Raw genomic sequence first — 120,748 nt, 5'->3', positions numbered from 1 at the left:
ATTTGTCACTCATGTCCCATGTGCATCAAGAATTGATGGAGTGTTCACTCAGGGACCCAGACTGACAGATCATCCACCATCTCTAAAGTGGCAAATTTTGTTCCAAATGGAAAAAAGTGTTCTGGACAGTCTTTGATGAACAACTAAAAACTTTGGCTCATAAGTGATACTTCACTTTTCCTTCCAACTCATTAGCCTGAACTAATCACACAGCTCCACCAAAATCAAAAGGACTAAGAATTACAGTGTTACCAAGTGCCTAGAATGCAAACATTATGGAAGAGCACTAATGACTACACATGCCTCTGCCTTTGTTTATGCCCCTTCCTAGTCCTCGAATGTCTTTACCATACCTTGAACATCTAGAAAATTCATGCCTCCTATCAGCAGAATTTATTTCCTTGTGGATGTATTATTAAAGGCCCCCACCTCTTGCTAGCTGTTGACTGCAGGCCACCCTCAGGTTTTTAAGAGGCAACTCACAATTTCTAGAGGCCACCCTTTGTTCCTTACCATCTGGGTTCCCTCAATATGGCCACTTCATTAAGGACAAAAATGTAAGTCTCTAATTGCAGTCTACTAAGATGGAGCTTTATGTAAATTAGTTCAACCATTATGGAAGACAGTGTGGTAACTCCTCAAGGATCTAGAACCAGAAATACCATTCGACCCAGCAATCCCATTACTGGGTATATACCCAAAGGATCATAAATTACTCTACTATAAAGACACATGCACACATATGTTTACTGCAGCACTATTCACAATAGCTACTTGGAACCAACCCAAATGCTTTTCAATGATAGACTGGATAAAGAAAATGTGGCATATATACACCATGGAATACTATGCAGCCATAAAAAGGGATGAGTTTGGGCCAGGCGCAGTAGCTCACACCTGTAATCCCAGCACTTTGGGAGGCCGAGGTGGGTGGATCACCTGAGGTCAGGAGTTCGAGACCAGCCTGGCCAACATAGTGACACCCTGTCTCTACTAAAATACCAAAAATTAGCTGGGCATAGTGGTGGGCGCCTGCAATCCCAGCTACTCAGGAGGCTGAGACAGGAGAATCGCTTGAACCTGGGAGGCAGAGGTTGTAGTGAGCCGAGATCGCGCCATTGCACTCCTGCCGGGCAACAAGAGCAAAATTCCATCTCAAAAAAAAAAAAGGTGGGGGGTGAGTTTATGTCCTTTGCAGGGACCTGGATGAAGCTAGAAACCATCATTCTCAGCAAACTAACACAGGAACAAAAAACCAAACACTGCATGTTCTCACTCATAAGTGGGAGTTGAACAATGAGAACCCATGGACACAGCGAGGGGAACATCACATCGGGGCCTGTCGGGGCGTAGGGGGCTAGCGGAGGGATAGCATTAAGAGAAATACCTAATGTAGATGACGGGTTGATGGGTGCAGCAAACCACCACGGCATGTGTATACCTATGTAACAAACCTGCACTTCCTGCACACGTGTCCCAGAATTTAAAGTATAATAATAACTTTAAAAAGATGGAGTTTTAAATAATGTAATGTAGTTGCAGAAGTAACAGTCAATCACTTTTGCTATATTGTATTGGTTAGAAGCAATTCAGTTCCTATCCATACTCAAGGAAAGGGGATCACACAAAGGGGTGAATACAAGAGGCAGAAATCACTGGCGTCACCTTAGTTTTTGTCTGCCACAGATATACACTGTGAAACCATCACTACAATAAAGATAAGAGTTTCAATCACCTTCAGAAGTTTCTTTCTGCCCCTTGGCAATCCATCCTTCCTCCATCCTGTCCCTAGACAACCACCTACTCACTTTCCTATCATCACAGATGAGTTTGCATTCTCTAGAATTTTGCATAATTGAAGTCATACAGTACACAATCTTTTTGTCTGGCTTCTTTAACTCAGCATAATTATTGTGAGACTCAAACATGTCGTTGTGTGTATCAACAATTCATTTCTTTCCATAGCTAAGCAGCATTCCATTGTGTGAATGTATCACAGTTGTTTATCCATTCATCTGTTGATGGACATTGGAGTTGTTTCCGTTTTTGATATAGCAAATAAAGCTGTTATGAACATTTATGTACAAGTTTTTGTATGAACGTATGTATTCACTTCACTTGAGTAAGTGCTTAGGAGTGAAATGGCTAGTTCCTTTGGTAGATGCATGTGTAATTTTTTAACAAACTGCTTTGCAGTCATTGTATCATTTTATATTTCCACCAGTAGGCTAGGGGAGTTCTATGTCTTTCCCAGCACTGACATGATTGGTCTATAATTTTACCTAAACAAGAGAGTGTGAAATGGTATGTCTTTGTGGATTTACTTTGCCTTTCTCTGATGACTAGTGATGTTGAGCATCTTTTCATATGTTTATTGGCCATTAATATATCTTCTTTTGTGAACTATCTGTTCAAAAAAAATCATGCTTTGAGACACATTCTATCTGAAGTCTTCCTCATCATGGCTTCATCACACTGTGAGATCTGCCTTGTCTTTGTTTCTATAGATATTTACTAATATGTCTAATATATTCCATTATATTATCATATTATCATATATATTATCATTAATATGTCTAATGTATTCCATTATATTATCATATATCTATCTCACTTACTAGAAAAGGAGATCCTTGAGGGCAGGGAATGTATCTAATCACTCTTATATTCCCAGTATTTATTATAGTGCCTGATACCCAGAGGTATAGGGGAAAGTTAATTGCTATGAAATGAAAGATAACCTGTAGACACTAACAAGATGGCCATTCAGGAAAGTACATAATCTGTGATTCACCAAGCACATTAGAAGCACTGCCAATTTACTGTCTAGAAACATTATTATCATCCTCATGCCAGGAAAAAAAATGTACCAGAGAGGAATAAATTCTTCAACAGCTAGTCAGTCTCAGAAGCAGGATATCTGAAGTATAGACTATGACCTCTCTCAACAGTTCCTTTGACAACTACGTGCATTTCAATTGCAAGATGGAACAATTTTTCTAAATGCAAAACTGGAAGAGGCATAGTCTCCACACTCTTGCCACAGACCTCTACTGCAATGTTTTCCCCTCACACTCTATGGTGCAATGTGAAGGGGAAAATCTTGGGCAGGATCATATCCTAAAGAATCCTGAATCCTGGGGAATTTAAATTTTGTCCCTGATCACCAATTTCCAGTGTGTTTTTGATAGCTTAGATGATGGACTTGGAGAAAATTCTTCCTGTGCTGGAAAGGAGTTTGTCTTTAAAGGCATCTAAGGTCACTTTTTAAATCACAATTCTGGGACTCTTCTATGCTTCCTTCAGAACTCATCTAAGTGAGGTCTATTTCTTCTGACATAAATTATAACCTCAGGAAAAACAGAATATCATCTGGCATGATCCAGAGAGGCAGGGCCTGGGGGTTAAAGTATATTTTGTGGGAAGCAGGATCATCAACCAGTCTCTCCTTTATTTTTTAGGGGATCTCTGGTCCTGACATTTATCTGCTGTGTGTCAGCAGAAGTTTAATCTGGTTCTGGTTTTAGCAATAGATTCATCATTTTGGCTTGGCTTACCAGCTAAGTCAGGGTCTGACTTCTCCTGCAAGCTTCTCTGCAAGCTAGATGTATTACCATTCAGATCTCAACACTTCCCATGAAGCTGCTTTTCCAAAGCCAGCCTGGTGAGGCCTCTGAGGTAGATGGGCTAGCAATCACTCCTTAAGCTCTTCCAACATTTGCAGAAAGCCCACAGGGACTGTGCTTACTCGGGAAGGTGAGATTAGAGTGAGACTTTACTTATTACTCAGGAAGGTGAGATTAGAGTGAGACTTTGAGAAGACTGAACAGCCCATAGGATGGCAGACTTGCCCAGGGTAATGTGTCAGATTTCCTTTCCCATTAATTGACTGCTACAAGACAGTTGTTTGAAAACACAGTTTAACTTTATGAACAGGATTATTCATAAAGTTATAAAGACAAGGGAGGTGCTTATATTTCTATACAGAGAAAACTTAGAGAACTTAGGGAAGGCAATCTAACCAATCAGAAGAAGGGTGGTAGGGGACAGGTCTTGAAGCTGCATTGGTCACAGAGAGTTCACTGGTTGTCAGGGATCTAAGGGAAGTGACAATGGAGATTATGGGACTGGTAAAAACCCTCAACTTCCCTTACTGTTTCACATTCCCTTAATTTTTCACTCTTCTCTGGGAAAGACAGCTCTTCAATCATAGCTTTGTCTCTTAGACAAGACTTGGGCTTTCTATACACATCCATTTGTGGATGTAAGCTGCTCCTTCTCTTTTCTGTACATCATGGCACTGCATGGCTACCACTCCCTCTGACCATGTACCATTTACACTGTGTCACTGTTCACAAATATGTAGCGCCCCTTCTTGGAGGAGGATTATACTTTGGGGCCCTGTTGAACTGATATGTGACTATGTGACTAGCATTGTCCCATGAAATACAAGTAGATATATGATGTAACCTTCCCATTGGGAACCTGTAAAAACCAATGCATACTTTGCCCTGCTCTCTTTTTCCTCTTCCAGGATGATTTGCAATGTTCCAGATAGAGGGAGCTCTGTCGGCCTGAGTTCTGGAGGGTTCTGAAGGGAAGAAAATGTTAACCATAGTTACAGCTAACCTTCAATGGACATATAATGTAAGTAAGGAATAAACTTTTGTGGGTGTAAGCTACTGAGATTTTTGGTCATTTGTTACTGCAGCATAATTTAGACTAATATGATCAACACAGGTAGATATCTCACAGATAGTATTAGTTATCTACTGCTGCATAACAAACTTATCAAAAACTTACTGGCTTAAAACAACACACATTTAGTATCTCACCATTGCTGTGGGCATGGCTGTGGGCAGAAATTCAGGCATGGCTTAGCGGGGGTTCTCTGCTTTAAAATCTGTCATGAGGCTACAATCAAGGTGTTAGCCTAGGGTCTCTCACAAGACTACAATCACAAGGTGTTAACTAGAGCTCAGTTATCTCAAAGTTCAATTGGGACCAGATCCACTTCCATGATAACTCAGTGGTTGTTAGTAAGATTCAGTTCTTCACAGGCTGTTGAACTAAGTTACTTGCTGACTCTTGACCAGAAACCACTCTCAATTCCTTTCCAAGTGGCCCTCTTCACTGGAGCAAGCATGTGAGAAGATACTAACAAAACAGGAGTCACAGTCTCTTCCAAACTAATTACAGACTTGACATCCCATCACTTTTACTGTATTCAATTCACTGAGTCCAGCCCACACTTAAAGGCAGGGGATTACACAGGATGTGAATAGGAGGAGTCAGGGATCATGGGGAACCATGTTAGAAACTGCCTACTACAATGACTCTGACAACAAAATAAAAAAAATCAACAAGAATCATGTAAGAAAGTAAGCTTGAATGGTAAGGTAAGAAACAGAATTATGGAGTTTTATAACTGGGGCTCTGAAGCCCAGAAAGGTTACATATCTTTCTTAGGATACACAGTTTGAAGTAAAGCCAAAACTAAAATTCAGATCACTGCCATTTCCACTAGACAGAGATAAATGAAAAAACGAAATAGCATTCTGAGACAAATTGCATTCAACTGAAACAGAATCTAGGACATCAATCACTAATTAAATAGTTGAATAAATCATCAATCATAAATGACAATGAGTGAATTAAAAGTGCAGAAAAGGCAAGCTATTTAGGCTGGGGCAATCAAAAAAGTAGGTTATTATATGAACTAGGCTTCAAAGGGTGGAATTGTTGGAGCAGAGAAAAAAGGAAAGGTGTTCTTGGCAAGGGACTGGCCAAGACGAGGTTTATTCAGGGTTACCCAGGCACCACACAGGAGTGTCAATGTCACTCCTCTTCTTTCTTTGATCTAAATCCATCAGATGACATTCTTGGTCCATTCCTAAATTCTTAGCACTTTGGGATGCTGAGACAAGAGGATCTCTTGAGTCCAGTTCAAGACCAGCCCTTGTAAAATATGAACGGTTCCATAGCTAAGCCAGTATAAATGGATAAAGTCAAGTCATTCTCATTTCAGCAGAGATTTCCACTGTCCTCTCATTTAAGTGGTCGTGAACACACTCCAAGCGGCTTCCCAAGAGTTCCTGGCATGCAGAGATAAGCCTCCCAAATAGTAAGTCATCAAACCTTGATGAAAGACTTATTTATCCTTACCTTAGCAGATATTCTGCTCCCAGTTTTGCAGGTGATAAAACTGATTATTTAAGTAACTGTATGTAGGTCCCCAGGTAAGTGGGAAGGAGGTTGAATCCAGATTCTCTGAAAACCTTGTGTTTTTATTTACATTGCCCTTCTACTTTGTTACCAATTTTATCATTTTTTTAAAAAAGGAGATAGAAAAGGGAGCAAAAGAGAAAATAAAGCTTGAATTCTAAAAATAAAAATCTTTAAATACTGTAAAAGAGATTCTCTAGTGGCTAGAGAATTGCTTGTTCTTTAAAAACAAAGTTGTTTTCCATGGGAAGCTGGGAATAAATGTCGGGATGAGTCTCCAAGTGAAAGCGTTGACTTTCCAAATATGAAATAGGACTGGCCACTTTTTTATAACAAAGACCTTGAACTTTGGGCTGAGACCTATCTTGGTGGCCCAGCAAATATCTTCCCTCTGAATAAACAGAGGAGGCCCTGGAAGCCTTTTGGCTGATGGAAGAGCAAAGGTCTTACCCTGAGTGAACACAAAACCCACCATGCCTAAGTGATAAGGAATACCCTGAGGAGCCACAGCTGTGAACATTTATGATACTTTTTGCCCAGACGCAAATGTCATTTTCTGTCATTTGCACTCTTGACCAGGGTAGCCCTGGATGAAGACATCACTGATGGACATGGCCTTTGCCCAGCACCCTGCAGTGGGGGTTGGTTGGAATGGATATAATTGTAGCTTCGCCTACAGCGGCCGTCACACACTCACAGAGACCAAGCTCTCCCAATGCTTGCTGATGAAAATCTCTCCTCAGGAGATGAAAAAGACCTCAAAGAAGCCATCATGTTTGCTTTATTTTTTATTATGTGTCTTACTTCTGAAGCAAGGATGCACCTAAAAGACCAAGTGGTTTCAAAATGTCATTACTTGTTTCCTAGGAAGCTTAAGCTTTGCCACATGATAGTCTTAATGTCCAAAGCATTTCAAAGGAAAAAGGAAATAATCCTCGGTTCATTCCTCATCTATTCTCTTTCCCCACCCACAATTCTGTAAAAACATGTCTTAACTCTGAAAACATAGACGTAAAAGTCATAAAGACCCAATTGCATGTCAGTCATGACAGGATGAATGGGGCCGCCTAAGAGATACTGGGAGCAGAATAAACAGCCACTTTGCATAGAAGATTTCAGGAGCTCATTTCTCTGACAGAGACCCAAGGCTGGAATGCTATTTATGGGGAAACCCTAAAGCGGGGCTTCCTAACTTGGCTTCCTAACAAGATTAGAACCACTTGGGGAGTTTTTAAAAAAAAGAAAAGTACTTAAAAAAGAAAAGAAAAGAAAAGAAAAGTACTAGCATGAGCTCCACCCTCAGGGATACTAATCCAATTGGTGCAGGGCAGTGCCCAGGTAAGCATAGTTTAAAAGCCCCCCAGATGGGAGCAGGAAGTATCTTATACTTTACTTTCAACGATCAGTATGGCTCTTTTGGTGCTCATGCACAGAATATCAGCGGGGCATTTGGGTCAGTTAGCTTTGTTCTAACTTAAGGGTTACAAATTCAGATTTCTACAAGCAAGGTAAGGGATGAAGAGTGCCAGACACCAGGAAATAGAGAGTGGTGGAGCTTCTAGTTTTTCCAAAGGAGATGAAGACTTATTTTTTATGTGAAAGATTCCCAATTTTTTAAAAAATTACACAACTAATTTAAACTCTTTGAAGATGTACAATGCAGCCACCTTGGTTCCCACCTAGAGCTTTATCCAGACCTCAGATGACCTGGATATCTCTTTCTTAAGGAAAGAAAGAACACGTCCATCTGCAGAGCTTGATTGCATGACCTGCTAAATGTTGGACCCTATCAACTGGCAGGGGTCAGAGGAGGTCTCATCCATATATGTTTTCAGTCGACATTTAACAAGACTGTGGTTGCAGGGAAGAAATAGGAATGTCCTCATAACCAAGATGGGTGGCCCTGGCCCTAAGAAGCTTTACCAGGGCTTCTGAGGAATGCGCCATTGGGTCAAGGGCTTGGAGGAAACCCAATAAAAATAAATAGGGGAATGACTAAGCCCCTAAAAACCATTGTTGTGGCTTTTTGTTAAAATCACTAGGTAGGGCTGGGCGCGGTGGCTCAAGCCTGTAATCCCAGCACTTTGGGAGGCCGAGACGGGCGGATCACGAGGTCAGGAGATCGAGACCATCCTGGCTAACACGGTGAAACCCCGTCTCTACTAAAAATACAAAAAACTAGCCGGGCGAGGTGGCGGCGCCTGTAGTCCCAGCTACTCGGGAGGCTGAGGCAGGAGAATGGTGGGAACCCGGGAGGCGGAGCTTGCAGTGAGCTGAGATCCGGCCACTGCACTCCAGCCTGGGCGACAGAGCGAGACTCCGTCTCAACAAAAAAAAAAAAAAAAAAAAAAAAAAAAATCACTAGGTAGAGAGTGTGGCGAAGAAACACAGGCACCGAAGCCAGGCACTTACCCACTGTATGACACGGGGCAAACCAAACCATCACGAGCCTCAGATTTCACATCCATAAAATGGACATAAAAATACCAGCTCCATGAAGTTGCAATGACAGATACAATGACTACAGTACCTGGCACGTAGCACACAACCCACAAATTCCCAGTCACATAAGGCAACCATTTTTTCCCCTTGGTAATCTAATTACAGCCTCTCGGAACTCTTACAGCTGGAGAGTTCTTCCAGATATCTAATGTAATTCTAATTTCTCTTTATCTGCAACAGCTGACAACTACACTTTCATTCTATGTGTGTGGAACAAAGGTAACAAATGCTTCTTCAGTCGTAGCTCTTTCTTCCTGCTAGTGTCGTACCAAGGCTGTCGTGATTCCTGTTGCCCTCTGAATTCTGCCTGCCTATCCACACACCTCAAGCATATCACAGTATTACTATATCACCTGCCACTTGGCCCACTGGAATAGGGACACCACAACTGAGCAGTCTGCATATGGTCGCCTGACATAATTATCCTCATAGAAGAGACTGTGTGTTGTTCATCTTTCCATCCTCTTTAGATATACAAATGTTGCCCAGGAGACGAACTGTCCCCCAAGGCAGTTCTTTCTTTCTCACAGCCTCTTTAGGCAAAACCCCATCTTGCCTCCAGCACCCACATCAGTTCCAAAATCACATTTCCCATCTCATCTTAGCGGGCTTTGCGTTCCACAAAGTAGCTATAGTCAGGGCTCCCCATCTTCCACAACATCTGTCTACATTCATCTTAATTCCTCAAACATGTAGTGATGTCTCTCTCCAACCACCCTCCTAAGGCCCTGGGGAGAAAGACTGAACAATACACAGCCTTTTGCCCAAGCTCCCCACAGTATTAAGATAGTGTACCAAGTTTGCTTGAGGGGATATCATCTCACCACGAGTTAGACTGCTCTTTATTAATGCTTATTTGCTCTGTATCTCTTCCCCAAGCCGTCTCTGATCCAGAGTCCCTGGTGCCAGTGTGGAGTGGGTAAGACTATGAACTGATATAACTGATTAGTTTTAAACAAAGAACTTTGATGCCCAAATAGATCCCCTTCAGAACAGGCATTCTGGGGGCCAGTATACTTAGACTCAAAGGCTCAGGACCTACGTCCCTTTCCTAGGAAAGTCCATCACAGCTGATCTAATTAGTAAGCAATTATTGCCTTGTGGGTCAGGGCTGCTGATGGAGGGCTACAAATACTTCTCTGTCCTTTAGCAATGGCGAGGCTGCTGAGTGTGCAGTGGGAGGTCGGCGGGGGAAGGGGGGATGCCAAACAATGACAGGACAGTGTGATATGAGAAGAGGAAAACTCAACTTAGAAGCCGTGCTTCTAGCCTCCTTCAAGTCCCAGTCTCCAACACAGCAGCCATAGTGGCCTTTTGTAGATATGCATTGAGCCCTGTGGTTCCCCTGCTTAAATCCCTTCAGTACTAATTCCTAACTCCTTTCATGGCCTGCAAGATAGGGGTGATCTGACCCTTGCCAACCTCTCTACCTTCACTCATTTATGAGCATCTATTAGGCTGTGGGCCTCAGCTCATCTTATTTAATGCCATTCCCCTTGGCCCACACCTACTCCTAGACGATTTCTTCTCATCCTCTAAGTTTTTTGCTTAGTATCACCTCAAAGAGGACTTCTCTAGCTGCTCAATAATACTTGCCCTTTTTTATTCTTTGTCACAAAACTCCATGTTCTTCAGAACACTTATTTCTGTCTGTGATTGGTGTATTTTGGGTTTTGTTGTTGTTGTTTTGTTTTGTTTTTTGAAACAGAGTCTTGCTTTGTCGACCAGGCTGGAACGTAGTGGCACGATCTCTGCTCGCTGCAGCCTCTGTCTCTCGGGTTCAAGCGATTCTCCTGCCTCAGTCTCCCGTGTAGCTGGGACTACAAGCACATGCCACCATGCCCAACTAATTTTTGTATTTTTAGTAGAGATAGGGGTTTCACCGTGTTGGCTAAGCTGGTCTCAAACTCCTAACCTCAAGTGATCTGCCCACCTTGGCCTCCCAAAGTGCTGGGATTACAGGCATGAGCCACCATGCCCAGCCTGATGTATTTGTTTAATTGTTAAATGCTTATCTTCCTCCTCAGACTGGAAAGACAACAAGTGCCAGGCACAGGCACAGAGCGTCCACGGAGTGAACTGTTCTGAAAGAGGGAATGAGCGAGAGGTCAGCCTTCTGGACATGTGCACCCCTGTCCATCTCCTCCCCTGCATACCGGGGCTGTCTGTCTGCAGTCAACCACCCCTCACCTGGTCACAGCACAGCAGGTGACAGATGTCCCCATAGACCCTGACACATCCAGTGTATCCCAGGGTTCCTTTGCAGCTGCACTCCTAGGTTCCCTCCCCTCTCCAGGAAAGCCTTTTGAGAGTCGACTGGAGAGAAGTGGAAGCCCCTTTCTCCCCTCTCTCCACATCCCACACCCCTCCTAGGCAGCCTGTCACACACATACTCACTGAAGGAACACACCTTGGGTTCCGCAGAGGGAGACACAAACCTGCCCAAGAGCATCTCCTGTGAGATACAATTTGGGCTTTGTTCTAAGATCTTAAACTCCCAGCCCCTTACTCCTGAGCCTTTGCCCAGGGGTTCCTGCATAAGCCTGCAGCAAGTCAGCCTTGGGGACCTACTTTCCACTGCCACTCAGGACATCAAGTGTGACCAGAGCTACTGACAGTGCAGTGAGTGATGGTGGACAGCTGGATGACATCAGACATGACCTAAGTGCTGGACTTTAATGCCATACAGAGCTACTGACAGTGCAGTGAGCGATGGTGGACAGCTGGATGACATCAGACATGACCTAAGTGCTGGACTTTAATGCCAGACAGCAAGGGCTTCATCATGAGGTCCAGAAAATACTGATTTTATACCTTCAGAATGAAATGACTGAGATCTCTTTTCCTGGGGATCAGACAGATTGAGCTGAAATGGGTGTTGGTAATACCTACCGATTTCATCTCAAGGACCATTTCCCTGAACTAAGCCTGGGTCTTACTGTCAGAGAGCTTATTCTTTTATAACTGCATCCACTGGGGAAATGCTAGTTCTAAAATACACAGCATTTGAGAAATGAAAAAAAAATTCTTCTATAATTTATAGTGAAAAGGTAGGGGAGATAAAAACTTAGTTAATTTCTAGGCTAGCGTGGAGTGGCTTATTGAACAGTGACCCTGAAGGAAAGATTCATTATCACCATCGGGGATATTCAATAGATTTTGCCATAAGAACTCCACTATATGCACTACTACATCAGAACCCCACTGTGCTACTACTAACCTTTGTTAGTAGTAACTCTGGCCCAAGCACTGAGCAAAGTACAGACATTTCTCATTTAAGTAACTTTTTTTTTAATATAGACAGACTCTCCCCGTGTTGCCCACAGGCTGGTCTCAAACTCCTGGGCTCAAGGGATCTTCCTGCCTTGGCCTCCCACAGTGCTAGGATTACAGGCATTAGCCATTGCACCTGGCTGACATTTCTCATTTCAATCAAGGAGTAGGAATTACTCTCCCATTTTCAGATGAGGACATTAAGGCTCAGAAAAGTTAGGTAGCCACACAACTTCTGAATGGTAGAGCCTGGGCCTTTGTCACATGGCTCGGCAATTCTTCCTTTGACCATCTCTATGCAAGGAAGCCAGGGTAGGTACAGCTTGAAAGCCACCATCCACTGCCATCCACTGCCATGCTGCCACCATCTAGACAGCCTCGTCACTAGCCACCCTGGGCAGACAGTTCTCAAGGCTGCTGCTCCACTCTGAAACAGGACTTGAAGGAGTGGTAAGAAAACAAGAGCAGGAGGACAAAAGCCTCAAAGTCCCCCTGTCACCTACTCATACTACTCCAATCACCCATGCCCAGGGCCTCCTGCCACCCAGGACACCTGCTGACTTGGCTTTAACACATTAACAGGACTCAGCTTTAGTCATCGTGTTTTTCCTGAATCTGAAAATACTATACTTTTAAAAGAAAAAAAGTTTCCATTCAAAGCTCCATAGAGAGAGCTGAATCTAATCAGTGCCTTTTAAATATAATCTAGCATAGGTTTCTTTCCTGAGAGAATAACAATAACGGTAAATGTCTATTTACTGAATATCTGTTATGTGTCAGGTACTTTACATAGATGTTTCACTCAAAGAGCTGTATCAGGAATAATGTACACTATATTAATATTTTAATAGCTAGTAAGTTATTACTAGTGTCTTAATAGTTATAAATATAATAATAAAGTGTCTTATTTATCCATTTTTAATCATTAGCAAAATTGACAATTTCATTCTTTCAGACTTCTATAGCAATTACAGTTCAGAACATGGCCATGCACTATGAAGATTCAGTCATTCAGTTCTCCTAACGAGACTATGTTATTATGCCATTTTTGTAGATGAAGAAATTAAGGCCCAGAGTGTCTAAGCAATTTGCCCAAGAGCACACAGTTTAAAGGTAGCAGAGCTGAGGCTTTTATATGTCTGAGGCTTTGTGTCCCCACCCAAATTTAATCTTGAATGGTAATCCCCGTGATTCCCATAATTCCCAGGTGTCAAGCGAGAGAACAAGTGGAAGTGATTGACTCATGGGAGCAGTTTCCCCCATGCTGTTCTTGTGATAGTGAGCGAGTCCTCACAAGATCTGATGGTTTTATAAGGGGCTTTTCCCCCTTCAATTGGCACTCCTCCTTCCTGCTGTCTTGTGAACAAGGTGCCTTGTTTCCCCTTCGCCTTCCACAATAATTGTAAGCTTCCTGAGGCCTCCACAGCCATGCTGAATTGTGAGTCAATTAAACCTCTTTCCCTTACAAATTACCCAGTCTCAGGCAGTTCTTTATAGCAGTGTGAAAATGGACTAATGCAGCCTTGAACCCTAGCACTCTGATTTCAGAGTCCAAGCTTGTGACCTCTATGCTCTGATGCATCAAATGTTTAGTGATCCCAATGGCTGAACTCTTGAGAGAGTTGACAATAAGCGCATAACAATAATACAATTGTTTCTTTTAAAAAAAGACAACAACAAAGGGATTAACAGATCAGACAAGAGTTGATCCTGTGACAGTCAGAATCATGTATAATTCATAGAAACACCTTTACACACTGTGGAAATCAAAATAAATGGTAAGTATTTAATATTATGCACATTATAGAGAGTCTAAATTTTTAAGATTAAGTAAAGGCTTAGAAATGCTTGCAGTATTTATAAGCATTTCTAATGGTCATTTGTTGTCACCATTTATAAACCAGCAGGAATGGTTTGTAATGTATTCACCGGATGTTCGGGCAGTCAGTGGGTGATCAGTTAAATCCCATAAGCAGATGAATCTTGGGAAACATATCTAAATACTTTATTAATACATGTGTGCATGGATATGCCTATGTATATGGATACATCTGTGTGTGCATATCTAACATACAGCAGCCTGCAAGATTTATGGATGGGAAATAGCAGAGTTGGTAAAATACAGAATACATTTACTGTCACACAGTCACCCAAGTGCTAGAGCCTGGATTTAAAGCAGATCACCTCCAAAGCCCATGTACTATCCACCCACTACCCTGCCTTCCTGAAAGAATAGAATGAGAAGGGATTTCAGTTGTGTTTTCATTTTAAAAACTCTATGTTTAAAGCTATTTAGCAAGAAGGTATAAACAGACCTAACACTCATAAAGTATAATTTATCTGCTATTCTTTCATCTACTAATTTTCTCTCCTCCATGAATTTTGTATCCTCAGGGTCTTTTGTAATCATATTGGTTATCATTAAAAAGGTTATCTATTTAATTGATTGCTTTTTAGTGTGAAATTCTGTGAAATTTGCTATAAGCTTGGAATTTATGTTTTGCAGTATTTCTTTTTAGTTTCTTGTAGACTAATTATTCCTTTCTTTCTTTTTCTAAGTGACTTATTTTTAACTAAAATGTGTAGCAACAGAAACCAAGGAGTTTTGCAGGAAACATGTCTGTGGATATTGTTATTAATTTATTGCCTATTGTCAGTCATAGAAAGCATGATCCTTATCACAACAGTGACTGACAGGATAATTATGAATAAGACATTGTCTGCAGAATAGGCCAAGGGAGAAAGGAAAGAAGAAGGGAAATGGTTAACCTCATTGTAACTGAGTCACACAGACAGAACAAAATGTTTAAGCTGTGATCCTTCCTCAAAATGTGTTTGTTGTTGTTGTTGTTTAAGAGATGGGGTCTCACTCTCTCACCCAGGCTGGAGTGCAGTGGTGTGACCATAACTCACTGCAGCCTCCAACTCCTGGGCTCAAGGAATCTTCATGCCTCAGCCTCACAAGTAGCTGGGACTACAGGTGCATGCCACCATGCCTAGCTAATTTTTTTTTAAATTTTATTATTTGTAGAGATAGAGGTCTTGCTATGTTTCCCAGGCTGATCTTGAACTCCTGGTCTCAAGTGATCCTCCCATATTGGCCTCCCAAAGTGCTGGGATTACAGGTATGAGCCACCACGCCCTCCCTCAAAATGCATTACTTAAAAGCATAGTTTGCTTTTCATTGCCTTTGACTACACCTTTGAGGCAAGTTTTTAAACCCACCCCTTTACCCCAACTGGCTGCCTTATCCTGAGGTCACTAAAGATAACTCCGGCTGGGCATGGTGGCTCATGCCTGTAATCCCAGCACTTTGGGAGGCTGAAGCAGGTCAATCTCTTGAGGTCAGAAGTTCGAGACCAGGCTGGCCAACATAGTGAAACCCCATCTCTACTAAAAATAATAATAATAATAACAAATAAATACTAAAAATTAATCGGGCATAGTGGCGGGCGCCCATAATCCCAGCTACTGGAGAGGCTGAGGCAGGAGAATCACTTGAACCCGGAGGCGGAGGTTGCAGTGAGCCGAGATGGCGCCACTGCACTCCAACTTGGACCACAGAGTGAGACTTTAACAAATAAATAAATAAATAACTCCAAGAATAACAGCTATGACCTTAAGGTAGACGCAGGCTGCTCCTGACCAGAACTGACCTGCCTGGAGTGGGGGATCTGGCTGCCCTAGCCTCCCACCGACTCAAAGAATAAAGGGGCCCATTTGTTGGGAAGGCCTGTGTCTGCCTCTCAAACTACTTCAGGGATAAGGGTTAAGGTTAGGGTCAGGGACAGGGACAAGCCAAAGCAATGCCCTGAATTTTCGCAGGCTGAGGCGACTCTCCGCTTGCTGCTTCCCAGGAAGCATGTGGTGAGGCAGACGCCAGACACCGCTGAGCCCTTCACCCGCCACTCCGCAGCTCTAATCCAGGAGGGCTCTGATTTGCGCCCTTTCTCAGGTGTGGAAAAGGAAGTTCAGGGTGGGACGGCAAAACCAGGCAAGCTGGCTCCGGATCCCGCCACCAGGGGCGCTCTTCTCCCCGCAGGGCACCCCAGCTCCACCACAGGTGTCTTAGGGCGCTGGGTGGAATAATGGGGAGCATTATTCTACCTCGGAAGGCCAAGGACTTGGGAAAAGAAGGGGCAGGTGTCTGAGGACCAAGGAAAGGGCTCAGAGTCTGCACCAGGTCTTCTCCCCACGGGGCCTCAGGAAAGTACACATCCGCTCCCAGACCTGCCTTCAGGCTACCATCTGGGTCCTCAGAGACCCAAAGAAGACGCAAAGGGACTAAATCTGAATTTCCACTTTTTTTTAGGCTACTGAAAGCTGAGAAGGGTCTGCTTGGGGGAAATTATAGAGCTTGTCCCTGGAGATGAACTTGATAAGAGAACAGACCGTCCTCTCTCGGGTGTTGAACTTCCTTCCTTCGAGCCAGGACTTCCTGCTATTGCCCTACCGCTACCACCAATGAAGTCCTCCTTTCTTGTCTCCTGTCTGTCACCTTTCTTTCTCCTTCTCTACAATTCTTAGCTAATGTGACACTTTGAAATATTCCACCACTTGTCTAGTCACACCATCCAATACTTTATTGAGCTATTTGACAGACAATTAAATAGTTCTTGGCTCAGTAATACGACTTACTATGTCAGACTGAAAAAGAAATACTGTTTCAACGCATCTTGCCCCCACAAATCACCACTCTTTCAACTCTGCAACAAATGTCTATGATTATTAAATGTCCATTGAATAAATAAAAGTTCTAAAATTTTTTTTAAAAAATTATTTTTTTCTAATAAACTCTAATTTGGGAGTAATAAAAACTATTCATGTTGACAATATCCCTGTAAAATGTTTTTTGTTTGTCTTAATATGTATTGCATTCAGCTAAATATTCATTGTGGGTTCATTTATGAGGTAAGGAGACCTTTAATATCTCCCCCGACAAAGGTCCCTCTAAGTGATCTCTTAGGGATAATGTACATCTCTGGAGAATTTTTCCGTTAGCCATGGATCATCATCACCCTCAAAATTTCCTGTCTGTCTCTACATATGACTCTGTAAGTGGGAGCAACATAAGGTCTTCAGTATTAAGGAGGCCTGGGTTCAATCTCTACCCAGCAATTCTACATGCCCACGTGTGTGTGTCTAAGGAGACATGTACCTGGATGAAGATCACAGCGTTGGTTTTAATAGAAAAACATAAGAAACAACCTAAATATCCATCCCTAAGGAAATGAATGGATACGATGGAAGGTTATGCAAGAGTTAAAAGAAGTGACTGAGATAATGACAACAGCCCACACTTATCAAGAGCTCACAATGGAATAAATGGACAAATTCTGCTCAGTGGCTAGTGATTTCAAGTTCACCTTCATGCACCAATGTTGGTGATGCTTACTAAAGAAAACAAGAGGAATTTGGTGGAAATGAATATAAACAATCCAACATTTGTTTTACAGATGGACGCAGGGCCATCTTTAATAACAACAGCAAATATCAGTTATTGAGTGTTTCCTGTGTCAGGCACTGTTCTAAGTGTTTTGCATGTTTTTAACTCAATCTGCTCAACAACCTAATAAAGAAGACACGATTAGAGTCCACATTTCACAGATAAAGGAATTAAGACATAGAGTAAACAGGAAATATGTTCAAAGTCACACAACTGGTAATGGTAGGGCTGGACTCAACCCAGCCAGGCAGTCTGGCTCTAGATCCTGTGATCTTAACCACTTTGTTGTCTGCTCCTCTATGTGAATTAACAGGGAGGGATGTCAAAATAAAATATGAGCAGAAAAAAAAAGCAGGATGCAGAATTTCACGTATCATTTACAAAAACGTTAAGATCACACGTACGTTAAAATAACACCATGCATTGGCTACTAATGTATAAATATATTATGCAAAAGTATTTGAAAGTGGACTGGAAGGGGAAAAGAGATGACAAAAAAAAACATAACTATCTCTCTAATGTTTTATTCTTTAAAAAGGAAAGCTAGAAGATAAATATAAATTAACGTAGCTAATTCTTGTTGATAGAAATATAGATGTCTACTCTATTTTTCCTTGGACTTTTCTGAATTTTTTTAATTTCTCAAAAACAATTAAGCAAAAAAACAAACAAAAAAATATCACAAATTCAGCTGCACTGTTTAGTAGCTAGGATCTTAAATCCTCTCTGAGTATCAGGGACTTAATGTATAAAAGAGAGCTGCTAAGACTATTAATCACCACACCTCCTAGGGCTGTTGCAAAGACTAAACAAGGTCATGTGTGTAAAGTACTTTGTTTCAGTGCCAAGGATATGGTAGCTACCATTTTTGAAATCTAACTATTGTAACATAATAGAGACAAAAGTAGCTGAAAGAATGTAAGGACTTTGCTTTTATGGGATTGCTTTCTTACAACGTTGCAACATGAGAAGCACTTAAAAAGAGAAGAAAAGGTAAGGTAAGTGCTGGGCTGGCTTTATCAGAAAAGAAGAAAGCAAACCTAAAAAAAATTTTTTTCTTTTCCTTGTAAGTCTAAAAGAGAAGCCAGCCTCAAGCTGACCAGTCATTCAACAAATATGTATATGGTCCTTGGAGTGACCATCACTGTGGTCTTTTTGGCCTCCCAGCATCTAAACCACCTTGGGAAATTCACCACTGTAGATGTCTTGATAGAAGGCAGGGCCCCAGTTCCCTCCACAGAAGCCCAAAGGTGAGGTGCTTGTTCTCTAGGACACCTGACCTCTGGGCGACAGGCAGATAATCCACGTTGGGACAACTGGAGCCCTCACTCTAGACCAACAGTTGCAAAGAGGCAGAACAGTTCAAAGTTCACTCTGGCAGTGGCAGCTGTGGCACCCGGTGTGCAAGGGACTGGCCAAACATGCAAGGGCAGTGGCAGCAGCATCCTGGGCAGATTGTCCCGGAGCAGGGCCCTGGTGCCTTTCCTGCCACCTGGCCCCGCTTCATTCCTGCTCGTCTTTCAAGCCAGGTTCTCCCTACTCTTGTTGATTCTAGGAATGAACCCAATACCCGCTGACTGAGTTGGCTTTCATCATTTCCAATTAAGAATTCTGATGGTACAGCATGGTGACTATGGCTACTAGCAATATGTGGTCTATTTAAAAATTGCTGAAAGAGTATGTTTTAAAAGTTCTCAGCACAAAAAAAATACGTGAGATAATGCGTGTGTGAATTAGCATAGTTTAGGCATTCTACAATGTTTACATATATCCAAGCATCATATTGTACACCATAAAGATATACTGTTTTGTTGATTTTAACATTAATTATTTTGTTTAAAAGAACCCTGCTAGGTATATCCTCATAAATGTAATATCTTGTGGTCAGTGAGAGCTGCTAGTGTTACTGTTAAGGCTTTGGAATGAGAAAGTCTTAGATTGAATTTCATCACTGCTACATATTGCAATGAGACCTTGAGCATGTTATTTCTATATGAGCCTTGGGCCCCTTATCTGTAAAACAATACTCACCTTGTGGAATTGTTATAAGAACTAAATGAAATACTGCATAGAACAGTGACAAGCTTGCAGAAAGAACTCCCTCAGTGGTAGCTATGAAGATAATAAAGAAGACAGTGAAGGAGGAGAAGTAGAAAAAGGGTGGAGGAAAGCGACAGTTCCTGTCCTCAAGAAGCCAGCAGAAAAAGATTTTTTTGTATGCCATATGGACTTATGTCACAAGAGAGGTACTAGTAGCGACTGTACCTATTGGAAACAACTAAAATACTGGCCAAAAACATACTTTCAGACATTGAACAACAGGCAGTACAGAGCCATGATCCTAGAGAGGAGAAAAACAAGCAGATGAATCCTCTAACCAGATACCAGCACAGGGAGGGGAAGCCACACAGAGTACAGAGGTCACTGTGAGCTGCAGATAAAGAGCTCAGAGTGCGGAAGAGAAACATCTGAAGTGTGTGGGAGCTAGGCAGAGAGGGAGCTCCAGAAATCTGCTTAAGGGATTTCTGCCTTGGGACTCTGGCCGAATGTGATGGATATGTAGGGTAAAACTCCACAAAGTCCAGCAAAGAGCAATCACTAGGGAAATAACGAACACTAGTAAGAAGAAAAAAAACTGAACAAATATACAAAAAGGCAAATCTGTATGATTCCACTGATATGACATATCTAGAGTAGTCACAGTCATATAAACAGAACTAGAATGGCAGTTGTCAGGAGAGAGGGGGAGGACAAAATGGGGAACTGTTTTTTTGTTGGTAATTTTTAAATTATCATTTCAGACTCACTGCTTGTTATTGGTATGTTCAGGGTATCTACTTCTTCCTGATTTAAGCTAGGAGGGTTGTGTATTTCCAGGAATGTGTCCATTCTAAGTTTTCTAGTTTACGTGTGTAAAGGTGTTCATAGTAGCCTTGAATTATCTTTTGTATTTCTGTGGTGTCGGTTGTAATATCTCCCGTTTTGCTTCTTTTTGAGGTTGTTTGGATTTTCTCTCTTCTTTTCTTGGTTAATCTTGCTAATGGTCTATCAATTTTATTTACCTTTTCAAAGAACCAGCTTTTTCATTTATCCTTTGTATTGTTTTTTGTTTCAATTTCATTTAGTTCTGCTCTGATCTTGGTTATTTCTTTTCTTCTACTGGGTTTGGGTTTGGTTTGTTCCTGATTCTCTCGTTCCTTGAGGTATAACCTTCAAATGTCACTTGGTGCTCTTTCAGTCTTTCTGATGTAGGCATTTAAGGTTATGAACTTTCCTCTTAGAGCTGCCTTTGCTGTATCCCAAAGGTTTGGATAGGTTGTGTCACTGTTGTCATTCAGCTCAAATAATTTTTTAATTTCCATCTTGATTTCGTTTTTGACCCAGTAATCATTCAAGATCAAGTTACTTAATTTCCATGTATTTGCATGGTTTTGAAGGTTCCTTTTGGAGTTGATTTCTAGTTTTATTCCACTATGGCCTGAGAGAGTGCTTGATGTAATTTCAATTTCTTAAATTTATTGAGGCTCATTTTATGGCCTATCATATGGTCTATTTTGGAGAAAGTTCCATGTGCTGTTGAATAGAATGTGTATTCTGTGGTTGTTGGATGGAATGTTCTGCATACATCTGTTAAGTCCATTTGCTCCAAGGTGTAGTTTAAATTCATTGTTTCTTTGTTGACTTTCTGTCTTGTCTGTCTAGTGCTGTCAGTGGAGTATTGAAGTCCCCCACTATTATCGTGTTGCTGTTTATCTCATTTCTTAGGTCTATTAGTAATTGTTTTATAAATTTGGGAGCTACAGTGGGGGGTGCATGTATGTTTAGGATTGTGATATTTTCCTGTTGGAAATATTATATAGTGACCCTCTTTTACGTTTTTAAATGCGGTTGCTTTAAAGTTTGTTTTGTCTGATATAGGAATAGCTACTCCTGCTCGCTTTCAGTGTCCATTGCATGAAATGCCTTTTTCCACCCCTTTACCTCAAATTTATGTGAATCCTTATGAGTTAGGTGAGTCCCTTGAAAGCAGCAGATAGTTGGTTGGTGAATTCTTATATCCATTCTGCAGTTCTGTATCTTTTAAGTGGAGCATTTAGGCCATTTGCATTCAATGTTAGTGTTGAAATGTGAGACACCATTCCATTCATCATGTTATTTGTTGGCTGTGTACCTTGGTTTTTTGTTTTTGTTTTTCAAATCATAGTTTTGTTTTATAGATCCTGTGAGATGTATGCTTTAAATAGGTTCTGTTTTGATGTGTTTCCAGGATTTCTTTCAAGATTTAGAGGCCGGGCGCGGTGGCTCAACCCTGTAATCCCAGCACTTTGGGAGGCCGAGACAGGCAGATCACGAGGTCAGGAGATCGAGATCATCCTGGCTAACACGGTGAAACCCCGTCTCTACTAAAAAATACAAAAAACTAGCCGGGCGAGGTGGCGGGCGCCTGTAGTCCCAGCTACTCGGGAGGCTGAGGCAGGAGAATGGCGTGAACCCGGGAGGTGGAGCTTGCAGTGAGCTGAGATCCGGCCACTGCACTCCAGCCTGGGCAACAGAGCGAGACTCCGTCTCAAAAAAAAAAAAAAAAAAAGAGATTTAGAGCTCCTTTTAGCAGTTTTTGTAGTGGTGGCTTGGTAGTAGCGAAATCTCTCAGCATTTGTCTGAAAAAGACTGTATCTTTCCCTCATATATTAGTTTTGCTGGATAAAAAATTCTTGGCTGGTAATTGTTTTGTTTGAGGAGGCTGAAGATAGGGCCCCAATCCCTTATAGCTTGTAGTGTTTCTGCTAAGAAATCTGCTGTTAATCTGATAGGTTTTCCTTTATAGGTTACCTTGTGCTTTTGTCTCACAGCTCTCAAGGTTCTTTCCTTCGTCTTAACTTCAGATAACTTTATGACAATGTGTCTAGGCAATGATCTTTTTTCAATGAATTTCCCAGGTGTTCTTTCTGCTTCTTGTATTGGATGTCTAGGTCTCTAGCAAGGCCAGGGAAGTTTTCCTCAACTATTCCCCTAAATATGTTTTCCAAACTTTTAGATTTCTCTTCTTCCTTAGGAACACCAATTATTCTTAGGCTTGGTCATTTAACCCAGACTTCTTGAAAGCTGTATTTTCTTATTCTTTCTTCTTTGTCTTTGTTGGATTGGGTTAATTTGAAGACCTGGTCTTCAAGGACTGAATTTCTCTCTTCTAATTGTTCAATTCTATTGCTGAGACTTTCCAGAGTATTTTGCATTGCTATAAGTGTCTCCAGTGTTTCCTGAAGGTTTTATTGTTTTTCTTTATGCTATCTATTTCCCTGAATATTTCTCCCTTCACTTCTTATATCATTTTTTGGATTTCCTTGCACTGGGCTTTGTCTTTCTCTGGTGCCTCCCTGATTAGCTTAATAACTAACCCCTGAATTCTTTTTCAGGGAAATCAGGGATTTCTTCTTGGTTTGGATCCATTGCTGGTGAGCTAGTGTGATTTTGGGGGAGTGCTAAAGAGCCTTGTTTTGTCGTATTACCAGAGTTGGTTTTCTGGTTCCTTCTCATTTGGGTAGGCTCTGTCAGAGGGAAGGTCTAGGGCTGAAGGCTGTCGTTCAGATTCTTTTGTCCCATGGGTGTTCCCTTGATGTGGTACTCGCTCCCTTTTCCTATACATGTGGCTTCCTGAGAGCCAAGCTGTAGTGATTGTTATCTTTCTTCTGGATCTAGACACCCAGCAAGTCTACCAGGCTCCAGGCTGGTACTGGGGGTTGTCTGCACAGAGTCCTGTGATGTGAATCTACTATGGGTCACTCAGCTGTGGATACCAGAACCTGTTACTGGAGGTAGCGGGGTGGGGGGGAGGGGAGCGGTGAAATGGACTCTGTGAGAGTTCTTAGCTGTGGTGGTTTAATGCTCTATTTGTGTGCTGATTGGCCCCCTAAGGAGAGGTGGTGCTTTCCAGAGAGCATCAGCTGTGGTAGCATGGGGAGGAACCGGTGGTGGGTGGGGCCCTAGAACTCCCAAGAGTACATGCCCTTTGTGTTCAGATACCAGGTGGATAGCAAAGGACCATCAGGTGTGGGCAGGGCTAGGCATGTCTGAGTTTAGACTCTCCTTGGGCAGGTCTTGCTGTGACTGCTGTGGGGGATTGGGGTGAGGTTCCCAGGTCAATGTAGTTATGTAGCTAGGAGGATTATGGCTGCCTCTGCTGAGGTACGCAGGTTGTCAGGGAAGTGGGAGAAAGCTGCCAGTCACAGGCCTCACCCAGCTCCCATGCCATCCAAAGGGCCGGTCTCACTCCCACCATGCCCACTCTAACAGCAGTAAGCCTGTTTCCAGGCAGTGGGCAAGCAAGGCTGAGAACTTGCCCCAGGCTACCCACCTCCCAGCTGGGAAAGAGAGTAGGGTTTTAGTTCTTCCCCCGCCTGTGGAGTCTGCACTCCAGATTCGTGCCCTCCCCTGAGATCTGGCCAGGAGGCTTCTTGACCAGTTCAAATTGTTAGGAAGTTCAACTGGAGACTTCCTTCTCTCTGTGGCATTTCCCTCATGCCTCTGGCCAACCTCCCAAGGGATCCCTGTGATGTCAGGCAGGAATGGCCTGTTTGGGGACCCAGTGAGCTCACAGGCCTTTCCCACTGCTTCCTCTATCCCTATATTTTGCTCAGCTTTCTAAATTTACTCAGCTCTTCGTAAGGTCAAAATCTTCTCCATAAACTAGACCTTCAGTTTCTCCAGCGAGGGTGTGCATTTGGAGGCAGATGATCTCCCTTTCCCACTTCCACAGCTTGGGCACTCACAGTATTTGGAGTGTCTCCCAGGTCCTGTAGAAGCAGTCCACTTCCTTCAGTATGTCTGTGGGTCCTCTCAGGCTTCCTGATTTATTCCTGCAGTTGTTCTGGAGCTAAAATTCACAATGCGAGCCTCCACATGCTGCTCTGTCTCTCCAAGTTGTAACTGCAATCTAGTGCTGCCTCCCGTCCACCATGATGTAAACCACACTAAAAAAAAATTTTTTTTGACACAGAGTCTCACTCTGCTGCCCAGGCTGGAGTGCAATCTTGGCTCACTGCAGCCTGCACCTCCCAGGTTCAAGTGATCCTCAACATTTACTGTTAGGCAAATTTTGTAAAGCTATATATTTGAATACTGTGAAAGGATTGGAAGAAAAAAACCAAACAGGCTACAGCAAACAAATTATACCTTCTTATTACAATAATGAAACGGATTCATTTTAGAAATTTCAGAAAACTCCAATAAGCAAAAAGAAGTACTTCATTGATATTTCACTGATATCCCACTGCTTACATGCCCATGTATATAGTGTCAAGCTTTTCCTTTCTTTCCCTCTTGGTTTTGTTTGTCTGATTGCTTGTTTGTTTTGTTGTTGTTGTTGTTGTTTTGAGACAGAGTCTTACTCTGTCACCCAGGCCGGAGCCCAGTGTCACCACCATAGTTCACTTCAGTCTCAACCTCCTGGGCTCAAGCAATCCTCCTACCTCAGTCTCACCCCCCCCCCACCCCCCATATATCTGGAACCACAGGTGCATGCCACCACACCCAGCCATTTTTTTGTATTTTTGTAGAGACAAGGTTTTGCCATGTTGCCCAGGCTGGTTTCAAACTTCTGGGATCAAGTGATCCTCCTGCCTCAGTCTCCCAAAGTGCTGGGATTATAAGCATGAGCCACCGCACTTGGCCAGGCTTTTCCATAATCAAATATACATATATAACTTTTGTAGAAAAAATAACATTATGCTATATATCCAGCTCCATAAACTACTGTTTTACACTTGATGTACAGTAAATGCCTTTAAATATACTTCTGAAATATTATAAACAGTTGCAAATATATATAAGTATAAAACATATACACAAACACATTATATATAACATATAAATATATTTTATCCTATTGATACACATATTGAACCAACTGTCACTGCCCCCACCTGCAAAAGAAGATGAAATAAAGACATTTTCAGAAAAATGGAAGTGGAGAGAACTTGCTGCTAGCAGATCCACATCACCAAAAAACAAAACTGTTAAAGGAAGTTCTTCTAGCTGAAGAAAAATTATTCCAGATGGAAACTCAGATCTAAACAAAGGAATGAAGAGCATCAGATGGAAACTTTGGAGATAAATATAAAATACTTTTTTTTAAATACTTCTTTATAAGATCATTTAAAGCAAACAATCATAACAATGAGTGTTGGGATTTATAACACATGTAACATATATGACAATAACAGCACAAAAGATGGCATAGAAAGGAAGCAAACTACTGTAAGGTTCTTAGAGTATTAAGGCGTGATGTAATATCATTTGCAGGAGAATATGATAAGATGTGTATTGTAAACATTAGAGCAATCACTGAACAATTAAAAACAAAAATATAACATAAGACAGTGAACACATGAGTCAAAGCAATAACTAGTATTTAAAGAGAGGATCATTGAGAGATGCTGCCAGAGTTCTCCAGTATTTTCACCTGCTGCTATTCCAGTAATAGAAATATCCTCTAGCAATTTGCCTCTAGTCTAATTCCTTGGTCCCACTCTTCAACTCAAAATATGGGGGCAACAAAACCCACCTGAGAAAACTTATAAAGAAAATGGACATAGACAAATAGTCCAAAAAGGTCCAAAGAGAGAATTGAACTATGTGAAATCCAAGCGTCTTCACCATAAGCCCACGACCTAACCAAAAACACTTGGGTCCTACAGCTTTGACACCAATTACCTTTATTTTCATTTGATGTTTTCACTGGTGAAACAATAGTTTTGAATTTACTTTTTAACAGTTTCAAATATCAATAACCAAAGGAAACATGCTGACATTTTCAATATCAAGGGATCTTTTTTTAAGGCTCAGTTCCTTTTGCATCCATGTGTCCATAGTAACAAAAACACAATGACTTGGACTTGAATGAGCCCTTCAGGGAACACTGACTTGTTGATGCCAAATACACAGCAGAACTCCAGTGACGAAAATCAGACAGACTTTCTGAATCATCTCATCCTGTTACTTGGATTCAGGCATAGGTCTGACTCTGTGACAGGTCCTCTTGCTCAGTGAGGTGCAGCCAGTTGTTGCATCCTCTGGCAGCTAAGATTTTTTCAGTGGTCCTTGAATCCCAGAATATACAGATTACCCTCCAAGACCCAGCCTAGACTCCCTTGGTGGTTTCAGGCAAGCCACCTGTTCTCCTAAAATCTTGCATGATTCACCTAGCAATTACTCTATTAACAATAGCCAACAATTACATAGGGTTCAGTATGTGCCCTTCATGGGTTAAAAATGATTGTATATAATACATATATAAAATAAATAATGCATAACAAATATGTAATATAATAATATGTAATGTATATTCACTTGATCTTCACAACAGATAAGGAGACTGGGACGAAGACAGTTTGAGTAACTTGCCCCAAAATTACAAAACCAGCAAGTGACAGAGCTGGGGATTGAAACCCAAGATTCACTCTGGCTCCTTTTTTTTTTTTTTTTTTCTTAAGAAACAAGATTTTGCTCTATTACCCAGGCTGGAGTGCAATGGTGCACTCTTGACTCACTGCAGCCTTGACCTCCTGGGCTCAAATGATCCTCCCACCTTAGCCTTCCAAGTAGCTGGGACTACAGGCATGCACCACCACACCTGGCTAATTTTTTATTTTTTATAGAGATCAGGGTCTTGCTGTGCTGCCCAGGGTGATCTTGAACTCCTGGCCTCAAGCAATCCTCTCGGCCTCACAACGTGCTGGAATTACAGGCATGAGACAACATACCCAGCCTTACTACACCTCTTAACATGCACACCAGATGGCCTCTGGTAAAGAAATGATTGGAGATTGAGATATCACAGAATCAGCTCACTCCTAGCAACAATTCCAAGGTGACGATAGACAAAAACTGGGGCAGAGCACAGTAACCTGACTTCTTGCTCATGTTTCTACCATTACATCTGCTGCCACCTCAGTCTCTCATTGACTACTCCAAATGTCCATCTTGTAAGCACTTCCCCTAAAGAGTGGTTGGAAATAGATAGCTCTCCTACAATGACCCCACAGAGGTCAATCTGGATACCAGGTAAGTTCCAGGTGTGACATGTCCACCTAAATTGCCTTTCTTACCCTTAAGGAATGGATTTATTTGCTCATTTAACAAATATCTGAGCCAGATCAGGCACTGTGCCAGTGACTGGGAATACAGTGGGAAACAAAGAGGTAGAGACATTGTTCTTGCAGAACATGCAGGCAACTAAAGGACGCAGATGTGGAATTCATCATTATTAACTGCTTGAAGAGAAAGAAAAAATAAGAAAAATTTAATACAAGAGTTACCATTTGACCAGAATTTTGAGGAAAAGTCAGGAAGTTTGTTGGCCGTGACAAGAATGAAATCCCAGGTAGGAGGAGAGCATGTGCAAAGGCTTGAAAAAGGGAAATAGATTTGAGGGTCCTATGATGGTTGGCTTGTGGACAGAAGATGAAAGAATAGGAACTTAGGTTAAAGAGATAAGGTAAGCTTTGACTGAAGGCCAAATAAGCCCAGCTATATGGTTCCTCATCCTCTTTATATGCCAGTAAAATGACAGAAAGGAGTATGTAAGGAATAAGCTGACGAAAACAAAGAGCATAGGAGAGAGGCCATCAGTGTATGTACAGAAGAAATCATCAAGCTAGAAAGCAGTGGAAAGGATGTTGATCCACGAAGCAGAGCTGAGGAAGCCTCAGTCTATACACGGAGCTCTTGACAGATGCTGGAGTTTACGATTTCCCAAAAGCAGACTCAGAGACAAAGACTTCTATACATGTAGTTTATTTGGAAGGCGATCTCAGAAAAGCATAGTGAGGGAATGGGCAAAGTGAAATGAGAAAGAAAGGAAGAAAAAGCCAAGAGTCCATGTTAATATGAAGATTACTGCTGCGGGCAACTAGAGCTCAAGTCCATGGGAGCACTGGAGGATACAGAACACATCTCAGAGTCATCTCACAGCAAGACCAGGGAGCCAGAGGATTTATGCAACAACTTCCATCTATCACAGGCTGATTGTTGCCCCTGCAGGCATTACACACCTGTAATCCCAGCACTTTGGGAGGCCCAGGTGGGCAGGTCACATTACATGCCTGTAATCCCAGAACCTTGGGAGGCCAAGGCAGGCCAGGAGTTCAAGACCAGTCTTGCCAACATGGCAAAATCCCCGTCTCTACGAAAAATACAAAAATTAGCTGGGCATGGTGGTGCATAACTGTAATCCCAGCTACTTGGGAGGCTGAGATGTGAGAATTGCTTGAACCTGAGAGGTGGAGGTTACAGTGAGCTGAGATCATGCCATTGCACTGCAGCCTAGGTGACAGAGCGAGATTCTGTCTCAAAAAAAAAAAAAAAAAAGGCTGGGCGCTGTGGCTCACGCTGTAATCCCAGCACTTTGGGAGGCCGAGGCGGGTGGATCACAAGGTCAGGAGATCGAGACCATCCTAGCTAACACGGTGAAAACCCATCTCTACTAAAAACACACACACAAAATAAATTACCCGGGTGTGGTGGCAGGTGCCTGCAGTCCCAGCTAATTGGGAGGCTGAGGCAGGAGAATGGCTTGAACCCAGGAGGTGGAGCTTGCAGTGAGCCGAGATCATGCCACTGTACTCCAGCCTGGGCAACAGAGCAAGACTCCATCTCACAAAAAAAAAAAAAAGTCCCCAAAACCTCCGAGCTGCCCTGCATACTGAGCAAAGCTCTCACAGCACAGGAGAAAGCCTCCAAGCAGACGCCAAGCAGAGAGGCAGGTACTTCAGATAAGAAACTGTCAATATAGAGATAAATGACCTCATCTCTACAAAAAGTACAAAAATTAGCTGGGTCTTGTGACCTGCAGTCACAGCTACTCTGGAGGCTAAGGCAGGAGGATTGTCTGAGCCCAGGAGTTTGAGGCTGCAGTGAACTATGATTGCACCATTGCACTCCAGCCTGAGCAAGACAGCAAGACCCTATCTTTTTCTCTTTCTGTCTCTCTCTCCCCACAAACACACATACATACACATGCACACATGCACATAGACACAAAGAATGGTGACTGGGGGTTAACTCGGAGGTGGGCTGCAGGGATGTGGTGCCAGGCATAATCATTTCCACTACAATAGGCTCCAAACTCAGTGACCAGAATGTGTAAAGGGCAGCAAGGAGATCTAGAACAGGAATCAGCTGAAATTCAGTTCATCAAGCAATGGTCTCCCACAGCCTTATACAGCCAGATGATTCCCCTATTTTTGCTCTGTTACTCATTGCAAACTGAAAGATTACAAGGAAAAAGGCAGAAATAGCATTTTCAAATATGTTTCCGCCAAAATCCAAAAAGGCCTACCAAGGGTTATGCCTCCTCTTCTTGGTAGATGCTGAAATGTACAGCAACCCTTTCACCTTGCAGGAGGGTGTGTGAACTGAACAGAAACTTCACTGAGGAGACTTCCCTGAGAAGACTTCACTGAGGAGACAGATCCCTCAATTCTCATGGTTTCACAATTGTCTCATTTAAGTATCATGAGTACTTTCTACTTCCTTCTCATCAGGTCTAATTAATTTAGTCATCAAAATTGTAATGTTGTATGGCATGTCAAAATGACCAAGGCTTTTGTGAACTACATTAAGAGAGAAGCAGGACTCATGGTGTAATCCTCAGAAAAGACTGTGAAAAGGTACTGTTGTTCCTGCCAGTTAAAAGCAAATGGTTTCTGGTGATACTTGCAAATTGGTAAAGATAAAAAAAAAAAAGCATTTTCCATGTCAATATCTGCATACCAGGTGCCAGGAGTTGTATTAATTAGCTCCAGTGTGCATACCATACCTGCAAGAGCAGGTAAAATGGAAGTCAAGTATGAATGACTATCACCCATGGTCATTCTCCAAGATTCTTCCGCCTTCTGCAAGGGTCAAACAGACAAGTTCAACAGGGATGAGATAAGTGTTAGCACCTTGCATATTTTATGTCTTCAACTGTGTTTCTGCAACTCTTCTGCAGGATTAGCTATTTCCTCCCATGTCAGACTTTATACTTGTCTCCCTAGTTATTGACCTAGGGAGACAACAAGGGGAGATTGAAGTGGATCTTAAGGACAACAGGTATTCTCTTATAAGGAAACTCACCCAGGTAAGATTACTACAAAGTCTTCAAAGTTGAGAAAGGCTAGTCTACTATTGGGGACCGTGCCGGGGGTGGTGGAGAATGAACAGACACAAGAGACAAAGACAAACAGAGAACATGGCGGCCGCGCCTAGAGCCTCCACCTCACTTTATTTATACTCCATAAATCCCACGTCAGCAAAAATAACACAATGCAAAACAAACTTTCTGCACCCAGATATAACCTTCTGCTTAGTTCCTTGTCTCTAAGTTCTTTCTTATTTTGTCTGCCTTCTTGGCGCCTACTAGAGTTCATTAAAAGTTCAACTAGAGATACTGTCCTTGACTGCTGGAGTTCATTGAAAGTGCAACTAGCTAGAGATACTGTCCTTGAGCCTTATCTATTCTTAGCATATTATTTTCAAAGGCCCCTGCAGTCTACTGCTTCCACCAACAAGGAAAGCTCACAGAAACTTGGGAACTTAAGATTTTCAGCTTCATCTAAGCCTACCAGATATCCCATTCCTTCTCAATCAATGTCCTAACTCTCATAATGGAGACATGGCAAGGCTGTGAAGTCAGTTAAATTTTGTCCTCAGCAAGATTGATTTTGTGGTTATAAGAAATAAGAGATTATTTTAGGAATTTATTATTTAGCAGAAACGATTCTGCCTGGCACCACATCCCTGCAGCCCACCTCTGAGTTAACCCCCAGTCACCATTCTGTGTGTGTGTTTGTGCATGTGTATGTGTGTGGGGGGGTGGGGTGGAGAGAGAGACAGTTCTCTTGTTCTCTATTACTAGAGCTGAGAATTTAAATATCTAAACTTGCCATTTGCTTTCTCTAAAATACCCAGAAGAATCCACCCCAGGATACTGTCCTTTGTAGTCATCATTACTGACAAAATGGTCAGGGGCAGTAGCTACTTTTTCCCCAAAGGCACTTGCTTCACTGGACACTTTATCATAACTAAGTACATGTAAGATAGTTTAGAGATTGAATTTGACATAAAGTGGGTTTGGGCACCAAACTTACTCTGCCACCACCAAGAAAACCTTTTAGACTTAGTGGTCTTTCAATGATAAAACTGTGGCTAAAAGATGATGACTCTGTGGTATTATAACTATATTGAGGGGAGAATGGAGAGGAGGGGTTGATTGTGTAACTAAACTCAAATGTTGACCTTTCATAGCAAAAATTAAATAGAAAATTTATAAGGTTGAAAAGCAATGAAATTGTAATATAGACATTCATATAGGGATATTGTAATCACCAAAGAACAAAATATAGAAATGGTTAAAAGTATCTCTGAAAATAGATTTCAAGACAAAAACTATAAAAAGAGACAAAGAAGGTTATTATATAATGACAAAGGGGTTCATTCAGCAAGAGGATATAACAGTTGTATACACATATGCAAAGCAAGTATTATTAGAGCTAAAAAGAGAGATAGACCTCAATAAAATAATAGCTGGACACTTCAACACCCCACTTTCAGCACTGGAGGGATCATCCAGAAAGAAAATCAACAAAGAAACATCAGACTTAATCTGCACTGTAGACTGAATAGAACTAATGGATATTCAGAATACTCAGAATATTCTCCTCCTCAGTACACGGATCACTCTCAAGGACAGACCATATGTTAGGCCACAAAACAAGTCTTAAAACATTCAAAAAATGGAAATAACATCAAGTATCTTATCTGATAAAAATGGAATAAAACTAGAAATAAACAACAAGAGGAATTTTGGAAACTATAAAAACACAAGGAAATTAAATAATCCTCCCACCTCAGCCTCCCAAGTAGCTGGGACTACAGGCACACACACCATGCCCAGACAATTTTTTTTTTGATGTTTTGTTGAGACAGGGTCTCACTGTGTGGCCCAGGCTTGTCTTGAGCTCCTGAGCTCAAGTGATCCTTCCACCTCAACCTCCCAAAGTGATGGGATTACAGGAGTGAGCCACTGTGCCTGACTTGATGTATCTTAATGAACTAGAAAAGTCAAAAGCAAACCAAACCCAACACTGATGGAAGAAATAATACAGATCACAGCATAAATAAATGAAATTGAAATGGAGAGAACAATACAAAAAATCTACTAAACAAAAAGTTGGTTTTTTGAAAAGATAAACAAAATTGACAAACCTTTAGCCAGACTAAGAAAAAAGGAGAGAAGACCCAAATAAATTAAATCGTAGAGGAAAAAGAGGACGTTACAATCAATACCACAAAAATTCAAAGGATTGTTAAAGGCTATTATGAGCAACTATATGCCAACTAATTAGGAAACTTGTAAGAAATGGATAAATTCCTGTACACATACAACCTACCAATACTGAACCATGAAGAAATGCACAATCTGAACAGACCAGTAACAAGTAATGAGATCACAGCCATAATAAAAAAGTCTCCCAGCAAAGAAAAGCCTGGGACCCAATATTCACTGCCGAATTTTACCAAACATTTAACGAAGCATGAATACCAATCCTACTGCAACTATCCCACAAGATGGAGGACTAGGGGATACTTCCAAACTGATTCTACAAGCCCAATATTATCCTGATACCAAAATTAGGCAAAGACACATCAAAAAAAAAAAAAAAAAAAGAGGCCGGGCACGGTGGCTCACGCCTGTAATCCCAGCACTTTGGGAGGCCGAGGCGGGTGGATCACGAAGTCAGGAGATCGAGACCATCCTGTCTAACACAGTGAAACCCCGTCTCTACTAAAAATACAAAAAAAAAAAAAAAAATTAGCCAGAAGTGGTGGCGGGCGCCTGTAGTCCCAGCTACTCAGGAGGCTGAGGCAGGAGAATGGCGTGAACCCAGGAGGCAAAGCTTACAGTGAGCAGCAGTTGCACTCCAGCCTGGGCGACAGAGTGAGACTCCGTCAAAAAAAAAGAAGGAAAGAAGGAAGGAAGGAAGGAAGGAAGGAAGGAAGGAAGGAAGGAAGGAAGGAGAGAGAGAGAGAGAGAAAGAGAAGAAAGGAAGAAGAAAGGAAGAAAGGAAACTAGCCAGGTGCAATGGTTCACCAGGTGCAATGGTTCACACCTGTAATCTTAGCACTTTGGGAGGCCAAAGTAGGAGGATCATTTGAGGCCAGGAGTTCAAGATCACCCAGGGCAACATAGGGAGATCCAGACAGTATTAAAAAACAAAACAAAACAAAACAAAAAACAAACACACACAAAAAAAACTACAGGTCAAAGTCCCAGATGAATATTGATGCAAAAATCCTCAACAAAATACTAGCAAACCAAATTTAACAACACATCAGAAAGATCACTCATCATGACCAAGTAGGATTTAACCTTGGGATGCAAGATGGTTCAACACATGTAAATCAATCAAGGTAATACATCATGTCAACAGAACAAAGGACAAAAACCATATGATCATTTCAATTGATGCTGAAAAAAGCATTTGATAAAATTAAACATCCCTTCATGATTAAAAAAATACACTCAAAAAACTCAGTATAGAAGAAACTTACCTCAACATAATAAAAACCATATATGACAGACTCACAGCTGGTATTATACCGAATGAGGAAAAACTGAAAGCCTTTCCACAAAGATCTGGAATACAACAAGGATGTCCACTTTCACCACTGTTGTTCAACATAGTACTGGAAGTCCTAGCTAGAGCAATCAGACAACAGAAAGAGATAAAGGGCATCCAAATTGGGAAAGAAGTCAAATTATTCTTGTTTGCAGATGATAAAATCTAATATTTGAAAAAATCCTAAAATGTCACCAAAAAACTATTTGAACTGATAAACAAATTCAGTAAAGTTGTAGGATATAAAATCAACATACAAAAATTAGTAGCATTTCTATATGCCAACAGTGAACAATCTGAAAAAGAAATTTAAAAAGTAATCCCATTTACAATCGTTACAAATAAAATTAAATATCTAGAAATTAACCAAACAAGTGAAAGCTCTCTATAATGAAAACTATAAAACACTGATGAAAGAAAGTAAAGAGGACACCAAAAAAAATGGAAAAATATTCCATTTTAATGGATTGGAAGAATCAATATTATTTAAATGCCTATACTATCCAAAGCAATCTACAGTTTCAATACAAACCCTATGAAAATACCAATGACATTCTTCACAGAAATAGAAAAGACAATGCTAAAATGTATTTGGAACCACAAAATACTCAGAATAACCAAAGCTATCCTATGCAAAAAGAACAAAACTGGAGGAATCACATTACCTGACTTCAAATTATACTACAGAGCTTTGGTAACCAAAACAACATGGTACTAGCATAAAAACAGACACATCGACCAATGGGACCAAATAGACAACCCAGAAACAACACACACATCTACAGAACTCATTTTTGACAAAGGTACCAAGGACCCACACTGGGGAGAAGACAGTCTCTTTAATAAATGATGCTGGGAAAACTGGATATCCATAAACAGAAGAATGAAACTAGACCCCTATTTCTTGCCATATGAAAAAATCAAATCAAAATGAATTAAAGGCTTAGATTTAAGACCTCAAACTATGAAACTGCTAAAAGAAAACATTGGAAGAACTCTCCAGGATATTGGACTGGGCAAAGATTTCTTGAGTAATACACCACAAGCACAGGCAACCAAACAAAAATGGACAAATGGGATCACACCAAGTTAAAAGGCTTCTGCCCAGCAAAGGAAACAATCCACAAAGTGAAGAGACAACCCACAGAATGGGAGAAAATATTTGCAAACTATCCATCCGATGAAGAATTAATAACTAGAACATATAAGGAGCTCAACTCTATAGGAAGAAATCTATTAATCAGATTTTAAAATGGGCAAAAGATCTGAATATACATTTCTCAAAAGAAGATACATGGTAAACAGGTGTATGAAAAGGTGTTCAATATCATTGATTATCAGAGAAATCCAAATGAAAACTACAATGAGATATCACCTCACACCAGTTAAAATGGCTTTTATCCAAAAGACAGGCAATAACCAATAATGGTCAGGATGTGGAGAAGAGGGGACCCTCGTACACTGTTGGTGGGAATGTGAATTGGTACAAGAACTGTGGAGGACAGTTTGGAGGTTCCTCAAAAAACTAAAAATAGAGCTACCAGATAATCTAGAATCCCACTGCTAGGTATATACCCAAAACAAAGGAAATCAGTATGTCAAAGCAATATCTGCACTCCCATGTTTATTGCAGCACTATTCACAATAGCAAGATTTGGTAGCAACATAAGTGTCCATCAACAGAGGAATGAATAAACAAAATTAAACAAAATGTGGTACACAACAGAGTACTATTCAGCCATAAAAAGAATAAGATCTTGTCATTTGCAACAACATAGATGGAACTGGAGGTCATTATATTAAGTGAAATAAGTCAGGCACAGAAAGTCAAGCTTCACGTGTTCTCACTTATTTGTGGGAGCTAAAATGTAAAACAAGTGAACTCATGGAGATAAAGAGTGAAGGATGTTTACCAGAGGCTGGGAAGGGTAATGGGGTTCGGAAGCACAGACAGAATGCTTAATGGGTACCAAAAAATAAAATGAATAAGACCTAGTATTTGCTAGCACAATAGGGTGACTATAGTAAAAAATAATTTAGTTGTACATTTTAAAATAAATAAAAGAGCATAATTGGATTGTTTGGAACACAAAGGATAAATGCTTGAGGTGATGGATACCCCATTTACCCCGATGTGATTATTACACATTGCATGCATGTATCAAAATATCTCATGTAGCCCATAAATATATATACCTACTGTGTACCCACAAAAATTAAAAATAAAAAAGTGGATGTCTCTATGGATAATGGATGATGAGAAAGGTGGACCAAGGGACTGTTTTAAGCCTCTTTGTTTATTTTTTAACCATTGGTAAGTATTATTTGATTTTCTAAAAAATATCTAAAGTGTAAGCCAGGCTCAAAACACTCAGGGTTGCCAAGGAAAGACATTTAAATTTTATCCCTAAGTGACAGGGAGCTAACAAAAGTATTTAAGCAAAAGAGAGTGGCATGACCAAAAATCATTTTTAAGAATGCCAGGAGGGTCTGCAATGTGAAGAGAGCATTGGAGGGCGTTGGGGATGGGTGGGAGACTGGGTTGGGAGATGAGCCTCCCACACAGTAGTGAGTCACCTCACTGAATGGCCCAAGATCAATTTCACCATGCAATTTCAGAGACACCTTCGCTGAAGCTCCAGCAGTGAGAGTACAAAAGTGAATCCCTCAGACAGCTGTCAAGCAGTGGGACAGCACACTAACCTGGTTTCTTTGATTCACGATGCTATCAGTTATCATCGTTGCCTCGGGATATGGAGACATATCTCCAGACCAGAGTGGATTCCTGGGGTTTAATGGCCATGAGATAAAGGTGTGGACAGAATAAGTGTGGATGGGAGCACCCTTCAAAAGGCCTTCGTTGCTTCCATGCCCCTTCCCTGCTGGCATGCATGGAAAAGATGTGGACAGGGAGATAATTGAGGGCTAGCAAACTTGGTCTTAAAATGGATCCAGCTTGCAAATCACATTTTAAAATATTCCTCCTCAAATTTTATCCCAAAATGTTTATGTAGAAAGTGTGGATAAAGAAAGAGAGGAAGGAGGAGGAAAAGAGAAGGAAAAAGGAAGAATTCACCAACAGACTAACACAATCCTGAAATGTTTGTTTTCTGTGAGTTGATATGTCCCCAATTATGATATACTTACTAACTTTACGTATCACCTCTCCAAAAAATATAGATAGGGCCAGGCACGGGGGTGGACACCTGTAGTCCCAGCTACTCGGTAGGCTGAGGTGGGAGAATTGCTTGAGCCAAAGAATTTGAATCCAACCTGGGCAACATCGCAAGACCCTGTCTCAAAAAAAGTCAAGAGATATAGATCAAACATATCAAGCATAACACAGGTATGTAGATAGTTTCTATTTTAAGAAGGGTTTTAGAGTTACATTCCTAAAAATGGCTTTTGAAAAACTTTTTAGGAAGTAATTCTTTCTTACAAGTGAAGAAAATTCCTTCCCCAATTCATTGCGATTACAGAATATTTTTTTAATCCTCCCACCGCTTTTGGGATAGTATTGCTGAAAGCAAAGAGACATCAGTATCAGTAATGGTACTTTTAGCTAAAGTAATAGAAAACACAACTAAAAAGGCTTAAACATTAAAGATCTGTATTATTTCGCGCAGTGTAAAGTCCAGAGACGCAGCTTGAAGGCAGTGGTTCCATGGGTCAATGGTAGGATCAAGGAGATAGATCCCTCATCCTGCTCGGCCTCCTCAGTGTTGGCTTCATCCTCCAACTGGCAGCAACAAGGCTCCACAGATCCCAGAGTCACATCTCCACACGACAAGATCCAGGAGAAGAAACAGATCAAATTTTCTGGCTTTTCCTTGGGGCAAGGAAATATCTCCCTCAATGGACATCCCTCCATGCCAATCCCGGGGCCACTCCCTGGGAAAGAGAATGGGAAGTTTTTCACCATTCAGGCCCATCTGGAGCTGTGGGTTAACTGGCTTCACAAGACACGTGGATACATTTGTAGGCATGAATAACAAAAGAAAAAGCAATTGGAGTTCTGCAGGAGAGAAAAAGGAACAGATGCTGGGCAGACACCTAACAGACACCCGCTCTGTTATAACACTAAATCCAAAAAAATGGCTATGAGTCCAGGAAATCAAATTATATCCACTGATAATTTTGATCAAACTATGTAGAGAAAATATTGAGTTCTCAATTTGTGAAAGTGAAGGTCAGAAAATGCCAATCATCAAGACATGAGACACATACAAAAAGGTATTTCCAGTAACCTCACAGAAATTTGGGGAGAGTGCCTGGCCTCTGAGAACCACTGTCATGGCCCATGACAGTTACAGAGTTCTCAAGAATCCTCCAAGAGCACAGGAGGAGTAAGGAGTGTAGCAGTGCAGAGTTGATGCTTGTTTAAATTAATAACAATAAAAATCATAATGAACAGCACATATATATGCTAAGTACTTTACACACAGTAACACAATAACTACTCATATAAAAAGCCAGGCACAGTGGTTGACACCTGTAATCCCAGCATTTTGCATGGATTGCTTTAGTCTAGGAGTTCGAGAACAGCCTGGGCAACATAGTGAGACCCCCAACTCTACAAAGAATTCTAAACTTAGCCAGGTTTGCTGGTGCACACGTAGTCCTAGCTACTCAGGAGGCTGAAGCAGGAGGATCGCTCAAGCCCAGGAGTTTGAGGTTACAGTGATTGTGACTGGGCAACAGAGTAAGACCCAGTCTCTAAAGAAAAAAAATTAAAACCAGTGAGAGGTTGTTACAGATGAGGAAATGAGGCTCAGATGGGTCATTACTTCCTAGCTTCATAGTCCTAGTAATGGTGAGGGCAATGCATAAACTCAAGTTTATTTTATTCTAAAGCTATGCTCTTATGCTCTTGATCACTCAGCTCTAATACCTAGTTTCTAGAAAAATGATAGAATTAAACTAACCTAATTAAAGCATATTCCACACCACAAGTTCTGAAGGATTCCAATGCAGTGTTGTTAGATGCTTTCTCTATCTTGAATTAACTTCGCTGAATACCTTCTCTAACCTGAGAGATCGCTGAGGTTATCTGGTCTAGATCAGTACTGGAATTGCCTACTACAGCCTTCTACTGCAGCACAATCCACAGCCTGGCAGCACTGGCATCACTGAAAGCTCACTGGAAATGCAGAATCTCAGGCTCTACTCCAAACCTACTAATTAGAATTTGCTTTATTTTTTATTTTTTTTATTTTTTTGAGACCATGTCTCACTTTGTCTCCCAGGCTGGAGTGCAGTGGTGCAATCTTGGCTCACTGCAACCTCTGTCTCCCAGGTTCAAGCAATTCTCCTGCTTTAGCCTCCCAAGTAGCTGGGATTACAGGTGTGCACCATCACACCCAGCTATTTTTTGTATTTTTAGTAGAGACGGGGTTTTACCATGGTGGCCAGACTGGTCTCGAACTCCTAACCTCATGATCTGCCCGCCTCGGCCTCCCAAAGTGCTGGGATTATAGGCGTGAGCCACCGCGCCTGGTTCAAATTTGCATTTGCATCAGATCCCTAGGGATTGAAGCATTCAGGTTTGCAGTACTTCTCTACAGCATCCCTGACATCTGGGATCCTCTCTACTCTTTCCTGAGATAGCCTGGTCCATAACCATGCAGTCCCCAGTATTACTAAATTCGTTTTTTTTTGAGACTGAGTCTTGCTCTGTTCCCCAGGCTGGAGTGCAGTAGGGACTGCCGTGTTAGCCAGGATGGTCTCCTGGATGCCGTGTTAGCCAGGACGGTCTTGATCTCCCGACCTCGTGATCCACCCGCCTTGGCCTCCCAAAGTGCTGGGATTACAGGCGTGAGCCACCGCGTCCGGCCAGTATTACTAAATTCTTATGAAAACTTCCCTGAACACCACACCTTGCCTTCATTCTGTCATCTTAACTTACAAATAACTGTGCTTCAGAGATCAGAAACGCCTAATTTCGTCTCTCTATGTCCTTTCCTTCTAGGCTAAACACCCACTTCGTTCAGTATCTTCACCATCATGTCGTTCATGTCCTCCAGATCAGTGATAACCAATCTAAGATATGTATTAGAATCACCTGAAAATATCCAGGGGTAGTCCCAGGACTCTCTGTATTTTATATACTCCCCTAGTACAGCTGCAGGGCATTCCTTAGGCTTCAGAACCACTGCCCGCATGCCCTGTAGCTGGTTAATATTCTTCCAAGAATATGACTTACAGAACTGAAGGCAATGATCAGCCCAAAGAACAGGGATTATTATGGCCCATGATCAGGATACATTTTTTTAATTAGTACAGTCTGAAATTGGATAGCTAAGCTGGGTGTGGTGGCACACACCTGTCAGCTACTCAGGAGGCTGAGGCCCAAAAGTTCAAGTCCAGCCTGGGCAACATAGTGAGAGTCCGTTTCGAAAATTTTTTTTAAAAGGCCTGGTGTGGTGTCTCATGCTTATAATCCCAGCACTTTGGGAGGTCAAGGCAGACAGATTACCTGAAGTCAGGACTTAGAGACCAGCCTCGCCAGCGTGGTAAAAAGCTGTCTCTACTGAAAATACAAAAATTAGCCAGGTGCCGTGGCATGTGCCTGTATCTCAGCTCTTTGAGAGGCTGAGGAATGAGAATCGCTTGAACCCAGGGGGCGGAGGCTGCAGAGAGCTGAGATTGTGCCACATGCACTCCAGCATTCACAGAGTGAGACTCTATTTAAAAAAAAAGAATGAAAGGAGAGAAAGGAAGGAAGGAAGGAAGGAAGGAAGGAAGGAAGGAAGGAAGGAAGGAAGGAAGGAAGGAAGGAAGGAAGGAGGAAGGGAGGGAGGGGAGGTGAGGTAAGGAAGAAAGTAAAGAAAGAGAGAAAGAATAAATCAGATAGTAAAGAAAGAAAAGAAAGAAGAAAAAAGAAGCCCTCCCTCCTCCCTAAAGTCTCTCCATACCTCTCCCGCCCTCTCCATCCCTCTCCTCTCCCTCCTCCTTTCCTTCCTTCCTCCGCCTCCGTCCTTCCTCCTTCCTTCCTTCCTTCCTTCCTTCCGTCCTTCCTCCTTCCTTCCCTTCCTGCCTTCCTCCCTTCCCTGTCCTATTCACTGCCTCCCTCGAAAGAGAAAGAGAAAAAGAAATAGCTATCATGAGGTATGTCATCCCAGCATTAACACATGTCAAGCTTGTTGACAAACAAAACTCCAGGGTCATTTTACTTTTCCATATGAACTATTGCAAAGCCAGATTTCCCCAGTTCTGTATGTAAGCTCTTTATTTTCCTAAGTTTAGAGACTGGATTCTGTATTTATTACTCTTAAATTTCATCTTGTTGTTCTGAGCCCTTGATTTAACCTGTCAAGAGTTTTGAATCGTTATTCCATCCTTTACTGGGAGGCCGTGAGTGGACTGAGGAAAGCTTGGCTCTGGAGTAAGACATACTTGGGTAAAATCAGATCTGTTTGAGACAGATGGCTCAGGGCGTTATGCGGAAGATGGTAATTGAAGAGACAGGCTCAAGGCCAGATGAGAAATGTTCATGCAGTATATTTGTTGGGTGAATTCATGAAATAATGGCTGATGGCAGGTAACCAGAGAAACTGGTTAGGGGGCTCTGACACTGATCCAAGAGAGAATAAAGGCCTATGCTGAAGCTAGTTCAATGATAACGGAGGAGGACTTAGTGAGCTCTTGGTGAGGCAGAATCAATGAGATATATTGAGCAATTGGATGTCAGGGTAAGAGAGAGGGAAGAATCACAATGACACTCATGTTTCCGGACTGAGCAAGTAAGAGGATACAGTTGCCAGGAGCAGGACTAAATGCACACCACACCAGCCCATCCCGGGGACTTCCTAAAAGCTCCAGGGAAATAGTTGCTCTGTTCATCACCCGTGTGTTTGTTTAACTGAAATGAGACTGACATCTTCATGGACCCAATTTAATTGTGACACGAATATATTTGATCAAAAAATAATCTCTTGATGAAACTTGATGACATTATACTCAGTGAAATAAGCCAGACACGAAAGAACAAATACCGTATGATTCCACTCATATGAGGTAGAATAGGCAAATCCACAGAAATAGAGAATACAATAGTGGTTACCAGGGCCTGAAGGGAAGGAGAGAATGGGGAATGATTTTTTAATAGGTACAGATTTCCAGTTTAGGATGAGGAAAAAGTTCTGGAGATGGATGGCAGTGACAGTGGCACAATAATGTGAATCTATTAATACTTAATGCCACTGAGTTGTAAATGTAAAAATGGTTACAAGGGTAAGTTTTATGTTATATGTATTCTACCACAATAAAAAACAAAAAGTGGCCGGGCCCGGTGGCTCACGCCTGTAATTCCAGCACTTTGGGAGGCTGAGGCAGGCAGATCATAAGGTCAGGAGATCGAGACCATCCTGGCTAACATGGTGAAACCCCATCTCTACTAAAAGATACAAAAAAATTAGCCAGGTGTGGTGGCGGGCACCTGTATTCCCAGCTACTCGGGAGGCTGAGGCAGGAGAATGGTGTGAACCCAGGAGGTGGAGATTGCAGTGAGCCAAGATCGTGCCACTGTACTCCAGCCTGAGTGACAGAGCCAGACTCTGTCTCAAAAAAAAAAAAAAAAAAAGATAATAATCTCAAGTTATCAGTCATCCATGTTGGTAATAAATATTTCCTACTTTATTTTATTTTATTTTATTTTTCAGATGGGGGTCTCACTTTGTGACCCAGGCTGGAGTGCGGTGGTGTAATCTTGGCTCACTGCAACCTCCTTCTCCCAGGCTCAAGTGATCTTCCCACCCCAGTCTCCCAGGTAGCTGGGACTACAGGCAAGCATCACCAAACCTGGCTAATTTTTGTATCTTTAGTAGAGACGGGGCTTCGCCATGTTGGCCTGCTTGGTCTTGAACTCCTGAGCTCAAGCCATCCATCCACCTTGGCCTCCCAAAGTGCTAGGATTACAGGTGTGAACCACTGCACCTGGCCTAATGTTCCCTTTTTTAAAAGTCTAGTCATGGTCGGTTGGAAATGAATGGACAAGAATCCTCAGAGACCTCAACCCTCTGTTTAATCCACTAAGAAGTTACAACATAGCCACCAGAGCAGAAAGAAATGACTCTGGAGATGATCCTTTGGAAGCAAAACGTCAACTATTGTGATGGCCCATTATATAAACTCCTTCTGTCTTTGCTTGTTTGTTTTTGCTCTGATCTTATTTCTTTCCATCACTGGGGAGCTCATTAGAAATGTTTAGCTATTGGTACCCACTTCCAGCAGTTTGCCTGAAGTGAGGTAGGTCAAGAAACCAAAATAAGGCCAACTTTTATCTGCGCTGTGAGCTCTATCTGGAAAAACTACACACAATGTAAGATTTAAGATTTGAAATTCATGAAAGTGTCTTGAAATGAACAGGTGCCCCATTTTGAAATCTACTGATCTAGCCTTCCCCTGTGAAGTGACTCTCAGCTTTGACTGCACATCAAAGTCACCTGAGAGCGTTTTAAAAACTACTGATACCTGAGTCCTAACCTGAACAGGTCTGTTTAGTTCGCCTGGCATGCAGCCAGGGCATCAGGATTTTTCTTTCTCTTTTTCCTTTTTTTTTTTTTTTTTTTTTTTTTGAGACAGATTTCTTGTTCTGTCACCAGGCTGGAGTGCAGTGGTGTGATCTTGACTCACTGCAACCTCCGTCTCCCGGATTCAAGCGATTCCCGTGCCTCAGCCCCCCATGTAGCTGGGATTACAAGCACCCGCCACCACACCCAGCTTTTTTTTTTTTTTTTTTTTTTTCGTATCTTTAGTAGAGATGGAGTGTCACCATGTTGGCCAGGATGGTCTCAATCTCCTGACCTCATGATCCACCCCCTCGGCTTCCCAAAGTGCTGCGATTACAGGCGTGAGCCACCGCGCCCGGCCAGGAATTTTCTTACTCAGATTTTCTCAGGTGATTCTAATGTGCAGTCTGGGCTGTGAATTACTGATCTAAAAGAACACTTACTCACTGAGAAGTTAATACAAACCCTTCCCTGAAAATGGGGGAGAGAAATGTACAATTACCTAGCAAATATGCAAGAATGATAATATCACCAAAGCGGAAATTTATCTTAGGATCCTAACATTTTGGAGCTAGGAAGGGATTTAGAGATCATTGAGAGTGGTGGTTCTCAGAGCATAATCCCCAGACCAGCAGCATCAGTGTCAGCTGAAAACTTGTTAGCAATGCACGTTCTGGGCTGGGCGCAGTGGCTCATGCTGATAATCCTAGCACTGTGGGAGGCTGAGGTCCGTGGATCTCTTGACCTCAGGAATTCGAGACCAGCCTGGGCAACAATTCGTTTATCATTAATAAGACCATCACTGTGGCCCTAAGGCTATCCAAAAGCCACTTAAGACTACCTAAGAAGTCACTTCCTTCTGTCTCCTGGTATGGTTGTCTTTAAACTATCTCCAGTGGGAAGACTTTCAGATTTTTAGCCAGATTTCCAATTAAAAGTAACCTAAAATCTTGTTCAGTGACATATTTCAGTGATCAAAACATTGCAATAAATCGAGTTGCCCTTGTAACAATTTAAATCCTTGATCCAGAAGCCCCACACGGTGGCCCATGCCTGTAAGCTACTCAGGAGGCTGGGTGGGAGGATCCCTGGAGCCCAGGAGTTTAAGGCTGCAGTGAGCTATGATCATGTCACTGCATTTCAGCCTGGGTGATAGAGCAAGCTCCTGTCTCAATCAATCATTAAATAATTAAATTTAAAAAATAAACGTTCAATCCATCCTCACGGGGGATGGTGGTGAGAAGTCACAACCCTCCTCCTTTGAATGCTCTGTATATTTGAGGACCAAAATTCTCAGTTTACTCTTCTGTCTATACCATCATTCTTTCACCAAGTTTGAAAATACAGAGTGACTTACTGTAACCTCTGGCTTGCAGAACATGTTGCCAGGTAGGGTTGGTTGCTACAAGCATTGAAACATGACTCCACTAAATAAATCAATAAATAAGATTGTTGGAAGGATACAGATGCCTCTGACTCACAGATTCTCAGTAATCAGGGTTGTGCCAGGGACCCTGGAGCAGAGGTGAGTGAACAAACAGCTTCTTCAGGTCTACTTGAACTCAGGGTCGTTTGTCTTCCATCTTTGTCCCTCTGTTCATGAGTCAAATCACTTGGGAGAGTCCACCTGGCCAAGCCTCAACATGTGTCCAGCTCTTGGTATCCAGGGCTCTTTGCTTGCCACACTGGCCAAGACTGCGCAGAACAGGAGAGGGGTAGTTCCCAAAGGAGAATGAAAGAACAGTTACCAAAAGAAGACAAAGGGGTACCAAGAGGGTGAAGATAACCCTCAAGTCACTGAGCAGATGCTGTACCAGGCAGGCCAGGAGCCACGTCTTCTTATCTTTGTGTACCATCCCAAAGCCCGACACGTAGTGAGCCCTCGGTAAATGTATGCTCATTTGAACAAAAGCTGTGACCAACTGGAGAATGGGTCAACCTGGTAAATGATAGCCACCATGAGCTCCACCGAGCCCTGAGGCACGTGCTTTCCTGTGGAATAAAAAAGGCTCTCAGCATACTGTATCTACCCTTCCCTCCAGTCCTCACCCCTCAGCCCACCTTCCCTAGCACCATCCACTAGCAGAGAAAGAGGGAATCTGGAGAGGTGGAGAAAAGACTTAGGCATGTAGATGGAGGGAAGGAAAACAACTGCTAGGCCAGAAAGGCTGATTTTAATCCGCTCCCATCCTCCTCAGGTTCATACAGCGTGTTAGTAGCTGAACTAGAGCGAAACTGGCCCACATCCCGCCCAGTGTTCTCTCCACGACCATGACCTCCCATGCATTAATGCTCAGTCTTCACAACTCATTACTAATGTGACATGGTCACTTTGACACAGCCTTTTTTTTTTTTTTTTTTTTTTTTTTAGACAGGGTCTCACTCTGTTGCCCAGGCTGGAGTGCAGTGGCGCCATCACAGTTCACTGTAGCCTTGGTCTCCTGGGCTCAAGTGATCCTCCCACCTCAGCCTTCTGAGTGGCTGGGACTACAGGCACACACTAACACACCTAGCTAATTTTTTATTTTTCATTTTTATTTTTGTAGAGACAAGGTTTCACCGTGTTGCCCAGGTTGGTCTCAAACTCCTGGGCTCGCGAGATCTGCCTGCCTCGGCCTCACAAAGTGCTGGGATTACAGGCCTCCCAAAGTGCTGGAACCATCACGTCCCAGCCTAGACACAACTTTTAACAATGAAAGAAAACATTGGTTTATGCTAAACAATTTAATTCTATGGGAAGCTATTTCTGTATCTAAAAACACCAGGGTAACCATTATATCCAGCAATACCATAACGTACACTTATAGAGCAAAACTCACCAACATGTCTTAGAGGTCTGTGTATACTTTAACCTCTACACTTTTATCCAACAATACCATTGCTAAAAATGTATCCTAATAATCACAGATGTGTAAAGAAACTAAACAGATGTTCGCTGCAGCATTATCTGTAATATGGGAAACCAGAAATAACCTACAACAGTAGGGGAGTAGTTAAATCAAAGGGAGCATTCAGGTACTGTATTATCATGCAACATCAGAATTATTGCAGAATATTAGGCTGGGCGAGGTTACTCACGCCTGTAATTCCAGCACTTTGGGAGGCCAAAGTGGGTGGATCACCTGAGGTCAGGAGTCTGAGACCAGCCTGGCCAACATGGTGAAACCCCATCTCTACTAAAAATACAAAAATTAGCCGGGTGTGGTGATGCACGCCTGTAGTCCCAGCTACTCAGGAAGCTGAGGCAGGAGAATCGCTTGAACCTGGGCGGCAGAGGTTGCAGTGAGCCGAGATCACGCCACTGCACTCCAGCCTTGGTAACAGAGTGAGACTCCATCTCAAAAAAGGCAAAAAAAAAATTGCAGAATATTAAATTTCATGTAAACAGGTCAATGATTGGTTGTTTATAGTTCATGTAAACAGGTCAATATATTTACAATACATTAAGTGAAATGCAGATTACAGAATAACATATAGCACAGCACTTTTGCAAAAAAAAAAATCCTTAAAGATAGAAAAAGACTAGTACACAAAAAATATTAATAGCAGCAGTTATCTCTAGGTAGTGAGACTATGAAGCTTTTTTTTCATTTTATTTTCTTCACTTTGTCTTCCTAAATTTTCCACAAGTAACATTGTTAGATTTTTTAAATTATAAATAATTTTAAGACAAAAATTATTTCTAATTATCCTGTAGATAAAGGAATGTCATTAACAGTGCTGCGGCTGAAAAATGTTGAATACATTTTCTATAGAAACATTTAAAACTAGTCTGAGTATTCTAAAATTCTACCTGTTTTTCTTCTGAGTTCACTTCTTACAATCAACACTTACTGAATTACACTTAAAAAAATTGTTTTTCTCCGTCGAGCACAATGTTTCAAGCCTACAATTCCAGCACTTTTGGAGGCTGAGGCAGGCAGGTCACTTGAGTCCTGGAGTTTGAAGCCAGCCTGGGCAACGTGGCAAAAACCCATCTCTACTAAAACAAAAATTACAAAATACAAAAATTAGCCGGACGTGGTGGCATGTGCCTGTAGTCCCAGCTACTCAGGAGGCTGAGGTGAGAGGATCACTTGAGCCCGGGGGGCAGAGGCTGCAGTGAGCCAAGATCATGCCACTGCACTCCAGCCTGGGCACTGGAGTGAGACCCTGTCTCAAAAAAAAAAAAAAAAAAAAAATTTTTTTTTTTCCTCCAGCTTACTTCTAACATCTGGTTCTGGGTATATTTTCCCTGTGATAACTTCTCTGTGAAATCACCACCTTCTAAGACCTTATTCTCCCTCAAAGATGCCTCTCTTGCTAACCCTAAAAAGTGGCACAAACATGTGATTTGGGTCACCTTTGTGAAAGAGAAAGCTGCCAGACATATTGAACCACTGATCTCAGAAAACTAATGGTTGGGAAACAAAATTATCCCCACCCTATGGTAAACTCTCCTCTAGGGCCAATTAAATGACTCCCTAGAATAGTAATGCACACATATTACGTGACTGGTATCATAATACTGAAATCTATATTAAAAGCCATGAAGCAGGTATCTGGAGCAAAGGCTTCTAAGAATTCTCAAAAGCTGATATGCAGCCAAAGTATTTAGTCATGATGATGTTACAGGCAGCGAGCACACATCCCAGTTCAGACCTGTTTCCCAGTGTAGTGAGACCCCCTTCTTCTCACTCTCAAAAGCCCCAATGTGGATAAATTACACAGTCAACTTGATGGGATGTACATTTGCCTTGAACGTAAAAGAGGCATAGAAATTTCATTCATCCCTAAGAACAACTTAGTCCTCAGGATCCTGATTCCAGATACAAAAGAATTTGGAGCGCATAAAATAAAAGCACTATTTACTTATTTACTTATTTATTATGTAGTAGAGACAGGGTCTTACTATGTTGCCCAGGCTGTTCTCCAACTGCTGAGCTCAATCAATCCTCCTGCCTCAGCCTCCTAAAATGCTGGGATTACAGGTGTAAGCCAGGGTGTCCCACTGAAACAAACTATTTTTAAATGTTTAGTGGAAACGCACAAAACTTCTTGTCAAAAATGATTAAAATCTATGTCATCATTAAATACTAATTGTACTTAATTGTAACATTTTAAGAGAAATGAATGACACTAGGCCATGATAATCTAGCTCGTCTTCTTGCCATTTTTCCATATATGAAACTTCAGAACCAATCATTAAAAGATCACTAAGAAAAAAAAAGTCGCCAAGACTCTCAGTGAAGATTTGATCTTTCATAAAACCAACCTCAATACATTTTAGAACTAATGTGGCCTCTCAAAAATAATCTTATTAATGAAATCATCCCAAAATCTGCTTTGATTTATCCCTGTGAAGGAAACATATGGCCTCTCTCCTGAGAGACATGCACATAAGCATGTTGGCAAATGATCAAGTGTCACTCAAACATCTATCAATAGTACCTTCTGCCGGTGCAAAAGTGTTTTTTGTTTTTTTGTTTTTTTTTAACAAATTCAATTTGAAAATACATTTCTTATGAACTGAAAAATAGAAGTAATCTTGTCTTTTTCACTCTTTAAGTACCAACAGGGGCAAATGTAGAGACTAACTTGTATATTTCTTCAAATTCCAAGTAGCTCACATTATCCTTGCTGGAATTCATATTTATGATAGTCAAAATGTTAAAAAAAAAGTATTACCTATTTTGATAAGACAATTATAAATGTTTATTGTTGGATAAAATATACAAAATAGAGCAAGGCGTAGTGGTGCAAGCTTGTCGTCCCAGCTACTTGGGAGGCTGAAGCAGGATTGCTTGAGCCCAGGAGTTCAAGTCCAGCCTGGGCAACACAGCAAGACCCTGCCTCTAGAAAAATAAATAAAAATCCAATTCACTTAAATGTGGTTTTATTGATGGCCAGTTTCTTCCCAGAAAGGCAAAAGCAGTCCTAAAATATTCATGAATCCTTGACTTGTTAATGGTTCCTACTAAAGAAATATTACCTGTCTTTACATAGAAAATCATTTTGTTTTGACATAGATGTGCATTTTCATTAAAATTTTAATGTAACTTACTATTTTAATAAACTTAATGTGTTTCTTCTGAAAACATAACCTACCACTGAATTTGATCATCTATCTGTATTCTCCCCACAAAAACTAAATTGACTTTCTGATACACAATGAACATCACACACAAATGTTTAAAATATTAAGTACACACAAATGTTTGAAATATTAAGTATCACACACAAATGTCTGAAATATTGACTTTATTAGGAAAACATTTGATAGTTCTATTCAGTCATATAATCAATCACCTAATTTTAAAACTATGTGGCCGGAGGACATCAATTACAATATGGATTTTTCATTCATTCAACATATATTTGAGCACCTACAAGTGCCAGGCATTGGAGGTACAGGGTAAACGGGAGGATCCTTGCTCTCACGGAGCTTACATTCTAGCAGGAAGACAATATTAAAGAAATGTGTATAGTAAAATGATGAGTTTACGACAAAGGAAGTCTAGTGTTTTATAAGAGCACAGAGTAGAGAAGCTAAGGGAGGTCACAGAGACATCCCTAAGGAAGTGGAGCTTAAACTGAGAGAAGCAAGTGCTTAAAATGAAGGATGTGTTGAAGAAGAAGGGAGAGTAGAACAATTGGGGCAGAGGGAACCTTATGGACCCTCAGGTGGGAAGGTTCAAAGAACTGAAAGACAGCTAGAACAGCTGAAGCCATTCTCCTGTGTAAAGAGGAGTCAAAGAGAAAAGATTAAAGATGTGAAGATTAAGATCTTGGTGGCATTCAGGGATTGGTACTTCTACAAGAAATCACGGAAGGGAGCAATGTGACATTACTTTTCACTTCAGGATGGCCAACTCCAGGGGGTAGACTGGACTAGTAAGACTGGAGGCAGGTAGACCTCTTCTAAGGCCTGTGATAGTGAAAGACAAAAATAAGTGGGGGAATTCAGGGGATAGTGAAAATCAGTAGGGCTTAACGAGCAAGCTCGAGGTTCCTCCGCAACAACCCATACAGACGTCCAGTAGACCTATTGGATATGCAGACCTGCAGCTCAGGGGAGAGCAGGGTTAAGAACTGTCAAGGCAGTAATCATCTGCATTTAGATGGCAATTGAAGACATGACAGGGGCTGAAATGGCCCAGCAAGAGTAAATCAAACCATGAGAATCACATACATTTAAGAAAAAGGAAACGTGGCCAGGTGTAGTGGCTCATGCCTGTAATCCCAGCACTTTGGGAGGCCGAGGCGGGTGGATCACTTGAAGTCAGGAGTTCGAGACCAGACTGGGCAACATAGTGAAACCCCATCTCTACTAAAAATACAAAATATAGCTGAGTGTGGTGGCGCATGCCTATAGTCCCAGCTACTTGGGAGGCTGAGGCACAAGAATCGCTTGAACCTGGGAGGTGGAGGCTGAAGTGAGCCGAGATCATGCCACTGCATTCTAGCCTGGGCAACAGAGAAACACCCTGTCTCAAAAAAAAAAAAAAAAAAAAGAATAAGGAGATGTCACAGGCTAGAGGGAGGGGGAAATGAGAGCACTACTGTTTGAATGGTATAATTTCAGTGTGGGACTGAGAACAAATTCTGCAGCTGAATGGTGGTGATGGTTGCACAGCAGCGTGAGAGCACTTTATGCCACTGAAGCAACAGATGCCTGTCAAAAATAAGCCCGCTAAAATATCACCAAGCATAACCAGCAACACAATCATTTCAGTGAAAATACAACTTCATATTAATCATCTCAATAATACAGATTACAGAACTGAGTTTACAGATTATAGAAATTTTCATAACTTGTGGGTCAGAAAGGATACCTGTAAATTACTGTCTCCACTTTATGGGTGGTAAAACTGAGCTACAGAGAAGATTCTCTAAGAAAATTTAAAAGGAATTGACGTTCATTAAATAAATACCCTCACTGATTTTTTTAAGGTAGAAAAGTACAATGCACTGCGTTAAAAAAATTACTGTAATAGCCTCATGTTCGAGAAGTCTAAAATTCTAAGGTTACTACATGTATTAATTTTTGGTACATGTCCAACAGAAAACATCCTTTATTCCAGTTACATCCTGAAGATACCGAAGTCAGTCTTCTCTATTGGTGCATTGAGGGCTGCACTAAAACTGAGACCCAAGACCAGTCTGGTGTCTGCTGGATCAATGATCCCATCATCCCACACCCTGACAAAAGAACAAACAAAGAGTTACGAATTTACCATCGAACTACCATTTATACACTCTCCACGCGCAGAAATGTCAAGAAAGTTTTCCTTCAGGTAACATATGGATCTACTGATTGGCATCCACAACAGAAACTATGTTCAAGACAGAGGGGGAAAAGGTGGAAAAAAATGATACGACTTTCATCCCAGGCCACCACAGCATGTCATGCCTTAAGGCTTAAGGAACTACTTTTACAAGAGATCTCAAAGTAACCCCTGGTTTGAAAATATGTTTACTTATTTCAGGAAAAATTTTCCTATTCCTTTTCTTCCCACACAAATATACAAACCAAGTTGGTGTTTTCTGTCATTAATATGGAGAACCACATATACCCAGGTAATAACCTCAAACTTTACCGGAAAAGGTATATACCCCAACCCCCCTCACAACTCTTAAACTATGAAAATTATTGAATAGGCTTCAGTACATTTTATGTATTATTATTATTGTTATTTGAGATGGAGTCTTGCTCTGTCACCCAGGCTGGAGTGCAGTGCAGTGGCACAGTCTTGGTTCACTGCAACCTCTGCCCTCTGGATTCAAGCAATTCTCCTGCCTCAGCCTCCTTAGCAGCTGTTATTACAGGAATGCACTACCGCACCTGGCTAATTTTTGTATTTTTAGAAGAGATGGTTTTTCGCCATGTTGGCCAGGCTGGTTTTGAACTCCTGACCTCACGTGATCCGCCCACCTCGGCCTCCCAAAATGCTGCAATTACAGGCGCGAGCCACCGCACCCGGCTAGCTTCAGTACATTTTATTAATAAAATAGATATCTTCAAATGTAGGTCTTTATTTTTTGCTACAATAGGAAAAACAGTAACTTTAAACAGCTTGCAGAAGAAACTTCTAAGTAGAAATTTTAGTTTCCTTTTCATTGACAATCTCAAATGTATAAGGAAAAATGACTGAGAAATATTATTTTTTAAAGGTTATTAGCAGGTGGCAGTTTGCTTTTTTTAAACAAACTCTCTTCGGTATCTGAACCTGGCATCAATTATTAAACCATTCTTACATTGACAGACATGAATCAAATCTTTGCTCATAAAACATTCATAATAGGGACCCTAAAGTATCAACACCCAATAAAAAGAAACCCACTCTTGTCATCCGCAACCAGGTGAATTGATTACACTCCCTTCTGAAGCCTGCAGCACAGCAAGCATGGTGATGAAGGGGCTGCCTAACAATGTTCATTAAAAAGACTGCCCCAGGTAAGACGCACTAATGAAATGCCTGATACAAGTTTGATTATAAAAACAACCAAGCAGAAGCAAATTGGCACGCTACATATATAACCTATTAGGATTAAGGAAAACATTGTAGGTTCCATTAACTGATCATGACAAGTTCTGTCTCTGAAAAGACAGATCTAGCCATGTTCAAACCTAAGCAGGTCAGGGAATTTTTACTGTGAAGCTGAGATTTACTAAACCCAAGGAAGGTAAACTGGCTTGGAAATCCTTTCAGCTTTGAAAGAAAGCTGCTGTCTCCATGCTACCAACTGTTTCAACAGAAGGGTTAAACATCTACAGATCCGGCAGGCACAGTGGCTCACGCCTGTAATCCCAGTACTTTGGGAGGCCAAGGTGGGTGGTTCACCTGAGGTTGGGAGTTCGAGACCAGCCTGACCAACATGGAGAAACCCTATCTCTATTAAAAACACAAAATTAGCCAGGTGTGGTGGTGCATGCCTGTAATCCCAGCTACTCAAGAGGCTGAGGCAGGAGAATCCCTTGAACCCAGAAGGCAGAGGTTGTGGTGAGCTGAGATCAGGCCACTGCACTCCAGCCTGGGTAAGAAGAGCAAAACTCTGTCTCAAAAAAAAAAAAAAAAAAAAAAAAAAAAAAAAAAAAAAAAAAAACTACAGATCCACAGAAAGCTTTACTGTCTGTTAACATTTATTTCCAAAGATAAGTCTCTCTGGGCCATTTACTCTTCTGCCTTGAATGTAATCCATTAAAAATAATAATAATGTTAGTATGAAAATAATAAAGGATGCACTCTTTTGCAAGAGATGACTTATCTTAGCCAGGGCTGAAAAACAAGCTAATGGCTCACACCAAATACACAATTTTTCAAACTTTAATATTTCAGCTGTCCCTGTGTATTTCAGTCAAAATCCTATGTGGAAAAAAAGACTATAGAAAAGCTTGACAATATATATTTTATATTTCATCTCAAACCTCTTATATGGCTTTCTATTTCTTCTTTCCATTTACTGGCTACTATATGTCTGTTTACACGATGATAAAATCAGGAACATGCTTAGCTCTCAAAGACTATAAAATATTTTGCTCTTAATTAAATGAATCAAACCACCACAACAAAATATACCTGCAAATTTGTTTGTAAAAATATATATTTAGCAAAAGACCTTTTAAAAATCCCAAATGCTGGCCAGCCATGATTACAGGTGGCTCACGCCTGTAATCCTAGCACTTTGAGAGGTCAAGGCAGGATCACTGGAGCTCAGGCATTCAAGACCAGCCTGACCAACATGGTGAAACCCCATCTCTACAAAAAATACAAAAAAATTAGCCAGGAGTGGTGGCACATGCCTGTAGTCCCAGCTTTGGAGGCTGACGCAAAAGGATCACTTGAGTCCGGGAGGGAGAGATTGCAGTGAGCTGAGGTCACGTCACTGTACTCCAACCTGGGCGACAGAGTGAGACTCTGTCTTTAAAGAAAACAAAACAAAACACATACACACACCCAAATGGTATTATTTATCTCCTCAAACTAATTATGTTCTTGAAAATCAGTATGTTTTGTCTTTGTATCCACCAAGGAACCATTCAAATAATTGTAATGGACTCTAACTTTTGCTTTTATTTTATTTTATTTTATTTTTTTGAGATAGGGCCTTGTTCAGTCACCCAGGCTGGAGCACAGTGGCATGATCTCGGCTCACTGCAGCCTTGACCTCCCAGGTTCAACTGATCTGCTTGCTTCAGCATCCTGAGTAGCTGGGACTACAGGTGCACACCACCACACCTGGCTAATTTTTGTATATTTTTTGTAGAGACCAGGTCTCGCCATGTTGCCCCACCGGTTTCAAACTCCTGGGCTCAAACAATCCACCCGCCCTGGCCTCTCAAAGTGCTGGAAATATAAGTGTGAGCCACTGTGCCTGGCCTGATTTTCTTTTCTCTCCCCTCTCCTCTCCAGTTTGCCTTCGACAGCATAAATTACAACATAAGCTAATTTTACAAGATGCAGAAAGAGTTACTTTCTTTTTTCCATCTGCCCAAGGGATGAAAGGAAGCCATGAAGCTTAGATTAGTCTTCAGAATGCAGAACACTGAAGTTGTTGAAGAAAGATGTGAAAGCAGGCACCAGCGGGTCTTCAGCTGGGACAGGCATGATAATTTATTATCTCATTAAGTGGTGTAAGAAACAAACAGAGCCAACAGCAGCAATGGTCTGTGAGGTAATTATTTGCCGCTGACACACAGATCCTGGCAGCGACTAATCACCTTCCAAACGTACAAGCATACTTGTCAACAAATGCCAGTAAGTGTTCAAGCAATCTCATGCTTAAAATGGGGTAACAACAAAATGATCAAGAAGAGGGGTTTTTAAGCAAAAATTAGAACTGCTGAAGTAACACAGCCAAGCTTATAACTTATTCTCAGCTCCTAGCATGGCCCACCTTGGGCTGCAGGACCCCTCCGGGCCCCAGACACCTCAACTACCGGCAAGACAAGAGAAGCGGGAATCAGACCAGTGGTGGTGAGTCCACAGCGCAGGGACGCTGGGAGGAGGGGTGGCATTTCAGCAGTAGCCATTCACATTGTAAAGAAACAACAGTACAAAATTAAGTGTGTCCACATGTTATTCTCCAGTTCCTATGAATGCTGGACCATCCTGACTACATAGAGCTCTGTAAAGCTGCTCCCCTAACCACCATCTACACCCATCAGGGAGTTAGTGATGTTCTGGCCCCCACCTTGCACTGGAATAGTAAGGGTTTCCCTCCTCTTCAAACTTCTTAATGATGGGCTCTTTTAAAGCTGCTTCATCAGCACTGGAGAACTAAAGGAAAAAAGGCCATGAGTAAGTCAGCTTCAGTGAACAACTGGCCCTGTTTAGATCATCTCAATTCAAAAGAAACAACAGATTTCATGAATAATAATGTTACAACTAACGTGCATGGTGATGTACAAATTACAAGTGATCATTAACATACATGCTCTCACCTAAGACATGAGTATCAAGTGAGTGCCCCATCCCATCTCTCCTAGCACGAGAAAATATCCCAAGGCTATTTCACATAAGGTGAAAACCCAAGGTACTGTGTATCACAACAGGGTACAATAATGGATGTGAATTATACAATCTAACAAAAGGGCTGCATTACACTTAGCAGCCTCCAGTTAAGAATGTGGAGAAGTATGAGATTTTCATTTAAAATAGTGAAAATTTAAAACTTAAGCTTAAATGTTTAAGTTTAAAGGGGTAGTATACTAACCAAATCTTGAATAACATTTTCAGTCAAGTTCCCGGAGAACTGAAAGATATTTTTCCCTAATTAAGAATTTCACAGCCTTCCCATCAGTATTACAAGGATCAAGTGATAATTAATTCAGATGTAAAAATCTTCAGAACTTAATGTGAAACCCTGAAAAATATTTTCAACTCAAAAAGAAACTCGACACCAGAAACAAATGACTTATTTAAAAAAAAAAAAAAAAAAAAAAACCCTACCTTCTTTTGTGTAAATGCATTAATACCTTAGTATCATTTTCTAGGTCATGAATTCTGAGGGAGAACCATTAACACACTGTGCTTTCCTTTCCTATATAAAAATGAATGAACTCAAGTATCTGTATATTGAAGTAATCAAAGAACAACTACTTAATAAGAGATCACCATGCTAGGCTTCATAGAGTTTCAGACATGTCTTTGAAGTATCAGGTAGAATTTCATATACCACCTCCCCCGCCCACACCCCCACACCCCAACCACTCGCACAAAAGCAAAGCTATCCATTTCCTTGGACAGTAATCGGTACTAAAGTGAATCTGAAACCTCAATGTAAGCCTCCAGAGTTCCCTGTGTTTGGAAAAGACAACTAGGGATGTGAGGCACGGGCGGATGCATTCAGGGAGGCAGAAACCAGCCTTTGGCTTTACAGTACCTCACTCCACAATCTAGGTGGAAGACCTGATGATTCCTGCACAGAGCAGAGCTCCCTTCATTTCATTCCTTCCCATAATGAGACAACAGTGCACTTAAGCAACTTCAGGAACACACATCCATCATCTTCATATTTGGTGCTTACAAAAGAGTTAAAAGTTGTAACTAATAAAAATTAATGCAAAATTTCAAAATAATCTCCAACAGAGACACAAACAAAAGAATTCATTTTAAAAGCAGCTGCTTGCTGATTTGCCTTTTATCAAGTTTCCACTGCCCTTTCCATTTTTCTTCATTTATACACAGGATAATGTTATTCAATTCTCAATAGATGACGGAGCCCTCCCACTCAGGGTATCCTTAACAACAATCTAAAAGTAAAATAGAAAGAACAAAATTCTGCTGCTTTTGGTCATAAAATCAAAGTAGTACATCAGACTTATTTAAATCTCACTAAGTACAAATGACTAAGAATCAAACATCTTTATGCCTCAGATACTTACTGGCAGTTTCTAAAGTGTTTTCTTGGCTGGGCACGGTGGCACACACCTGTAATCCCAGCACTTTGGGAGGTGGGCGGATTACTTGAGGTCAGGAGTTTGAGAGTAGCCTTGGCAACATAGTGAAACTCCGTCTCTACTAAAAATACAAAAATTAGCCTGGCGTGGGGGCGCACGCTTGTTATCCCAGCTTCTCAGGAGGCTGAGGCATGAGAATCGCTAGAACCCAGGAGGCGGAGGCTGCAGTGAACTGAGATTGCAGCAATGCACTCCAGCCTGGGTGACAGAGCAAGACTCTGTCTCAAAAATTAAAAATAAAAAAACAAAGTGTTTTCTTGGAAATTCTGAAACAATTTTAAATGGCCACAAAGAAGGTAGCCCATATGAAACGGCTTTAAAAAGAAAAAGAACAGAAATCCTGTGAGCCTCGATTTCTGGAACAACTTCCAGGGCAGCACCGTCTAAATATGGCCAGGCAGCGTGTGCCAGGTCCCCAGCCACAAACACTAAGGGCTTCCGGGCATGCTGCTCCTTGACTCCAGGGTGTTTATGGTGAGAGGCAAACCCAGGGAGAAACAAGAGAAAACGACACTGACCTGCTTTCCTTCTCTGGCTCTTTGGTCCTTTGCTATCGTGGCCAACACATTGGCTGCCTGCTCTCCTCCCATCACTGAGATACGAGCATTTGGCCAAATGTAGAGAAATCTTGGGCTGGGAGAAAAAAAGAAAGAATAAGCAAATTAAGTCAATATACAACATAGACTTTCAGAGGCCCATGTTTGCCTTTTAAACTAGTGGTTCCTGATTCTGGCTGCACATTACAATAATCTGTGGAGCTTTCACAAATATACAAATGCCTGGAACCCACCCCAGGCTAGACTCCAGAGGAGGGGCCTGAGCACGGACGGGACTTCTAAGTTCTCCATGTAATTCTGGGTATAAAAGTGTTGATAATATCCTCTCACGATCTATGGTCATGTCCTGTTTTCCATTCCTGATAGTGGTTATATGTGCCGTCTCTCTTTATGTTTTAGTTTAAGCACAGGATTATCAAGTTTGTTAACCTTTCAAATCAACCAGCTTTGGGCTATACTGATTCTTCTATCTGATGTCTGCTCTTCATTATATCCTTTCTATTTGTCACAGGTTTAACATGCTGTTCTTTGAACCCGCAGCTGAAGTCTTAGCTCATTGACTTGCAGTCTTACTTCTTTTCCCATATATGCCTTTAAGGTTACATACCTTTCTCAGAGCCAGACTTTAGCGACATTGCACAAATCTTAATGTGTGGCATTTTCATTATCAGCCATTTCAAGTATTTCTTGACTCCCATTGTAGATTTGTTCCAAATAACACCTTTGGCACTAAATTTCATTTCACCCCTCCAGATGATACAAATTATGGTATAATTGATTGAGATCTGGAAATGGCATTCTGTGTTTCAAATAAACCTGAAATCAACTGACCATGTATTTTATACTTGAAGCATGTTTCTTTGTTTCAGAGAAAATCATGACACCCTACCTATATGCTCTGCCACACATCCCATAGTTTCCGGCTCCATACGAGCCCCCAATGATGACGGTTATCTTAGGCACTTGCGCACAGGCCACAGCGGTCACCATCTTGGCACCATCCTTGGTAATTCCTTCAGCTTCATACTCTCTACCAACCATAAATCCTGAGAGAAAGATCAGAAAGACAGCCTCTGGGTGATGGGATTACTATGTGGAATGCAATTCCACCAAAGGGACATCTTGTTTTACTAAACTCGTTTTACTAAACGCCTCTCGCCTTAAGAAAATGTATATATGTGAAATATACCCTTAAAAAGTTTGCTTTGACAGGATAAAATAAAGTTTTCTCTAACCACTTTCTAAATTTTCTTAAAGCAGTTCATCTGGATGCACACAGAAACCTTCAAACAATATAAGGATGCAATCTATCTCCAAGAGATGACCTTGGCTGGGTGCTGTGACTCGCCCCCATAATACCAACAATTTGGGAAGCCTAAGCGGGAGGATCACTTGAGGCCAGGTGTTTGAGACCAGCCTGGGCAACAAAGTGAGACCCTACCTCTATTTAAAAATAAATAAATAAAACTTTTTAAAAAAGAGATGATGTCAAAGAAGCAGCTTGATGCTGAAAAGAATGTGACATGCCTAGCCAAGGACAAAGTGCTGTGATGAGCCCAACAATGAGGGCTTCAGCCTTCACTGACCTGGTTTTAAAACAGACTGTTCTTTCTAAAGTGATGCTTTAAAACTTTGATGACATAAAGATGAATATTTCACAGAGATGCTAACAGTCCCTGCCAGTGACTCAACAGCAAGGTTAAAAAGAAACAATTTTTCCATTTCAATACAGGATCCTTCTATTTCTTCAAGCCCCTAGCTCTAGGGAGGCTGCTCTGCAACTTCACTGCCTTCCAGAATTTGGGTTCCTCTTTCTCCACCTTATAACACTGAGTTGGGCTTCACTTGTCTCCTTCCCCCACCCAGTCTCCAGCGAAGGTATTTCTTCCATCTGTGGACCTGCACACTCACCTGCCTCACTGACTGTCACTATCCCTGGTTTGCCAAACTCCAGTATCTGGTCATCCAATTCAACCCAACCAGTTCCTCCAGAGCACGTGCCCCTCCTGCACACACCACAGGAATGGCAGCACAGCCCTTTACTTGGCACCATCTGCTTCCTGCAGCTACCCTACTCAGCTGGACCCTCAGAAAAGCTCAGAAACTCCTCAGTCTCTCCAGCCTTGACTCCACTGTAACATTCCCACCATACCTACTTCAAGTATCAGTTGTCTTCCAGTTCTCACCCCACCCAACCCGACCCACCACCCCTCTATTCTCTGCAGGGGATTCTGCCTTCAAAAAGATGAGTGAGGCTTCTCACTTGGCTTTCTCAAATCCTTCTTCTTCCCATCTTAAGAAAACTGCATAATCACGCTCCCCGTCTTCCTTTACTCTTGAAGAAAAAGGAAAAAATCAGAGGTACTCAAAGACTGTCACTGAATCTTCTCTTCTCTCAGGGGCGTTCTTATCTATTCCCACAGCTTTAAAATCACCTCCATATTCTGATGATGTCTACATTTTCATCTCTACCTAAAACACCTCTTCTGTGCTGAGACTTATTCACCTGCCTACTATATGCCTCCAGGTGAATATCGCACAGGAATCTCAGATGCAATGCTGAAAAACTAAACTCAACCCAACAGGGCCAAAACAAAACAAAAATGTACATATCCTCAAACCAGAGTTTTAACTGCCTGGTGGTTAACAATCCAGGAATCATTATTAGAAACAAGAACTCTGGTATAGTTAGGCTTCAGAATCCTTTCTATCTGCCCTCTTACATAGGTTGCTACATAGGACCCTCTTAGGCTGCCATTTGGATATAACTTCTCTCAACACTCATCTAACCAAATATGAACCTAAGTAGCTCACAGGATGAAGAAGCTTTAGCACCAGTACTATTTCAAGTCCTGTCGACTTCCAAGAGCCTGACTCTTCCCTCTCATAGAGGCTTGCCTGATCCCAACAACTACTAAGAGCCTCTCCTTCCTTTGAAGCTGAGGTAGCCTGGGATGGGGGAGGCTGTTTTCTACTAACCAACATATCTGAGTGCCTTGTATATGTCAGACACTCTGCAACATATAATAAAGGATACCAGAGAATCAGAGAATTCTTATGAAAGAGAACTCTTGAACCATAACAGACCTTAAAAATAAATTTATCACCATGTTAAGGTCATCTCTAGAGTATGAAGTCCAGAGAGGTGACATATCTCACACTTTGGTCATACAATTCTTTGGGGCCAAAACTCAAATCCCCAGACTTTGGTTCAGGGTATACACATACATTTTAAAATGATGTTGCTTCAAGTAGAATTAATTGTACAATAAAAGGGAAGGCCGTAGCATGTGTCTGAAATCTTGAGGAGGAGGAACAGAGTCCTGGGAAAAGCATGATGCTCTCTTCAGTGATCAGATCATGCTCCTGCTCTTTCTGGGTGTGTGGCTGTGCACACACAGGAGTAAAGGGTGGCCATGTGAATGCTGATCATGTACATAACTCAGAAATGGCTTCGCTTAGAAAATATGAATAATCAGCCAGGTGTGGTGGCTTACACTTGTAATCCCAGCACTTTGGGAGGCCAAGGCAGGCAGATCTCTTGAGCTCAGGAGTTTGAGACCAGTCTGGGCAATGTGGTCCGGGTGAAACTATGTCTCTACAAAAATACAAAAATTAACCAGGCATGGTGGCACATGCCTGTAGGCCCAGCTATTTGGGGGAAAGAAAATATGGATAATCTCCTCAGAATATTTAACATTCATGAAGAAAAATGCTAACTCTTAAAGGGCCTCCAGAAAGAGCATGTCTAGTAGAACTTACTGCTCTGATGAAGTGGTCTACATGTGTCCTGTCCAATACATCAGCCACACTGATGGTACAGCTCTGGAATCAATACAACCAAACTGATTAAGCTATTTTCTTACCAGTAATGTTTTGAAGGAATAGCAGAGGGATATTTCTTTGGCAGCACACCTGGATAAAGTGAGTACCCTATAAGCAAATAACATAAAAATCTTTTTAAAAGGGAATTAACTCTATTATCATCATGCATTCTACAAATACAACTTCAGCCAAATACAAGAAAGAATACTCCCTTTTAAAATTTTTTCTCTTCTTATTAATTTTCTATTTTTTTTTTAAAGAAACATGGTCTCACTCTGTTGCCCAGGCTGGAGTGCCGTGGCACAATTATAGCTCACTGCAGCTCAAACTCCTGGGCTCAAGCAATCCTCCTGCCTCAGCCTTCCGAGTAGCTGGAACTACAGGTATGTGCCACCACTCCTGGCTAAGAATACCCTTTGTTTGGCTAGTCTTACCTTATAGTAAGAGTACAGTGCTACTCCATTGTCAATAGGATATGTAACTGTAGGTTTGTACTATCCTCGTTTTCACAATCACCTGTATAATCACTGGCACATGGCTCTAAGACTATTGTGTCAAGGATGAAGTCAAGGCCAGGCGCGGTGGCTCATGCCTGCAATCCCAGCACTTTGGGAGGCCGAGGCAGGTGGATCACAAGGTCAGGAGATCGAGACCATCCTGGCTAGCACATGGTGAAACCCTAGTCTCTACTAAAATACAAAAAATTAGTCCGTTGGGTGGTGGGCGCAGGCGAGCTCGGCAAGTCCCGCTCCCCGAGCTACTCAGGAGGCATGAGGCAGGAGAATGGGCGAACCCAGGAAGCGGAGATTGAGGCGGAGAGAGTGAGGGATGCGCCACTGGCATCCAGCCTGGGGCGACAGAGCGAGACTATGATCTCAAAAAATAAAGAAAGAGAAAAGAGAGAAGGAGAAAGGAGAGAAGAGAGGAGAAAGAGAGAGGAGAGAGAGAGAGAAAGAAGAGGAAGGGAGAAGAAGAGGACGCGAGAGGAGAGAGAAAGAGAAGAGAGCGAAGAGAGAGAGAGAGAGAACGAGCAAAGAAAGAGAGGAAGAGCGAAGGAAGGAAGGAAGGAAGGAAGGAAGGAAGGAAGGAAGGAAGGAAGGAAGGAGGAAGGAAGGAAGGAAGGAAGGAAGGAAGGGGTCACTAACATTGTAAACAGCAAACTTAAGTAACAGAAAAGAAAGAACTGATGCCAATGAGAATTGCTGAACTCTGCTATATGATAATTCTCTAGTTCTCCACTTTAGAAAAGCCAGAATATAAACCGTCCCGGGATATGAAGGATGACATCTCTGTTTTGATGATCATCTGAAATTCTTTCATGCATCAAGATTACAGTAAATATATCTTTCTTGCCAACATTCCCCAGATAAATGGGATTTTAGATTAGATGGGTGATAGAGATCTTCTAACCTTGAATTTAGGAAATTATTTAATGATACAAAAATACAGCTATTCCTTCCCTAAAGATTGTATGAGTAAGGAAACTCTTATAAACCATTTCCTTTATGTTTTACTCTGAAGATCTCTTTACCTCTGCTGGAAATGCCTTGTCAGGTACAAAACTGCAAACTAATTGCTCGACTTCAATATGACTATGTTTACAAGAATGAGAAAATCACACAGACCTTTGGGGCTTATTTCAACAAATGAAATGTCAGGCTGAGGCCAAACGTAACTCCTCAGGGGTTTCTTTGTGCCAAGCTGACACATAAAGCCAGACAGAGTTTGTTTGGACTCAGTCTGACATTTCTTCTATTGAAATAAATATATACTCAGTAAAAGTCATTATTTCAGGAATATCTAATATTTTGAGGAATACTGTCTATATACTATTAAATGAAAACACGCAAAACCTCTATATATAGAGCACATCAATTTTTTAAAAAGGGAAACTATTAAGAAAAAAATAATAAAATGTTACTAAAAGCTATTTCTGGTATAATTATAAGTGATTTTTTATTTTTATTTTCTTTACTTTTAATTCCTTGTTCTCATTTTTTATCATTGAGTTGAAGGAGTAATAATAAATGGCAGAATACAGAAACCAAATTTATTGATAAAAAATTTCACCAAAGACAAATTCTTCCTCAATTAGGGTATGAAAGAGCTTAGCTGCCTATTACCTGCATCAATAAAGAGACATTTCACCCTGTTATTTCAAGAGAAAAAGCAATACTAAACATATTTTTTCTTAAGGAAACATTTTATTTCCCAAAGCAGTTTGGTGAATTAAAATTTTTTTAAAGACATTTTTATCAAATAAGTATATGAATTACATTTATCCAAGTTTAGGTAAATCTGAGACGATATATGAAATCAAATAATAACTAAGTGAAAAGATACTCAAGAACTCCCTCTTTCTTCTGCTGTCTTGGAGGATTGAATTAAATAATGATAATAATAAACAAAAAGAACTTCCTTTTTTAAAGCCATGGGTCCAGCAACAAAGACCCACTATTCCCATTTCCAAAAAGGAAAAATACAATAAAGTTAAAGTGATAAAGGGATAGAAGAGAATAAACAGATCATGTCTCAGAACCACCTGAATCTTTGAACCATGAGTCCTCTGAGTCCCTCCAGGACATGAAGCACTTTCAGGACAAGTATTCTCTATCATGAGAACATGTACATGTCCTCGATAGCAATTGTAACTCAAGTATCTTAGGAGAATTTTCCTAAAATGAGTACATTTTTAATAGTGCTCCAGATGGTTCATCACAGCACGTTAATGTAAATCACCATAAAAACTGTTTCAAATACTAACGTACATGCACATATATACACACGCATGCACACACATCCACACACATGCCTGCACACACAGTGTTCTGGTTGCTGAGGCATCTAGTTAAGCATTTTTATACTTTTATGCAATAAATTTTAACTCATTATTTGACCTTCAATGTTATGTTACATTAAAACAGAAAATCTTGAAATATTTTTAACAGTACTTGCCTTTTTTGCAGATTCAGAAAAGAGAACTCCGTTGTTTCCAATGATACCTACTGGGTACCCAAATATTCGAGCAAATCCTCAAAAGAAAATTCAAAGAAGATTTATGTTTTGTGTTTTTCCAAGGGCTTTTAATTCACAAGAAAGAGGCATATTTACACATTCTTTAATATTGGATCCAAGTTTGAAATGCAAAGAGATTTTGTCTATGGTATAAAACAGCTCATGTCACAATCTTCTTGTTCCTAAGGTCCTAGAGTCTGGTTTCTTTTGCTTCTAGAAAGGGTCATGATACATGTAGAGTTATCCATTTGTCTTGACTGATTTGGTTAAATAATTGGCTTAGTGCATTATCCATTTATTCATTTAATATATCTGAGTGTCTAGTATGTACCAGACACTAGGGATACTATAAAAATATCATTTTTAATATCAAAATAATCATTGAAGAAAAATTAACAGATAAGAGAGAGTGTCAACATACTGATAAGCCAGAAAACTGAATTTTTTTTTCAGACAAGGTCTCACTCTGTTGCCTAGGCTGGAACACAGTAGCACAATCATGGCTCACTGCAGCCTCAAATTCTCATGCTTCAAGTGATCCTCCCTCTTACCTCAGCCTCCTGAGTAGCTAAGACTACAGACACTCACCTCCACACCCAGCTAGTATTTGTATTTTTTGTAGAGATAGGGTTTCGCTATGTTGCCAGGCTGGTCTCGAACTCCTGGGTTCAAGTGATCCTCCCACCTTGGCCTCCCAAAGTACTGGGATTATAGGCATGAGCCACCACGCCCAGCCTGAATCTTTAAAGATTTGGTTGTTTTTTTGTATTTTTTGTTTTTCTTTACTCTGGCTTTATCTGGATTTATGACTTTTTAAAAATCATCATGTTCTTATTTATCTATTTATGAGATGGGGTCTTGTTCTGTCACCCAGGCTGGAATGCAATAGTGAGATCATGGCTCGCTGCAGCCTCGAACTCCCGGGCTCAAGTGATCCTCCCACCTTGGCCTCCCAAGTAGCTGGGACTATAGGCCCCAGGAGTCACTACACCCAGATAATTTATCATGTTTATTTAATGTGATACAATGAAACCCTGATTTGATGGCCACCTACATGTCTTTCAGTCCTAAAATCCCAGCCAAAAACCTATGCAGTACATCCTAAATGCCACTGCCACTTACAGAAGCAATTCACAAAGGGGTAAACTTCCAAAAAGTCCAGTAATCCATTCTTAGTCCTGCTTCACTGCACAAAGACATGGGAATTTAACACATCACTCACTGGAAAGATGCTACCCCTGCAAATGTGCAACCCTGTTAACTATTTAGATTCAACCCACACTAGGCCCCGCTTAGGGATCTCCAGGTACAGACAGGATGTGCTGAGTAGGGAACATGTCCCCACACTACTAGGGACACCCATAGAGGGAGGGCCTTCACCAAATGCCTGATCCAAACTTGAGTTAGAAACGGGAAAGCACAGTGTCCAAGAAACAACTAGAGGCTACACATGGTAACTGCTGAGGAAGGAGGAAACCCTGAGGAACTTCCAGAGACACTTGAGACCCAGAAAAATCTGTCCTCCCCTCTCACCTCCTCACCCTTTATGCCTCCCACCTTCTCATTCCTCCCACCCTTCTTATCTGCAACCCCCACCCACGCCCCCACCACCAGCCTCTCATTCCCTTCTTCTCCTTCTCACTCCCCTTCCCTGTCTCTAAATGTATTTGAATTCCAGTACAGTCAAAAGATGGAAGAAACCAGGTGTGTATTCTAGGGGACAAGAGTGCCACAGGGCTTTTAGCAAATAGGAGGCAAATCCATAAAAGCAGATGACAAAGACAGCTCATCCATCTTTAGAGAAAGCAGAAACGGCTTTGACTTGTTTTAAACTGCTACACAATGACTGTTACATTCTGAACAATTTGGTGACAAATCCTGTCTATATATCAAACAAAAAGCTTTTAATCACTTAAACACCTAAGTACAAAAACATAAATTCTACTCCCAGTGTGAACCCTTCTTTTGTTCACAAATCAAACTAGGACAAAGTACTGTGATTTATTCTTAAGCCTCAATGTATATTTGCAGTTTGGATTTCTGTAGCTAGCTTTTTCCTACCCTGATATTACCTTTGACTAACTATTATATTTTCAAGTTTTTTATGACCAAGTGAAATTCATAAAATTTGTTCTTCCATTTGTCCTAAACAGATTATTATGGGTCTAGCATCTACCTCAAAAACTTCTTCAAAGGCCTATGAACGAAACACTTTAGATTTAAAAAAAAAACTTTTATAAACATCCTTATTTTGTTTTTCCTGACATGATATACTGAATTCTCAATCTAGTGTCTGCATGAATCAGCTTAAGACCTACACAGAGGCTGTGAGAAGGTTTAACTCACTCTATATCCTTCTGGGAAGCTAAACACAATATAAAACTTCCTCGTTGAACTGGAACTGAAGAACAAAGGAAACAGTGCTGAAATTTTCAAAATAATTATTGTTATCCAGAAAAACAAAAAGAACTACAAGTATTTTCTACTAATTTTACTATAAGAACCTTTTTACACAACTAATGTCACAAAGTCACAGAGAGGGACCCACACCACAGCATCTGGCTATTACCATTTTAAACTATTTGGATCCATGAAGCCATTAAGCTACAAATTTGTCTTTATAAAGCAGTTCCTTTTGAAAACTGGCTCACACATTTGTAGTGCTCTCAACAACAAAGCCCATGCCAAGTGTATCAAAGTCTTGAGACAAGAGATTCCTGATTTTCAAAGCAGCAGAAAATGTTCGTATTTTCAATTCTTCACCTTTATACCTGTAACTAACGTGTCTCCATAAAAGGCTTTGAACTCAGTGAATCTGCTTCCATCCACGATTCTAGCAATGACCTAAGAGGAAAAACAACAATGGCCTTCAGAAATTATATTACAAAAGAATTTTTGTATTAAAGTTACTTATAGGAAAACAATTCACAGTGAATTTGTCACTTTCACAACATTTTACACTACACAGAAAATCTCACTAGAATTTCATTTGACGTGCCTGGTTAATGCCCTGAAGTCATTCTGGGTTCTGACTGTATACTTCACTATACAAGCAACAGCACCATGCTGTATGCAAGAAAAGCAGGAAAGGCTCCAAGGGTTGGTTGCTAGACTTAGAGCTTCAAGGGCTGTTCGAATGCACCGGCAGAGGTTCAGGGATGCAATCAGAAAGATGAGTCGAGACAGGGCTCACAGTCGGAAGACACAGGCTCCAATCTAAGGTACCATGTATGACTGGTGTGCCCTGGAGTAAGTCACTTCACCCCTCTGAGTCTCAGTTCTCACTTCTGGAATGATGGAACAGAAGAGCTGTGAAGATATGATCTACTTGTGAGAAAGTAGGAACCTACAAAAATCATACTGAGATGAAAAGCCAGCTCTGACTCTCAGCTCTCCCACTGAGACACTAGAAAATTCTCTAAGCTTCAGTTTCCTCATCTGTTACAAAAAAAAAAAAAAAAATGTAAAAAGTGCTAACTATTCCTTTCAGCAAGAAATAATAAATTAGAAAAAAAAAAAAAAGAATAAACAGCGCTATCAGTTAACAGGGTAGAAAAAAGAAAAATAAAAAAGTAAGAAATAAAAATAAAGTGCTAACTAAAGCATACTGCCAGGCTCTCATTAAAGTGCAGCTATCACTATTATTAAGCCCTTAATAAAGACTCATTGATTCTGAATCTGTTATACTTGAAGGATCATCCACCTATGTACAAAGGAGTAGAAACTGCTGAATAGTTTATCCCTGGGGCTTATCACTATATATCAGGACTACTGTAAGGAATTCTAAACATGAAGCCTATTTTCAACTTCAGAAACTATTTTAGAAGATACATACTATTTTCCTATATAGTTTGCACTTCCCTTTTTCTGTTTGCCACATCAATCAAAAGCTTGTTTTGTATGATGCAAAGGCTGAAAACTGAGTGAATGCTTCCCAACATCTTTCTCTCCTATCAAGTAAAAGTTTACTCTGAATTATTTTTTACTTCTTTACCTAAAAAATCCAATAATATAATGAGAATGTCACAGTTATCTGTTTTGGGTGCTATATACCGCTAAAAATTGTACCTTTAACAAGCAATTAACCCGTAACAACTATCATTCTTCCACACAGAGATACCGCTCAAAAGGCACAGCAATCTAGGGCCATTTAGTGAAAAACTATGTTGTATTTGCATTACAATTAACACCATCTGGCCACATAAAATACATTCACTTATCTTCACAAAAAATCCGTATGTTGAGAAAGTGAAAACAGCCTTGTTGCTGAGATGGAGAAGGTTTGAGTAGTCTGGATAGAAAATCAAGCCACTCACAACATTCCCTTTAATCCAGAGCAAGGTCTTAACTCTCTTCAATTCCCTGAAGGCTTGCACAGGCGAAGTTGCAGAAGAAAAATTTGAAGCTAGCAGAGATTGGTTCATGAGGTTTAAAAAAACAAAAAAAGCCATTTGTACCACAAAAGTATAAGGTGAGGCAGCAAGTGCTGATGTATTATAGAAGCTACAGCAAATTATCCAGAACATCTAGCTAAGATCATTGATGAAGGTGGCTACATTAAACAACAGATTTTCAGTATGGATGGAACAGCCTTCTGGTGGAAGAAGATGCCACCTAGGACTTTCATAGCTGGAGAGAAGTCAGTGCACGTCTTCAGAGGACTGCTTACTCTCTCATTAAAGGCTAATGCAGCTGGTGACTTTAAGTTGCAGAATTATGCTAAATCTACTCTGCCTGTGCTCTATAAACATAACAGCAAACCCTGGATGACAGCACATGTATTTGTGGCATGACTTAATGAATTTTTAAGGCCACTGTTGAGACCTACTACACAGAAAAAAGATTCCTTTCAAAATATTACTGCTCATTGACAATATACCTGGTCACTCAAGACTCTGATGGAGATGCACAAAGAGATGAGTGTTCTTTTCATGCCTGCTATTATAACATCCACTCTGCAGCCCATGGATCAAGGAGTTATTTTTACTTTTAAGTCTTATTATTTAAGAAATACATTTCCTGGTCCGGGCATGGTGGCTCATGCCTGTAATCCCAGCACTTTGGGAGGCCAGACAGGTGGAACACCTGAGGTCAGAAGTTCAAGACCAGCCTGACCAATATGGTAAAACCCTGTCTCTACTAAAAATACAAAAATTAGCCAGGAGTGCTGGCGTGCACCTGTAATCCCAGCTACTTGGGAGACTGAGGCAGGAGAATTGCTTGAACCCAAGAGACAGAACCCAAGGCAGTGAGCCAAGATCTTGCCACTGTACTCCGGCCTGGGTGACACAGCAAGACTCCGTCTAAAAAAAAAAAAAAAAAGAAATATATTTCCACAAGCTATAGCTACCATAGATAGTGATTCCTCTGACAGATCTGGGCAAAGTAAATCCAAAACCTTTTGGAAAGGATTCGCCATTCTAGATGCCATTGAGAATATTCACGATTCATGTGAGGAGGTCAAAATATCAACATTAAGGATATTTAATTAAATTAAAGATACTGGAAGAAGTTGATTCCAACCCTCATGGGTAACTTTGAGGGGTTCAAGATTTCAATGGATGAAGTCACATCAGATATGGTGGAATTAGTAAGATAACTACAGTTAGAAGTGGAGTCTGAAGAGGTAACTGAACTGCTGCAATTTCATGTTCAAACTAGAACAGATGAGGAGCTGCTTCTTATGAATTAGCAAAACAAGAAGTTTCTTGAGATAGAATATACTCCTGGTGAAGATGCTACGAACACTGTGAAATGACAACTACGGATATAGAGCATTACATAAACTTAGTTAATAAAGCAGTAGTCAGGTTCGAGAGGACTGACTTTCATTTTGAAAGTTCTACCCCAGGTTGGGCGCGGCGTCTGACGCCTGTAATCCCAGCACTTTGGGAGGCCGAGGCGGGCAGATCACGAGGTCAGGAGATTGAGACTATCCTGGCTAACACGGTGAAACCCCGTCTCTACTAAAAATACAAAAAATTAGCCAGGCGTGGTAGTGGGCACCTGTAGTCCCAGCTACTTGGGAGGCTGGGGCAAGAGAATGGTGTGAACTCAGGAGGCAGAGCTTGCAGTGAGCTGAGATCGCACCACTGCACTCCAGCCTGGGTGACAGAGCGAGACTCCATCTCAAAAAAAAAAAAGAAAGTTCTACCCTGGATCAAATGCTAGCAAACAGTATTGCATATTACAGAGAAATATTTCATAAAAGCAAGAGTCAGTCAGTGTGGCAGACTTCATTGTTGTCTTATTTTAAGAAATTGCCACAGCCACCCCAACCTTCAGCAACCTCCACCCTGTCAGCATCAAGGCAAGACCCTCCACCAGCAAAAGATGATTCACTGAAGGTTCAGATGATTGTTATCATGTTTTAAAGCAATAAGGTATTTTTAAATTAAGGTATGTACTTTTTAAAGGCAAGGTGCTCCTGTACACTTAACAGACTATAATATAGTATAAACATAACTTTTATATGCTCTGGAAAACCAAAAAATTCACGTGACTCACTCACTTTATTGTGATATTAACTTTATTGCAGGGATCTGGAACTGAATCCACAATGTATCTGAGGTGTGCCTGTGCTTTAAAATGTGTTTCACACACAAATGGCACAAAATTCTAACAATTGTTAACTCTAAGAGGTTCATATACAGGTGATCATTGCATTATTCTTTGAACATCTCAGCATATTTGAAAATTTCTTAGGAAGAAGGGGGGAAATGTGAACATTTCCTAGACTTATACATAGAATAATGTATCTTTAAGCTGAACTTAAAAGCTATAACTTTAATACATTTTTTTAAAAGAATGTAAAGTTTTTAACTGTTGAATGGGGGGTTAAAGGAAGCAGACAGATAACATGATACTATCCCTATTTCTAGAAGCAGAAAGCAATGTTCAGAGAGGTTAAATCCCAGGACTATTGACTGGGAGAATGAGAACTGGAGTTGGTTTCCCAAACTGAGTTGGTTTCCCAACTCAGATTCCAACGTTGTCCCACAGCACCATACACTATTAAGACTTCCATATAAGGAGTTGGGTGTGGTGGCTCACGCCTGTAACCTCAGCACTTTGGGAGACTGAGGCAGGAGGACTGCTTCAGCCCAGGAGTTCAAGACCAGCCTGGGAAACATGGCAAGCCAAATCTCTAAACAAAACAAACAAAAAAACAAAAACAAAAACAAAAAAAGACTTTCATATAAGGTTTATTTGCCAATATAGAAAAATGTAATAAATTATATTCACAATAATGACCATGGATCAGCAAAAGGTGTAAGTCCAGATTACTATTTAAGAAGACACAAGTCGGCCAGCTCCAATGGTTCACACCTGTAATCCCAGCACTTTGGGAGGCCTAGGCGGGTGGATCACGAGGTCAGGAGGTCAGGAGTTTGAGACCATCCTGGCTAACATGGTGAAATCCCATCTCTACTAAAAATTCAAAAAAATTAGCTGGGCGTGGTGTTGGGCGCCTGTAGTTCCAGCTGCTCGGGAGGCTGAGGCAGGAGAATGGTGTGAACCCAGGAGGCGGAGCTTGCAGTGAGCCGAGGTCGCAGCCACTGCACTCCAGCCTGGGCGACAAAGCCAGACTCCATCAAAAAAAAAAAAAAAAAGAAGAAGATAAGTCTATTTTTAAAAAAGATTTCCATTAAAATGAAATGAAAACAACATGAAGGCATGTATTCGTATCTGTTTGTTTGTTCGCTTCTGTATGCCTGGCACCTGAAACAACCCCTGAATAGAACAAATACTCAATAAATACTGTGGATAAATGAAAAAGTGGTTACGCGAAAAAGGGTGAATTCTTAGCCAACTAACGAACTTGGCTATCTGAAACAACTCATTTTTTGTAATTTAGTTATTTACTTTTATTTATTTATTTATTTATTTATTTATTTATTTATTTGAGACAAAGTCTCACTCTGTCACCCAGGCTGGAGTGCAGTGGTGCAACCTCGGCTCACTGCAACCTCTGCTCCCAGGTTCAAGCAATTCTCCTGTTTCGGCCTCCCAAGGAGCTGGGATTACAGGCACGTGCCACCACACCAGGCTAATTTTTGTAATTTTGGTAGAGACGGGGTTTCACCATGTTAGCCAGCTGATCTCCAACTCCTGGACTCAAGGGATCTGCCTGCCTCGGCCTCCCAACGTGCTGGGATTACAGGCATGAGGCACCGCGCCTGGCCCAACACATTTTTCAAGTATGTCAGAATTTAAGTACCATTTTCTTCTATGCTTATAATTAATTAAAAGTCAAACTAAAAACCTAATTTAAAAATTTACAATTAACTAAGTCACCTTTGCTAAAGTGACATATCACTTGAAGCTCAATAAAATCCAGGATCTAAGACCCACTAGCAATGCTAGGGTATTGCCTAAATAAATCCATACAACAGAACGTTACATCCATCAATGCAGTCAGAAAATAGTTACTGATTACTTCCCATGTTGCCAAGTACTATTATGGGAATTAAGATCTAGCCGTAGAAAATATTTCATGAAGAATTTCTAAAGACACGGGGAAATGTTTATAATTTAAACTAGAAAAAGTAAGATAAAAAAAAAATACATATGCACTATCTCAACTACATAAAAATGTGTGTATATAGACATTAAGCTAAAACGTCCAAATATTAGCCACCTTCTCTAGAGGGTGGAATTATATGCAATTTAATTTTTTTCTTTTCTGTTATTTTCCATATTTTTCACAACTAATATATAATATTTTATAGTCAAGGGGAAAATATAATTTGAAATATTAAAACTTCCAGCACAGAATTTGATATTAAGATAATTTCCTAATTTAAAAACTACTCTGCCAACTATGGATACTGAACAAAATAAAAGACTATATGCTCTGAATCCTAAAAGTTGTCCATCTAAATTACAGAACACTATGTCGACAATGTGTAACCATAGCAACTTTTTCAACTGTAATCAGGTCTAATCATTGCAAATGTCATGTTGATCTAAAAGGGTATGCTTTTTCTTCCAACAACTTACTGACATTTCATCCATTTCCCAAAATAAGAACAATGAAAAGAAATAGCTGACAATTGTTAAGCTGCCTTACATCATTCGTAATGTGCATAGGACATGGAGTCTTACTTATGACCAAATCACACTTTGCGCAATGAAAACTCTCCAATCATGGAGGTCCCCCACTCCCCTCTTTTAGTATTTACTCTGTACCAATGATGTCTACAGTATGGAAAGGTATCATTGCCACATATGTCACTCCTTACTGAGATCCACATCTATTTCTAGGCATGAACATATCCTAACAAACTTTAGCTTTGAAAATAGATACACGTACAAAGAGACTCACAGCTGGTCAAAAAGCTCACAGTTCCACTTCCACATACCTCTCGGACATCAAAGTTCCTCTTAAGGTTAGCACCAACTATTCCATACAATTCATCAGCAGGAAATAAAGGTTCTTCAGAAGGTTCAATGGTGACCTGCAGAAATACAGATCATGTTAACCTGTTTAAAGACATGATTTCAAGGTGCAGTGAGTCTAAATGCATTTCAGGAAAATAAAAGATACAAGAACATATCGTACTCACATCCAATTTCTTCTGATAATTTAGATTCCTCACAACCTTCCTAGTTAAGTGAAGGGCATGATGATCATCCAAAGCATAGTGGTCACCTACTCCAGACTTTCTACAGAGTAAGCAAACTAAATTCGTCAGAACAGGGAAAAGGAAAAGAATTAAATATCTTAAGTCCCAAGTCTCTTCTCTCATCTAAAGATGACAGCACTTTTACTTCTAAAACACTTAAAAAATTTGTCATCTTTAATAAATGTCCTCTTAAGTAGTCCTTTTAGGAACCCTGGTAAAACTGTATTCCCTTTGTTTTACAAACAGGAAAAGCTGAAGTATGCATAAGTACTTTGACCTAAGACCACAAGTAGCTGCAGAAGAACTCACGCCTTCTATTTTCTAACCTGAACCTTCCTCTGCCACACCAAGGGGCACTGCTGACAAAGGCTTCTATTAAGTACTCATCCCCTGTACCTTAAGCACAATTGCGTGTGATGAAGGCCAACCACAGATGGCACGCTTTCATGACGTAGTTGGTTACAGCATAAACTGTGTACATAACTGAGCTCCTAATGGAGATGCCAACTCTGGCCTCTCATTTCTGAGAGAACTCTGAGCCCTCTCTCTAGAAGTTACACTGACAGTAAGCCATCACAGGCAACAAATGAAAAGACTTGAATACATTGGCCCTTGGATTATGGGTAAAAATCGGAACTGGTAAAACGGTTCCATGGCAGGGGCCATGGAAGTTCCTGTTCAATTTCAAGTGCAGTGAATGACGTACGGACTTGCTCTGGTTATTAGTCCTGTCCCAATTAGATGGCCTGTTATTTCAGATGTAGATAAACTATGACTTTCTAATAAAGTATTTAAAAATCTATAAAGTCATAGATACATACCTGAAAATAATAGAATTTGTTCATTTTATGAGTAAGGACTAAGCTGCTGCAATCTAAATTTTTATGGCTTGCCTGGGAAAACACCAAACTCCTTGGGAGACATATCTTAGAGCTAGGTTCTCAGTGATTTCATGACACTGTACTTTGGGAGTTACTGAGTAAAAGCAGAGACCATGTTTACTCCTTTTCATGGCCCACAGATGCCTCGCAAATGGTAGATCTTTTTCAGTTTCTTTAATTTTATACAACATTTTATCATTTTATGACTGACCATATCTTTTAAATGCTTCATACATAATACCAGTTATAAATGCTGACTTCTAACTACACTGTCAGAAGTCAAATAGAAGCAGAAGGAACAGCTTCTAAATCAGTAAATATTTAAAATAAAATGCTTTTTTATGAAAACTGTCTAGTATTTACCAAAACAGCAGGAAAGGAAAACCTTTAATGAGACACTGTATATATAAGTCTTTGTGTCAAATTAGCTCTTAAGGATGACTTAAGAGAGGTATAAAGATGCATTTGAGAGAACACAGAGCAACCTGTGACTAATAAATTTCATGGTACTTTCCAAAAAAAAATTCATCACCCCCAATCATTTCCTCACAAATTTAAACAGGTTATTATGAATATTATGAATAACAGTAACAGAGTTATATAGTAGATGCTGTATTATGAGGCAGGCACTATTCACAATTTTCACTTTATGAGGAAATGAGACTCAAGGAGGGTAAGCAGTTTGTCTAAGTCCCAAGGGTAACAGGGGAGGCAAACAGAAGTTAAATTCCAGAATCTACACCCTTAACCTAATACAGCTAATTGCCTACAGCTTTACTTTTTTAAAACAGTCAAACTGCTTAAAAATTTAGTCCAGGCGCAGTGGCTCACTCCTGTAAACCCAGCACTTTGGAAGGGCAAGGCAAGAGGATTGCTTGAGGCAGGGAGTTTTAAACCAACCTGAGCAATACAGTGAGACACCTATTTCTACAAAAAATAAAAACAAAAACATAAAAAACTGAAAACCAAAAATACCCCTCCTCAATTGTTTCCCAATTACTCCTAAAAAAAAAAAAAAAAAAGTCTAAAACCTTTACTGAGCAACTATGATGATAAACAAGAAAATAATCATAATGGCAATCAACATTTATAGCTAACTTATCAAAAGCAGGTATACTTTCATTCTAAAGCAATCCACATGTATTGTATCTCATTTACTTCTGACAACATTCTAGGAGGTAGAGGATCTTGTTACCCCTGCACTCTAATCTAATATGGTTAGGCCAATGATGTGATGAAGCCAGCTCACACCTAACTCACAAGAGCCAACTACGTGCATCCGTGTCTGATTCCACATAGAGGCATCATGTTGGCAGCTTGAAATCAGCCATGGTGGGATCACTCATACCACAGAAATTGGCAAATGCCACAAATTGGGGCTTTTTTTCTTCCCCCGAGAACCAGTTACTAAACATTTACCTGCACACCCCAGGGTAGACCCACCTCCTCTATGCTCTCCCTCTTCTCCTTTGTAAGCCTTATCATGTATCAGCCACATTTATATAATTTTGTGCAATTACTTGCGATTGCCCACTTCCCTGACTAGAATATAAGGCCCTGGAGGTCAAAGATGGTATCTAACTTCTTTTTTCAGCCACCCAGAACAGTGCCTGCTACATAACAGGTGTCCAATGAATGTCTGTTAAATAAATAAGAAACCTGTCTCTCCATTCCTTCTTGGCTGATGCTCTAGCTTGGAAATGCAACTCTACAGTTCAAAGAATTGAACATTAAACCAGCAGATCAAGAACAAATAAACTGTGGTGTGGTCTGGCAAGTTTAGCACCCGAAACAAATATGTAAAACTTCTTTTAAACAAACAAACAAACAAAATGACACTCAATCCTGGAAAGAAACAACCATTCTGTTTCACCTGCAATGAAGATCAGCACCTCCAAGATCCTCAGCGGATACTTCTTCCCCAGTTGCCGCTTTAACCTACAACAAGGATAAAAATCATCAGTGAAACCGGTCCATCAGAGATATAAAAATGCTTCCCCAACACGCGCATCTCCTCACCTGACTGTACCTACACTTTTTCTTCCATAGAACTAAAGAAGACTGTGCTTTCTCATTCCATGCACCTAGGAAACCTGGAGACTATTATCTCTACTCTACAGGTGAAAAATCTAAGCCCACAGTCACCAAGAACTTGCTTACAGTCCACAGCAAGCAATGGAGTATAATTCGAGCCCGCACATTTCCAGCTTCCAGCCTGAAAGACCTGAAAGGCCATACTCTTTCCCTACGTCATGCTGCCCTGACACATGTGGTCAAGCCTTTGTGTCTGTGTGTGTGTTCCTCCCACTGCCTGTGATCTCTTCTTCTCACCTATCTGACGAATTCCCACTTACCCTTCAAGTCCCACCTCAAGTTGCCTCCTCTTTGCAGCTTTCCTGACCCACCCGGGCCTTCTCCATGGTATTAATGGAGGACTGCCTACCTATCCATGGTCCAAGGGCGTTGTACTTACACCTCCAACACGGCATGTGTCAGAATGTAGTTCAGTAATGTGCATGTATGTCTGTCATCTCCTCTACGCTGTGAATTCCTTGATGGCAGGAACTGTGATTTATTCATCTTTGAATACTTAATAACATGCTGAAAAATTCCAATTACTATCACAAACTCTGCCTAGGAAAGAGAGGTAGGAAAAAAATCTCCAAGATTACCTAAACCTAAGATCCAGCAGAATGTGGCCAAAAAGAAAGAAACCCCAGTAATAAATTAAGAATAACTTACTTATAGCCAGAGAAATTCTACCAGGAAAAAGAAAGAAAAATAATTTAAGGCTAAATGCCAATCCAACCCCTTAGGAATTATTTATTGATTCCTACCTCTCTGAAGAAAAAGAAACAAATTAATCAACTCAAATAGGAAAAGCTTTCATTAGAATAATGAACAGTAATCTAAAATACAGCACAGAGAGGTTGGAGGTAAAGAGAAAGTCTTTCTTGAGGGAAGCCCTGAAAAAAAAATTAAAAAGAAAAGAAAATACAGCATAGAAACAACTTATTACTCACTACATCAAAAGCTTTGTCTTAAAGAAAATATCTTTCTGCAGAGAGAGTTAGTTAAAATTTTCACCTCCAATTATTCCACCCCCAGAACTGAATTCTTGGTTCTTTTCCTTCCAAAACATTCAGTGTAAAATAACATCAGTCCAGACAATAACAAATTATAAGAGGTGTCTGGATATTTAAAGTTGCAAAAAGGAATAAACAACAGATAAATTATATTTATTTTCAGGGATCTGACTAATATCAACCAAAAAAAATAAGAATTTGTCATCAGTTAATATTTATTGAACACCCACGTTTGATAGTGTGATAGGTGCAAAGATGACAGAAGTCAAAGAGAAAATTAAAACAGCTCATTCGACTAAATGACAAGTTCAAAAGATAAACAAAAGACAGGAGAACAAAAAGCTCCTTCAAAAACTTGTCTTACTATCCATTTTTTTCAACCACTCTAAGCTACTAAAAGCTACAGCAACTACACCCCACACTATGTGCAAACCCTTCAAAGCCCTTTCTCAACATTCAGTCAAACGTGTCAGAATTTAGAATTCTCTAAAGGATGAGGCTGCTGCTACTGCTTTTTTCTCCCCCTGAATGCAGTCTTTCAAAGGTGGATTGCTGGATGGGGTCCAGTTCTCCAACAGAACTTCAGGCTTCCCTGGCTGCCAAGTGGCTTCTTTATAATGTACAAGTTAACTGAATGGACATTGTAACTACTGACCCTTAGACAAACTCTTCTCCCTAAAACCCTTCATGTTATTCCACTATTATGATCTGCCTATATTTCCAAAAAGATGTTTTCCAATTGTAGCCATATATTTATTCATTTTCTAAAGATAAACAAGAAAGGCCCATGAAAGTTTGTACCTTTTACTATACAAAGGTAAATTTTGAGTGCATTTTCCTCTCATTAACAAATAACAGCTATCACATGCAAGAGACATGTTAAAATAATAATAATAATAATAATAATAATCGTAATAATAATGCTGCAGGCTTTTAAAATAATGCCTTAAGACTTTTACATTTGAAATGGCAGCCCTTCGGGCCTACCTGATCTTCAGTAAAAGTTATGAAAAATTAACACTGTCTTTTGGGAAACATACTTATTTTACATCAAAATGTAAGCTCTATTTAATACATTCTTTCTAATGAATTTGTATTAGTATTCCATAACCAAAGATGATTCTTGGACAAATTTCTGAAGCAATAAACTTTTTGGAATAGAATTCACATACCATAAAATTCACTATTTTTTTTTTTTTTTTTTTTTTTGAGACGGAGTCTCACTCTGTCGCCCAGGCTGGAGTGTAGTGGCTGGATCCTGGCTCACTGCAAGCTCCGCCTCCTGGGTTCACGCCATTCTCCTGCCTCAGCCTCCCAAGTAGCTGGGACTACAGGCGCCCGCCACCTCGCCCGGCTAGTTTTTTGTATTTTTTAGTAGAGACAGGGTTTCACCGTGTTAGCCAGGATGGTCTCGATCTCCTGACCTCGTGATCCACCTGTCTCGGCCTCCCAAAGTGCTGGGATTACAGGCTTGAGCCACCACCCCCGGCCAAATTCACTATTTTAAAGCATACAATTCAGTGGCTTTTAGTACATTCACAAAGTGGGCAACCATCACTACTACCTAATTCCGGAAAATTTCGTCACTCCCAGAAGAAACCCCATCCTCACTGGCAGTCACTCCCATTCCACTCTCCTCCCAGTCCCTGGCAACCACTAATCTACTTTCTGCCTCTATGAATTTGCCTATTCTCAATATTTCATACAAATAAAATCAAGTATTTGTCCTTTTCTGTTTCTTTTCTTTTTTTTTTTTTTGAGATGGAGTCTCACTCTGTTGCCCAGGCTGGAGTGTAAAAGCACAATCTCAACTCACTGCAACCTCCACCTCCCAGGTTAAAGCAATCCCCCTGTCTCAGCCTCCAGAGTAGCTGGGATTACAGGCACACACCACCACGCCTGGCTAATTTTTGTCTTTTTAGGAGACACAGAGTTTCACTATATCGGCCAGGCTGGTCTCGAGTTCCTGACCTCAAGTGATCCACTCACCTCAGTCTCCCAAAGTGCTGGGATTACAGGCATGAGCCACTGCACCCACCCTCAAGCTCAAAAAAATCAAAGGTCTTTCTTCCACCCTGTTTCCTCTCCTCTACATTTTAAGTAGTATTTTTGTATCTTTTCTAGAACTTCTTTATGCATATACAAGCATACAAATGTATATTTCCCTCCATTTTACACAAAAGTTAATACACTGTAGGAACCTTGCTGCTTTCTCCTAACAGCTTCTTAACTTGCTATCGATCTTGAGTCAAACAATGGTATAGCTGAGGTAAAAGAAAAAATAAGTAAAAGTTTTTTTCTGCCAAGACCATTCAATGGGGAAAGGAGAGTCCTTTCAACTAATGATGCTGGAACAACTGCAGATCCACATACAGAGCAATGCTGGAGCTCTTCCTTATCTCGCACCCAAAAACTAGCTCAAAATGGATCACAGACCCAAATGCAAGAGCTAAAATTATAAAACTCTCAGAAGAAAACAGAGGAGTAAATCTTCATGACCTTGGGTTAGGCAAAGGCTTCTTGGATAAGACACCAAAAGCACAAGAAACCAAAAGAAAAAATGCATAAACTGGATGTGATCAAAATTTAAAACTTTTGTGCTTCAAAGGAAGACATCACTAAGAAAGTAAAACAGACAGCCCACAGAATGAGCAAAAATATTTGCAAATCTAATAAGGGACTTGTATTCAGAACATATATAGAATTCTTGCAACTAAATAAAAAGACAAATAGCCCAATTTAAAAACGAGCAAAGAATCTGAATAGACATGTCTCCAAGGAAGACATACAAATGGCCAATAGGCACAAGAAAAGATGCCTTGGCCAGGTACAGTGGCTCATGCCTGTAATCCCAGCACTTTGGGAGGCTGAGGTAGGCATACCACCTGAGGTCAGGAGTTCAAGACCAGCCTGGCCAACATGGTGAAACCCCGTCTCTACTAAAAATTCAAAAATTAGCCAGGAGTGGTGGCATGCAGCTGTAATCCCAGCTACTTGGGAGGCTGAGGCAGGACAATCACTTGAACCTGGGAGGTGGAGGTTGCAGTGAGCCAAGATCACACCACTGCACTCCAGCCTGGGCAACAGTGTGAGACTCTCTCAAAAAAAAAAAAAAAAAAAAAAAAAAAGCCTCAACATCACTAGTCACTAGGGAAATGCAAATCAAAACCAAAATGAGGTACTACCTCACACCCACAAAGATGGCTGTCATCAGACAAAAACACAATTGCAAGTGTTGACAAGAATGTGAAACAATCAGAACCCTCACATGCTGCTGGTAGAAATGTAAAACATGTATTGGATAGATTGGAAGTTTTTCAAACTGTTAAACATAGCTACCACATGAGCTGGCAATTCTACTCATAGGTACATATCCAATAGAAATAAAAACATTTCCATGCAAAAACCTATATGTTCAAAGCGCCATTATTCATAATACCCAAAGCAGAAGCAACCTAAATGTCCATCAACTGATGAATGGATAGATAAAACACAGCATATCCATATAATGGAATATTATTCAGCCATAAAAAGGAATGAAGTGATTCCTCAAAAACTACACATAGATTTCCATATGATCCAACAATTTCACTTCCAGGTATATACCCAAAAGAAATGAAAGCAGGAACTTGAATAGAAATTTGTACACCCACGTTCATAGCAGCATTATTTGTAATAGCTTGAGAGTGGAAGCAACCCAAATATCAATTGATGGATGAATAAACAAAATACAGTGTATACATACAACAGAACATTATTCAGCCTCAACAATGAAGGACACTCTGACATCTGCTACAATATAGAACCATGAAGACGTTTTGCTAACTGAAATATGTCAATCACAAAAGGACAGATATTATACAATTCCACTTACATGTGAGGTACCTAGAACAGTCAAATTCATAAGGACAGAAAGTAGAATGGTGGTGCCGAGGTGGCAGAGGTGACAGAAATAGGGAGAATTTCAGTGGGGAAGGATGAAAATGTTCTCGAGATAGATGGTAGTGATGGTTGCACAACAATATGAACATACTAAACGTCACCAAGCTGTACTGAAAAAACGGTTACAACGGTAAGTTTTATGTTATGCATATTTTATCACAATATTTTTTAAAACATCAAAAAAATAGTTAAAATGGTGTATTTTATGTTATGCATATTTAATTTCCATCAACCAACATTCTTATGTTCTTACCAAGGGGGGTCCTCCCAAGAAAATGGTACCCTGCTTGCGTACGATGATGTTTTCATCAGCCATGGCAGGCACATAGGCTCCTCCTGCGGTGCAGGAGCCCATGGCCACTGCGATCTGGAATCCAAGCACACGACAAACAAATGAGATGCAGCTCGTGCAGCGACTTCTATAGTGTTTGATCCAGAATCCCACAAATACTGCAGTGACCAGAGGACATTACGGGTTGGTCCCTGAACATCATTTAAAAAACAAAGTCCTCTAAATGTTTCAAAGAGTTTTCTGACTTCTTGTATCAAAACATTTTCAAGGGCTTATGTCTCACTTTTATAAAACTTATGGACAATCTAATCTCCCTGTCAGAGAGAAGACTGGCCTGATAAGACTACTGGCCTGAGAAACTTATGGAGAGAAGAAACCCACAATATACCCATAATTTTGCAAAACTGTATTAAAAGGATAACTTTATGTCTAATAATAATAATAAGTCCTCTAAACATTTGCCACTTACCTCACAGGAATACTAAAATAACTCTTCAAATGGATGTTATTAATATTTTGTTACACTGGATGTAATACTTTCTAAATATAAAACTAATGTTAAGACTGCAGTTTAAAACCTTGCTCAAAAGAAAAGTCGATTGTATTGAAGCTGGATGATGTGTACATAGGGTTCACAGTACTATTTTCTCTAGTTTTGTGTGTTTAAAATTTTCTATAATAAAAAGCTTTAAAAAAATCTTGCTTGCAAATTAGTATGGTACCAAGAATAATAAATAAAGGTTTGGCTGATGACTCCTAAATAGGAATGAACAATATCACCAAAGAAAAATAAAGTATATAATGAATATTTTTTAAATTATCATATGAAAGCAATTTTTGCTACTAATTCCAATATTCCATCAGTTTTCCTTACAGGCATGCAAACAGCATGTTCTGAAAAACAGCATGCCATACTAGTATAATCAAAAGATGAAAAGGTAACATGAGTTAGCATCTTTCCATCTAAATGGCCAACACAGAAAGCATTCCTCCTCAACTAAAGCTTTCATGTATGCTATTAAAAGTGGCTTCAACATTTATTTGTCAACATATTACAGAAGTGATTATCACTTACAGTTTTGCTTATCAATCACCCAGAAGTTTGTGTTACAGATATCTATGGCTACAAAAAACTTGCCTACGAGCACAGAGAAACCCTCATGTAGCATTGTCATAATAGCAAAAATATGTAAATAACCAAGATGTCCATCAATACATTTTGAACAGATAAATAAACTTTTAAAGGGGCATATTCTTTTCAAATCTGTGGCAAAGATAACAAAATGTAATGTTAACGCTTAACAGATCCAGGTAGTGAGCACACAAGCATTCAGTTCTATTATTCTATATACTTTCTGCATGTTTGAAATATTTTATGGGCTTTCTTTTTCAAGTTTCTGTGGGAAGCAAAGGACACAATTTTACCTTAGCATCCTGTTCTCTGTACCAGAACACTGAGTTCAGCTCAAACTATTTCAGTACTCAAAAAGAAATACAGTCAAGGAACTTAGAGAAGAGTCACAGTGATGTCAAATCTAAAAGGGAACAGTTTTCAAAAATAATACCTAAAGAACTAAGCAGGCATGGCAGAGTCCCATGAAAACAACCAGAGGGCAAAAGGAGGAGAAAGAAAGCAACTGTCAGCAAGAATTCAAAGACCAAGATGAGGGAGGGAGGTGGGGGAGGAAACAGAGGAAGAGGAATTATTGTGTTGAGATGTAGTTAGACAGGCTCAGCACAGTGGTCCACACCTGTAATCCCAGCACTTTGGGAGGTTGGGGTGGGTGGATCACTTGAGGCCAGGAGTTCAAGACCAGCCTGGCTAACATGACAAAACCCAGTATTTACTAAAAATACAAAAATTAACTGGGTGTGGTGGCACATGCCTGTAAACCCAGCTACTCAGGAGGCTGAGGCAGGAGAATCACTTAACCTGGGAGGCAAGGCTGCAGTGAGCCGAGATCACGCCACTGCACTCCAGCCTGGGTGACAGGGTGACAGTCCATCTTTAAAAAAAAAAAAAAAAAAGGCAGGGGGTGGGTGTGGTAGCTCACACCTGTAATCCCAGCACTTTGAGAGGCTGAGGCAGGCGGATTACCTGAGGTCGGGAGTTCAAGATCAGCCTGACCAAAATGGAGAAACCCACCTCTACTAAAAATACAAAATTAGCCAGGCATGGTGGTGCATGCCTGTAATCGCAGCTGCTTGGGAGGCTGAGGCAGGGGAATGGCTTGAACCCAGGAGGCAGAGGTTGCAGTAAGCCGAGATCGCACCATTGCACTCCAGCCTGGGCAACAAGAACAAAACTCCATCTCAAAAAAAAAAAAAAAAAGAAGAAAAAGAAAGGAAGAAAGAAATGTCGTAAGACAAAAGTAAGAGAAATGATGAAACTAAATGCCATCATACCATCTACTACAGACTGAATGTTTGTGTCTCCTCCGAACTCATCTGTTGAAGCCCTGTCCCCAGTGTGATGGTAGGTAGAGGCAGAGGCCTTTGGGGAGTAATTTGGTGAGATGAGGTCATGAGGTAGGGCCCCCCACCCCCCATGGGATTAGTGCCCTTGTAAGGAAGAGACAGGAGATCTCTTTGGCCACCATGTGAGGACACAGTCAGGAACAGGGCCCTGACCAAGAACCAGGTCATGTGCGTACCCTTATCTCTGGGGACTTCCAGCCTGCAGAGTTGTGAGAAATAAATGTCTGTTGTTTAAGACATCCAGTAGTCTATGACAATTTGGTATAGCGGCTGGAAATGACTAAGATACCATTTGAGTAGGGGAAGAACGATGGAAAGGAGATCTAGAAAAGTCTCACAAAGGAATAGCTGACAAATTATTAGCATATCTACTTCAGGGAATTTTACTATATGGCTAAGGGACGCTTCCGACATGTTTCTCCACAGTTCCTCAACAACCAAGGAAATCAGCAATCCACCTCTCTGACCAGTAGCTACACAAGCTCAGAAAAGGACAGGAGATTCTGGTAACCAAGCTTTTAAAATGGTCCCCCCAAACCTGTGACTTGGTATTCACATTCTGTGCAGTTCCTTCCTCTTGAATATGTGGTGGGTCCAGCGACTAGCTTGTAATAAAGAGAATATGGCAAGTGATGGATTGTCACCTCTGTGGTCAGGCCATGAGAAACTGTCTACTATCCTGCTGGCCCTCTTGCTCTTGCTGGCCCTCTTTCTTGTCTTCTCCTTCTCTTGCTTTGATGAAACCACGTGACAAGCTGTGAGATGCTCTAGGGAGAGGCCATATGGCAAGCAACTGAGGAAGGCCTCTGGTCAGCAGCTCGTAAGAAACTGAGGCCTGCAAAGTGCCGGACCCTGCCAACAGCCATGGGAGTGAGCCAGGAAGTGGGTCCTTCCTAGTCAAGCCCCGAGATGATTGCAGCCATGTGAGAGACCCAGAGCTACGCTGCGCCCAGACTCCCAATCCACAGAAACTGCGAAATAATGTGTGTTGTTTTACACTGCGCAAGTTTTGGGACAATTTGTTCTGCCACAATAGGACAATTAATACAGAGATCAAAAAACATCTATCTTAAGTGACTACAATTAAAGTGCATCTGAAGACTTGAGACAGACTTTGTTTGGAAGTACTTATCTAATGCTGTTCTTCAAAGAACCTATCTAAACTGTTCAACTATTTCAGAGATGGCAGACAGTATGTATAACATTTTTTTTTTATTTTTTCAAGAACAGTTTATGAACCATACTGCAGAAATATGTACAACTTTCTGTGCCATCCCAGAAAGTGAAGGAAAACCAGGAACAGGACATGGAAACCATGTTAGCCAGGATGGTCTCCATCTCCTGACCTCGTGATCTGCCCGCCTCGGCCTCCCAAAGTGCTGGGATTACAGGTGTGAGCCACTGCGCCCGCCTTGAAATGCATTTTTAAAACAAGCCAAGCAGGGTAGCACACGCCTGTAATCCCAGCTACTCGGGAGGCTGAGGCAGAAGGATTGCTTGAACCCAGGAGTTCAAGACCAGGAAACCATTATATTAAGTGAAAGAAGCCAGTCACAAAAGACCACTTATCATATATGATTCCCTTTACATGAAATGTCCAGAACAAGCAAATCTATAGACAGAAAGTAGCTTAGTGGTGGCCTAGGGCTGCGGGGGACTGGGTAGAAATGGGGATTGACTGCTATTGGGGAAACGAAAATATTCTAAAATTGATTCATTCAACTCTGTGAATATCCTAAAAGCCATTGAATTGTACACATGAAATGGGTAAGTTATATGATATTTGAATTATATCTCAACAAAGCTGTTGCAAAAAACATTTTTTTTAGCTTTATAATTTCTTTTTTTTTAATTATACTTTAAGTTCTAGGGTACATGTGCACAACGTGCAGGTTTGTTACACCATGTTGGTGTGCTACACCCATCAACTCATCAGCACCCATCAACTCATCATTTACATCAGTTATAACTCCCAATGCCATCCCTCCCCCCTACCCCCTCCCCACAATAGCCCGGTGTGTGATGTTCCCCTTCCTGTGTTCAAGTGATCTTATTGTTCAATTCCCACCTATGAGTGAGAACATGCGGTGTTTGGTTTTCTGTTCTTGCGATAGTTTGCTGAGAATGATGGTTTCCGGCTGCATCCGTGTCCCTACAAAGGACACAAACTCATCCTTTTTTATGGCTGCATAGTATTCCATGGTGTATACGTGCCACATTTTCTTAATCCAGTCTGTCACAGATGGACATTTGGGTTGATTCCAAGTCTTTGCTATTGTGAATAGTGCCGCAATAAACATATGTGTGCATGTGTCTTTACAGCAGCATGATTTATAATCTTTTGGGTATATACCCAGTAATGTGATGGCTGGGTCAAATGGTATTTCTAGTTCTAGATCCTTGAGGAATCGCCATACTGTTTTCCACAATGGTTGAACTAGTTTACAATCCCACCAACAGTGTAAAAGTGTTCCTATTTCTCCACATCCTCTCCAGCACCTGTTGTTTCCTGAGTTTTTAATGACTGCCATTCTAACTGGAGTGAGATGGTATCTCATTGTGGTTTTGATTTGCATTTCTCTGATGGCCAGCGATGATGAGCATTTTTTCATGTGTCTGTTGGCTGTATGCATGTCTTCTTTTGAGAAGTGTCTGTTCATATCCTTTGTCCACTTTTTGATGGGGTTGTTTGTTTTTTTCTTGTAAATTTGATTGAGTTCTTTATAGGTTCTGGATATTAGCCCTTTGTCAGATGAGTAGATTGCAAATATTTTCTCCCATTCTGTAGGTTGCCTGTTCACTCTGATGGTAGTTTCTTTTGCTGTGCAGAAGCTCTTTAGTTTAATTAGATCCCATTTGTCAATTTTGGCTTTTGTTGCCGTTGCTTTTGGTGTTTTAGACATGAAGTCCTTACCCATGCCTATGTCCTGAATGGTATTACCTAGGTTTTCTTCTAGGGTTTTTATGGTATTAGCTCTAACATTTAAGTCTCTAATCCATCTTGAATTAATTTTCGTATAAGGAGTAAGGAAAGGATCCAGTTTCAGCTTTCTACTTATGGCTAGCCAATTTTCCCAGCACCATTTATTAAATAGGGAATCCTTTCCCCATTTCTTGTTTTTCTCCGGTTTGTCAAAGATCAGATGGCTGTAGATGTGTGCTATTATTTCTGAGGGCTCTGTTCTGTTCCCCCAAAAAAATTTTTTTAATAAGAGTCAAAAAATAAGTACAAAGGAGTCAAAATTCTCAAACAAGTATCTAACAGGCAAAATCTTGTTTTTATTTTTAATTTTGGGGGGTACATAATAGGTCTATATATTTATGGGGTACATGAGTTTCGTTTTTTTTTTTTTTTAGTAGAGATGGGGTTTCGTCATGTTGCATTCATCTGTGGTACAACAAAGACGTTACATGAGCCCACACTGGTCAAAGCTCACTGGACAAATGATCTGAAACCCCAGAAAGAAAATTCTGTGGCACTCTCCACTAAGAGGACACTGAAATGATATAAGATGCATGACCAGAAACGTGGCCCAGGCTGGTCCTGAACTCCTGTGCTCAAGCAATCCTCCCACCTTGACCTCCCAAAGTGCTGGGATTACAGGCATGAGGCAACACACCCAGCCGGAGACGTTTTGATACAAGCATGCAATGTGAGATAAGCACATCTTGAAGAATGGGTATCCATCCCCTCAAACATTTATCCATTGAGTTGTAAACAATCCAATTATACACTTTAAGTTACTTTAAATGTGCAGTTATTATTATTGACTACAGTCATCCGGTTGTGCTATCAGATAGTAGGTCTTACTCATTCTTTCTTTTTTTTTTTTTTGTACCCATTAACCATCTTCACATTCCCCCAACCTTCTACTCCCATTCCCAGCCTATGGTAACCAACAGGCAAAATCTTAATATTGCTAAAAACAAATTCTGATGACAGAAATAAAAATTAAATTAAAAAACAGAGATAAAAGAGCTCACTGTCATGCAATGTCATACAATCTCTTCTCTCTTTTTGTTTTGAGACTCTGTTGCCCAGATTGGAGTGCAGCGGCACAAACACAGCTCACTGCAGCCTTGACTTCCCGGGCTCAAGAGATCCCCCCACCTCAGCCTCCCCAGTAGCTGGGACTGCAGGTGCACCACTACGCCCAACTAATAGTCTTTGTAATTTAGTTCTGAGTCATTCACTTATTCACAAAAGGTGACAAAGTGAATAGAACAAGAGTTCTGCCACTGTGTCTGCTTTCTTTTTCTTTTTTTTTGGAGATGAGGCCTCCCAGTATTGCCCAGGTAGCACACCTGGTCTCAAGCAATCCTCCTACCTCTCAGCATCCTAAGAAGCTGGGAGCACAGGCATGAGCCACTGTGCCCAGCTGCATCTGCTTCTTCCTGTATCTGCTTCTTCCTCTCACAAAGCACAGGAATCCCAGGGCCAAATAGCATTAACAACTTGCTATGTCCCAAAGCATTCACTGGTGGTATCACAAAGACGTCACATGAGGACACTGAAAGGACATAAGATGCATGACCAGAAACTTTTCTGACCAGACTCGGAGGCAGAGATTTGGCTTGTGATGTGGTACAACACAGGCATTGTGCCAGGACAGACATCACAGGGACCTGCATCTGCAATGGGACAGAGGTAAACTCCAGAGAACTCCACCAAGAGGCTACAGTCCACCCAGTCACCAGTGAAGTGGGCCTGCTCTGTGATCGGAACAAACACCTCTTGCAAGGTGAGGTGATTCTAAGACTTGAATCAAGAGTAAGAACGTACAAGAAGGATGAGGATAAGACATACCTGACAGTAACAATTCATGTCATCCTCTCCACAGAAGGCACAGGCAACATTTCTGAGCAAAAGGAAATGAGATGCTACAAAACAGAGGTAATCATCTGGAAAAGCTTTAGATTGAATTTCATTACCCTCCAGGTCTTGCCTCAACAAATAGAGACTGGGTCTCCTTATACGAAAAGCAAATTACATATTGTAGGTCAGCAGCCTGCCCCATGGAAAGGGTCTCTGACAGGGAGCTAAGAGGTTTTTGATCTAATTCTGAAAAGCTAGGTGAACTCTAGACCTCAGTTCCTCCCTGCAAAATTGTAGAATACTATCCAATTCATAGAAATATTGTGATAAATGTAATGTAACTTGGAGCGAGAAAAAAGTTCCAACTGCTTGATGAAAAAGCCATTAAAAATATAATAATTTTTTCTAATGTCACCTTACTTCTTTTTCAATTCAAAGTAGAAAGCAGATACTACTGCCCACATCACATTTTTCCTGCCCCACCTGAAAAACCACCATTAAAAAATAAAAATCACAAAATATACATCTCAATTCAATAGCTGTCAAGAATTTAAGAGCATTATCAACTATACTGACTGATCAATGCCACTGATTTGATAGTAGTCATGCTTATCTATGCCAACTGGATAGATTGAAATACACACAGAATACAAAAAGTCCATCTTACCCAGTATGTTCTGTTTCCCCCTCGATCTTTTTGTCAGAGAGCCTCAAAGTAATCAAACAGTGATTTTGTTTCTCCTAAGCCCTATCCATCTCCATCACAGGTTGAAATTAATTTTTTTTTTTTTTTTTTTTTTTTTTTGAGACGGAGACTCACTCTGTAACCCAGGCTGGAGTCCAGTGGCACAATCTCGGCTCACTGCAACCTCCACCTCCCGGGTTCAAGCAATTCTACTGCCTCAGCCTCCCGAGCAGCTGGGACTACAGGCACACGCCACCACACTCGGCTAATTTATTGTATTTTTAGTAGAGATGGGGTTTCACCATGTTAGCCAGGATGGTCTCGATCTCCTGACCTAGTGATCTGCCTGCCTTGGCCTCCCAAAGTGCTGGGATTACAGGTGTGAGCCACCACGCCCACCTTGAAATGTATTTTTAAAACAAGCCAAGCAGGGTAGCACACACCTGTAATCCTTGCTACTCGGGAGGCTGAGGCAGGAGGATTACTTGAACCCAGGAGTTCAAGACCAGCCTGGGCAACATAATGAGACCTGTCTCGAAAAATAAACAAATAAAACAAGAGGCCACATGGGTTCATGCCTGTAATCCCAGCACTTTGGGAGGCCAAGGCAGAAAGATCCCCTAAGCCCAGCCTGGGCAACATAGTGAGATTCCATCTCTACAAAAATAAAAATAAAAATTAGCCAGGCATAGTGGTGTGCACCTGAAGTCCCAACCACTTGGGAGACTGAGGCAGGAGGATCACTTGGACCTTAGAAGTCAAGGCTGCAGTGAGCTGTGACTGTGCCACTGCACTCAAGCCTGAGCAACAGAGTGAGACCCTGTCTTACAAAAAAAGAAAAAGGATGCAGTACCTATCCTAAGCTCCTCAAAACAATTACCAAGGTGAAAACAGTGAAAACCAACAAGATACATTTCAAAAATAATAAGCTAAGGCAAGCAGGGAGGAGGAGGGTGGTAAGGTAAGAGGAAAAACGGGAAACCTGAGAATAATTTTAAACATGTCTCCAAAAAGAAGTGAAAATAGGCAGAATACAACACAAAGGAAAAGAGAAAGGCCTGAGGAATTGCAACTAAGTATGACTAGATGAATGATGCCTATTTCAGAAGAAATAAACTATTCATTCAAACAAAAACACCTTGTTGCTTATACTAAAACAAGAAAGAGAACCAATGCACCAGAGCAAAGATCAATCTACAGCAAACTAGACTATCACTAAATTATAAAAATGAAAAGTAATGTGAGACCTAAAGAAAACACATATGAAGATCCCACTTCTGCAGAGGATTCTAAGTCTCAAATTTAAAAAGCCAGACATGGAAACCATAATCAGTGTCTCAGACTGTTTGCTGCTGCTATAACAGAATACCCAAGACTGAGTAATTTATATAGAAAAGAAATTTGGCCTGGCATAGTGGCTTATGCTTATAATCTCAACGCTTTGGGAAGCTGAGGTGGGAGGATCGCTTAAGCCAGGAGTTCAAGACCAACCTGAGCAACAAGACTTCATCTCTACAAAAAAAAAAGAAAGAAAAATTTAAAAAGAAATTTACGGCCGGGCATGGTGGCTCAAGCCTGTAATCCCAGCACTTTGGGAGGCCGAGATGGGCGGATCACGAGGTCAGGAGATGGAGACCATCCTGGCTAACCTGGCGAAACCCTGTCTCTACTAAAAAATACAAAAAACTAGCCGGGCAAGGTGGCGGGTGCCTGTAGTCCCAGCTACTCAGGAGGCTGAGGCAGGAGAATGGCGTGAACCCAGAAGGCAGAGCTTGCAGTGAGTTGAGATCCAGCCACTGCACTCCAGCCTGGGCGACAGAGCAAGACTCTGTCTCAAAAAAAAAAAAAAAAAAAAAAAGAAATTTACTTTTCACAGTTCTGGAAGCTGGGAAATCCAAGAGCATGGCACTGCCATCTGACAGTCATCCCATGGTGGAAGAGCAGAAGTTGGGAGGGCAAGCAAGGGCAAGAGTGTGTGAGACAGAGAGTAAAAGGCCAAACTCCCACAATGACAGCATTAATCCATCCATGAGGGCAGAGCTCTCATGACCTAATCGCCTCCCAAAGGTGCCACCATTTAACATCACCACAATGGCAACCATGTTTCCAACACATAAACTTTTGGGGGACGCATTTAAACTGCACTTTTGGGAAAATAAAAGAAGCACATTGCAAAGATCATCATGTCATCAGGCCTCAGATATGGAGAAGGCCCAGAGAAGACATTCTCATAACATGAGACTCGAAGAAAGACCACCAGACACCAACACATCAACTCTTTAAACTCCAGAAACAATTAAGGCGTCTTAAAACCTGCCATGAAAGAAAGATGAAACAGAAGAGAACATAAAGGTAAGTGCCTAGCTTAACTATCTTTTCTGCTTGACAGCAAAAGAAAATGTTGAAACTTGGAAGGTCTATAGGAATCTATCCACATTGTTATAGCAGCAAAGATATAGAAAACTATAGAGATATGATTGCCAATAGACACACTCTTTGAAATAAGTAGGTAAATGAATTTACAATGGGCAAGGCAAATAACATTAAATAAAAACCAACCTTGGAGAGAAAAACAACAACTAAATTTGAGTAAGGAAGCTGGTGCTTACTATCGAAATGAATACATAACATAATTGAACTTAAAAGTGATTAACTTACATAATAAATATAAGGAATTGTTTTATCAGTCTGTCTAAACCAAAGTCTTAAATAAACAACAAAACAAATATTAAAATCAGGAAATAGAACCACTCAATATCTATCATGTTATAACTTTAATAGTTACAAGGAGATTCATCTTTTAATAAATATTAAGTAAATAGCATCTCAGGGAAATGTGTGAGGATATAAAAATTCATCTAAATTGTCTCTAATCTCAAGTAGCTAACAGACTAGTAGAGGAAATTAGTCCAGATATATCTAGATCAAAGGAATAAATGCCATTAGTAAGGCACCGTACAAGAACTATGGGAGCTAGGAGAAAGAAAAGATTACTTCCAGTAAAGGATTCTGGGATTTCCTTAAAAGGGTGGCATGGGAGATGTGTCTTGGAAGATGAGTTGGAGACTCAGACCCAGGAGGATGAGGGGAAAGAGGACGAGCACAGTCCTGAGCAGATGGTCAAAAAAGGCCAGGGTATATATGGAGACCAGTGACTGCATCAGGTTGACTGCAGTTTAGGGTCCAGGAGCAATAATGCTAGAAAGTTAGGTTGAAATCTGATCACACGGGGGCTTAAATATTGGGCTAAGAAGTAGGAGCTTTGTTTTGTAGCAAATAGTAACAGGGGGGCCACATAAAAGAATAACCTTGCAGCACGTGTCCACTGTATGGGAAAGGATAGACTAGGCAGGCAGGGATACCAGGCAGGCGAGGTTAGAGCCACAGCGTAGTGATAACAAAGGCCTGAGCTACCTCTGGGGGTGACAGTAGCAACAGAGTGGAGAGGACCTACCCAAAGGTGAAACCAACAGGACTCATCAGTGTATTCGGCAAAGGCTTAGGATGTGTTGACTTTGTGCCCAGCATTAGAGCAACTGCCGGAGATACAAAAATGACAAAGATGTATATTTTTGACCTAAAAGGACTAAGTAAGGGAAAATGCAGAGAAAAGAGCCAAGGATGACATCAAGTCCTAGGGAGAGAGCAAGGGAGTGCTAGCAGCAGATGGGAACTCAGGTGAAGGAACAAATGAGCAGCGAAAGTTAATGTGTTCAGTGTCTGGTTTGAACCTAAGTCTGAAAAGACAGAGGAAAAAGTGATTTTCCTACTATCTGACACAGTCACTCAATACCTCTAACACCAGATATGTGGGGGTATTTCTCCACACACCAAGCAGTTCTCTAGCAGGCACCAGCTGTCCTCTAATCCAATTCAGTTCTTACACTGTCTAGGTACCTAGAGACAGCCTCAGATCCCACAGACTGAGGGCTCAGTCCTACAAGATGGCCCTAACTTCAGATGCCAATCCACAAGGAGCAGGTTGTCACCTATATTTCTGATTGACTGTAAATCGGGGCTGCCACTACCCATCCTTGGGTTTGATTAATTTACGAGAGTGGCCCACAGAACTCAGGGAAACACTTTACTTATGTTCACTGGTTAAGAAGGACACCATAAAGGATACAGATGAATGGCCAGATGAGGAGATACATAGGGTGAGTCTGCAAAAGTCCTGAGTGCTGGAGCTTCTGTCCCCACAGAGTGGGAATGCACCATCTTCCTGGCACTTGGATGAGTTTGCCAGCTCAGATGCTCTCTGAACACCATAGTTTAGGGATTTTTACGGAGGCTTCATCACAGAGGCACAGTCCATTATTAACTCAATCCTCAGCCCCTCTCCCTCCCTGGAGGACAGGGCTGGGACTGAAAGCTCCAAGTTTATGGTCATGGCTTGGTCTTTCTAGTGACCAGCACCATCCAGGAGCCCACTAAGAGTTGCCTCATTAGAATAAAAGATGTTCCTATCACCCAGGAAATGCCAAGGGATTTTGGAGCTCTGTGACAAGAATGAGGGTCAAAGACCAAATCATAGAAAAAAAGATTATTCTAGTACCCCTATCTACAAGGTATTAGGAATTCTGTCTAAGGAACTGGGGCAGACGCCAAATGTTGGAAAAAAAGAGCCTCCTAGTAACCCTACTGCTCAGAAACTTATGAGGATTTTAGGAGCTGTGTTCCTGGAACTGGGGACAGAGATCAATGTGTATATTTCTTGTTACTTCACACTAAGGTACCAGCAGGAAATTGACTGAGAAAGCAGAACCCCTGAGGTTCAGTAGAGATGTAGAGGGGGGTCAAGACTAGAGAAAGATCAGGGAGATGACAGGTAATGAGTTCTGGCTAAATCATTAAATAAATAAATAAGGGCACACCAGTGGCATGAAGCATAAGGAGAATTTCAGGAAAAAGGAAAAAAATGATGATACCAAGAGGCTGTGCAGAGTGGCAATCTGGTCTCGGCTGGTGAAACTCTCATAGGGCACAGAGGTTTGAAGGAGTGAGCAGTCAGAAATGAAGACACTATGCCAATCCTTCAGAACGTTGGCTGGGTGTGTTAGCTCACACCTATAATCCTAGCACTCTGGGAGGTCGATGCGAGTGGATCACCTTAGGTCAGGAGTTCAAGGCCAGCCTGGCCAACACAGTGAAACCTCTTCTCTACTAAAAATACAAAAAAGTTAGTCAGGCCTGGTGGTGCATGCCTATAGTCCCCGCTGCTGGGGAGGCTGAGGCAGGGGAATTGCTTGAACCCAGGAGGTGGAGGTTGTAGTGGGCCGAGATTGTGCCACTGTACTCCATCCTGGATGACAGAGTGAGACTCCATCTCAAAGGGGCGGGGAAAAAAAAAAAAAAAAGTAGCCACCCAGGGTGGGAGAAAAGCTTCAAAAACAGCAGAAGCTAAAAAAGGTCTTTTATCTTTTGGCATCATTTTGGTGCTTTTTGTTTCCTTTTAAAAAAAGGTATCAACACGATTTTGGGGTGTGAGAAGAAAAATAAGCAGATAAAAAAAATTGTTTTTTCATTTTTAAAAGATGGGGACTGGGCTGGGCACAGTGGCTCATGCCTATAATCCCAGCACTTTGGGAGACCGATGAGGGCAGATCACTTGACCTCGGGAGTTCGAGACCAGCCTGGGCAACATAGTAAAACCCTGTCTCTACTAAAAATACAAAAACTAGCTGAGCATGATGGCATGTGCCTATAGTCCCAGCTACTCGGGAGACTGAGGCAGGAGAATCCTGTGAGCCTGGGAGGCACAGGTTGCAGTGAGCCAATATTGCACACCACTGCACTCCAGCCTGGGGGACAGAGCACGACTCCATCTCAAAAAAAAAACACAAAAAACAGAGAGAGAGAGATGGGGTCTCACTATGCTGGCCACGTTAGATCTTAAACTCCTGGCCTTGAGCAATCCCCCACCTCAGCCTCCTGAAGTGCTAGGATTAGAGGTGTGAACCACCGTGCCTTGCCCAAGAAAATTAATTAGAGTAAGAGAAAGATAAAGATACTATGGAAACTTAAAAATACAGTTCATAAAAATATGGGAAGGCAGGCCAGGCACAGTGGCTCATGCCTGTAATCCCAGCACTTTGGGAGGCCAAGGTGGACAGATCACGAGGTCAGGAGATTGAGACCATCCTGGCTAACACAGTGAAACCCCATCTCTACTAAAAATACAAAAAAAATTAGCCAGGCGTGGTGGCAGGCGTCTGTAGTCCCAGCTACTCGGAAGGCTGAGGCAGGAGAATGGTGTGAACCCAAGAGGTGGAGCTTGCAGTGAGCCGAGATCGTGCCACTGAACTCCAGCCTGGGAGACAGGCTCCGTCTCAAAAAAAAAAAAAGAAAAAAAAATATATATATGGGAAGGCAAACCTTAACCCTAAACCTCCTATTCCTATTTAAGGGAAACATGAAAAAATAAAGGCTAAGAGAAGTAGCTCAAAGAAATACTGATGTGTGTGTGTGTGTGTGTGTGTGTGTGTGTGTGTGTGTGTGTGTGTGTCTGTGTGTGTTTGTGTATATTATAGACATTATAAATAATATGAACTACATAATATGAATTAGATATATAATATGAACCTCTTGGAATTTAAAAAAGAAATTTCTGTTATCATATATTGAGTCTCCATAGTATCTTTTCTGACCCTTTTCTGAATATATGAGCGCTAAACCTGAAATCTGCACTGAAGATGTCAGGCTCTGTGTGAGCACTTTTCTTCGTCCTGAAAACACTAGTACTTACTCCATCTTCCTTCTTTGATATATTATATATTATAAATATATATATATTTTCTGGAGACAGTGTCTCATTCTGTCACTCAGGCTGGAGTGCAGTGGTGCAATCATGGCTCACTGAAGCCTCAACCTCCTGGGCTCAAGTAATCCTTCCACCTCAGCCTCCCAAACAGCTAGGACCACAGGTGTGTACCCAGGCTGGTCTCATCTGGGCTCAGGCAATCCTCCTGCCTTGGCCTCCCAAAGTACTGGGATTATAGGCATGAGCCACCATGCCCAGCCCTAATATTTTTAAAAAACAAAAATAAAATAAGTAAAAGGAAGATAGATATTCAGTCAAATGCCCTTCAGATATTTTGAGTTTTTTTATCATAAGCAGATATTGCTTATTCCAAGAAGTATGTACACTTTTGATTTTTAAAAGATTTGATTTTAAAGCACTTCAAAGTTCCACAGGAATAGAGACTTCAGCTGGCAGCAGAAAGACACAGCAAAGAACATGTTAGATGATAGGGGGCTATAGTGCTTAAATAGTAGCCTCCCCCGACAAATGACAAAAAGATATAGCCATATCCTAATCCCCAGAATCTGTAAAGGTGATCTTATTTGAAAAAGGTATCTTTGCAGATATAATTAAGAATCTTGTGGATTACCTGGGTGGTCCCTAAATCCAATGACAAGTGTTCTTATAAGACAGAGAAGGAGAAGACCCAGATACCCAGAGAAGGTCATGTGCAGATGGAGGCAGATATGGGAGGGAGGTAGCCATAAGCCAGGGGAATGGCCATAAACCTGGAGCCACCAGGAGCTGGAAGAGGCTAGGAAAGGAACAGAATGTCCCCTGGAAGCACAGCCCCGCTGCTACCTTGACTGCAGAGTTATGGCTTCCAGAACTTCACAGAATAAATTTATGTTAGCCAAGCATGGTGGCTCACGCCTATAAGCCCAGCTACTCGCAAGGCTAAGGTGGGAGGATCGTCTGAGGTCAGGAGTTCAAGACCAGCCTGAGCAACATATCAAGACATTCATCTCTAAATAAATACATAAATTTCTGTTGTTTTAAGCCACCCTATTTGTGATCATTTGTTACAACAGCCCTAGGAAACTAATAAAAGGTAAGCTATAAAAATTATAACACCAGGCCCAGCATGTTGGCTCAGGCTTGTAATCCCAGCACATTGGGAGGCTGAGGCAGAAGGACTGCTTGAGGCCAAGAGTTTGAGACCAGCCTGGCCAACATAGCAAGATCCTGTTTCTCTAAAAGATAAAATTATAATACCAGATTAAATAGAGATCATAATAAGAATTTCATATAGATAATGCAACGGCCATCTGTGCAAAAGTAAGCAAAACCGAAGTTTCTATTTAGATAAATAAAGCATAAAGGTAGGCAAGGTCATTGTGTAACAGTAAAATATACCATAAACAATTATAACCAACTATGTTGATAGAAAAATCAAAAAGATATACAATAATTGCAAGTGTAGATTAATCAGAATATTAATAAAAATATGACAAACTTAAGAAATCCTATAAGGAAATGAAAACACAGTAGCAGTATCTGTATTATAAATATTCCAACGATGCAAAAAAGATTACAGAATAACAAACATCCATTAGCCTAATACCTAGTCTTAATAAATCTTGACATTAGGCAAAATTTACTTCAGATCTTTTTTTTAAGGAATAACGTATTTGGCCAGGCGTGGTGGCTCATGCCTGTTATCCCAGCACTTTGGGAAGCCGAGGCAGGCGGATCACGAGGTCAGGAGATTGAGATCATCCTGGCTACACGGTGAAAACCCGTCTCTACTAAAAATACAAAAAATTAGCTGGGCGTGGTGGTGGGTGCCTGTAGTCCCAGCTATTCAGGAGGCTGAGGCAGGAGAATGTTGTGAACCCGGGAGGCAGAGCTTGCAGTGAGCCGAGATCACGCCACTGTACTCTAGCCTGGGCGACAGAGCAAGACTCTGTCTCAAAAAAAAAAAAAAAAAAAAAAAGGAACACAGTGTTTAAGATATAGCTGAAGTGCCTATCTATCTCCTACCTCATCCCTGTCTCCTCCTTCCCACCTCAGAGGCAACCACTGTTCTAAAGCTGAGTGTATCACTCCCACATGCATATTTGTACACAAATAATATACAGTAGGATTTGATGTATTTAACCTTTACATACATAGTAAGTAGCTGTACATTGATTCTAGTATTTTTTTACTCAATCTACTTTTTGAGACTTATGTTGACAGATGCAATTTTAGTTCATTCCTTTTAACAGATAAAACTGTATTATTAATCTCCCATTAATGGACAGTTAGGCTATTCTCTAACTTTTGCTCTAACAAACAATGCTACAATGAATTTTTCTTTTTTTTTTTTTTTTTGAGACAGGGTCTCATTCTGTTGCCCAGGCTGGAGTGCAGTGGTGCAACCACAGCTCGCTGTAGCCCCAAACTCCCAGGCTCAAGTGATCCTCCTACCTCAGCGTCCTGAAAGCTGGAACCACAGGCATGTGCCACACCACACTCGGCTAATTTTTTATTTTTTTGTAGAGACGGGGTCTCCCTATGTTGCCCAGGCTGGTCTCTCACTCCTGGGCTCAAGTGATCCTCTCACTTCAGCCTCCCAAAGTGCTGGGATTTCAGGCACAAGCCACAGTGCCCGGGCATGAACTCTTCTAAGTATCTCTTCATGCATATATTAGAGTTTCCCTAGGGCATAGCCCTAGAAAAGGAATTACTGGAGCCCTTTCTTTTTAAACCCTGTTTTCCTTTTAAAAACCTGTTTTTTGTTTGTTTGTTTGAGATGGAGTCTCGTTTCGTCATCAGGCTGGAGTGCAGTGGCACAACTTCAGCTCACTGCAACCTCCGCCTCCCAGGTTCAAGCAATTCTCCTGCCTCAGTCTCCCAAGTAGCTGGGACTACAGGCACGTGCCACCACACCCAGCTAATTTTTTGTGTTTTTAGTAGAGATGGGGTTTCACCGTGTTAGCCAGGATAGTCTCGATCTCCTGACCTCGTGATCCGCCCACCTCGGCCTCCCAAAGTGCTGGGATTACAGGATTAAGTCACCGCGCCTGGCCTAAAACCTATTTTAATAATCGTATTACAACATAGGACTATTCCTATAGTTACTAAAAGGCTCTAGTTGGAGACAACCTTAAGATACTCTCTGTGGAAAAAGATTAGATTTTGTTTTAAATTCTGTTTTACTTTCAAGCCACCACAGAGTACCTAATTAGTAAAGACATTTGGAGTAAAAAGCACCACTGTACACTTCATTCATGAAAAATTACCTGTGCAATATTTTTAGAAGACATAATTGCCTGATTATAGAACAAACGGCCAAAGTGGTCTCGATCTGCAAACACATCAGCTTGTCGAGGTAAGTATGCTCCTCCCGAATCAGCTGAAGACAAGGAAAATGAGAAAAATAAGTATCTCTATGAACAAAATGTGCTACACAGAGGGAAACTTGTATCACTGACAGCATCGGTTCTTAGTCACATTCACAAAAAACTTGCCCTGTCTTTCTGAACTATTATAGAGCCTTGTTCTCCAAATCCCCAATGCAGCCAAAAGGATTCACTGCCCCAAACCCATTAGGCTTTCCTACCTCTGTGCAAAATTCTCCTTGAAATATTTAGAACATTCTCTCCTTTGAGGACCAGCTAAAGCCCCAGAAACATCATAAATTCTTGAAGAGTTAAGGTGGAAAAGTCTCTTTCCTTCTTCTAAACCAATACAAAAACCATCTACAGAATTCATATAACAATTTATACATATTGCCTTCTGATACTGTTTTTATTGCAGGTTGGAGTGGTGGGTACGTATGTCAGCTGCGTTTAAAGCAGAGCTCATTACTTCATAGCTGTGTGATTACAGGTGTGTTTCCTAGCCATCCTATGCCTCAGTTTCCTTACCCATGAAATGAAGATAACAAAAGGAGCCATATCATATATTAGGACGACTTGAAAAATCTATAGAAAGCACTTTGTTCAGAATCTGCAACCATTAAGTCTTTTGTTGGTTGCAGATTATATGCTGTGTCCAATTCATTATGAGCTCGCTGAAGACAGAGACAACAAAATCCTCCTCACTGTATCCCCTATAATGACCGGCACAGCAACTGCAAGCAGCTGGGCCTCATTTGCTATTTTCTCTATGGGCAGAGCAGTTCGTATTGTGGGTTAACCAGGTAAATTCAATTTCACAGAACAAACAAAAACAAAAAATACCTCTACACCAGTACCCATTCAAATACCTGCATAAATGACCAATATATGTTGGAATTTTACCAGACTAACCCAATATCCAGGAAAGGCCCCTTTTAAACTGCTTTGCTTTCAGGTTCTTTGATTTAAATGTATTCTAATTTCAAATATAAGTTTACTTTCATTGGAAATTAAATTTACTTTAAATTCCATCTGCTCAAATTATATAATACTTGAACATTTAACACAGTACCTGGCACTCAAGAGATCTATAAATATTGGCTATTTTTTTTTCATAGTTTGAATCCATAAGGTTAAAAGAAAAACAGAATCTAGAGAACAAAACTTTTTAAAAAACCACACAACGTGTAGAGAAAAAAACTGGCATGCATCAAAATGTCTATTACGCACTAGCACTATGAGCAGTTCCTGGTTACTTTCCCCCAGAGTTTTCAGCAAAGAACTTGTGTTTCCTTTATAATTATGGGAGAAATCAACACATTTTTAAAATACCCATCCCAAATGTAATACATACAGCCTTCCCAAGTATCTTGCATTTTACCAGCTAATAATAGTGTATTTCACCACTCTTGTGACTTGCCTAAGTAGATGCAGGGGAGCCTGTTTTGCATGGCAATTTCTTGTGCCCGTAATTGTTTTTTCACAGTCACTGGGTAGTAGGTACCTCCTTTGACAGTGGCATCATTGGCAATAATCATGCATTCTACTCTAAAAGGCAGAAATTTAATTGGAGAGAGAATTTAAGAGATTTATTCAAAACTAATTACACACATTACAAGATACCCCAATACGACCTTCAACTTCTAGTACACATTACTATTAACATCCATTAGCAGGCAACAGTCTTAGGACATAAATGCAAGCTTTAATCACAGTTCACATATTCATTTATATAATACAAAATGATTACTTTTAACAAGTTTATAAACTCATACTTGGTTTTTGAAGAGTCATCGGTCCTAGATTAGTAATGAAAAACTAACAACCTAAGCCATGTGTCATAATGGTTCTTTGAATGAAAGGGTCCTAACAAGATGATAACAATGAAAAAAAAAAAAATCCAAGTCTCAAGGGAAAAGAATTTCCTCATAATAAGCCTTCAAAATCTCCTTTTAGAAGGGTATTTTGCAAAAATGAAAACTGACCTATAGTACTAAGATTTATTTTTTGTATTTTTGTTCTTCAACATTACAGCCCCATGGTTTTCTACAAAACTAAAAGTAGTCTAAAATATAACGTTTATCTTGCGTGAAGTCAGAATGAATGCAAACTTTAAACTAATACACTAAAAACACATGAAAGGTGTACTGAGTCATCAACAGTGCCCTTTCTCACCATAACCAGTCTACTGGGTATGAGTCACAAAGAGCAGGGCGGTCGACAACAACGGCTGGTTGGGGAAACTGCACAGCACTGGCATGAAACCTTAAGGTCAGAGGTACCCTTGAAATCTGAGATGACAACAGTGTGCTCTTTACAAAATTCAATTTTCTTTATGTTTATGATGTTTGTGTTACCTCACTTTATGCTGCCTACAACTCTAAAGAGTGAGTCATTAAATCCCCACTGAAAATAGAGAACGGCAACTGAACACCCAGCACACCGTAGTGTTGGGCTTCTCATACTAGGATATGTGGCCAGCAGGGCTCACCACAAGACAGAGAGGACTCTTCTTTGAGTGTCAATTTTATTCCCTAGGTCATATAAAACCTTTTTCTGCACTGCAATGAACAATTTTACAGAGTAGAATGCAAACTTTTAATGATTTAACATTAAACGAACTAGACCTCAAAGGAAATGTAGGCTTCTCATAGGTTGCTGGGCTATAACCTCACACTCCAGAGTGTGTGCTCACACTTCCTACCACTGGGGGTGCTACGGTAGAAAGTTTAAGAAGCTCTGGTACTGGAAAGAGGCCAGGCTGTGAAGTCAAAGTGAGACTGAAATTCTGGCTCCGCCAACTTGCTAGATATGTGACCATGGACAAGGGACATAGCCATATCTGCTTGTCTATTAAAGGTCACAGACCTGTTACAGAATGAGAAATCAAATTGGCCCACAAAAATACTAGATTGCATATCTATTGGTTTTGCCTACCCAGCATCTATTATTTTGGCAACAAAACTAAACTTTCTTTCAGAAACTGCCTCTTATCTTTAATCCAGGTGGGTCAAGTAGGACTGACCCCAGAGCCCACCTTAAAGGGGGGCACAGGGACCAGGTCTTTCTACCCAGAGTTCCCACTGAGGTTCGGCAAAGGGACAGGGTCTAAGCCTAAGCGGATCTTGCCTTCCACTGCAGCTGCTAAACTTATAGAATATAAACCAGGATCTGCCTATGACCATCGCTGCCTCTGGATTTAGGGAGGCTGCCTAGAAACAAAGCCAACATACAGCAAGTCAGGGTCAGGAGCAGAAAACAGCCTGGGACCTAATAATACCTAAGACCATTTGAGCTCCCAGATCCAGCCATGCCCAGACTCTACCAGATAAGAGAAACAATAGTCATTTGTCAGAGAAAGAGTAGTGATGATATAAACCATTCAACAACCATTTTTATGTAAAAAAGTTCAATTTGAACTATAATGAAGGCCAGGGCAGTGGCTCATGTTTGTAATCCCAGCACTTTGGGAGGCCAAGGCAGGAAGATCACTTGATGCCAGGAGTTTGAGGCTATAGTAAGCTATGATCATGCCACTGCACTCCAGCCTGAGCAAGAGAGTAAGACCCCAACTCAAAAAAAAAAAAAAATTATAATGATGTGCTAGCCTACATTCAACATCATTTGAGCCCAGAAGTTCAAGATTAGCCAAGGCAACAGAGCAAGACACCGTCTCTAAAAAAAAAAACAAAAAAGGAAAAAAGAAAGAATCTATAATTAAGTGCTACTTTATACCTATTAAATGACTGAATTTTTTTCAGCCATAATATCTAATACTAGAGCATCTCTAGTGAAAAGATAAAGACTGGTCTCCTTCCATGATCTTGTCTCCATGGAAAGAAATCTTTTTTATTTTTTTTTGAGATGGAGTCTTGCTCTGTCACCAGGCTGGAGTGCAGTGGCTTGATCTCAGCTCACTGCAACCTCCACCTCCCAGGTTCAAGCGATTCTCCTGCCTCAGCCTCCCGAGTAGCTGGGACTACAGGTGTGTGCCACTATGCTGGCTTATTTTTTTATTTTTAGTACAGACAGGGTTTCACCATGTTGGCCAGCCTGATCTCAAACTCCTGACCTCAGGTAATCTACCCACCTCGGCCTCCCAAACTGCTGGGATTACAGGCGTAAGCCACCATGCCCAGCCAGTCCTACATAATATAAATAGCATATAAATCGCATGCTAATATGCAAAGTGAGTGCTGGATGCCTGTGCCTCATCAAAGTCTTCTTCTTAACCCACATTATGAAGCACAGGTAGAATACTCACCCTGATACTCTTCCAATGCCTGTAATAATGCCACCTCCGGGCACCTCCTCATTGTCATATAACTGGTAACCTGCAAACTGGGATAATTCCAGAAATGGAGACCTAAAGGGAAGAAAGGATGTTGTTTGAATTAATGTCATTAAAAACTACACATTTAAACAGTTACACATGGAAAACGAAAAGATTTTTCCTCAATGGGACAATGTTTCAAATACACATGTTGTACATAAAATCCATTTTTAAAAATCTAAAAAGGGTGTGGTAGCTCAAGTCTGTAATCCCAGTTACTCAGGAGGCTGAGAGAAGAGGATTGTTTGAGGCCAGGAGTTGGAGGCCAGCCAAGACAACATAGTGAGACCCCATCTCTTTTTTTTTTGAGATGGAGTCTCGCCCTGTCACCCAGGCTGGAGTGCAGTGGCGCGATCTCAGCTCACTACAACCTCCACCTCCTGGGTTCAAGAGATTCTCCAGCCTTAGCCTCCCAAGTAGCTGGGATTACAGGCACGCGCCACCACGACCAGCTAATTTTTTGTATTTTTAGTAGAGACGGGGTTTCACCATGTTGGCCAGGCTGGTCTCAAACTCCTTACCTGAAAGTGATCTGCCCACCTCGGCCTCACAAAGTGCTGGGATTACAGGCGTGACCCACCGTGCCCAGCTGAGACCCCATCTCTTAAAAATTTTTGGAGGTAGGTGGGGTGGCTCATGCCTGTAATCCCAACACTTTGTGGGGCTCTTGTGGGTGCACTGCTTGAGCCCAGGAGTTCAAGACCAGCCTGAGCAACATGGGGAAATCCCATCTTTACAAAAAAAAATTTTTTAACATAGCTGGGCAGGATGGCACACGCCTGTGGTCCCAACTACTTGGAAGGCTGAGGTGGAAGAATCACTTGAGCCCAGGAGGTCAAGGCTGCAGTGAGCTGTGATTGTGCTACTGCACTCCAGCCTGGGCAATGGAATGAGACCCTGTCTCCAAAAACAAATAAACGGCCAGGCACGGTGGCTCATGCCTATAATCTCAGCACTTTGGGAGGCCGAGAGAGGTGGATCACCTGAGGTCAGGAGTTTGAGACCAGCCTGGATAACATGGTGAAACCCCGTCTCTACTAAAAATAAAAATAAAATAAAAATAAAACTAAAATAAAATAAATTAGCCAGGCATGTTGGCACCTGCCTATAATCCCAGCTACTCGGGAGGCTGAGGTAGGAGAATCACCAGAATCCAGAAGGCAGAAGGCAGAGGTTTTAGTGAGCCGAGATGGCACCACTGCACTCCAGCCAGGGCAACAGAGCAAGACTCCATCTCAAAAAATTAATTAATTAATTAATTAATTAATTAATAAAAATAAAAATCCTTTCCAAGTGCCAGGCTCTCTTCTAAGGGCTTTAGAAACACTCACTTACAGCATGGCATGGTGGCTCATGCCTGTAATCCCGGCACTTTGGGAGGCTGAGGCAGGCAGATCACGAGGTCAAGAGATTGAGACCATCCTGGTCAACATGGTGAAACCCCATCCCTACTAAAAATACAAAAATTAGCTGGGCATGGTGGTGCGCACCTGTAATCCAGCTACTTGGGAGGCTGAGGCAGGAGAATTGCTTGAACCCAGGAGGTGGAGGTTGCAGTGAACCAAGATCGTGACACTGCACTCCAGCCTGGCGACAGAGTGAGCCTCCGTCTCAAAAAAAAAAAAAAAAAAAAAAAAACACTCACTCATGTCCTCCTTAGAACCACCTTCTGAGATGGATACTATTGTGACCCTGGTTTACTGATGAGGAAACTGAAACACACAGAGATCAAGTCACTTGTCTAAGGTTACACAGTGAGTAAGTGGCAGAGCCAGGAGCTTCATAAGCAATCTTGCTCCAGGGGCCAGGCTCTTAACCACTAGTCTGCCTCTCACTTACTTAAATGGTCAAGATACATTAGGAGGGAAAAAAGAGAGTTGGTTACAAAACAGCAAATTTAGCATGATTTCATTTTTGTTTTTGAAAAATGTAGGTGTCTGGTATATATATGCATACAAATAGCCTGGAAGGATAATATACTAGGTGTTAACAGTGCTGTCTCCAGGTTGGATGTGTGTGTACATGTCAGGAGAAAAAACACTTTGGGGCCGGGCGCGGTGGCTCAAGCCTGTAATCCCAGCACTTTGGGAGGCCGAGACGGGCGGATCACGAGGTCAGGAGATCGAGACCATCCTGGCTAACATGGTGAAACCCCGTCTCTACTAAAAATACAAAAAAAAAACTAGCCGGGCGTGGTGGCGGGCGCCTGTAGTCCCAGCTACTCGGGAGGCTGAGGCAGGAGAATGGCGGGAACCCGGGAGGCGGAGCTTGCAGTGAGCTGAGATCTGGCCACTGCACTCCAGCCTGGGCGACAGAGCGAGACTCCGTCTCAAAAAAAAAAAAAAAAAAAAAGGAAAAACACTTTGGGAGTTTTCACTTACCCCTTTCTCTCCCTTGTACCCCATATCCAATCCTTCAGGAAATCCTGTTGGGTTGGCTCTGTCTTCACAATACATCCAGAACCCTCCACTCCTACCACCACCACTACCACCACCCTAGGCCGAGTCCCTCTCACGTCTCCCTCAAATCCCTGCAATCGCCCTCTAACTGGTCACAGAGCACCCTTGCTGCTCCGTCTACTCACAACACAGCAGCCAGAATCACTCTTTTAAGCTATGTCAGATCATAATCATCTCCTGTTCAAAACCCTACAATAGTTCCCCATTTCCCCCATGGTGAAAACCAAAACCTTTACGATAACCCACAAGGCCATACAAGATCTGACCCATCTCCTACTCCTCTCCCCTCCCTCCCTCCACCACAACCACCCCAGCATTCTGGCTACCCCTTGAGCATACCAGCATTATCTGGCACACTCCCACCTCAGGGCCTTTGCACTGGCCGTTCCCTCTGCCTGAAATACTCTTTCCCCAGAGAGTTACAAGGCTCTCTCTCTCTCTTCCTCCTTCAAATCTTTGCTCAGACATCACCTTCTCAATGAGGCCTACCTTGGCACCACCCCTTAAAACTGCAACTTGCCCCTTATCTTCCTCTCCTTTACTCTGGGCTACCTTTTCTTTTTCTCACAATATTTATCACTTACTAACACACTACAGAAGTTACAGTCTTTACAGCTGTTTTCTGTCTCCCTTTGCTATGATGCAAACTCCAGTAGGGCAAAGATCTGCATCTGTTTTGGTCACTGATATATCACTAGTACCTGACACATAGTCGGCTCTCAATAAACACATCAACACCTAGTGCTTGACACATAGTAGGCTCTCAATAAACACATGTTCCTGAATCTTACGATAAGAACTAGAATTCAAAATAACTGATTTACAAGACTGTCTAATAAAGTACCATAGAACAGAGAACACTCTGAGTCAGTACTTGGCTATGTACACACCCTGGGTCTATGAGACTGTCAATTCTTTCTCTGGGCAATAGTTTTCCTCTTGATATGTGAAGTGCTCGGGCTTTCTCACCACCACCTATGATAAAAACATGATTAGATTAGATTAGATTGACATGATAAAAAGGTCTCAACTTAATGCCAGAGAAATGTAATACTTAATCCAAAATATAGCACTTTTTAAAAGTTCAACATATCCTCTGAGAAAAGGCTAATCATTCACTCAACTCACAAGTTGCCAATTTTCTGAAGTAATTATAAAAACTGGTATTAAAAAAAAAAATCAATCTATCCCTGATTGTAGAGTATATACTAGAGTCTATGTTCTGAATTCACTAGTAGTTAAATTACAAAGTATTTTCTCCACATCTCACATATTGCAAATATTGCCTCATCTCTGCCACATTTATTACATACATGCTATGATAGATCTGGAAAATTCCTATCTTCATTTGTACCAGGTAAAAATATAATTTTAGAGATTACTTCCATGATAAGTGCGGTAAATTTACCTAAAGAAGACATTAGTGATCTGTAACTTTTTAGGCTTGCAACCGGGCGAGTTGAATACTTTAGCAATTTAAAAGTCCCCTTACTTGACTCAGAGTTTGCCTTCAGTGCTTTTCAACATTGCTCACATCATGACAGACAAAGCAAATTATAACTGAAGAGCCCACTGGGGTATTCTTGGGAATATCTATAACCCATTCTTGGCAAACCAAGGTAATGGAGCAAGAACAGAAGTATCAAATTGTACCTTTAATAATGAAAAATTTGTTTATTTTTATTGGTGCCCAAGAATTTCATCTTAATATAGTCTTTGTCTAATGAAATGTTCAGCTATTTCAGAAAGTTATTTCTTTGTTTATTTAGGCAAGAAAATAATTTCAAACAACCTTCCACGTAGGATTTTTTTTTTTCTTTTTTTTTTTTTGAGACAAAATTTACTCTGTCATCCAGGCTGGAGTGCTGTGGTGCCATCATGACTCACCACAGCTTTGAACTCCTAAACTCAAGTGATCCTCTCACCTCAGGCTTCCCAGCAGCTAGGACTACAGGCATGTAGTCCCAGCTAAATTTTTGTGATGAGGTCTCACTATGTTGCCCAGGCTGGTTTCAAACACCTGGTCTCATGCAATTCTCCTGCCTTGACCTCCCAAAGTGCTGGGATTACAGGGATGAGCCACTGCACACAGCCTTTCTTTGTTTTGACACAGGGTCTTGCTTGGTCATCGAGGCTGGAATGCAGTGGCGTGGTCACAGCTCACTGTAACCTCAAGATCAGACTCAAGCAGCCTTTCTGCCTCAGCCTCCCAAAGTGTTAGGATTATAAGTGTGGGCCACCACACCCAGCTATGACCTTATTTTTCAAACCTGGACTCTGCTATACCCGAAAGGAATTTTTTCTTCCCTGAAGAGATACATAGCATATTTTTAAGATTAAATCTGCCTTTAGGTTGCCAAGAAAATTGTATCACATGTCTAATATTTTAAAATGAAAATACTTCTGGGAGGGAAAGACAGACTTCTGTATAAGATAGTGTGAGTTAAGCCAAATTGCTTTTCTCTTTTCTCCAACTACTGGCTGAGTCCCTGCTGAGGTGTGTTGAGGGGAGGGGGAGGGAGGGACAAAGAGGTTACACAGGGCCAAGGAAGCTTTAGGGAATTATATGTTCATTATTTTGATTGCCCAGATGGTTTCATGGGTGTATACACATGTCAAAACTCATCAAAGTGCACACTTTAAATAACAGTTTACTGTATGTCAATTATATGTCAATAACCCTGTTTAACTGGTAGACAAAATTATTTGTACACAAAACTCCCACAACGTGCTTTTTACTCACATAACAAACCTGCAAATGTATCCCCAAACCTAAAATAAAAGTTGGAAAGAAAAACAAAATACATATTAAAGGAAAAATGACCTAAGGCACTGCAAGGAAATCCAGATCTGGGTGAAGGTCTTTGGAGAATCAGCGAAAGTGCCCGCTAAGGGGCGAGCTGGAGAAGGGGAGAAGAGGAGGGTAGGGGTGACAGAGAGGTGTGATAAGACACACTGAAAAAAAAAAAAAGACTTAACACTGGGCGCGATGGGTCATGCCTGTAATCCCAGCACTTTGGGAGGCCGAGGTAGGCAGATCACTTGAGGTCAGGAGTTTGAGACCAGCCTGGACAACATGGTGAAACGCCATCCTATTAAAACTATGAAAAATTAGCCAGGTTGTGGTGGTGCATGCCTGTAGTCCCAGCTACTTGGGAGGCTGAGGCAAGAGAATCAGTTGAACCCGGGAGGCCAAGGTTGTAGTGAGCCAAGATCACGCCATTACACTCCAGCCTTAGCGACAGAGCAAGACTCCATCTCAGTAAAGAAAAAAAAAAAAAAAAGGCTAAGACAACATCATTCTTTAGCAATTCTGCCTAGAGTGGGGCCTTAACAATTTGGAGCAGCTGGTGAATTCTGGTTTTATTAGGAAGAACCAGAAAGAGGGCTATTCCTGATGCAGGCTCACAGAGCACATAATTAAGCTACCCTGACATTTAATTCTTGGCAAAACTGTGAAGGCCAAGTTTGTCCTTTCCCCCTTCTCCCTACCTCCTTCCCCAGGGAGTCCGGCTCAGTCCTCTACCCTCCTGTGGCCACCAGCCTTCACCAAGGTTCCTCAGCACTCACTATCCCCAGCAGGCACCCAATGCCACAGGACTCCTCACCCTTCCATTGAGTCAAACCCACCATCTTTTTTTTTTTTTTTTTTGAGACAGAGTTTTGCTCCTTCACCCAGGCTGGAGTGCAATGGCACCATCTTGGCTCACTGCAAACTCCGCCTCCCAGGTTCAAACAATTCTCCTGCCTCAGCCTCCTGAGTAGCTGGGATTACAAGCATGTGCCACCACACAGGCTAATTTTGTATTTCTAGTAGAGACAGGGTTTCACCATGTTGGTCAGGCTGGTCTCGAACTCCTGACCTCATGTTATCCGCCTGCCTCGGCCTCCCAAAGTGCTGGGATTACAGGCGTGAGCCACCATGCCTGGCCCCAAAACCCACCACCTTAATGTCTAAGGGGGATAGTGGGTTCACCAAATCAAACTCTCAAAATGGACATAACGATTGAGTTATCGCCCCTAACAAAACACATTTTCATTTCAGCAAGAGCTTGAATTCTTTTTCTGGAGACAACACCTTAATCTAAAATGGCTTCAAAAGTATGAATTCCACAGCTGCATACGGGGCACATGTATAGTCTCAGCTACTTGAGAGGCTGAGGCAAGAAGATCACTTGAGCTCCCGACTTCGAGTCCAGCCAGAGCAACAGACTGAGGAGACCTTGTCTCTAAATAAACAAGTAAATAAACAATTCTAGACCATACTTTCCAAATCCAGTCTTCTTCACTATTTTCATACTCCTGAGATCTAGTATTTAAACTACTCCACTCTAAATGTACAATTTTACATTAAAAGTATTATATATTAAGTATTATATACTTATTGATAAAAGTTATCTGAAACAGTCAATCAAATATGAAGAATTCTTTCCATCTGAGATTCAGCACTTAGGGAAGAAATATTAAACACCTACTAAGAAATCACTGGCCAGGTGTGGTGGCTCACACCTGTAATCCCAGCACTTTGGGAGGCCAAGACGGGAGGATCGCTTGAGCCAGGGGTTTGAGGCCAGCCTGGCAATAGAGCAAGAACTCATCTCTTAATAATAATAATAATTAAAAATTAATTATTTATTCATTAAATTTATGAATTTAAATCTTTAACTACCCCCCCCCCCCAACAAGTGGTAGTATTCTATGAAGAGAAACTGGCCAAGTAATACAAAAAATAAAATTAAATGCCTGCATACCAACAAATGCATAGTCTTAAGAGTCAGAAGCTCAGCCAGGAGTAGTGGCTCACGTCTATAATTGTAGCACTTTGGGAGGCCAAGGCAGATGGATTACTTGACATCAGGAGTTCCAGACCAGCCTGGCCAACATGGTGAAACCTTGTCTCTATTTTAAAAATACAAAAATTAGACGGGCATGGTGGCAGGCACCTGTAATCCCAACTACTTGGGAGGCCGAGGCAGAAGAATTGCTTGAACCCAGGATGCGGAGGTTGCAGTAAGCTGAGATGGCACCACTGCACTCCAGCCTGGGCAACGGAGCAAGACTCCATCTCAAAAAAAAAAAGGCAAAAGTTTAATTCCAGTCGTTTTTCCCAAAACCAATAACTATTTTAGGACATCTTAAGTAAAGGCACAAACTGAGGAATAAATGCTGTGTTTACCTAGTTTTATATGCTCCACTCGTTCATGGAGCTGATTTACTAGTGCTTTCATCTGCTCGTAGTTCTCCTAAAACAGAAATAGAGGAGAGGGGAGACAGAAATATTAGAAAGCAATTCCTTTTGACCAAAATAAAGGTAAAAAAAAAAAAAAAAACACAGTGGTCTGTGCCAAGTCTGTGCGGCCACCACACTGGGCCACCCCTATCCGTGGCAGCCACACTGGGCCACTGGATCGTATGGAAAAGATTCACCCCTGCCTGTCTTGTTCAAGCTCTTCTTCACCACCCCACTTGTCCATCTCTCCAAATATTACCCCTCTGTAAGCCTAATTCATGTTTTTTTTTTTTTTTTTTTGAGACGGAGTCTTGCTCTGCCGCCCAGGCTGGAGTGCAGTGGCCGGCTCTCAGCTCACTGCAAGCTCCGCCTCCCGGGTTCACGCCATTCTCCTGTCTCAGCCTCCCGAGTAGCTGGGACTACAGGCGCCCGCCTCATCGCCCGGCTAGTTTTTTGTATTTTTTAGTAGAGACGGGGTTTCACCGTATTAGCCAGGATGGTCTCGATCTCCTGACCTCGTGATCCGCCCGTCTCGGCCTCCCAAAGTGCTGGGATTACAGGCTTGAGCCACCGCGCCCGGCCCTAATTCATGTTTTATCTCATCTTCAACTCTACTTCTGGCCACTCCTACTCAGTTTAACATCTTTCTTCCTTAAACACCTTCTGAACTTAAATTGATCTCTATTTGTTTTCCTATTTTAAGGAATATAAGCTTTTTGAAGGTTAGAATACCATCTTATTTTTCCTGTCCCGTCAGTCACTATCTGAGATTCCAACCAATGCTTGCTTACTGACAAAGTACATTTGTAAAAACAAATCCCAGAGGGAAACAAAGGATCCTATTTTTATTTTTAATTTTGTATTTTTACTTTTGGGGGCAGAGTCTCACTCTGTTGCCCAGGCTGGAGTGCAATGGTGCAATCTTGGCTCACTGCAACCTCCACCTCCTGAGATCAAGCAATTCTCCTGCCTGAGCCTCCTAAGTAGCTGGGACTACAGGTGTGTGCCACCACGCCCAGCTAATTATTATATTTTTAATAGAGACCGAGTTTCACTATGTTGGCCAGGCTGATCTTGAACTCCTGACCTCAAGTGATTCGCCCACCTCGGCCTCCCAAAGTGCTGGGATTACAGGTGTGAGCCACCGCACCTGGCCAGGGATCCTATTTTGTGTTTTAAAAAGAATAGGTTGGATGTGGTGGCTCACACCTGTAATCCCAGAGCTTTGGGAGGCAGAGGCAGGAGCATCACTTAAGCCCAGGAGTTCGAGACCAGCCTGAGTGACACAGGGAGACTTCCATCTCTACAAAAAGAATAAAAATAAAAATAATAAAAATTTAAAAATTATCTAGGCATGGTGGTGTGTCCCAGCGACTTGGCCAACTGAGGTGGAAGGATCTCTTGAGCCCAGGCGTTTGAAACTACAGTGAACTAGGATCGTGCCATTGTACTCCAGCCTGGGTGACAGAGTAAGACTGTTTCAAATAAATAAATAAATTATTAAAAAAGAACAAACTCGGCCAGCCGTGGTGGCTCACACCTGTAATCTCAACACTTTAGAAGGCCGAGGCAGGCAGATTACCTAAAGTCCGGAGTTCGAGACCAGCCTGACCAACATGGAGAAAACCCATCTCTACTAAAAATACAAAATTAGCTGGGCGTGGTGGCACATGCCTGTAATCCCAGCTACTCGGGAGGCTGAGACAAGAGAATCACTTGAACCCGGGAGGCGGAGGCTGCGGTGAGCCAAGATCATGCCATCGCACTCCAGCCTGGGCAACGAGCGAAACTCCATCTCAAAAAAAAAAAAAAAGAACAAAACTCTATGCTGGTATGTATTCAGAAATTTTCTAGGTACTACATAAGGAAATATTGACAGTGAGAAGTAGAGAAGAGGTAGAGGGACTAACTTTTAACCTTTCTGTATTTTTAAATTTTCTTTGGTTAGCATATTACTTTCGAACAATACTTCACTAGCTAATTACCTTTGAAATTCAGACTTTGGCCCACTAATAAATTTTGCTCCCCATGTATTAGCATCTCTAGTTATTTAGTTCCTTCTATTTGACAGAACACTAAGCAACTTCCTAACTGTTCAAACTTAGATGAATATTCAGTCTACAGTATATCTCCATTATTTCCTATTTTCTACAGCTCCAAGAGCTCTGGGGGTCATGATTTCTGCTACATTCTCTTGCTCTGCAAAATCCAGAAAATAAAAAACAAAGAAGTAGCACAGTATTAGGGAAAGAACCAGTTGGAGCTAACACATATATACAGAAATTGTCATCCCACAACAGCAGAAAAAAGTAACTTTTCTCAAGTGCACAGGGAACATTCTCCAAGAAAAACTACATGTCATGCCACAAAACAAATTTTAATACATTTTAAAAGATTCAAATCACACAAAGTATTCTTTTTTTTGTTGGTTTTTTTGTTTGTTTGTTGTTTTGTTTTGAGACGGAATCTGGCTCTGTCATCCAGGCTGGAGTGCAGTAGCACAGTCTCAGCTCACTGCAACCTCCGCCTCCCGGGTTCAAGCGACTCTCCTGACTCACCCTCCCAAGTAGCTGGGATTACAGGTGTGCGCCACCACACTCAGCTAATTTTTTTTTATTTTTTAGTGGAGACAGGGTTTCATCATGTTGGCCAGGCTGGTCTAGAACTCCTGACCTCAAGCGATCCACCAGCCTCAGCCTTCCAAAGCGTTAGGATTACAGGCGTGAGCCACCACGCCTGGCCCAAAGTAGCCTTTCAATTGCAATGGAATGAAACTAGAAATCAATGGCAGAAGGATGACTGGAAAATTCACAAATATATGGAAATTAAACAACGTACTCTTACACAACCAGTGGGTCAAAGAAGAAAAGCAGTCACCCACTGAAGCTGACATTTGCCTCTACAGACTGGGCAACATCTGTGCCAGGCTCAGCCCATCAGACTTAAATCACAGAAGAGCCAGTACTGGCTACAGTTCACCTCCCAGGCAATCCTTTGTCAACCAACCTAGCCTCCTTAGGATGAGGCTCTCTACAAGAGGCAGCGTAGTTTAGTGGCAAAACTAAGTTCAACTTTTAGTCTCCCTACTTACTAATACTAACATTTGGCAAATCTTGATCTCTCAGGGCCCCAAGTTTGTGTGTTTGTGTGTGTGTGTGTGTGTGTGTATAATCACCTACGAAACAACAGTTTCTACAACCTAGTGATTTTCTTGTGAAGCTGAGCAACCACAGAGGTTAGTGCCTGACAGTCATAATGAATTGGAGCCGAGCCACTGACAAGTCCCCACCCCATCTTTTCAACCATAGAACCCACTAAGGTAGAACTGGATGAGTGAGAAGCATTATAGAGCAACAGTTAAGACCCTGGACTCTTTGGGAGGCCGAGACGGGCGGATCACGAGGTCAGGAGATCGAGACCATCCTGGCTAACACGGTGAAACTCCGTCTCTACTGAAAAATACAAAAAACTAGCCAGGCGAGGTGGCGGGCGCCTGTATTCCCAGCTACTCCGGAGGCTGAGGCAGGAGAATGGCGTTAACCCGGGAGGCAGAGCTTGCAGTGAGCTGAGATCCGGCCACTGCACTCCAGCCCGGGCGAGAGCGAGACTCCGTCTCAAAAAAAAAAAAAAAAAAAGACCCTGGACTCAAGAGTTATGAACCAGACCACCTGGCTTCAAATTCAGGCTCTGTGTTATCTCAGACAAATTACTTGGACGCTATATACCACAGTTTTCCCATCTATAAAACAGAAATAACAATTGTACCTACTACACAGGATCATTATGATAAACAGATGAGTAAAACCATATAAAGCTTTTAGAAAAATGATGGGAACACTATAACATTTCTGCCATTATTATTACTTATTATAGTTGCTGTTATTTGTAATCAGGAAACACAGCTAAACTGGATCATTCATCCCATTCTCCCCCACCCTCATGGACTTGCTTTGTCTAATATGAGCACACATGAATTTCATCACATGCCAGCAAGAACTTTAAATCCAATTTGTGTTCAGCCTCTTGCTCCTGTGCCTTCGGCCATGAGAAGGGCATGTTTAATTCAGGGCTGCTCTTCAGCCTCAGTCCAGGAATGGGAAGACACGTGGAGCAGACCTGAACCTACCCTGCAGTGGAACAGTCACAGCAGCAGCTAACTAACCAAAGGCCACCAACACCAGTGAGAGATTAAGAAACAAAACAAAAACAAGTGAGAGACTAATATTTGCTGTTGTGAGCTACTGAGATTTTTTGATTGTTTGTTACAAAGTGCAACCTAGCAAAACGTGAGTCATACAAAACCCATCACCAAAGCCTTCTTTGTATTAATGGCAGTTCCACCTACCTAAATATTCTGCTCAGTTGGAAAACTCCAAAGTCATCCATTTTCCCCTTCCACTCAGTTATTAACTCTACAGTCTTTGCTCCTCAGGTATCTATGCCCCCCTCCTACATACAACTCTAACTTTGACTCCTTCATCTCAAGACTCAACTCTCTACTGTCACCCAGGTCTAGTTCTTTCCCTACATCAATCCATCCTCCACATTGCCACCACACTGATGATTCTACCATATCCATAGGATCATGCCACTTATCTACTTAAATATTTTAATGGACAACCTGCAAAATGGAATCTAAATGTGGCTTTTGCACGGAAGATCCTCCTCTATCTGGACCCATAATCAATCAATCCCATCACCAGACACTGTTCAATGAATTCCATGCCCTAGACATGGAATTCAAGTCCTCACACCAGATATACTTTCATAACTCAGTACCTATGTTCTCGTAACTCTCTTGGTTTGTACAGTCTTGCCTTCCATCCTGCACCCTGAACTTGGCCAGCTCTTATCCAAGATTCATCTCACCTGTTACTTCCTATCTGTAGCTTTCTGTAACCACCTTCGCAAGCTTTAGACAACCCTTCTCACACTGTACCACAGTTACCTGTTTTCTTATCCATATTCCCTACAAAATCGTTAGTTCCATTCCTACACATCTATACTAAATATCTAAAATAGTGCCTGGACCACAATAACCACTTAATAATTCTGAATTAAACATTCTGTCCTGACAAATAATTGTGTGTTGTTTACACTATTTAGATGTTATCTGTCTAGGCTTAGGAATCGTGGGAACAGAATGAAATTTTCCAGCTCTGATATTTCACGAGTTTTGAGTTTTTTGGCCTTATATTGGATGCCTCCTAATTCCAAGAAAAGTCACTCAAAGATACTGTGGGATATTTTCTACTAACATAACCAACTTTTTTTTTTTTTTTTTTTTTGAGACAGAGTTTCGCTCTTGTTGCACAGGCTGGAGTGCAATGGCACAATCTCAGCTCACTTGAAACCTCCGCCTCCCGAGTTCAGGCAATTCTGCCTCAGCCTCCCAAGTAGCTGGGATTACAGGCACGCGCCACCACGCCCAGCTAGTTTTTGTATTTTTAGTAAAGACTGGGTTTCACCACGTTGGCCAGGCTGGTCTCGAACTCCTGACCTCAGGTAATCCACCCGCCAGGGCCTCCCAAAGTGCTGGGATTACAGGCGTGAACCACCGGGCCCGTCCATCATAACCAACTTTTAAACCCAAATTTAAAAGTTGTAATTTTTTAATTCAGGGCTGTGTGTAATTCAGGGCTGTATGTAAGCACAGCGCCACTCGTTGGGCTGCTCTAGGCTAGTGGTTCCCAAAGCTGGCTGCCCAAAGTCCCCTAAGGACTTCACTAACAACGTAAACACCACGACTCCACCTGAGACCCACAAGGTCCAGAGCAGGCAGCTCAGGCAGCTATTCAACGAGCTCCCCAGGTGACAATTCTAAACCAGGCTTTACGAACCACTGATTTCAAAGACACAAAGTACAGGGCCAGCTCTAAAAGTGAACTAAACTTTCTTTTATCTGTTAGGCTTTTCTTCTTTAAACTTCACGCGCGTCACAGAATCGACTGTGGCTCCGGACAAGAGAGCAGCAGTTGTTGAAGCCTGCCCCTCCTCCACTTGCTTCCTAGCCTGGCACCGGCGGCCAGGCCACCCGGGCGCTCAGCCTACCTGGTAGAGGGCGGAGCCCACGTCCGGCTGCGTGCCCAGCGAGGCCACCGAGTCCCCGTGATAGGCGCGCAGCCCGGCGGGAGAAGCGCGGGCACACGGCCGCAGGATTAACCTCAGGGCGGCCCACATGGCGGCGGGCACCCAGAGAGCGAGAAAGCGGCCCTTGCTGGCCGGGAGCCGGCACTTTCCACTGCCGCTTGCCTGGCTGGGACTGCGGCTGGATTCCGGTACTGGCAGCCTCAGAGAAGGCCTCTCTGATTCTCAGGCCTGCCCCCACACGTGCCTAAGCTCGCCGCCCGCGATTGGTCAGGCCGTGCCACGCCCCCTGACTCAGCCAATAAGGGACAGAGCTTCAGCCCCGCGAGGTCGCGTCTAGTCCCCAGCGCAGGAGAGCGGGTCTCCGGGGCGGAGCGACCCTCACGTGGCCATCTGGGTCCCCCGAAGCGGTGTGGGGCTGAAAGAGCTGAGGTTGGGCTTGGATTGAGGTTGTGTTGAAACAGGGATAGATAATATCACGATAGTGACTGTACCTGAGGCTAGAGAATAGGGTCTGGAGGCAGGGAACCTAAGGCTGTCTCACGGTGACTTCCTAGAGCTAAACTCAAAGGAAAACCCTAACTTGCCATGCCTAAGTAACAAAAGCACCAAAGGCAAACCTTTGCAAACCCTCCACCTTTTCCGCAGGGCAGACAGGAAACTGGCTGTTCCGGACAAATCAGACTTACTACTGGTAGAGTCTTCCTTTGCAACTTTGTAACTTAACTCCAGCCTCTGAATGGTTGCTGTCCACAACCAATCAGACTGACTGGGGGTCCAGTCTTCGTTTGCATAGAAGTATAACTTTGTAACTTCACCCTGGCCTCTGATTGCTTGCTTTTTGCAACCAATCAGGTTTGAGGTGAGCATAAAATGGCCAATAGGAAACTTCTAGTAGGTAGGTCTTCTAGTAGGTCCAATCTTCTTGGACCCAAGAAGATCCTGTATCCAGGCCCTTGAGCTCTGCTGCTTCCACTCCCACACTGGAGTGTACTTTCGTTTTCAGTAAATCCCTGCTTTCGTTCTTTCGTTGCCTCGTTCTTTCTTTGCTTTGCTGGGTGTTTTGTCCAATTCTTTGTTCGAAACGCCAAGAACCTGGACAACTTGGCAGTCACAACCTTTACCAATGACACACCAACAACATGGGTGAATCGCACCTAACACGTGCTTGCGTACAGCACAACAAGCCTCTTGTCCTTTCGCTGGAGACCTTAAAATTCTTCTGATTATTTTTGCTATGTAGTTATGTTTCTTTATTTTTTACTTTTATTTCATTTTTTTGAGACAGGACCTCACTCTGTCGCCCAGGCTGCCATGCAGTAGCACGATCACAGCTTGCTGAATCCTCGACCTCCCACCTCAGCCTCTCGAGTAGCCGGGACTACAGGTTTGTGCCACCAAGCCTGGCTAATTTTTTATTTTTGTAGGGGTTTCACCATGTTGGCCATGCTGGGTCTTGAACTCCTGGACTCAAGTGATCCGCCCACCACAGCCTCCCACTCTGGGCACTATGTAGTGAAGATTGTGGACATCATAAAAATTAAAACACTCTATACAAAATGCCTTGAACTTAAGGTTTTTCGTTCACATATTTATTGAGCACTTACTACTTCTACTCCATCGGTTGCTTAGCGGGACAGAGTAAAGGGGGAGGATGGGGTAGAGAAAGGGTGCGTCTACACCTGGAGGTAAACTTAGTTTCAGAATTCAAGGTACTTATAAGAAAATAATACAAATGGCCACATGATTT

The 120,748-nt window shown here is 41.5% G+C and overlaps 1 protein-coding gene across 1 annotated transcript; it reads right to left on the bottom strand.

The window, feature by feature from the left end:
* Nucleotides 1-49,840: 49,840 nt before the first annotated feature.
* On the bottom strand, nt 49,841-119,241 carry MCCC2 (methylcrotonoyl-CoA carboxylase 2). The gene is made up of 17 exons (XM_010380259.2): nt 118,963-119,241; nt 112,858-112,924; nt 108,572-108,656; nt 105,154-105,255; nt 102,310-102,437; nt 100,791-100,903; nt 82,744-82,857; nt 77,336-77,400; nt 74,522-74,621; nt 74,318-74,413; nt 67,724-67,796; nt 64,893-64,969; nt 61,979-62,045; nt 59,002-59,158; nt 58,074-58,188; nt 55,788-55,873; nt 49,841-51,794 (listed from the first exon to the last, which is right to left on the bottom strand). The coding sequence occupies exons 1-17, from the start codon at nt 119,089-119,091 to the stop codon at nt 51,677-51,679; spliced, it is 1,692 nt and encodes a 563-aa protein (XP_010378561.1). The 5' UTR covers nt 119,092-119,241; the 3' UTR covers nt 49,841-51,676.
* Nucleotides 119,242-120,748: the final 1,507 nt, after the last annotated feature.

The sequence above is a fragment of the Rhinopithecus roxellana genome, chromosome 3, assembly GCF_007565055.1.
Source record: "Rhinopithecus roxellana isolate Shanxi Qingling chromosome 3, ASM756505v1, whole genome shotgun sequence".
Lineage (NCBI taxonomy): Eukaryota > Metazoa > Chordata > Mammalia > Primates > Cercopithecidae > Rhinopithecus > Rhinopithecus roxellana.
The sequence above is the reverse complement of the archived record's forward strand: the minus strand, read 5'-3'. Positions and strand labels throughout refer to the sequence as shown.

Coding starts and splice junctions, on each gene's coding strand:
- MCCC2 (XM_010380259.2), bottom strand. CDS start 119,091: ATGTGGGCCGCCCTGAGGTTAATCCTGCGGCCGTGTGCCCGCGCTTCT. Junction 112,925..118,962: donor TGGGCTCCGCCCTCTACCAG/GTAGGCTGAGCG, acceptor TTTCTGTTTTAG/GAGAACTACGAGCAGATGAA. Junction 67,797..74,317: donor GGAACTTTGATGTCCGAGAG/GTATGTGGAAGT, acceptor TTTTCCTCTTAG/GTCATTGCTAGAATCGTGGA.